Genomic DNA, 132,842 nt, shown 5'->3' on the forward strand with positions numbered 1-132,842 from the left:
AAAAAAACAAAAAACAAAAAAATACCAGAAGATAATATATATTACGAGGATAAGATAATATGTGAAAATATGAAATATGCAGATATTAAATCTGCTATTAATCGGTGCACAATAACATCAGAGGAGATAAGAGTCTTTGTCTTATTTATTCCGTTTATTTAACTGCAACCTGTATAACTCAATCTCACAGAGAGCTTTGTCGTGCTGACCCATTAGGAAGCCCTGGGGGCCGATTGTTAGGCTTCTATGAGGAAAATATAAGAAATAGGCATCTGGGTTGATGATGAACCCTCATTCATTTTTCATAAAGATAATCTTGTGTGCTGACAGACAAAAGCAAAGCTAAGAGTATTAAAACCATCTTATCATGTTTTGAAGGAAAAGGGTTGTAGAGGCAATGTTCATGTCAATCTTAGACTACAGTGATTTATAGTCAGGCATCCGGTTAAACTCCCAAATGTCTGGACTCAGTCAATCGCTCTGTCGTGAGATGTATTTACCGCTGATGTCTTTGGTACTCATTGTATTTTATACGACAGGGCTGGGTGGTCTTCTCTCCCAGAGAAACTTGATACTCACTGGTATCTTTTATCTATAAATCCCTCTGGAAAATTATTATATAACTCTTAGAATTGGTCAATCAGAGGGTTTTTATCAGACATGCTCTACTGACTATAGCTCTAGCTTCATGTCCCACAGCCTAGGTCTGAACTTTGAAAAACTGCTTGTAATTTTAATCCACCTGCCCTGGAACAAAATGCAAAACCTCCTTTAAATCAATTTACTTGTAACTTTTGGACATTTTAGAAATTTGATAATAAATCTCCAAAATGTAGGCGGTAATTGTATAACATGACAGTTTTATTTACATTTTAATCTCTATGTCAATCTATCCATCCTAATTCTAGGGCTTTTTGCTGTACTTGATTTAACATATTGAATATCCAAATGTATCTATCAAACTATTTTCCTAATCTAAACGTTTTAATGGCTATTACTATTTCATAATGGCATTGCATCATCTCTGTTTGTATATCTCCTTGTTGTTTTGTTTTCCTTTTCTTTGTTTCTATAACTGACTCAATGTCATTGTAAATGAGGGTCGCCCCTAATGATCCCTCGGGTGTAAATTAAGATTGAATAAATGAATGGATAAATAAATGATTAAAAATTATGAAGGCATCCAAAACTAGCGTAGACAGATTTGGTGCCTTCTGAGCCATGTCCTTATCTGTCTAGAAAAAGGACCTGTAAGTGGGGAGTTCTCTGATGTGGACTGGTACAGCATTCCACATCCCTGCTGGTGATTTGAATCTGAGTGGGGGAGGAGCCATGCCATGAATAATTGTATAGATGAGACATTTTTGGGATGTTTGGTCAGGTGTTCTCAGGGTATCTTTCTTCCAGTATGTTACATGAAAACAATTAGTTTTTTAGTCATGGGTGTTTATGGTTTGTTTATATGATTCTAGTGGTCTCAAGGTTGAACTACTTGCATGTAACAAGCTTGTTAAACAGTAGGTTAGGTGCCATATGATCATAGCATTCATGTACATTCTAGCAGCCCAAGTTGACATGCAATTCCTTATGAATCTGAAATGTGCTAGGTTATACTTGACCCTGTTACAAACCTGGCTGGAGTTTTGATTATCATGATCCCAAGATATTTTAATAATTCGACAATTTGTAATCTTAGTCCACGTACAAGTATGTGTGGCAAAACAGTATTGCTAGCTATCTTTGTGAAATACATGCTAGTGTTTTTTGACACATTTCGTTGTAGACAGCAGTGGTTTAACCATTCGGTAACATAGGCCATTGCATTGGCTAAGCTGGAGGCAACTTGGCTTTTTTGTTTGTATCAGTGTACATTTGAGTCTCTATCTTGCGGCATACAGATGGCAGATCATTAACATGTAAGATGAATAAAGGTGGGCCCAATATTGATCCCTGTGGGACGCCAGTAGAAAAGCTTAGAGCAGTGGACTGATAGTTATTGACTCTAATTTGAGATTGGACAAAAAGATAAGACTCTATCAACCGAAGGGCATCTGGAGATAAATTGAAGTTGGATAATTTGGAGACTAGGACAACATGTTACAGCTCTAACAACACCACACTTATCCAATGAAAAGGCTGGAATATAGTCACATTACCTGGACTAGCTGAAATTTCTCTGCTGCCTATCCCGCTGCTATCTTCAATACTGCTGCAATGATATGGTAAATGGTAAATTGATTTGCGTTTGTATAGCGCCTTTATTGTCTTCCAACCATTCAAAGCTCTTAACACTACATGTCATCATTCCCCACTTCTCACAAACGTTCATACACTGATGGTAGAGGCTGCCATGCAAGGTACCACCTAATCAGGATCTAAACTAATGCCCATAAAGGCACACTCACACAGCGATGGCACAGCCATTGGGGGCAATATGAGGTACAGTATCTTGTCCATGAACACTATATTATGCGATCTGGAGTAGCTGGGGATCAAAACAGCTGATCTACTGATTAGAGGACCAACCAATCTACCTCCTGAGGCACTGCAGCCCCTGATAGGCCTTCATGTGGTGAGGCATAATCCATGTCATACACATCCTTTGCATTTGATGTTTAAAGAGCATTGATGTTGTCCTGTCAGTTTCTAAATCTGCCATAACATAGGGAATCTAAGGCTGTCATCCTGTAGTTTGGTTTAAATAACTTTTCTCTGGGCAAGATTTCATTCTTTCACCAGTTTTAGTATGTACACTAAATAATTCAGTTCTTCCTTGTATATTGTTTTATTGTGTATTTGACTATGCCTTGTATGGTCTTACTGTCCTCTTCCAGGTTTACCCCTGAGAGCAGATCATTGCATTTTCGTTCCAGTAGTGTCTCTGAAATTTTGAAACTCCAGGGGGTCTGATGGCAATTTGAAGTGGCCTTGAGTTGAGTAGTCCATGGCGGAGGAATGACCAGAGCCTGGATGAGCACCTGCGCCGGCCTCATCAGTGAAACTCCCTTTAGGAACATTTGAAGTGTCCTTGTCCATGATTCGGATGGCCTGAGGAAAAAAGCTACTCTTTAGCCTCTTCGTTCTGGCCCTATGCCTGCGGTAGTGCCTCCCTTGATCGGTTCAATAGTTCAAAAGAGGCCATTGCTCACATTTCTTAATTCCTTAATGATTACCAGCCTTTATCCTGTACCCCCTTGTGTTAATGTCATATAGGCTGCGGTGCACCCCTGTATGTTCTGGTGACCTTGCCACTTTCTGCACAACCTTTTGTCTCCCAACTCATCAAATAAAGTAGTTTTGAGAGGAGGGGAGGTGGATGGGTCAAACAAACACAGGACTTTTGTCAAGGAGACCGCTGTCCATGTCCTGTGCATGACTAAAAGTAAAGATGACATTTTGTCACGTCAGTTGGTAACGTGAGTGCGACTTACATGAAGTGCTTGTCACTTGCTACTCACGAGAGTCGTTAGTAAGTCAAATTACCGCCAACCACAAGGTGAGGGTTAGGGGAAGAGCGGAGAGGGTAGAGGGAGGGAGAGGGTGGACAGGGAGAGGGGGCTCTTTTACTTAGACACTAAGTAGTTTTGTTGCCTAAACCTAACTTCCTGTGAAGACGGAAAAAGGCAGGACTCAATTGCACGACGAGGACACAGGATAAGGTGTAGGTGAAACAGTCTTTACTTATCAGCAGAGGTTCGGTACACGAGAAGGCAGTCAGAGCAGGCAAACCAATCAGGCAGGGATCATGCATAATTGTACAGATATCAACAGAGATCAAAGAAACCCCGAACATAACACTAGGAAGTTGCTGGAATGCTTGAAACAGAGGAAGAAGACGATCCGGCACAGAAACAGGGGAACACAGGGTTCAATCTGGGAGGTGTAGGTGATTAGACACAGGTGGGATCAATCAGGAGCAGGGCACACACTCTCAGTGGGTGGAAAACACACAAAGGCAGGAAGTGAAGTGATCTTAAACAAGAGGAGAGGCAGGTAACACAAAATAAAACAGAAAATACTGATAAATGCGGAAATAAGTAAAAACATAACTTAGGATACAGTAACTAGGCAATATTGACACACATGCTATATGTCAACAACATGAAGTCAGCCTGCGATAGCAATCTGTTGCTTTACGCAGATGATTCAGGTCACCTATTCTCTCATCATAGAAACTAGAAGTAGAAACATGACTTTGTTCAGAACTTCACAAAGTTATCATCTGGTTAGCTGATCATTAGTTGTATACTTAGCAAAGCACAGTCAATACTCTTTGGGTCAAATGTAAAACTAAAGAACTCTCCTGATCTTAATTGCGCTTCAACCGCCTCACGAGGAACATAAGGCCTGTCCGGTGCTCTCAGAACCGGGCAATTTTGTGTCAGGTTAAACTTTAGTTTTTGGCTCCAAAGTACACAGGAACACTCGGATTAATGGCAACAAACTTTATTAGGTGAACATTGTGACGCCGAGTGCAACAGTATGTAATGTAATACATATAGTGTAAGCACAGTGGTCCAAAGACTTGGAAGGTCCTATATAAATCCAAGTCCATTTACAATTTACCATTAGTGGATTACTTTTGCATGAGTCTTTAAATTGATTATTAGGACAATGCTGAAAAATATATCTTTAACTTTATGCTTCTGCAGCCACTTAACATTTATCGAACATTTGAATTCACTGTCAGTCACAGTCACTGAGCATGTGAAAACAATGCCACCCGAGGAGTTCCTCAGTAACCAGTTTTGTATTGGAATGTTATTATATCACCAGTCCTACTTACGTTATAGGTTACAGGAATGTTGTTACCTGCATTACATCCCTGCTTTTTTCAGGTAGGTAATCTGATGATCATTTGCATGCTATTTTTTTAACACAAATTCTAATCAGCGACTTTTGACAATTTGATGACAGCAAACGTCCCTGTTTATGTTGTTATTTACCGTATTTTCCGCACTATAGGGCGCACTGGATTATAAGGCGCACTGTCAATGAATGGTCTATTTTCGATCTTTTTTCATATATAAGGCGCACTGGACTATAAGGCGCATCTGGAAGGTGAACACACAAAACAGTGCAAAAAGGTAACACAAAATAAAACAGAAAATAAGTAAAAACATAACTTAGGATACAGTAACAAAAACAGTCAGTCAGTCAAACTTCCTCCACTTCCGTACCATTGATTCATTAATGTTGAATTCTCTCGCAGCTGCTCTATTCCCATGTTCTACTGCGTGACTGATAGCCTTGAGTTTGAAGTCCGCGTCGTAAGCGTGTCTCTTGACAGGTGCCATTTTGGGGTCCTTATACACACACACTGTAATATTATGGTGAAGCACAGTATGTATTACTCCGCGACGCTCCTGACTACGGTGGCCGTAATGCTGCTGCGGTGCGGCTTTGTAGTTTACTAAGTCTACTAAAACATGTTGACAGAGTGCCGTGTACCACACAAAATCGCTTTGAATTCACTGAGGTCAGTAAGCACAACCAGAATTAATCCATATATAAATCACCGCTCCGGATTATAAGGCGCACTGTCGTTTTTTGAGAAAATTAAAGGCTTTTAAGTGCGCCTTATAGTGCGGAAAATACGGTACAAATATTATAAGGTTTATCTCAATGCTTTTTGTCTTTCAGCACTTGGTCTGAGAGTGTTTTTTTTCTGTTGTACTAACTGCTAAAATGCTAAAACGCCACTGTGCTAATTCAAGTGGATGATGTCACTCAAGGATAACGTGAATCTAGTAACACAGCAGCTGTGCTTCCATCTCTGTAGCCTTAAGGGGAGACAGCAGATCTTTTAGCAAAATCTCAAACCCAGGAGCAGCAGGGGAGACCGGGGAGAGTTATTACACTGGGTTAGTTGTAATGCCATCAGTTTGACCAATCGGAAAAGAGCTGTGGTGTCATCAATATTGTACACTCCAATTCCTTTTTTGGGCTTACAGGAGAAGAGTGGATTTTAATCAAGATTATCGTTTGCCTCACATTTATTGTAGTGTAGATACAATGGTTTGACTAACGTGACCTAAAGTATCAGGTCCTCTAGTTTAATTTGATGCTTTACACACATGCTAACATCAGACCCACATGTTAAAACAGTTAGCTATCTAATGGCTGCATGAGGTGGGGGTGGTTCTAACTGTTCATTAAAAAGTCAGTTTTGTGCCCACAAAGCCTGCAACCCAGGGGCAGCAGTCTACATCTGCCACGACTGTGACAGTGAACCCTGAGGCCTGTGACACATGCACATTCAGCAACATTTGTGTCCTTCTTTTAGGTTTTTGCATAAATTCGGTAGTGTGGATCTTTTTTAATTTTTTATTTATCTCTTATTAATACATACAACTTCAGCTTGTTTTACAACTCACGCATGAATTTGACATGAAGTCACATAATGTTTGTTTGTGTAATAGACATCCAGGTGTGTTTTATTTGAAGTAGACTTATATGAGTACTGTGTATCCAAGTTTCAGAGATCTAGTGCGTGTAACATATATACATAATACAGTCAAAGATCTTTTTAACTGTTTTTTTCATCCTGGTCGTCTGATAGATTTATTTTCTTTTTCTTCTCTTTTCTTCTAACTGAACAACAAATCCTCCCTGCATTTCTGACTTACATCCCCAGGAAAATGTCCCACAGTTATAATCCCCTGCACACCTTTTCTTTTCTTTATTAATATATACTTTGATACTTTAATTGTATACTTGTTTTAAAATACTCTTATTTGTATATTTGTTACCACATTTTATTTTACTTTTTCATATTTCTATTTTTAAATTATGTCTTATACTCCCACTGTCTACCGTTTACTGTAGCGGACTAATAGATCACCGAGCCAAATTCCTTGTGTAATGTACTAGGCAATAAACAGCTTCTGATTCTGATTCTGATTAACGCTTGTTACATTCATAGTGTCCTTTTGAAATAAACTAGTATTTTCACAGGAAGTTAGGTTTAGGCAACACAACCATTTGGTTAGGTTCAGGAAATGATAGTGGTTGAGTCAAGTCACTTGTTAGTCACAAGGCAAAAAAAAAAGTGACAATCCATTGTTAGAATGTTTGACCCATTCACCATCATGAGAACAATGCTGAAGCTACAGAATGTAGCTTGTTAACACGTTGGAGGAGATGCTATCAATTTCAACTGAAGAGTCTCCAACTTTCCTTAAGTTCATTAATAAAAGCTCTATGAGGATTTTATTTATTGAGGGAACGGTGCCTGACAGACAAATATTTGCTTCCTCAATACACTGAAAAGCTGTAAAGGGCATATTGCATCTATCATTCCAGCCTGTAGAGTCACAGATGCTGCAATCGAGGCAATGCAGCAGAAGGCAGATCTATCCAAAGGTAGGCGTACAGTAAACTACGTACCCTCTGGACAAAAAAGAGTTTTCATTTTTGTAACGCAAAAGTAATTCAATTCAATTCAATTCAGTTTATTTTGTATAGCCCAGAATCACAAATTACAAATTTGCCTCAGAGGGCTTTACGATCTGTACACATGCGACATCCTCTGTCCTTCCCTCACATCGGCACAGGAAAAACTCTCCTAAAAAACCCTTTAACAGGGAGAAAAAAGGAAGAAGCCTGTGGGAGAGCGACAGAGGAGGGATCCTTCTCCCAGGATGGACAGAATGCAATAGATGTCATGTGTACAGAATGAACAGCATAACAGAGATACAACACATTCAATGTATATGACATAAATTATTCATATAATCACAGTAGTAAGCGAACGGAGGAAAAATTAAGAATACTTATAAAAGCAGCAATAACTATAGTAGAATTAAAATAATGATATAGGGAATAGTATTAGCAATGTAACTAATAATAATAATCGAAGTAGCAGTGGGTGTCAGCCGGGTCACAGCAGGAGGCACGACCACGGTCCAGGGACCACAACGATTCGTGGAAACCTGCGAGGCGAGAAAGCAAAAGGGCTTCAGGGTGGAAGCAAAGCTAATATGCGTAATGGTACAGGTAATAGTACCGTATTTTCCGCACTATAAGGCGCACTTAAAAGCCTTTAATTTTCTCAAAAAATGACAGTGCGCCTTATAATCCGGAGCGCCTTATATATGGATTAATTCTGGTTGTGCTTACTGACCTCGAAGCGATTTTGTGTGGTACACGGCGCTCTGTCAAAATGTTTTAGTACAACTTTGGTAAACTACAAAGCCGCACCGCTTGCAGCATTACGGCTACCGTAGTCAGGAGCGTCGCGGAGTAATACATACTGTGCTTCACCATAATATTACAGTGTGTGTGTATAAGGACCCCAAAATGGCACCTGTCAAGAGACACGCTTACGACGCGGACTTCAAACTCAAGGCTATCAGTCACGCAGTAGAACATGGGAATAGAGCGAGAGAATTCAACATTAATGAATCAATGGTACGGAAGTGGAGGACGTTTGACTGTTTTGTTTCGCTTAATGCGCCTTATAGTCCGGTGCGCCTTATATATGAAAAAAGATCGAAAATAGACCATTCATTGACAGTGCGCCTTATAATCCAGTGCGCCCTATAGTGCGGAAAATATGGTAATGTGACTAATAATAATAATGGTAGTAGCAGTAGGTGTCAGCAGGGCCATAGCAGGAGGCACGACCACAGTCCAGGTACAGCCACGATTTATGGAAACCTGCGAGGCGAGTAAGCACAAAGACTCCAGGGTAGAAGCAAAGCCAATAAGCGTAATAGTACAGGGAATACTAATAGTAATGTGACTAATAATAATAGTGGTAGTAGCAATGGGTGTCAGCAAGGCCACAGCAGGTAATCTAACAAGTAACTTTTTAAGGGCAATTACGTTGTAATGTGATAAGTTACACTGAAAATTGGAGAACATTGGAGAACATTAGGGGTTGCTGTCACTGAAGATACATCCACAATTATTTTTAGTTTATGTGTATAAAACCAGTCAAAACAAAGACTGAAGAGCTCTTGATTACCTAGGAAAAAAAGGATATCCTGGTTAGATGGATGCTGGTGTAGGAATTGACTGGAACTATAAGAGCACATTCATTCTCCTCAGAGGAACTCTTTGCAATTTGGACACAGCTGTTATTCAAATGCTTTTATGTATTGGCAAACTTGGGACAAACATCAGCTCTTCAACGTTGACACATCATCAGTATGTGGCTTGTCACATCCGTCACTTGCAAAGTAAACACAACCCAGATGAGAGATGGGTAAAGCTATTTCTGACACACACACACACACACACACAAAATGAAAAAAAAAGTTAAAAGACAAACAAATGAGGAAGAGAGGGGGAGATATAAGTATTGTCAGGGCGAGAGAGAGAGAGAGAGAGAGAGAGAGAGAGAGAGAGAGAGAGAGAGCGGCTGTAATCCTCTGACTATAAACCCGGGCGGCAGAGCGAGGCAGCCTCAGTGCGAAGGATGGGAGATCAAACGTGGTCCTCTGCTCTGATGACAGATGGCGCATCCTTCGTTGTGAGCAGCAGCACCCAGCAGGATGACTGGTCCTCTCTCCCTCTGCTGCCTTCTCCTCTCTGCTCACACTCTCAGTCTAGCAGCAGGTAAGTGGACATGACCTGAGACAAGAGACGTCTGCACTGTTTGATTGAAGTGAAGAGCAGGGCAGTAGAAAAGTTTAGATTGTCTTTAAAGGCTGAAAGCTTCATGGAGTAAGTTCAGGAAGTGTGTGTGTGTATGTGGAGGTTAAATGGTATGATTGTTTTTATGATTCTTTGTGTGTTTGATATTGATGTTGTTGGCCTTATGATGATCATTGACTATGTAAGAAGTTGTTTTTTTACCATGTTAACACTGGTTATGATAGACAGCCTAATCGGGTGCACTAAGAATATTTCAACCTAATTTAAAAATCACATGTGATTTTTATCAGCTTGACCTGCCTTATTCATACACTCATACACTCATCCTTAAACCTCAACACACATTCTTTAAACAAGTAGATTTCTATCTGAAACAGGTTGAATTGTGTTACTGGTCTGGCAGATTTCTTTCTCATGTTTAAGGGAACGTGAGGAGTCTAGACAGAAATACCTTAACACCATGAAATGTGGTTTCTGAAGTGTGCACCTGTGGTTTACAGGTAAAAGCTGGCATCATTGTGGTGTGATGAACTCAATCAAGCTTGACTGAGAGAAACTTGTTACTTATTCTGGATTTCATCAATACAATGGTGTGTGTCTATGTTTGACCTGAGGACATATATCTGATTATACATTCACATTTTTGGGACTTGCCTTCCTAATGGAGTAGAACGGACATGGCTCTGGTGTCTGATGGCTGGCTAGTTAGCTTGGTAACGTTTGCTTGTGCCTGTCCATATGATGGGGAGTGAGGTGGAGGGACCGTTGGACGCAGCGCTGCCATGAGGCCGCTGTTTGGCTCTTTTTCTGTACCCAGTGTGGCATGGCGTAATTAGCAAGCAAGCCAACTAGCCACTCATATAGTAGTTAGCTAGCTTGCTAATTCCACTGTACTTAAACATTACCCTGGTTACAGAAGATGAGCAAAACCAGGTTGTCACTTGACTGGTGATAGCAGTGTTCTTTCCTACGCTGTGACAAGATTGTGAGGATGAAGCATTAAGGTATTTTATTTTAAACAATAGCTCTGGCTCTCTACAATTCATAACGTTACTTCCAAAACGCTCGTTTTATTCCTTACTGCAAAAGCTAACCTCTGTAGGTCCGGGACTTGCTGTAAGTTTGTTAAGTTTATACAGATGTTAGACGGCTACAACGGTCCCAATGACAACGGTGCACATAAAAATGGCCACCACACTGACCATCCAGGTACATTGGTTGGAATGGCAATGTCCCTTCTGCTCCTGTTTTATTTCTATCGTCGTTATATAAGGTGGAAGTTTGATACTGAGGACATGTGGCATCAAATGGGAAAGCCCCAGCGCCTGACAGAGACCATCAGATGGGTTTGAAAGAAAGAAAAAGTTAGTAAGTGGACCTGGAATTTAAATGTGTTGCAGCCTCTTGTAAGTTATTTTTATGTATTTGCCTTTGGTTTCCCTTCAGGATGAAAATCAACGTGCAGACACTTGGAACTTGCTTGTGTTGGGCGATCTGTCACAGAAAACACGATGTCTGGTTTGATTGTTGTCATAGTTACTGTTTATCACTTTTGTATGCCAATGCAGTGGAGGTTTGTCAAAAGTGTATTTCTACAAATAATAACGTGTGACGTGGTAAGAGCAGTCAGGATACAAGCTGAAACACACAAGGTCCAGGGCCCACACCTCCTGGTTCAATGCGTGACTATTGCATTTTAGTAATTTGACTATACATTAGATCGTAAACTTGAATGACTGATGTACAATATCAACTAAGGCACTTCATTATTACCTAATATTGTGGCCCTGTGTCAAAATCTTAACAAGAAAAAGTGGCATCAAATTCAGAAGTAGAAATACAAAGCCAATCACGTTGATTCTGACATTAATCATTTTGCTTGGAGCTCTCATTCCTAATTTAAGATAAATCACATTGCCATAAACTGACTGGGCAAATATTGAAGCCTGTGTATTTTTTTGTGTGCGCTACACTGAATGGGTACTGGAAGGCAAAAAGTTACATACACAATGCACAGTCCAATATTCCTTGGAAATGTGTTTTTATTGGATGATTTTAATGCAAGTTCCCTGATAACACTCAGTGTCAGAGGAGAGAGCAGTGTGTTCTTCATGAAACCAGCTGATTTTTGCCACAGGGCCCTATGACATGTTCATTTGGCCATGGTGAAATATTGCAAACAATTGGCTGCCTGGAAGTTAAGAAAACATCCCAATACTCAAAACATTTTATCTGCTCTGGAAAATCTGCAGTAATGTAATGTAGTTGTGATCATTCATTAATATTGCTTTTATTTATAATTAAATTAATCCACCAGTCCACCTTCTGTTGATGACGGATGATGAGCACAAATCTAAAACCAAAGAACATTTTGTGTCAAAGGGAGTTCAGATGTTAATGCAGCCTGGTGATGTGACCTCAGAGCAGGAGAGATGTCATCTAAGTTACCTAATGCCGTTGGAGATTTTTTCCTCTGGGATAAAAAGCCCATTGTCTGACCCATATTGCTCAAAGGTAATCTGTACTTTAAAATGATTAAATGCTTGTGGCTGTTCAAAGGGGGTCACGGGTTTTAATCCAGGAACATAATTCACTATTTTCTGTCAATGATCTTGGGAGCATCTCAATAAAGCTCTCTTCGGCCTGCAAGAAACCAATGGAGCCCTTCACTGACCATTTGTGGAGCACTGATCAATAAAAATAGTTTTAAAAACAAACAATACAAATCATAATAAAATAGTGATAATAAGATTTTTTTAAGCTAAGAATTGTTGCTTATTGTTGTATATATAATACATATACAACTATGCTGTTGTTATTACAGAATGACCACCAAAGGGCCACTTACTTTTATTGTAACTGAGGTTTCACGGATTAATCCACATTATTTGCTCCACTTTTATTTGGGGTTGTTTAATATTCACGTACCCTTTAAATACATAATGACTCTAAATTCTAAATTTGGTACAGACATTCAGGTTCCCCTCAGGATCATCGAGCACCATCATCAGGTCAAATGCTGAAGAATGCTTAGAATGCTGAATATCGTTCCTCAAAGCACCGCAATGCAGCTTCACAGGGCCACTTCACAGGGTTCAGCTTCACAGGGCCACTTGCATGGATGTAGAATCTTTGGGGCCAATTTACAAAGAATGGCTTATGTCCTCTGACAGAAAGCATTATCTACCATGTCTCAAGGTCTGACTTACCCAAAAATACTGCGCTAATCACAAATATAAGTGCAATTTGCCCTTTTTGAAGAGGGATTTTGTAGAAAATAATACGTTTATTTGTTAATGTTTTACTTAACCTTATTTTTGAATCATTTTTTCCTTTTTCTTCATTTTTTTTTTTTTATGACAAAACATCCTGTTATTGCATCCCAGAATAAACTAGTTAGAGCAGTGCATAAATATGCCTGATCTTGGCTACATTCAAAGCTGCCATGCTCAGTGGAAAGTCAGGGTGTGACCCTAAAAACGTGCTTCAGTTACCACCAGCTCTCTGAAGACGCTGATGATTCCACTGTAACTGTGTGTCGCTGTGAATTGGACGGTTTTCGCAATGAGGATCATCTGGATAGAAAGGCACAAATATTGTGCCAAATGTCTGAATATTATCTAATCATAAAGATAATAATCTCAAATATGTGCAAACAGCACAGGAGCACCAAGATGCTATTTTCTTTGCAGCATAATTAGGGTTGCATTTCCCCCTGTGTGCTTTGGGAATTATACTATTTGGGCAGGTTTGGCGGCCGCAAAAGCCACACAATCCTCCAAACAGATCATCAGTGAGCTTTAAATGTGTTGGCAGGTGTTTTTTAAAATTTTGGACAGAACCAGGCTATCGGTTTCTCCCTGCCTCCAGTCTTTATGCTAAGCTAGGCTAACAATGTCCTGAATGCGGCTCTGTGCTTAACACATAGACATGACATTGATCTGAACATAATTTGCACTGTTTGTCAGCGCGGATGGATGAATGTTCAGTCTTCTTTTGCATTAAAATAATTCCTGATGTTCAGAAGATGAAAGGAGTTTCATATACTAGTTGTATTTCAGGTAAAAATTTGGTCCTGAAGTTTGGAAGCTTGTTAGCTAGATGACAGATGTAGCTGCCCTGAATATAGAAGTGAGCTCTGTGATCAAAGACGAGTATTAACATGAGGTGAACTCCTTGTATTTCCCACTCAAAGCTGCTTTTGTTTTGCCTGACGTCCACCATTCCTAATGCAAAGCGTCGCAGCACCATTTTTTGTAGTCTTTTGACTTGCTGCTGAAGTGTTGGAGTGTGGAGTCTTTCATCTGACAGCAGAGCAGAAATGTACAAAAGTGGAGGGTTTGCTGCATAAGTAATCTTTTCCCCCTCCAGCAAAGACAACGGGCATGGAATATCAAACACGTTTCAGTTCACAGCCTGCTATAAAGGCCAAACTGTTGAACTGTCCTTTCCATGTTTGTCACATTTAAATAGGGCAAAGCACACAGAGTCCACAGCCAAACCTAAGCTAGAGGGACAGTGATATCACTCCCCAAAATCTCATTTGACTAACCTTAATCTCATTCCAAAATATGCTTTTCCTCAGTTAAATGATTGCTTTGTGTTGTTCACAGAGGACATTATGAATCACTTATCATGAGCGAGTGCTGTTTTTTTTTTTATCATTTCAGTGTTATTCTGATATGTGGTAATCTCTGTGCCACATTGTTTGTGTGTGTGTGTGGAAAGACCAGAGCTCGGCAAATGTCTGGCTCTCTAGATGAAAAGCTTGAGGGAGGATTAAGAGGAAAAACATGGGGAAAATAATCTGTAGTCCGCTGACGTCATGCAGAGGCCAGTGTTGTGGAGGTGAGGTGGACTGTGATGACAGAGGGCATCTGCCCTCCCAGCACCGGCAGCACACATACACACACACACACACACACACACACACACACACACACACACACACACACACACACACACACACACACACACACACACACACACACACACACACACACACATTATCATATTGTCTCGGCAAATAAAAACTCATCGTTAGAGGTCCTATAAGGGAGGTATCTCAAAATCACATGTGCCTACATAACATTCTTTCTTTTTCACATGTGAAGCATTTGAAACCTGTTTGATATTAAATGTGATTTTTCAATTGAAATGCTGTTTTCATACAGTTTCTAACATTTGCATGTGCTAACTCCTTTACTGTTTGTATAGAGTGTTGATGTACTTAAGTGTGCGCATGCACACAGTTTGCTAAGGGCATTACCCACCAAAGATGGCAAATCCAACCTAAACAAATTGACTCTCCTGATCTGTGTGCTGTTGGTGAGTGGGTAGAATATATATTAGCTAGTGGCTCAATATTTAGTGTCCAGATATAAACATGTATTTGGTGGAGAATGTTTGGTCAGTTCAGTGGTACACATCACGTTTTAAGAGCTTACCAAAGATGTCACCCGGTTGCTCGTAGTGACGGTAGCTGTTGAAAACACCAAAAGAACATGTAGGTATCCTCGTAAAGCCTTTAATCAGTTTTAAATATCTGTGTTTATTATCTACATCAAACATTTATGTAAATTACTAAGAGCAACCACAGACACTTTCGGCTGAAAGTCACCAGTCAACACTGTCTGAAACACCTGTTGCTCGGAAACGGTTGTGATCCTGTCTGTCAGCTGTTGGAATATTGATTCTTACAACCAAACATGCAACGAGCAGACATTTTGATGCTGGTAACAGTTTTAAACGAAATGTTTGAAACGTGCTAACTCAACATGTACATACATATTTTTGATGACATCAACCGTAAAGGGGTTTATAAAATGTCTGTAAATGTATTACATGTGAAATAAAAAATCATGTTTTCACATAAGAGGTTTTGCATTTAACATATGATATATCTAAAAATGAATTACATTTTTCAAAATGCGACAAAAAAACATTTGTGAAATGTTTTTTCCATGTTATATAAAATGTGAAATCAATGTTTTTATGTGATAAAATCACATCGTATAAATATAAACAATACGATATATATTGTGCGTGTATATTTTCATTTGTGAAATGTTGTTCTGCATGCAATTACCATGGGAAATGTGTCATGTGCTTTTTTGTAAGCATACGCAGTTGTAGTTCTGTAGATGAAGACTTGCATCTTGTATTAACCCATTTAATCCCACTGGTCACAGCACAGCAACATAGAAATGTTGTGCCTGGTGTAAATACTGCTGCTCCTGGGGATTAGAGCTAGATATCTAAGCAGTGAGCTGAGAGAGCTGTCTGAGTGTTTATTAGACTGACAAAGGTCAGGGTCAGCTTTAGTTCACTGTCCAGTTCTCTTGCTTGGCAGCTGGCCTCAATGGATGGAATGATTAACTCTTGCTCTCACTGATGAAACACATCTCTGATGCTGAGCTGCTGGTAAAATACACATGAGCCAGAGTGACATAAAAAAATGCAGCAGAAGATGTACGTCCCTGTTAAAGTTAATGTCATCTTCTCTATATTAAATATTCTAGTGTCAGGAAAGAAATGTGGAGCACGTCAAGGAAAAGTCTGTATTGAATACTGCAGCTCTGAACACAAGAAGCACTTTTGTTTGTTTGTTGAAAGTTTTGATCATTTCATCAATACAACCACTAGGATAAATGACAACAGTTTAAAATAATCTATTTGTAGGTTAAACTGCAGCATCCAGTTTTCCCTTTTTATGACCTAAAGTAGTTTTAAGGTTGTAAAAGTCATCTCAATTTAAACTATCAGAAATAATCCTATATTCTGTGCTATCTTGTTGCAGCTCTTCCTTGAAGCTGTATGAAGTTTACACTGAATGAAATATTTAAACCTGAGATTTTACGCTTTATGGCTGCACCTTCCATCAAATGGAAATGTTCTAAAAGTCTTGAGCATCTTTCTACACACATTTCCTCAAAATTCAGCTTGACAGATTTCAGATTTTTGCAAACATCATAAACCAGAACTTAAAATACAAATGGATTTAAAGTGGGTTCAAACAAAGTTTGACTGGAAGGTGTTTAGGGTTTAAAAAGTTTAAAAAGTTAATAATTATTACCAGGAATATCTCTGTCTTATATCTATTCAGTCAGGAACACTCACGTCTTTTTATCGATTTGCAACAATGGAAATACAGTTATACTTGGCGCTGGTGGCTCCGCTCTTGAAAGGCTCCCTGGATTGGCCAAGCGGTTACTAAGCCATAGCAGGGAGCACCATGCTTACACCCCCGGGTATACAGAAATGAGCCCACGGTGAGATTTAAATTCCATTTCAACCATTCATTCATTACCGCTTATCCTGTTAAGGGTAGCGGGGGGCTGGAGCCAATCCCAGCTGTCATTCACACTCACATCCACACCTAGGGGCAATTTAGAGTCTTCAATTAACCTAAGCTGCATGTCTTTGGACTGTGGGAGGAAGCCGGAGAACCCCCGCTGACACAGGGAGAACATGCAAACTCCACATAGAAGGCCCTCTAGCCGGCAACGGCCCTCTTGCTGTGAGGCAACAGTGCTAGCCACTACACCATGCAAGATTAACTCTGCACTTAAAAGGGGTGGAGGCTGGGGTAGAGGAGGCAAAGCTTTGCCAGCAGTACTGTCTGTAACAGCGTTGGTGTAGCAAGGATCAGTAAGGAGGGAGTCATATTTAAGTTTAATATTTAGTAGTAATTATAATAATGACATAGTTCAATAAATAAAAAGATACCAAACGCAGTCTGCAAACTACAGGTAGCCTACAAACGTCCACGTTCCAGGCGAGGCACAATTAATCTCGAACGAACCTCATACTGCACTATCTTTTCATTTTTTTTTGCACTTTCTGCATTTTTCTCTGCTTTTGATCTTCCTCTCTTTCTTATGTGTGCTGTGCTTTTCCCTTCCTTTGAGTCTCTGTGTTATCTACTGCTTCCCCTGTGCTACAAGACCTGAACTATAAGAGCCTTTTAAGTCAAGTGTTGTAGATATTGTTCTTACAGACGCTGCCTCCAGGTCACTGCTGGCACAAGCCAGTCCACGACCTACAGTGTGTCATACCCCTTAGTCTCTTAGTTCACTCCGCTGTAGGCATTCAAGACAAGCAAAGTCAATTTATTATCTTTGAGGGTAATTTGTGCTGCAGTAAGCATAACAAACATAACAAAACATAATCATACACTATAACATAGAAACACACAGCAGTTCACATATACACGTACCATGTCTACTGCTAGTATGGATAGTATTTACAAGCTGATGAAAAAGTTTACGGCTATCTGTCAACTGTTTATATAGGAGATTAAGTAGGGTGATGGAAGAGTCCTTCCTACCCCTCATTTCAGGCAACAGGCCTGAAATTGGCTTTAAGATGATTGCCCTTGGCAACCGGGGCCACAAAAGGGCACTTCCATAAAGATGGAACCATCTTTTAAGTAAGTGACAGTTGGAAGATATGATTGAAAATAGGACCTAGTTGCACCTCACATACTTTAATCAGATGACTACCTATATAATCTGAGCCTGGGCTTTTGAGGGGTCTACAACCTTTCAAACACGTGATCACACTACGCTCATTGAGAACGGACTAAAAGGGGAGTTCACAACAGACTATTTCTGAGCTCAGAGTGTTTATCACTGAAATCTTGTACATCAAATCTCACATAAAATGTATGACCATCCTGAGCCTGCTGCTGGTCTGACTTCTAGCCGTTAAGCTCTACGTTACTCCTTCTAACTTGAATTGCCAGACAATAGTTTTCATGTTGTTTAAGGCGGAGCCCAAATTGTTCATCCTGAGCCAGTCTCAATTTTGTCCTTATGTTTCCTTATCTTGCCTTGATTTGATATTTAATTTCATTTTGCAGCTTGCATAGCTGCAAGACAATCCTTCCCCTCATGTCCTTTTCTCTTTGTACAATAGCATTTTAAGGGACTTTGATACCACTCAAATCTTTGTCCCAAGTCTCTATAAGACAGCCATGTCTCAGTCAAGGCTAAAATCCAGGCCTCTCTGAATTCATGGCTGTAACGACCCTGCGCCTGCAGTTCATTGGTTTCGTTCCAAGGACTTTGAAGAGAATAATAGAAGTAATGTGATGGGTATGCAAGAGAGTGCCTGTCTTTTCATCCTGAGGAGAACACCACCTCTTCACCCCCTGCAGGTAAAGTCACATAGGCCCTCAGCCTGGAATTAGTCCAAGTCCAAGTTGAGAGATTTAGGTTCCGGGGATTTTTGGATTTATTACATTGGAGAAGTAGCTCTCTTCCTGTACTGGATCCAGGTAGGGGGGTTGGAAGTCGGCCATTGTGTGACCATTCCAGGCTCCTTTATCTTTGCTTTAATATTGTTTTCACTTCTGGTTTGTAACAGCTGACTGCAGTTCCCTCTGAACAGACTCTCCATAAATAATAATGAGGACCTGGACATTTTAGTTTGTCCAAGTGTTCTCCACTGCCCTTAGGTTGTCTTGCTCCATAAAGATGGGGTAAAGTGGAACTGTTGTTGTGCTGTGACAACACATCTGCTCCACTAATCACAATACACGCTGATGCCAGCCTCTTAAACGGCCTCACGTCCAGTTATGCTTTCACAGCAGAATTATTTGTAAATGCAAAAGCACGTATCTAACATCACAGTTCATACAGAAGCCTTACAGGTTATGTAATTTCCAAATGTCTCCCATTGTTCTCTCTTTTGCAGGTTATTTAACCATTTCCATTGAGCCTCTTCCTCCTGTTGTCATTGGAGACACAGTCACACTCAAGTGCAACTTCCTAACAGACGGCAACCTCCGAGAGATAGTGTGGTTCCGGGTGAGCACACAGATGAACTTAATGCGATAACAGCTGCTTGACAACTTGTCTCATAATAAACCTCTCTCCTTCTTCAGCCCTCAATGTGTCTGTTAGAAAATAATCATGATAAGTGTAGAGTCATACATACAGGTCAGTAGGTTTTGCCTTATCCCTGTATGTCAAGAACCATGGTGTTGTGTTAGACTTGGGAAAAATGTGACCGATGATGACTTTTTTGGTTGGTTTTTGGCACCAACAACACTTAAAGTCTAGCTTGGAGCCTGTGTTTATATTCACTGTGAAGTTACCCATTGGTTTCTGGACTTACGTTCCAAGCCCTGAGTTTGGCATTTTGGCATTTGCCATCTTGGTTTTTTGCAACTACAGTGGCTGGAGCTTAGTACAACAGAACGTCTACTAAGACATTTTTAGGCGACCAAAAATACATAGTGAAAGCATACATACCCTGTTTTATGGTCTATTTTACTCTAAATGGACCATCATTTACTAAATGAACATCATGCTGTATTGAAGAACCTAGAAACTAGAGATTGAGACCATAAACTCATGTTTACAATGTTTACTGAGGGAATAAATCAAGAGAGAAGTAGAGTCATTTTCTCATAGACTTCTATACAACCAGAGGAGTCGCCCCCTGATGGACAGTAGAGAGAATGCAGCTCTAAGGCACTTCAGCATTGGCTTCACTTTTCAAAACAGGTTGCCGCCTGCCTGTGAGCATGTATTTGGGCACAGCAGTACTTTGAGCTAATTGCTAATTTCAGCATACTAACAGGAACACAGTGACAACACATTGATGTTGCTATTGGGAATTATTTTGATAATGTACAGAGCTCAGGAGGTGTCATGAAGAAAAAGAAACTCTAATATGTGCATATGATTTAATAATTTCTGCTCTCTGATATTTCGTTAGTACAATTAAGTAATTGCGATCTCAATTTAATAATTTGTGTGCACAAATGACTAATTCATGCTCTCGATTTAATATCCTAAATTTGTACGTTAACTCCTCCCCTCTTGTAGAGTGCAGGATCTCAAAGATTACAAACATTGTTTCAATGCAAAACCAGAATTACGTCCTTAAATCTCAGCCCAAAAATAAAAAGTAAATCAAATTTAATCTAAATTATCCCTGGTGAGCGTATTGGGCTTCATAGTGCTTGGGGCCCCAATATCAGATCAGAATCAGCTTTATTTGCCAAGTATGCGTACGCATACAAGGAATTTGACTTTGATTTTCAGTCGCTCTCATCGTACATACATAGAAATAGACAAATAAAACAGAAAACAAGGACAGAAAAGTAGGATAAGGGAGGCATATACATTTAACTTATATATACAAGTATAAATATAAATATATATATATACAAAAGTATATGAACATAAAAACACAACAACAATGAAATGGAAAAAAAAATTGTTTTGATCTGCCATTTTGAAAATGAGTGAGTTAACTATTGCTGTTAGCTGAATAAATAGTAACACACTTTTATTTCCTAAATCTAAGGCAATATTAGAGCCTCACAGTCTGAATATCTCTGCTATACATAAATGCTGCTATACATAAAAACAAGCTATTGGAGGACATCGACTTGGTCTACATACTTTTCACCAGTTTGTCATTGACCAAATAACCATGAATTAATCATATCAATGATCTGCAAGTTAAATTTGCTGCCTAAACCATGGAGGAATACGGCTGGCCGATTCAGCCTTGCTGCCCCAGTGCACTGCAAAAATATTATGCTCTGCAGCCTATAAATCATTATCCCCAGAGCCCTGTATTGTAAGACTCTTTTTTTTAAATGTTTTTGTAAAACATGAAGGACCAATATTGGTAAAAGTTTCCAAGTACATAGAAAAGCTATTTATGTGCTTGACTTCATCCCAATTTAAAGTCTAGGTCACAGCCACTGTATTCAAACTCAATAAAGCTAATGAACCTTTGCCTCTCAGGTGAGTGAAGGAGGCAGTGCCAAGCAGAAGATCTTCACCTATGATGCAATGTATAACACCAGCTACTCACACATGGAGGACAACCGCAGACGAGAGGACCTGGTCTACCAGTCGACTGTGCGGTGAGACAGTCCAATACTACTGTACAAGTTGTGTCATGCTCTAATAACACAAATCCTTTGAAAGACAGACAAGTTTGGGGGAACATTCCCTCCCGTAGCATGTGGTAGGGGCAGGTCATATTAGAGAAAACCAAGTTAGGTTTTCCAGCATCTGTAATCTCTAGAAGCCAAGACGTCTAAAATGAAAGATAATATTTGTATTTAATCTTTGTACAGGCTTCCTGAGGTAAAGATGGAGGATGACGGCCTGTATGAGTGCCATGTGGGGATCTATGACAGGAGCTCCACTGACAAAGTGATTTTAGCCTCTGGCAGCATCACCCTCACTGTCATAGGTATGTAAATGCGATCTTATCTGAAGTAGTCTCATGAATTTTTAATAACATATTTTTAGAGGAAAAGTCAAAGGGATCACAAAACACTTCAGGATTCATCCTATTTGCACCATTGATATCTGTACCAAAAGTTTACGGCAATCCAATAGTTGTTCAAATAGATAGAAATGTCAGTGTGGACTGAAATGGTGGACCGAGCGACTGCATCGCTATCTAAAGAGCATCCTTATAGCATGGATAAAAACACACCTTCCAACGCATCTAAAGCTCATGAAGTGAACAGGTGGTATCTCGGTGTTTGAATGTGTACATGAACAGAAATGTAGAAATTATATTTCTAAGACTTCCTGCTGGGTTGTTGTCACATTGGCTCTTTGGCTCTGTACTTATCACACAGACATTAGGCTGAGATCCATCTAAACATCTGGCTCTCAAAAAGAAAGCAAATCAGCAAATTTCCCCAAATGTGCTCATCTGTTGAAAGTGTAATTGAGTTGGTTTGATATGTTATAGATATCATCACCAGCATAGGGACTCACAATTGTGTATTTCATTGCATTGACATGTATTTTCCTTTCATGGATGGAAAGCACTTCCATGTTTGCCTTGTATTTTCTCTGCAGTACCTCCCAAGTCTATCTCTGTGGTGGCAGCCGACAGCCCGGCTCTGTTCAGCCGCTACGAGGCCCAGAACTTCACTCTGGTTTGCATTGTTACAGGAGCAAAGCCAGCTCCCATGGTGAGATGGAGCCTTTTGACTCTTTATCCCTCTTGAAAGACTCCATAATCATGTTTGCGTCACTGCTTTGTGTGCTAGGAAGGAAAACAAAAAAAATGGCTTTGCCTAATGTGACAGCAAAGCATTGGTCTGTACTCTCTATGACCTCTTAGGAAAATGTATTGAGGATTGGTAGAAGAGAATCAGAGTACAGCGGCATAAGTGATAAGATTAAAGTCCAGTGAAGAGTGGTTTATCATGTCCTGATTGAGACAAACATATTGGTGAGATGAAGAGAAGCAATGCCGCATGCTATCCTAATCTCGATAAAAATAACACCCAATTTCATTTTCTATTTTTATCTGCTGAACCGGACTGCATGTTCAACATCTCTCTCTGTTTAACCAAGGTCACCTCTGCCCAGCACTGGGTAATTGTAGTTGTGGTAAATAATGATGATTGAAAATACCAATCTCTCTGGTCACATCACATGACATAGCAGCATCTGACAGTAAGCTGCCAACGGACGCGCAGATATGTAAAAATACAGCAGTGTTTACAGCAGAAGAACAGCTGTGTAGTTGAATGTTGTTGGAATGTAGATTATTTAAATTTCTGTGTCTGGATAATATTAAAGATTCTCTCACTGATCATTTGATGTATATGACCTTGTTTCATGGGCTAGAGGTTGTTTAAAACAGATAATGTATTAACTACAGGTACTGTAATGAAAATTTCATAAGACGTTATATCATAATAATCTACATATAATTTATTACAAATGTTAAGCACATGATATAATCGAGTTTGAGTATAATGAAATGTCGTTACGTAAATGTTGGTGGGAACCCAGTGAGGGATGATGTCCTGGTTTTTGCATTAGGTGAGTTACTGTGCGTTCAGAGACTTTTCTTGATTGTTTACTGAATTGATAAATGTTTGGGATTTATTAAGAGGAACAGTGACGCTCCAGTTTAACTGTTAACCCTCCAGTACACTGTTGGCTGCACTTGGTTAACAACCACATCTTCCTGTTGAACACCATAGTTAACTTCTCAGCATCTCTGTCAACAAACATATATATAATTGTAACAGCCTTTGGCTTATTTTTCTGGCTCCTTTTGTAACTGCGAGCACACAGCAAACATTCCAGATGGAGGTATGGTGTTCCTGTTGGGCTCACCTTTCTTTGTCCTGGCCTCTCAGGTGTACTTCAAGCGGGATGGTGAGCTTATTGATGTGGTGCCAACTGCCCAGTCTTCCTCCTCAGTGGAAGACCAAAGAAAGGGCCCAGGTCTAGAAAAGAGGCTCTGGAGCTCCCGGGCCCTTTCCAGTCGAGAACTTGATGACACCAAATTGCAGAAGTCCCTGTCCCTTCTGGAACAAGAGGGGAGGCTGGCTCGGCTGGGCCAAGACGGCCCAGATGGCCCCGAAAAGCGCCCAGAGCTAGGGTTTGAGTCGGACCCCGAGACAACCAGCGAGGTAATCCCAGAGACGGTGGTGAGCCGGGAGTTTCCGCGCTGGGTCCAGAGCAGCGATCCACTCTACTACTTCCAGCACAGGCAACAGGCAGCAGGAGATGGCACCATGGAGGTGAGGGCCATGCTGACCTGGAGCCTCAACCCCCAGCTGGACAACGAGGCTCTGTTCAGCTGTGAGGTCAACCATCCTGCCCTGTCCATGCCCATGCAGGCCGAGGTCACACTGGGTGAGTCTTGCACCAACTCACACTTGCTGAGCTGAATCCGGTTACTCAGATCAGGTTTTAATGCAGACGCTCCCCTGGTATAGTGCTGGGGAAAACTGAACAAACATAATTGTACTGATAGTCTCAATTTAATTTAAATGTATTCATAGATAGAAACATTATGTCCTTAAACAGTGGTGAGAACATCTCCCTGTCAAAAAGTTAGCATTGTAAGACTCTAGGAAAGTGCTCAGTCTGAGTTCTTGTGATCAATTCAATTCAATTCAATCAAAAATTATCCTCAGAGGGCTTTACAATCTGTACACATACGACATCCTCTGTCCCAGGACCCTCACATTGGTACAGACAAAAAACTTTAAAGCGGCGAAAAAAAGGAAGGAAGAGACATATTGTAGATATGTAATGGAAAGAGGAGTATGGGCAGTCAATTATCTTTTTCAACAGAATCACTCAGATCACCTGATTAAGTAACAATACAGATGCAGAACATAATGTAAATACTAAAGTTAGATATACTCCCAGGAGTCCTGATACAGTTCATGTGCAGTTCCAAAAGACCTAATGAGATGTAAAATGAAAACACAACCACATTTTTTTGGAGGACAAATTCAGGGCTTGGGAGAATTAACAAGGGCAAGCCACTGAATCCATTCAATTCAAATAGAACTGGGAACAATGAGCAGTAAGTGGGTCATCCTGAGCCTTCAGCGCAGTTTGTAATGCTTCACTTCAACTGGCTAATACTACAGTTACATGAAAAGGAGGTGGACTTGTTCTCTGAGCAGGCGGGTACGTCCTTGAAATGCTGGTAGCCACATACTATACCATGTGATACATGTTTCCTTGTGTTCAGACATATGAAAACTATACAAGATGCTGTTTTACTTTCCCATCAGCTGCTCCAAGAGGACCCAGGCTGTCCATGAGCCCCAGTAAGGCCAAGGTAGGAGACACAGTGCGGATCACTGTCCAGGGCTTCCAGCTGGGACTTTCTGCAGTGAGTTTTCAACACAGTAGCTCTTTGAACATGGAACGATCTGTGAAGTTCATCATCATCCTCTTTGACCACCTCTCAAAGTGTACCACACGTTTTTTAATTTAATTCCTTCCTTCCAGGCAGCAATTGGTTTCAGCTCCTTTCTGTCCACTTTGAAAATCAACTTGCGACTTGAGTTACATTTTTTATACTAGGCATTACAATGACATTTGTGACTGCAGTGACATTTAAATGTACTAAACAAGCTCAATTACTGGGATTCACCTGTATTGGGACCCTACAACAAATCAAACATTGTAATTCACATTCAAAGTTTAGGAGATTATGGGGAAAATACTGCACAGAATGTAAATAGATTGCTATTCTTTGCCTTTTGAAGAAAGCAGAGTGGAGCAGCAGCAGGGAATTTGCCCAAGGGCACTTTAGATGGATTATGATTGTTATGATAATGATGGTATTCCACAACACATTTAAATGCAAATGACTTCCCTCTGTAAAGTCACATGTTTCCAATATCCTAGAGTGTTCCTTAAATCCCAATCCTGGTGACGATAAGCGGTCTTTTTCACTGCCAGTCCTCCAGTAGAACAGAGAGCCTGAGGCAGGCGCCTGTTGCCGTCAGAGGAACACAGATGACTGAGGTTTTGCTGTAAGGGCCCCGAGGCTTTGAAACCACCTGCCTGAGAAAAATCAGAACAAATCAGTCAGTGTCATTAGTAATATATTTTCATAACTTTTACATTCAAATTTGAAAGGAAACAGTATTTTTTTGTAAAGTCTGTTCTTATTTTATCAGTTTTCTCGTCAACGGCAATGTCAGACTTTGACAAATGTCAAATTGTGTATGGTCTCAGAACAAATCAGATGTGTAGCAAAATTTAATGAAATTATTATTTTACACACAATAAGTTTTAGTTGAGGACCTTCATCAGGCATCAGACACACAATATAAAACAACATTGCTTCTGAAGCCACAGGCTGCAACAACTAATCAAAAATGTGTTCCTCAAACACAAGCAACAAATAAAATATCAATAACACTTTACACAGATTTTATCATTAAACTGTTTTCAAAAATATGTCTCACGATCTATCTCCCACACTTTCATCTTCTTGACTCCTCTCCTCTCTCCTCTCTCTCTCTGTCCGTCCCTGATGTCTCCTGTCCTCTTCCATCAACGTTTGATCCCCATCCCCTCACTGCCTATCAAGGTAAACAAAAACTCAATAATTACATGAATTACAGTATTTTCGTCAGCGTGTGGACAGCTCGAACAAATTAAAGCCTGTTCCAAATATAGGATAAACTCCTGGTCTGTCATATAATGTGAAGGCCAAATTAGCAACATGTACATTTACACTTTAATGAAAATTCAACCATAATAACCTGATCGGGATATTTTCAAAACTTTGTTGTTGGGGATTACTCATGTAAAGCGCTATTGTCCTATTTCAGTCAGTGTGGGTGTTTGTGTGGTAAAGTCCCTGACAAGGGAACAATGGAAATGGACAGGTATACGTAGTGAGAGGCTGATGAGGAGGTGGGCGGGGCAACTGCAGGGCATGTGGGATAGAGAATGTGCCTGGAGAGGAGGGACAGAAACACAGGCTTTGACAGAAAAGAAAGAACATATTAAAATATAATTCGATTAACGAACAAAGTGAATTAGAAATGAAAGGCTGTCTAAAATATGCCGCTTCAATCTGCAGTCAAGGATCATAAACAGCAAAACATTAGCAGCAGAAACACAGTCGCTCCTTTTCATTTTGAAAGAGCGACTAGAAGCGATACTCAAATGGTAGCTTCATCACTCAGTATGTCAGTCAGTCAGTCAGTCAGTCAGTCAGCGGCAGACTTTAGTGTTACAAGGCTGGCCCTACTTTGGTGAAGACCAGTAAAAAATCCTGAGCATCATCATCCTTACTAAAAAATCTATTCTTTGTTGGTGGTTTCATACCACTCTGTTTAGAAAAAGACACCAATTATTGGTTTTATTGGGTTGAATTGAACCCCTTTACAATAATCTCCACCCATCAGTTCTTCAAACTTAGAAAGGTGAGCCACAGTACTGGATGTTTTAAAATCGAGAGTTACGAATGTAACTACGGTTCTATGAATTCTGGATGACCGCCAGATGCCGGTGCTTTAGCACTGGATATCTCCATCTCGCATATGCGCAGGTCGAGTAATTATACCAACAAAGTCACCTGTGACCATGCGATGACGTAGGGCACACGCCCCAATATAAAACCCTCACGTCATCACGCAATCTGTTCCTTCGGAATCTTCTCGCCCAGATTCCGAGTGACAGACAAGATCTGGCGGTCATCCAGAATTCATAGAACCGTAGTTACACTCGTAACTCTCATTCTATTTCATTCTTCCTGACCGCCAGATGGCGGTGCTTTAGCACTGGATGACTTATACCCACAAGGTCACGAGGAATGCTTACCGCATTAAGGAAGGGAAGCCGTTGACAGGACTGCCGCTGTCATGGCATGAGGAGCAGCCACATTGACACGGTAATAGCGAGCAAAGGTACATGAAGACTCCCAGGTTGCAGCCGCACAGATCTCTTGCAGAGAGACCCCCTTCAAGGCTGCCCAGGATGTGGACACACTCCGAGTAGAGTGACACTTCACATTACTAGGGGCAGGTAGGCCCTGTGAGAATCACATCCACGATCCAATTAGAGAGCCTTTGTTTTGACAGGGGTTCACCCCGCTTACAACCCCCATAGCAGACAAAAAGGTTGTCAGTCTTGCGTAAGCTGGCAGTGACTTCCACATATGTCTTGAGTGCCTGCACTGGGCACAGTAGCTCTGACGGTTCCTCTGCCCCGTCAGATGAAGCCGGTGGACTGAATGCAGCCAAGTTGATGGCTTGGTTTACCTGTGAGGGAGGCCCCCTCTTTGGCAGGAAAGATGGATTTGGCAGGAGAGTAACCCCTGAACCTTCCGGGTACCAATGCATGCACATCTGGCTCATTGATAGTGCGTGGAGTTCACCCACTCTCTTTGCTGATGTGACAGCCAGCAGAAATGCTGTCTTCGCAGACAACCATTTTAATTCTGTCTGACCTAATGGTTCAAATGGGGGCAGACATAAAGACTTTAATACCAGTTTCAAGTCCCATGATGGCACTACAGAAACTCTTGATGGTCTAAGCCTCTGTCCACCCTTTAAAAACTGACTAACCAGATAGTGGGACCCTACTGTCTGGTTGTCTACTCTAGTGTGCCCTGCTGAAATTGCGGCAGCATATACCTTCAATGTTGATGCACATCTACCATCATCCAACAATGACTGAAGGAAACGCAGGATGATGGCCACCGAGCAGCTCGCCGGTACCTCACCATGAGTCATGCACCATTGGGAAAAAAGCTTCCACCGGTTAGCGTAGAGGGACCTAGTGGAGGGAGCCCTCGAACTTAGCACAGTATGGATCACTGACTGGTCACAGGATGCCAGGAGTGAGTCCTGGCTTCCAATGGCCAAACGCATAGCTGAAGACGATCTGGATTCGGATGCCATATTCGTCCCTCCAGCTGAGAGAGAAGGTCTGGACTGGAAACCATGGCCTCCCCGGCTAGTTTGGGGCTACTAGCAGTAGTTTGTGGCACCCCTGCTGGATTCTGTGCAGCGTGATCCGAATTAGTGGAATTGGAGGGAAGGCATACAGAGGGCGGGCTGGCCAAGCGTGAGCTAAGGCATCCTGCCCTAGAGGACTGGTTCTCTCCATTAGGGAGAACCAGAGGGGGCAATGCGTTGATGTCTCTGAGGCAAAGACGTCCACCTCCGCTCTGCCATACCGGCTCCAAATCATTCCAACCACATCTGGATGGAGCCTCCAGTCTCCCTGTGGCGGCCCTTGGCGGGACAGCACATCTGCTGCAATGTTCTGCGACCCTGGGAGATGAATGGCTTTGAGGCTCAGAAAGTGGGGAAATGCCCACGTAAGGAGCTGTTGTGACACTCTCAGACATTGCCTGGACCTGGTGCCACCCTGATGATTGATATGGTACACCGCTGAGGTGTCCGGATGAGAACATGCCGGCCCTTCAGTGCTGGGAGAAAATGTTGCAGAGCCAGATATATTGCTCTGAGCTCGAGCACGTTTATGTGAATTAACCTCTGCTTGGCGCTCCATCAGCCCCTGATGGTCCTGCGCTGCCAGACTGCACCCCAGCCTAATAGGGAGGCATCTGTCTCCACCACCTCTCGGCGGGAGGGGATTACTCCCAAAGGAACCCCCTTGGTCACATATAATGTTCTTCTCCAAGGCGTCATTGTCTGGCAACAAAGGCTGAAAACCCTGACGTTCCTGCCCTGGTGCCATTTGGAATTCAAGTGCAGCCCGTTGACCCAGATTTGAAGGGGTCGTAAAAAAAAGAAGACCCAGAGGGACGACAATGGTTGCTGCTGTCAGCATGCCCAGCAGGCTGAGAAAGAGGCCGTATTTCAAAACCCTGCCCCTCTGGAATTAACCTATAAGTTGCTGAATAGCCTTCACTCTCTTCTGGGAAAGGACGGCTTTCATCGACTGTGCGTCGAGTGTAATACCCAGGTAATCTACCCTCTGACTGGGTGCAAGATTGCTCTTTGAGTAGTTCACTGTAAGGCCCAGTTGGCTCACATGACCAAGTAGCATCTCCGCATCTCTGACTGCCTGCTGTGCAGTTGGAGAGATGAGTAGCCAATCGTCCAGGTATGGTAACATTGTCAAACCTCTGGCTTGCATGGGAGAAAGGGCGGCTGCCACGAACGTTGTAAATACGCGAGGGGCCAGTGAGGGACCGAATAGCATCACTTTGAACTGGTAAACCTGCCCTTGGAAGGCAAACCTCAGGAACTGCCTGTGGTGAGGTGCAATAGGCACGTGGAAATAGGCATCCTTGAGGTCTATTGACACAAACCAGGCCCCCCGCACAACTGACTGGAGAACATCTGCCAGTTGTAACATTCGAAATGACAGAACCTTTAAAAACTTTTTTTCTCAAGTCTAGGATTGGGCGTAACCCGCCATCCTTCTTCGGAATTAAAAAATACACTGAGTAGAACCCACCGAGCCGTGTATGCCACTCTACAGGCTCGATTGCGTCTTTGTCTAACAGTGCGACAATTTCCTGCCTGAGGGCAAGGTGTTTTTCGGGATCTCTGACCACAGTCATTCTGACCCCGCAGAAAGTGGGTGGCCGGCATCGGAACTGTAGTGTGTATCCCTTGGAGAGTGTGGACACCACCCAAGGGCCTGTGGTCTCCCTCTCCCAGTAGCTGAGGTGCTGCTGAGAGAAGCGTCCGACGCCGGCCCCTCGCACATCAGGTCTGACCCCCCCGAGGGGCTGGTGCTCTTGGCATCTGAAAGGCCAGCCAGGAAGAAGCCCGGCTTCGCTGCTCATTGTGCCCAGAGTAGCGAGGGGCTCTAGGTTGTCCAACTGGGCGAGCAGTTGGATAAGAATGGCTGGGATGAGGTGGCAAAAGATCCCTTTGCCTCGGACTTGGAACCGTGCTCCGTCGCAGGCAATATGATATGAAAATGTTTTTCTCACCCGATGTGATTGTTCCAGTGCTCTTCACTGAGCTGCTCCGGTGGGACAGGTCAAAGATCAGTGTTTTATCTCTCTGCTCACTTTGTGACTTGATCCTGCAGTGCTCTCACCTGGCCATGTTTGTGTGTGTGTGCATGTGTGCTTGCGTGCGTGCGTGCTTGCGTGCGTCCATAGAGCGAGGTCTTCCCTGAGCCCATATTCACCTGGACCAAGGTTGGTGGGCAGCTGCTAGATGGCAGAGAGGAGCACGATGGAAGGGAGCTCATCCTTGAAAGAGTTCCAGCTGAACTCAATGGATCCATGTTCCGCTGCACGGCCCAGAATCCCCTGGGCTCCACGGACACTCACACCCGGCTCATCGTGTTTGGTGAGTTTTGTGAGGGGTCTGGTTCTAATAGTTGTAGCGTTGTTTAATCAAACTACGTTAAAATTAAAATATTACTCTCATGAAAACTTAAGGGGCACCACTTCTGTATAGAAGAAAATAACTAAATAAAATCAATGATTTGGCAACAAATTTTCCAGTCTCAATATCTAAGGCGTAAGTCCTGATTTCATTGACCTCATAGTTCCCACTTTGAAATAATATGACAGATAACGACTTGGCGATAAATGGGTAATTTATTACTGATACGATTAAATGAATGGATGACAAGATTAATAATTAAACAAGAATACAAATTATGAATGAATTGATTTCAAATAACATAGGTAATATTATATCAGATAGAGAAAATAAGTCGGGATTTCCTCATACTCCTATCCCTACTCTACCCCGTCAATCTAAATTATTATTAATCAGAGCATTTGCCCGACACCAACCCTGGATCATTTTACAGTTGATAGTTGCCTACTTTGAGCAGCGGTGTCCAGATGCCTTTGCGAGGGTTCAGCCGGCTGTTTCTACGGTCCTCTGAGTCGGCTCACGTCCCTCCAAACGGAAGTTGTTCCTGATGAGGAGGCGATGGATGCCGGTTGAATTTCGCTCACTGTTGTGAGTCTGGTTTGAAAAACATGAAATGGTTTTAACTCTGTTTTACACTTCATAAATACAGGACAAAGACGTATTTCCTTGAAATCCTTGAAATCAACTGTTGAGGGGGGTTATTGAATACGGGGGATTGGATGTCTTTGGGTCAGATCAAAATTCTGCAGTGTTAGATCAGCCAAGGTCCATCCAGTCTCACTACATAGTTTATAATTTTTTCAGTAAGCTCACAATTTACGTTATTTTATTTGTTGTTTTTACAGATAACCCAAGACTGAGGAAAGGAAGAGAACATTTTATTGGTAGGTCATTTGTCATAATCAGTTCAGGCATTGTTACTACTGTTACTGTGGAGGCATCCCATTAATGTAATAAACCATTAGTATAAACACATGGTGACTACAGGAAGCGGGTCTCCTGTGGCTCAACACTTATCATGATAGAAACTTTGTTAGGACAGAACTTAAATATGGAGCCCCAAAGTGTTCAATATTGAATAAATATAATAATAAATATAATAATTGAATAAATTGTGAAAATGTATAAATAAAAGAATAATTAGTTAATATTTTAAAGTGGCCCTGTTATGCTTTTCCACTTTTTCCCTCTTCCTTTAGTGTGTTATATATATTTTTATACATGTAAAAGGTCCGTAGAGTGTAAAACCTGAAGTCCATGAGTTACCCTCCCCCTCAGAATCACTGCTCCGGAGCTGCCTGAAAACGGATCCATTGAATTCTCTCCTTCGCTTCTGTAACTTTATGAAGTCATAATGTTACGGAAGTGATGTAAAACTCCTTCTGGCTAGTTTGGCCCTCAAACAACAAAAGAGAGAGACGGAGCTAGAGCTCCAGGAGGTAGGGTTTTTTGAAATGTGAAACGTTGACCAATCACAACAGAGCAGGCTAGCTGACCAATCAGAGCAGACTTTGCTTTCTGGAGGGAGGAGTAAGCTCTACAACAGAGCGTTTCAGAGAGAGGGTGAGAAGAGGTGCTGCAGGACAGCCAGGATGAGAAAAAGAAGGCGGATTATGAGCATTAACGCATGTAAACATGTTGTAACTGTAACTTGAGATAAAAATATGCACCCGGAAAATAGCATAATAGGGCCTGTTTAAGTAATAACTAAATCTTTAATTTCTTCACTTTATTTCATTATAACAGTGTTTTGGGGTACTTAATTTTGATTTCGTAATAGAAACTTTTAGCTACATTTTTTTATTTTATATAGCCAGTCTCACAATTACACCTCTCTTTCATGCCACTTTCCATTTCATAATGACAGTGGTGTTGTCACCGCCCTTTCACCTTTCAGCCAATCACAGAGCAAGTATGTAAATAGACAAAAGAATAGGGCCCAGATTTAGATTTAGAACTCTGCTTGGAGTCTTCTCCATAGCAGGGTGCCTGATGAGGCTTGTGGGTTGGTAGTTGGTAGATTTGGTTCTATGCCTCACATGAAAAGGATGGAAAAATGGTGATATATCAGAAACAAAACTGAAACATTTCTAATTTATATACATAGTGAGCTCATTCTCACTCCAAAGTCATCAACTAAGCAGCTTGGTCAGTGGCCCTAAGCTGCGCTACGCTCAATGTCACATTAGTTATGGCAGGAGTAAAGGAGGAAGTCAGGGGATGTACTAAAATCAGCAAGAAAGTCTATTTCTGGTGGGTTCAGAAAAAGACAGGACTGTTCACATCCTGTGTGAAACCAAAAGTCAATAAAGATTTGTATACCTGTCATGTATATAACAAAGTTAACTATTTAGCAGATATACTTTTTAAACCCAAACCACAGTCTTTTCATAAAACTAACCAAGTAGTTTTATTGGCTTACCTAACCAAGTTGTTTCTTGTGAAAACAGAAGTTTATTTTGAAAGGACAATGTATGCACATGAGCAGAGACTAACATGTTTAAAACTGACCCTGGACGGGTACAGAAATCTCACGGTAATGCAGCAAACATGTCAGCCAATACGACAGTGTGGCTCAATGATGTGATTGAATAGTTTGTGGACAACAATGGAGCTCTATTGCACTGAGGAGGAGAATAAATAAGGCTTTGATACACACAATACTTGTCAAAGACACAGTCAGCGTTTGTTTGGGTTTGGACATGAGAATTGTTGTTAAAATAATTACAAATATAGACTTCTCCTTTAGTGTGAAATTGTTGGGTGAATATGTACCAGTCAACATGTCACAGTCATGGTGTATCCCAGTATGGATCTCTAGCAGTGCTCTGTAATCCATGCTGTCTTTGTGTGCAGCCATTGACGCAGCGGCCAGTCGGTGCTCCCTCACATTAACATCCGTGTTGCTGCTGCTGAGCTTCACCTGCGAGCTGACGTGACCCGAGGCTCTGCTGCTCCTCCACACACCACCACCCACAGCTACCTGAGGCCTCGGCTCTTTAAGGACCCCTTGACAGTTATTAAACCCCGACCCAGCTGTTCCAACAATGCTGAACATTAAAGATGCAGCAGGACTACTGAACAGCATCACCCGCAGAGCAAAGGTCAACATGCTGCTCAGCATGCCGTCACACTGTGAGCAGCTTTGCTGATGGGCTACTCTACTCTGACTGTTTAGGTGTTTGTAAGAGACATTAAATGCATCATACTGAGAGAAAAGTTGGATGTAGTGCGTGATGTCCCCTTTTTAAAGTGTGCAGGGTTCACACCATCCAAATGAATGGCTGCTCAGATTACAAATTGTAGACCCATTAGTAAACGATTGGTCAGGGCCGTTATTCTGAGGGATCTGGTAAAGGGGTTTTAAGGTTATTTGAATTCTCAGAAATCGATCACCGTCCGCTTCCCCTCAGGTTCAAACTGTTAGCTCTGTAAGCACTGTCACCGTTTTTGCACCGTTAGCCGTGTTAGTGTATTTAGCTGTGAGCCACATGGCTGGCATTCGCCATGTTGAGAGGCAATCAACATGCCCCCAATCTCCCATCTTGCAGCTTTAAAGGTATCAAACACTGATAACCAGCACTACTCTTAAGTGATGATTGAGAAGGATGCCATTTGTATCCGTCTATGCATTGTTTTTCCGGAAAATCCTGGAAAGCATACCTAGCATATTTGATTTTATCAGATCTGAAAATGGTAAGGTTTCTCTGCTCAATGCTTGTTAACTTTATGTTGTGTCAGGTAAAACAATGCTAAATGGTCTTTCTTTTGGTGCATTTGATGTGAAAGAAAAATGACAGTTGATTACCAAAAACATACAAACTGTTTAATTTCACAGAGTGCAGGTGATGTAGAAGCAAACGTTGATGTTAGCCCTATAAAACCATGTGTAACAGATTGTAATATAATATATCCTCTAGAATAAAACTGAAAACATAAACCTCCATCATGTGGTGTCAATGTTAATCAATGCAACCTCCCGTCTGTATGCAGACGGTGATGACCCCTGTGTCATCTGAGTAACAGACTGGTCTCCTGAGGTGTAGCGGGAGAGGAGCCGAGGGGAGAGCACAGCGGCCCAACCAGCACCTAGAGTTAGAACTTGATCATAGCGATGTTGCAGGTTGATAACATCATTATCGGAAAATGAATGTATCCATTATCTATAATGATCCCCCTCTGGAATCGAACTTGGGAGTTGGATGAACAGTCGCTGTAAGCACAATCTCTGGTGAATTTTATCATAGTGACAATCATCATGACCACCCCAAACAGCTTTGTGTATGCATGACAGAATATTGTATACCTGTACATTTAAGTGTGGGAATAACAGGTCCCACTCAGTGAGTACTGCAATTGTGGTTCTTTATTGAAGCGGTGTCCATGTGAAGGTTATTTTACAGGATCACATATCCACCACTGTCCAATCCCTCTCTAACTGGACTTCTCCTCTCTAACACACAACAAAAACTCAGCTCAGGAAAATCTCATCCGACACCAAATCAAAACCCAAAGACAAGTTAGACGGAAGTGCTCACTGTCGTTTAGAGGACAGCTCTGGATAGAAAGAAGCGGGCTCATTAAAAAAGGGCTGTGAAATAAAAGTGGAGAAACATCAGACCTGTGTGATTGATAAAGGCAGAGACAATGACAGGCTTCAGTGTGTGTGAGGCAGGGAGGCCGCACCTCCCTCCCTGTGTCAGTGCAATTCACCCCCCCCCCCCCCAACTAATAGTCTCTTGTACACAAAATAGAGTTGCAAAGGCAGTTTGTTACATTTCACATTATCAGCTTTTGTTGTTATTCTTCATACTTCATAATTAATACAGTATGTACACTGGTTGATAGTATTGGTATGTAGCTCTATTTACATTTCTGTTTATTCACAAACATATAGAACACCTGGAGGATGTCTTCAGCAGTCATATAAAGACAGAGGAACAGTGTTTTCTACATATACACAGTCAAAACAACACTGCTTTGCATATGTTTTTATGTCGTGTGCATGTATTTGCTTTGCCAAAAAATCTGGCCATGTGACTAAACTAAGTGCACAGGTGTAGGACTATTCCCTTTACTTCAGACACTGTAAACATCTGATTCCTACAAATTCAATAAAAGTCGTCGCCTTCTCAGGATTTTTAGAGGAGTTCCTTCAGAGGAGACACGTGATCAGGACTCGAGCAGCAAGCAGTCTTCGTTCTCGCTGGCAGGAAGCATAAGCTGCTGCTCGTAGTACAGACTCTTGGCATAGTTGATTTCTTGAGAGATTTTGATGGCGAGGTTTTCACTCTTCACATGGACCTGTTGAGAGGATTGTTACACAGTGATTGAGATATGTTATTTTGTAAGTTTGCTTAAAACAACCTGTACAGCTGCAAATACCTCCTTTATACGAGTCATCATTTACTCTGTGTGCATGTCATCTCTCTCTGTTTGATATTCACTCCTATCTGTGTGAATGATAGGATTGAGCTTTGAGTTTCTGGAGTCTGTCTATTTCCAGGTCTCCTTGGTGGAAAGGTCATGTGACTCAGGTCTGCCTGGCCACACCTGAAGTTGCTTGCCATTGGAACTTAACTTCCTACCAAAGAGACAGTGTGTTGTGTGGATTATCCAAAGTAACAGTAGTTGGGTTTCCATTCAACTGCTTATATGCACAAAAACCGCAAAATAAAAAAAAAAGTAGTTTTTATGGTTGACTGATGTAAAAGAGTTTGTGTATTGATGAAAGCAAAAAGGAAACATCTTTCACAGATAAATGACGACATACATGAAGCATGTGACATCTGCTCTGCTGAAGAGAGAAAAACAGCTCCACACAGATCTGATGTAACCTTCCTCACATTAATACATGAAACACTCACATATTTGTCATATATATATATATATATATATATATATATTCCATCTACATTGTTCTTCATCATTTGAGGTTGGACCGGCGCTATTTTAATTAGGCTATCTTGCTGTGCCCTCTTCTTCTACAGTGGTATAATGATTTTCTGATTGCAGTACTGCCGCCATCTACTGCTCATCTCGATCAGCAAACTCCAATTAATCACATAACAATAGGGGATGGAAACAAACTTCCATTGTCATTTTTTTGGGTGATTCTCTTGAAATTCGGTTAGAATTTGAGAGACATTTAGATGGAAACTTGGCTTGTGAAAGATTCTAGAGAGAAACATTTCTGTTGAATTTAATTTTTTCCAAGCAGCAAAAGCTAAATTCCATTCAGCTTCATTGTATTGAGGTCGAAGTAGAAATCTCAGAACCCAGACAATCAAACCAGAACTATCTGCATTGAGAGATTCCATTGTAAATGTGATTTGGGTGAACCTAAACAAGTAGTACTATCCAGAGACTGTCAGTGAAGAACTAGCCAGATGAGGGTCTCACCATGGGTTTCTGGTGGGAGGGGCCAGGCATGGCCACACCACTGCTGGTGCTGTCAGCCTTCTTGGTGAGCTGCACATATACCTTCCCATGATCCTTAGAGACCAGACAGTGGTAGAGGTCGTCGTACTTGACCTCCAGGAAGATGGCCTCACGGTCCACGTAGTCCCCCGGCCTCAGGAAGTAGACAACTTTGGAGGAGATGAGGACGCAGTAGCTGTCGATGGGCTCCACAGCGATGAAGCTGGAGGGAGACAGTGAAGTGTCAAACTGATGGAATTGAAGGTAATCCGAGTATTAGATATGCACAGTGTGTGAGGATGTAGAGAAAGGAGTGAGACTCACAACTCAGAGTGGATGTTGTCAGTAAGGCGGAAAAGCTGCTCCTGACCGTCAGCCTGTGTGGCCGAGTGTCGAGGCAGCAGACCCTGAGGTCCTTTACAGCAGCGAGGCTTCCTGACCCGCTGCACACTGAGCCTGACCAACACAGAAACAACACTAACACTTCAACCACCGATCACCACTACCTGATTTCTCACAAGATTTGTTGAGTATTTTTAGGCAGTTAAATAGTCATTATTTTCCTTTTCAACTCAGTTCACAGGAGACACTTTGAGATTCAGGCTTCATTATATGTTATAACATGCTGCAGCAAATTCATCTCTCAATGTCTGCTCTGTAAAGACCTGAACAACCTATTAGTCTCTGTAGAATACAGAAGGTGGAGTGTCATTACACAGGTGATAGACTAAACCCACCTGTGGTTACTGAGACTAGCCATGTCCCGGACCGTCTGTGCCGTCTCCGAGGCGAAGTCCAGAGCTCCGGCCACGGGTTTGGTCACGGTGCCGACCAGACCTTTACCCAGGCCTGAGAAGAAGCCGCTGACTCCGCCCTCCGTCTTCACGCCCTCCACTGTGGAAGTGATGATGCTTGTCATGCCTCCGATGATCCCTGGGGGAGGGGAAGGAGAAGGACTGCGATCACTGAGGGGTTAAGACTGGAAGAACTGGGGCAGCTTTGGAAAATAAATAGATAAACTATTTAGATCAATTCTTTTTTTCCTCACTTGGCTTCCATACAAGTCTGATCTCTCATCAGCTACTGGAGATCATGCTCTTTTCCTGACTCTGTACACCTCAGTGAAAACTTTTTCTCAAGTACAAAGGTCCACCAGGTCACCACACACTAACAGTCATTTCTGCACTCTCAGCTACAGGGAGTTTTTACACATTGCAGTTTATGGCTGTCAAACTTATTTTTCACATCTCTATGCCCATATGCATCTCATAAACTCGTTTATATCTGGTGGCACAGGTACATTATTTCATCCTAGCATCGTTCTTTCTGTGTGCTGCTTCTCACCTTTTAACATGCAAATAAAAAAAGAATAAGTCTGATTTTCAAAATTAGATTTTTAGGAGTATTAATTGAGCAGCCATGAAATGTTCCTTTGGCCCGCTAGCTGGACTGTCACGGCTGAAACCGGGCACAGAACTAGAGCCAGGTTGTACCATGAGCCAGTCCGTGGATCCCTGCTACCAGGTGCTCTCCGCTGGTGGCTCCGTGGTATCTGATGTACTCTCGCTCGCTCTGGTGCCGGTTGTCCATGGTCTTCCCGAGCCCGTCTGATAAAGTCCCTGCAAACTGACACACAGAGAACAGGAAGGATGTTCACACTACACGGCTTCCTCCTCTCTTACAGTCTCACGTGCTTTACTCTAGTAATAGCCAGGTAATACATTCAAATAAAATGATTTATGATGCATCAGAGTAAAGAGAACAGGATGTCTTAAAATATATAGCACAGTAAATACAGAACTAATTTAGAACAGTACAATAGTAAATAGTAAAAACACAGAAAAAAACGAGTCATTTCATCTCAGCTACGCAGAGGTGTACCTTGGCAGCAGAGTTGGACACACCGTGGGTCACATTGCGTATGAGACCACCCACGTTGCCGTACTTGATGAGCTCCGACACACCCTCAGTGACATCATTGACCAGGCCCATGGGGTTCCCCAGGAAGTCCACAGAGCCCAGAATCTGAGCTGCCTGGCTGATCAGCTCCTACAGACAGGAAACACTGAGCATGACCTGACAGGAACCACTCAGAGACACACCTTAGTACGCGACCTCAGTCCATGTAGCAACTAATAGGTTATGGAAATTTCCTTTACTTTGCCATAGTATATTGAAAGGTATCTAGACTTTTAATGTGCAAACATCATTCCATCTATTCCCACATGAGCCTGTGATTAGATGTACTGCATATGTTCGACTGGTCTGCTACAAAACATTGGAGCAGGAACAGATCTCTCTTGTTGATTTTCTCATGAACAACAAGAAGGGAACAAACTCCGGACTCATTGTGGGCCAGACATGTTTGCTAAATACGAGTCAGCAAAATTAGTTTGCATCTGGAAGGACAAATGTGTACATGAGTAAAAAGTATAAACAACACCTATACAAATACACAGATTCAGATGAATTGCATGAAAAGAAGTAAAAATGCATTTAGTTATAAAAGCTATACAGTGTATGATTGTAGAGGTAGATGCTGTTATTGTGGCTGCAGTGAATATGCTTTGTTTATTTAGAATCTCTGATAATGTAGAGAACTTTCAGACGAAACTGAGGCAAAGAAGTTGAGAGCAGTTCCAAACCCTCTTACCTCTCTGAAGTGCTTGAGGATGTCATTGATGATGATCTCCTGGGTTTCGTAGGGATGCACTCTGGTGAACGGGTACATGTTGATGACCGCATCCTCAAAGCGAACCAGAGGAAAGCCCAGGGTACCTTTCAGGGCCTACAGTGCCAAGGAAACATCCACATGAGGAAACATGGGAAAGAAGGGCAGCTTAGTTTTTTTGTGATTGTAGAAATAATCAATTATAATGTGTGACAATATGACAAAAATAGAGATAATTTGGCATCACACTGAAATACAAATACAAAAACAGGCACGACTCCATTCTTACTAGGCTGATACATTTGGAAGACAGAGCATGTGTGGTAACAGGAAGTAACAGAGTGAGTGAGCCATAGCATGACATTTCTGTGTACCTTTTGCATAAAATCTATTTTTAACAGAACCTCTTAAAAGTTTAGTCTTACTACTGTTTCAATAATTTGATTTTCATGAAAATAGCTTAAAATGTATCTAAACATGTCCCCCACTGTCTGTGACATAGATAGTGCCTGCAAATGGTCAGAGTTTAATATCATGTAGAAAATGTTTCAGATGACTTTTCAGAAATCTACTGCAACAGCTTAAATGATCCTATGCATGTGCCCAAGTTTTAATGTGCTGTTGTTTTTAATGTTAACCCATTCATACAGTGATGGCAGAGCCTACCATGCAAGGTGCCACCTGCTCATCAGGAACTAACATTCACACCCATGCATACACCATACACATACATGGGGACAAGTGTCTTGCCCATGGACACAATGACGTGGGCTAGCGGAGCCGGGGATCGAAACCCCTAATCAAACGTCGCCCCCACTACAACATGTTGATCAGTGAGCTTTAGAGGCGTTGGTATGTGTATATTGGACGAAGCCAGGTTAGCTATTTCCCTCTGGATCTAGTCTTTATGCTATGCTAGGCTAACCATGTACTGACTCCAACTCTGAACATCTGACTGGTTAAGGAGTCTGGCTAAGGAGTCTGGTTAAGGAGTCTGGGGATGGAGTCTGGTTAAGGAGTCTGGTGATGGAGTCTGGTGATGGAGTCTGGGGATGGAGTCTGGGGATGGAGTCTGGGGATGCTGTGTCATATTTGGTTACCTTGAGATCAGGAGGCAGCTTGTGAGAGGTGAAGACACTCAGTTTGACCTGAGGGAGGCTGATCTTCACGTTCTCAAAGTAGTACCGTTTGGGAGGTCCTGCGTCCTCGTTGGGCCTCTCATAAATGTTTTCATCCAACTTCTCCAGCTCTGCATTCATTACAGTTTGTTATATATTTGAGAAAAAAAAAACTCCTCACAGCATCACACAAATATTAACATGACGTTCAACTGATGACCCACCAGCTTCTGTCTGTCCGTAGTCAAAGAAGCTGAGCAGCTTGAGCAGCAGTTTCTCTTCGATGATGACCGTGAAGCGCCGGGCCGTCACCATGAGGTGCTGTGAACACATCATGGTAACATCATGAGTCAGTTGATTTCAGTACCTATTGGTCTCTGGCTCACTAGGAATGGATTATCTGGTGATGATCTGAAAAAAGAAGCGAAATATTGAGCATACAGCGATGTGATGTGAGTGATCAGTTTATGCCGCTCACCTTGAAGAGATCTGTGAGCATGAGGCTGCTGGGAACCTTGACTGAGTTGACCTGCAGGGCTGGGCCACTGTCGTTGACGCCGCTATCACTGGAGCTGGGAGTCACACACAGCATCACAGGCTGGGTGGTACCCAGCAGCTGGTTGTCCACCTGATGACCAGAACATGGATGACCAAGTATTCACACAGTTCAGTTTCAGTTCAGTTTATTTTGTATAGCCCAGAATCACAAATTACAAATTTGCCTCAGAGGGCTTTACAATCACAACAAATCAACACAGCACTCTCCACTAATACACTGGATGGAATAGTTAATGTGAATAAAAAGGTTCCTGCTCAATTAAATACCTTTTGATCGTGTTTTTTTGCATTTCTGAGGAATGTGTAATGTAAATGATCGGGGATGAAAATAAATGCACAAGAAGCTTCTGGATCAAACCAACACAGTGGATATGGACTGCAGTAACGTAGCATTAGTGTCAATATCACAGTGTGTCATTTCCAAACTGTGGCAGTGATCAATACCAACTGTCTCATTCTGAATAGTACTGTGGCCGATATGCTGATGAACTAAGAGGATCTTTCTGGCTTTCCTTCAGTGGTTTGAGTCCTTGCGGCATAACCAGAAATTCATTGTCCAGCAATATATAATTGGACCCCTGTCTTTGTCCCAACCTCCCTTCTTCTTGGCCACATTCAGCAATCATAGCAATGCCCACAATACACACTTTGTCATTTCACTGTCCTCTAATGATCTGAACTACATCAGTAGGCTGCCTTTCACCATCTAAGACATATCGGCAGAAATGAAATATAACATATTTAAGAATGTTTTCTTTAGTGCATAAGATGAAAATAAGAATTGTTATGTTCAAAACAAATCGTTTAATTTTAATTATCTCTAATTTTAACATATTCATACAAAGGCTCCCCTCTGGTTTAACCATGTATAAAACATTGTATTCTCCATCCACATCTGGTACCCATCGGAGCAAAGTGAAGCAGAATTTAATCTAAGTCTACATCTAAAATCTGATTCTTAAGAAGCTGGTGGGGTAGAATGATAGTCACCATGGAGATAGTGACATGCTTCAGGGATGTGCTCCAGTAAATTGTGACCGGGGTGGAAAACCTTTACAGTATTTCAATCGAGGTTCCGTTCTTTATTCATTTTAAGAGCCATAAATACAGTAAAGTTAAAAGACAATTTTAAATGTTTTAGGCCTGAACCCTTCCAAACCTTGTATTATGATGTGAAGCCCATTGAACAGCTTTTGAATGAAATGATTACTGAATGTTCCCATGGCTGTGGTGAGCTCACCTGGATGTTCTGAATGCTGAGCTCTAACACCTCGTTGGCAGCAGTGCGGGTGAAGTGGATGTCTATACCCGACAGCGTAGTGAACACAAGCTCCTCAGGAACCTTGTTGACCAGAGACACACCCACCCCTTCCTCCAGGTTCACCAACACCTGTGAATGAGGACAGAGCAGACGTCAGAGGACAGGTGAAGATCTCATGGGGACTGCTTCAGCACCTGGCTAGAGATATAGGAGTTTTGTTAGACAGATGTGAATAAAAATATACTGAATGATTGTGTCATGTAAATTTCCAGACATTGGTGTCAGAGACAAATTACAGCGCATGTAAAATAGTCTCTGGTACCTCCAGCTCCTGCTCAGTCTCTCTCTTCTTTACATCCTCTTTGCCCCTTTCCTGTTCTGAGGAGGATGAGCTCCGGATCATTCTCCTCTGGTTGAAGTCACTGATCTACAAACAAACAAACGTCTGTGAGCAGAAACCATGAGGTTCACCATCACCATCAATAAAAACAAGATAACGTAAGATAAGTTATCAAAGCACTGAATGTGACTAACAGTGTATGAACACAAGCGGAGAAAAACTAAAGATAGAAAGGCCATTCAAACTTTGTAATGTTTAGGCAATATGGACAAATCTGCAGTAGTTCTACTATATTACCGGATGCCTGAAATTTCACCTAGTTCATTACATTATGTTTTTACTAAACTAAAGTTGTCAAAACACATCAACGTGGACGAGCGCAGCTGGGGACTCGAACCTCCGATCTGATTGAAGGACAACCCTGCTCTACCACTGAGTCACAATCAACCCTACTACAGAGATGTATTTTTTGTTGCCATTAGCTCTTATGAATATGAATTACTTCCATGTAGCTAGTGTACTTAAACAAGGGCTTTACCATAATTCTATATGGTAATTTGTCAACTTGCAATGGTATCATTTCATGATGAAATCATATATCGAGATATCGTGATTCACAATAAACTAAACTAATAATAAAGGATTATCTCAAATTGATAATAACCAGCACAAACTAACTCACATTACTCAGTAAATCTGATTATTTTGTACTAAGTTTTAATAAAATGAGTAAGTCACACTAGAGTTACATCAGATGCTTTACAAAGTACATCACATGGACCTGCAACTTTCCTTTGACTTAAAGACAACGTCAACTCTCATTGATTCATCAAAACAATACACCTGCTGCTCAGTATCAATGCTACTACTGTTGAAAGATTATAAATCCATTAATAAAGAGTTTTATTGGCTTGTGTTTTTACCTGCAGGACACGTGTGGGTCCATCTGGTAGCACCTGGACCGACAGCACGCCAGAACCAGGTCTCATCTTCTGGTTGATGAACTGCTGCTCGGGGCCGGGCTCCTGCAGCCCCGCGTCTGGTCCCAGCACCACCTCTGCTCCATCATACAGACCTGCCGTCCCGCCCTTCACCTGAAGAGTACAAGTCATACATGATGAAACAAAACTGAAGAACATACAGAATGTGAGTGTCAACTCTCGGGACTCTGAAGTCCACAGCAGTGCATAGAGGAGAGGAGCTCCTGTCAGCACACAGTAGCTTGGGGTACCCACCTGGACTACCAGCCGGGGCAGGCCACAGGTCAGCATGCCTGAGCTGAAATACCACGTCTGCGTGGTGGTGCGGCGAGAGTCCGGCCTCCTCAGCATCAACGGCTCAAAACTGGGAGAGACAGAGACACACCTCACATTCAAATTATCCATGATCGATGTCCAGTGTTCAGCTTATAGAGTCACTACAGCTGCACACAGTACCAACCTGTTGTCACTGACAGCTGCTAGCCCGGCGATGTCCAGCACCAAGGAGGAGTCCAGTGGGCGTGGCTGTGCCGGCTTGCTCTGCGGTGGAGACGAGCCTTCATGACACAGCATGCCGGTCCCGGTCATCCTCCACAGCTGGGAGCGCTTCCCCGGCTCCTGCACAATGATCAAAAGAAAAAGTTGTCTCTATGCTTTTTTTTTTTCACAATAAGATACCGTATCATAGAATTATTTTAGGATTAGCAGTTCATCTTTGAGACTATAAAATGTCAAAAATTGTGATAACATTGCTTATCATTTGCCTCAGCCTAAAGAGATCATATAAAGCAGAGGAAGTAAATTACATGCTCACAAGGCACCTCTGCTTGACTTTATCAATCATCAAAATTATTATTATTCTTTTCAATTTCTGGCAATCAAGTGACAATAGATTAACTTCCACTTCTAAACTTGCAGGATAATGACTATTTAAACAGCTTTTTCATCACCTAGATCAAAGTGGTTCATTTTAACCTAAAAACTGTACCTTCTTTCTCAGGATGACCCGTTGAGTCTTGGTGTCCACATCCAGAACCAGTTCAGCAGAGCTCACCAGACGCTTCTTCCCAACAGGTCTCTTCTCAACATTCCTGCATCAACAAAAAGATGCTGCTTAGCTTTATGCCTCGAACTGTTTACAAGAAAGCGTGATGAAATATCACAATGTCATTATGAGTTAGTCATGTTGATGGTCCATACGTTGAGAAGGTGTGTGTGGCTGCGATATAGATGAAGTTCTCGTAGTAGAGCTTGTTGTATTCTCTGAAGAAGTTCATGTCAGACGTGACCTCTGAGGATCCGGCTCCCTTCACAGTCAGTGTGAGGTAGGGGGGCAGCGTGGGCTCATCACAGGCGTAGTCCAGCACTGAGCCTGCCTTCACCTCAGTGTGCAGCCGGAGGTCAGCCACACCGTGTTGCCAGAACTGGATTGGCACCTGAAGGGGTTCAAACAATGGAATCTATTCAATATATTTAGTATTGAGCCTCTTGAGATCTGTTCGATCATTCTTCACAACTCATAACTACTTTTGTAACACTTTTGGTGTGTACAACAGAATGAATATCTTCGAGGGGAGACTGTATCCTCATAACGAATCCTTCATGGAAAGAGAAGTGAGAGTCCAGGAAGTGATTCAAGTAGGTAGTAAAAGCTCATGTTGCTTTGGCTCACCTCAGAGATGTTGTCGATGCGGAAGGGTGGAGGCAGTTGGTCGGCATCAGAGAAGGAGATCTGGTAGGTGGCTCCCTTCAGGGTGATCTCTGTCCGCAGGAAGAAACAGTTCCCCAGGGTGTCCCTGTTAAAAAAGATCCACTTAAAATTCTTCACTTCAGTGACAATGTGACCTAAATTGGTGGAGATTGTATTGGGCGCAGCATAGAAAAAAATGCCCAGTACGTACGCAGTTCAGCATCACAACATATAGGCAGAGATCAGATATTACACAATAAATAATAGTCACAATATTTATCGCTGGACAATGAATAGTGGCATGCGGCCAGGTTAAATATGGATACATTCATGATCCAGATGGAAATGTTGGGAAGTTCAAGGTATCAGACAGCATTTAGGTTTGAAATGAGGTTTACACTTCTACCTTCAACCTCCATTTTCAACACCAAAATGTCATTATAAACAGAGTAAAACGATAAAAAAACAAACTAGACTTTACTTGATTACGAACATAGTAAAGCTACTTAAATGAAATGATGGTGCTGGAGTGTGTATGTATAAATATAGCTCACCTCATGTTGACGTGAAAGGACTTGGGCTTGTTGACCTCGAAGCCTCCAGACCAGGTGCAGTTGGGGGTGTCCATGAGGCGCACACACAGCAGCTGGTCGTAGTCGTTGCGGGGCCAGTGGAAGACGACGCTGGAGCCCGGCAGGGTGGAGATGTAACCCTCAGGGTTGACCGTACCCTAGAACAAAATGTTTTCACTGAGGACTTCTGCCGTTTTGCATTTATTGTTCCCTGTGTAGGAAAAACTGGGGGGAAGGGCTACAGACCCAACAGAACCGCATACTCACTGTAAATATTACAGTAGCAGTGAGGTTCCAGTTCTATATATAATATAATATATATATATATATAAAATATAATATATATATAATATATATATATAATATATATAATAATATATATATATATATAATATATATATATACATATACATATACACACACACATACATATATATATATGTATGTATATATTTGACATAGTGAGAGAGTGAGAGTAATAGTGCGAGAGAGCGTGAGAGAAAGAGAGATTGAGAAAGAGAGTGAGAAAGAGAGAAATATTGAAAGAGAGTGAGAGAGTAAGAGTGCAAGAGTGTGAGAGAGAGAGTTAGAGCGAGAGAGGTAGGTATGAATCAAATGTCCTTGACCCGTTCTGAACTGGGGATGCTGCTATCACTGTATAAGGTCTGTGTCTCATTGCTCACCTTTCCTCTTGCAAACTCTCTCTGAGCGAAGGCCAGTTTGTGTGTAGAGCGGTTGTCCAGCAGGTAGCGCGGGGCAAAGGTCACGATGTGAGTGTCCCTGTAGCGTCCTTTTCCCTTCCGCACGCTGATGCCTGTGTCCATCAGACAGGGATCAACTAATGCCTGACAAACACTTTACTGATGCAACATTGAACATGTCACAGTACGACAGCGCCATTTTAGTTTGAATATCAACAGTCGGAGGAGAAATGTCAAGATATCTGTGCTGCATTCATCAGAGTGCTAGAAAAAGCTGGTGAGTTCTGCTTTATGCCAGAAGATCATATGTGTGCCAATAACTGTCCATGCAGGAAAAAGATGTAGATTCAGTGCAAAAAAATATGATCTATAATGGTCAAAGAGAAGCTGCAGTGATGCACCAGACCTTCCTTTCAAAGCACCCAGAGAAGGGAGACAATTATAAGTAAAAACCAACTGGAGTACTGATGAGAGGCAATGAATACATTCATAGCCTACTGCAATTCAGCATTTCATTCCTGTTCCTATATGACTTTGCAATATGACATACTGTGAATCCAAAGATCAGGATCCTGGTGCTTCACCTTTGTACTGTTTGTGAGTGTACCAACTTGCCTATGTTGTATATAAGGCCAGGCCTGTTTCCGTGCTGGATAACTTTTACTGCCCGGACTCCACTCCCTCCATCCAGGGAAAAACCCTGGCACCAGCCTGGAACTCCATCTGGGTGGATCCCTTTCCCGATCCGCATAGTACACCTGGGATCAAGACAGGCAGGGAAAAAGATGGAATGTAAGGACGTGGCAGATGACACTCAGGAGGGAGAGGGGAGGGTTGGGGATTTTAGCCTGTGCGTATGTCAAAGTGACAGACACTTAACCACAGGCAGCCCGTGACCATCGATGTGTGAGAGTGTGTGTGCAGTGATAAAAACACCAGAAGGATGTCTGTTGGGTAGAACATTGCTCACTAGCCAAGAAATGATGGATGCTCAGGAACAGAGTGGTCTGGTCTCTCATACACTTACATAGCAGGCTGCTCTTTGTCAGTGTAGCAGAATAGTAACGGACTGAGGCTTCGGGCCAACTCGTGCTCCTCAAACTGGCCAGCAGCATCGGCTTTGCCGTTGTCCTGACGGAAGATTAACGGCAGACCTGCGGGACAAAAGTGGTTTTAGGGAACAATAACAGTTCTTAAAGCAAAGACTGGATCGTTTTTATTTCTTTAAACTGTACAATTGAAGTTTATAACACCACAGAAAACATTACCAGTCTTGTTTATCAGCCAGTAGGGGGCAGAAATCAGGATCTTCAGGGCCCCCTGCGCTCGCAGGATGATGCGGATGATGAGGCAGAGCAGATGTTTGTTGGTGTCATACAGCCTCATGCGTACCACATAGTTCTGAGTGCCAGGTGGAATCAGCAGCTCTTTGCACACAGGGAAGCTCTCAAGCAGGACTCCTGGAGGACACACACCATGAACACCAGGATTTAGAACAGGGAAAATGGCTGAACACAAGCCAGTGAAAGACCTTTGGTGAGTCCTGACCTAGCTCCATGTTCTGCGAGGTGTCGGCCCCGTGAAGAACAGCCTCTTTCCCCGGCTTCAGGGCGCCTTTGATTGACGTTCCTTTGATGTAGTAGTTGAGGTCACAGGGCAGCAGGTTGGCCAGCACCATGGTGGGCAGCAGGTAGATGGTGTGGCCTGGCTGTCGATAGATCTGCTTGGCGCTGCCAGAGACCGTCTTGGCAGGCTGCTGGTCTGGGTAGTTCTCCTTTTTGATGACCACACAAAACCTGCGAGAGACAGAGAGATGAGGGGAACGGTCCGAGATATGAGGAAGAACAAGACTAAATGTCCGGCTGACTGTGTTTACCTGAAGTTGCGCTTGAGGCTGTCGTCAAAGTCTGCTGACTGACACTCCCTCTTGCTGCTGCTGATGTCTCCGGGCCGCTCCACGCTGGTCCAGTGGATGGGAACCTTACAGAAGAACAGGCCCAGGCCTTTGGGCCGAGCCTGCAGCCTCCAGGACGTCAGGTGGAGCGGGACTGCCAAGGCCTGGCCAGGAAGGATCGGAGGCAACACCACCGGTTCTGTCGACACAGAGACACAGCTTGTTTCATCAGAATGACACAACAAGAAATAAAATTATTCAAATTAAATAAAAAAAGAGAAAACAAAACAAACTGTCTCTACATGTTCCTGACTTTTGAGTACGTATTGCTGCCTAGTCAATGGACCTCAAATAGAGCGGTGTCTTACTGTCAGGAGCTGAGGGGCTGTCCAGTCTGACCTCCATAGGAACATCCAGCCGGTTCTTCACCATGAGGGCAGAGCGGACAGTGATGACCTTCCTGGCACTGCCCTCCATCGTGATGGAGAAGACCACTCTGACCGGAGGCAGGGCCGAGAACTGAGGGAGTAGGCAGGGTACGATATGAAAGGTTCATGTCGTGATTATTCTGACAAAAAAACAACTGCGCTTCACGATATAATCTCGATAATGATCAAAATATGATTTAAACACTTCAAAATAGCAGAAAAAACATTCTGGAATCACTTAACCTTTACCTACATTTTGTTAAGAAACAAATGTTTTATTGCATTACAGTTAGAACACATCTTTTCTTAATGAAAAACAATCAAACATCCTAAATAAGATAATCATAAATCATAAGGTCCACCTGCATAAATAAAGGATGAATAAAGATACAAAAATTTAAAGTCTTTTGTTGTGTTGTGTCATGTTAATTCCTTCTTTAAAAAAAAAAAATCAGGCTCTGTATTTCACAACTCATGTAACGACATTCATCCCAATAATAGAAGTTGATCATGATCAACTCAATGTCAGTTTCAAGGACATTCAACATGGCTTTCATTTGAATAATTATTATAGTCATAATTCGATTTTTTACTGATGTCCCTGTATTTTTAGCATGTGCTATCAAACAGTATTTAAATTTTCTGATCTGCTCCTGTTGGATGTTGCCGTCAGTCTAAAACTAACACGTCCTCCATGTTCACCTGAAGTCTTGATACTTTCAGTATCATGTACATTAACTCCATCAGTACACTAGAATCATGTCATGCTCACCTCTCTGCTGCTCTCTCTCCTCTAAAACAATATATACATTTTTTTTTCACCTCTTTCTTTCACAGATGTTTTATAATAAATACCTTCTATTGGCTCAAAGGGCAAAATCTTTCCAGTGCTGAAATATTTGGGCACTTAATTGATTAAAAGATCTCCAGAAAAAATGCTTGGCAACAATTTTCATAATCAAATGTTTTATCATTCTTCAAGCGAAAAAAAAAAAAAAAAAAAAACAGATTCAGAGGAATTTGGCATGTTTTTCTATAAAAAAACCAATAATATAATATCAAACCATAATGCAAATAACTCATCAGGGACGCTCTAAATCTGTCAATTTTCCGGTATTTCATTTGAAACATCTGCAGGACATGTTAAGTTTCAATGATGATGATGATGATGGTTGATTCTCATGACTGTTGCTGTAATGATGGAATTGGTGCAGTTTAAATGTTCATTATGTGTGCTGAGTTTACGCTACTATACTATGCCTGGCCTTTATTAGTTGATGCTAGACACTATTTGAAAGCTAGCTTTTGCTTGAAAATCTTTATACTTTCATGTTTTTTTTTATTTTTGCTTCATTAACTAAGTTGTTTTCCATCTTTAATCCTCCAAATATCTTGTTTCCTGGTGTATAATGAGTAATACAGCTGCTACTGTAGCAGTATATGCTTACTTAGACTGTTCACAGATTTAGGAACAAGACTCACATAAACATGCGGGTGGATGATGTTGGTTCTGCTAATAGGACTGCCAACCTGTGGAAGAGTAAAGGAGAAAAACAAAGGTTTCACATCAAACTCTGGGCCAGTTCCTCAGAAACATTATCAACATGAATGTCCCTTTGGAGTTTTGGACTTGTGCTCACAGTATTGGACGAGTTGTTTCTGTCCGGAGCTGCGTAACGGAAGAACACGCCCACTTTGTCCACAGACACCGGCTTGACTTGCTCCCATCCACACACCCGCACCAGCAGCTGGTGCAGCTTCAGCTCATGAGTGTGTCTGCAGAGGAGCAGTGATACATACATCATCATCTACTGAATGCACAACGCACCATCACTCAATCCTTACACTGAACTGCATTTAACAAGCCAAAGCACTGCGGAGTAATTTAACAACAATAAGTGAACATTTGCTGAGGACCACATCACTGGTGTTCATGTACATGTTCAATGATAAACCCCAGCAGAGAAAATGGAACCCGGATGGTTGCAGTGGTTCAGTTCTTTGGCCTTCTTGTGTCTATGTGCAGTGTCAAAACTAACAGGCAAAAGCAACAGCAACACCAATACAGTAGTGGATTTCAGCGTCACAGGAACATACATATGTATATATTATTAATAACCTGGGGTTCATTTTAGCCATCACTCCTATTGGCTTTGATAACAATTGTGTTTGGTAGCTTAACTGTTTATTTAATGCTACTAGCAAGAGCTTCCATGTCCTACTTATACCATGAAGCTGATTTGTAGTTGACATGTCTGCAAATTACTGCAATCAAGCAGATATAGAAGATTTTAAAGTAGAACAGAAAAGGAGAAACACAGAGAAGTAAGAGACTAATGTGACAGGCCCTGATAAGAACACCCTCCTGTCAGAAGAGCAGAGATATATTCAGAACCACCACACCATCAGACAGATCTAATGTAATAAAACCAGTAAGAATGATGGCCAGACTAATCAACAGTTTCATGTTCACATTCATTGAACAAATCCACATGTGCTGTGGATGTGACTCAGATCTGTACCGGTGGCGGAGCTTCTCGCGGGCCTCAAACTCAAAGGGAATCTCCTCTCCAGGCAGCACCTCCCTCCACTGGCTGACATTGTGAGTGTCATCAGTCCCTGGGCCGTGGACCTCTGAGATGGAGTCTGCACTACTGCTGTGAGACAGCGCTACCCTGTGGGGAACATATGGAGACATTTATGTGAGGTGAGTTTATCCTCTCAAGTTGAAAGTGTCTGCTGTGAAGCCTCTCACTCTGAAGTAAAACATGAATGTTAATTCTTCCACACATCTGCATACCAGAAATAAAAACAACATATTGTCAGAGCTTTGAAATAAGGAGAACTGACGTTGTTAATAATATCAGGATGACATTGTTCAAGTACAGTTTGTCCTCCAGTATGGTCATAGCAAATGTTTTGTGAATAGAATCGTGTGGTGCCGTCACATATTATCCTAAAAGGAATCATGTTTTAGCTCCAGCTCCCTTCATAAAACATCAAATGATTCAAAATGTTGAATGCATGTACTAAAATGTTCTCCAGATGTTCTTATGTCATCACATCTAGAATGTTCCTTTTTATTGTCAAACAATGTTTCCTTTTCCTAAAATTATGATATATACCATTACTCAACTTTCCATGGTGTCATGCTGCCATCTTGTACTCTTTATTATTTCGGAATGGTCCAAAATGACAAAAACAGCAGGCTTCCTGATTGGCCCATGTCAGTGCACCATCAGTTTGGATCGTGGTAGACCTAACTGGGCTAGTTAGCCCTTCAAATCTGCCAAGCATGCTGGATCTCCAGTTTGTAGCACATGGAGATGGTTATGGCTACACCCATGGATGGATTACTGAACGGGTTAACAGGAACAGGCCTAACAGGCACAGCCCAGGGGCAAAAGGTGTCAGGGGCCCCCTGGCCTTTATCTACTAAAAGTCACTAAAAGAGATACGTACCTACCAGATAACCCTAAGCCTAACCCTACAAAGAGACACAAAACCAAAAATAAACACAAAACAACTACAAGAATATGCTAAACAACTAAAAAAAGGGGCAAACCAACCACAGACAAAAAATACTACAATAAGACCAAAACAATTATACTGTGACACAGAAAACTACAAAGAGTTACCACAAAATGACTACAAAAAGACACACAGAAAAGAAACCACAGAGAGATGCATAACTACTAAGAAACAAATACAGACTTAACTTATAAGTCTGTTTTCAACTTTTAAGTCTGTGTGTCTGTCTGCTAAGGGAGAGAGGTGGTGGGGCATCTTGTTTGTATGTGCACATTGTTTTGTAATCCTCCCACGCCTACACCTACCTTGTGGGAGTTGTAGTCAGAGTGGCAAACCACATGGTACATCCTGTGTGGTTGCGCAGAGCGTATGGCACAAATGGCTGCCTCCTCTTGGACAGCTTGACATCGGCTGGAAGCACAAATGAAAACTGAATCAGAGAGAAGATGAGTATGCTTGGCTTTTATTATTAATCATTACTAACTGCAGTAGTGTAAGATCATGCTTGATTTTTTCTTGGGTTGTGTGACTTAAAGCAGATAGGGCACAGGTGCCTTGGAATTCTTACCTTTAAAAGGGGAACTCTACTTATTTTACAAGAGAAGGTCAACTTAGTAGTATCAAAGAAAACTATTCAACCTGTGAAAATAGCTGTATAGTATCCTCTGTGGCTCTGGAGGCTCTGAGACAGTAACTCAGCTTGAAGATCACAAACAGCAATCCGAACACAAAGCCTTCATTATGAGCTCGGGTGTGTTCCTGACCCATTCTGGGGATTAACATCATCAGATCTCTGCTCCTGCTGCTTTCATTTTCACTATTATTTTTGAATTGTGCCCTCAACTTTACAGAGATCACTGGAGTACCCATTTAAAAATCATACATGCAATTATGACAGTATAACAGTTATAAATGGCTTGGCTTGGTCAAGTGGCTCATTTTTCATGTTCTTCACATGAACATAGCGTATATACAGATCAAAGGCAATTTGTACAATTTAACAGTAAACTGAACACAATGTTGCCTTATACAGCATTTTGCTCTGTACTTACAGTCACACTGGATTATTTCTGATTTAAAAATTTAAAAAAATTCATAAATAAGTTTATTCATAAATAAGTCTCAACTAATTGAAAAAATACACACACATTGAAGCAGACTCCTCCCCATTTTCACAATGGATTCACAACTACAGGCCATGCAGTGCAAAGCAAATGACAAACGAGTCATGCTGTTCAGGCCAAACACAAAGCAGAGAGAAACAACAGTCTGTAGGAGGAGGAAAGATGAGACAGGCTATGATCTATATGAACCTATTCACACTGTAGTCATCACTACACCACTGAACATACAGTCAGTCATCGTTCATATTGTAAAGCGGATTTAACTGAATCACAGCCAAAAGCAGCAGAAAAGATAAAACCTCCAGAACCTTTACAGCAGCGTGTTCTATACTAGGAGGTATTTACTTTAAAACTGTTGTGTTGGAATAAACTGCAATTAGTGCAACACTATGGTCCAACTTCATAAAAGAGAGCTACTGTCAAGGGAGCTACTTGACTATGAAGTCCTATGAGTGATAAGGGAACTAATGAGCATTACATGAAAGTGATCAGTGAGGACTAGAGTTTAAATATGATTTATATTGTTAAATACGTTGTTCCATGAAACCAGCTAAGGAAAGTGAGGCTTAAAGGGTGGAAACTGGACTTGAATGAACTTAACATTGAATTAATCTTACACTGAATGAACCTAACATTAAAAGGAACCTAACATTAAAAGGAACCTAGCATTGAAGGAACCTAACATTGAAGGAACCTAGCATTGAACCTAACATTAAATGAACCTTGCATTGAACCTAACATTGAAGGAACCTTGAACCTAACATTAAATTAACCTAACATTGAACCTTACATTGAGGGAACCCAACATTGAACCTAACATTGAACCTAACATTGAAGGAACCTAACATTGAACCTAACATTGAACCTAACATTGAACCTAACATTGAACTCATCTAATCAAACCAGAAATAACAAGTCTGGGGGTTATCTTAGACTCTGACTTAAGTTTTCTGCCCCATATTAAAAAAGTGACCAAAGTGTCATTCTTCCATCTCAGACACATTGGGAAAGTGCGACCTTTACTGACCCAGCAAGATGCAGAAAAATGAATGCACGCCTTCATATCAAGCAGACTAGACTACTGCAATGCACTTTTTACTTCCTATAAAAACTATTGATAGGCTACAACTCATCCAAAATTCTGCTGCCAGACTGCTAACAAGAACAAAAAAGAGAGAACACATCACTCCAGTCTTGGCTGCGCTGCACTGCACTGGCTGCCTATAGCTGCCAGAATTGATTTTAAAGTCCTTTTAATTGTGTACAAAGCTCTAAATGGCTTGACCTACATCACAGACTCCCTGTTGCTCTATGTTCCTACACGAACACTTAGATCCTCCACTGCTGGTTTCCTAGCTCCTCAAAACCTCTCGAAAAAGAAAATTGGAGATGCAGCCTCTTTCACTTATGCTCCCAAACTGTGGAACAGCCTACCCCAAAACATTAGAGAGGCAGCCTCAGTTGACACTTTCAAGCATCATCTAAAAATATATCTATTTCGCCAAGCCTTTCTTTCATAACAGAGCTTAGGTGCCCTCCACATAGTCCCAAAACTATCCTTCAGATGATCTTTTATGTACTTAATCACTTTTATGTATATACATTTTTATTCATTTATTTAATTATTGTTTTTTCTAAATGTAATATGTTTTTTCAGTTTAATTCATATGCTGACATTTCCTGGACTGTACTAGTTGTTGCTCTGTACAAACATGTTATTCTGTTACTATTTTTAATTTATTTATTTTATCTATTTTTATCTTTTACTTTTCAAATGTACAGCACTTTGAGCTACATAGTCTGTATGAAATGTGCTATATAAATAAAGATTATCATTATTATTATTGAAGGAACCTAACATTGAACCTAACATTAAAGGAACCTAACATTGAACCTAACATTAAAGAACCTAACATTGAACCTAACATTGAAGGAACCGAACACTGAAGGAACCTAACAAATGAATCGGGGCTAAAGTGGTTCCATAAAGGTCAATTCAGTTTCATGCCATCAGACTTATCCGAGTCAGGTTTAAGTAGTCAAGATACTTAGTAGTAAATGCAAATTTAATCTTGGGCACAATATATTCAAACAGTTTAAACAGAAATGTTATTAAAATATCTTGTACAAGAACACATAGATATTAAACTGGCTGAGTGGGGAGACAATGACACCTGACCTTTTTTGAGATATTAACACATTTAGTTGTAGGCCTTCTCCCCCAACAAGAAGCATCAAATAGAAATGACCAATATTATCTTGTAATTTGTGTGTCTTTTAATAACTAAAATAATAAATAAGGGAAAGGAAAAATATGGAGAATACAAAACTAGAGATTGAGTGAAGCTTTAACATAAGCAAATGTATTAACCAATACATTTTTAAACATGCTATCCTAATAGAAAAAGAGTATTTAGATACTACATTTAACATAATATTTAATATACTATATATAAACATATATATTAAATTTAATATAAACTTTTTTGCAATTGTACTGTTAACTATTTATGTAGCTATTATCATTCTGTTGGGGTAATTTAGATTAAGAGGTATGTAGCATAAGCCTATCACATCCCACATGATTAAATCATCACTTATCATTGTATAATTTATTTAATTTATTATTTTTTTTAAGTAAATTTTCTATACACTTTATTCTTTTTGACTGATGGTGGTTAATTAAGTCAAATATTGTGGCATCAGTGGTAAAATCCCTGCTTTCCTATAGGTCTGTGTGACAGGATCTCTGGTTAAACAATAACTCAGTCCGACAGTTAGCCTGCTCTGGTGCAGGTTAGTTTCCAATCATAAGTCCTCCATAGCACTACTAAAGGTCCTTTTGTATTCATCTTTTACTACTGATGTTATTTATTAATATCCCTGCTTTTGTATTTCTCAATCCTAAATCAAGTCTAACCACCTATACTGTTTGAAACTCATACATAACAAATCAAAGGGGGAATAGGTCAGTCCTATTCTATGAGGAGGATTGGAATTTCTACACATGGACAGAAGTTTCATATTGAAATGATTCAAATGAGACTTAAATCAATGCTATTGGTTTGGAGTCTTTGCCATAACTGCTGTGGCACTTTGACTGACAGGAGATCAGGGACCAGCTGTAAATTCAGAATAAGCACAAGCCTTATCTCATACATTAAGTCTGCATCACTTTATTTCCATGTTTTTGTTCGTTCTGATCTTTCCCTCTGCTGTGGAACACTTAGTTTTAATGTGAGCGCTATAAACTTCAATTAATTTAATGATGATGACTGATGACCCGAAAATAATGAATGCGTTTATCAATGTCTTACACAGAGTTTGATGGTTTTGGCACTGGCATATTACCTGGAGCCACGATCAAAGCTTAAGGTACCTCCCAATATTCCTGCCTATTGTTTTCTTTTTACTTGGTAACTTGCAGCTTTCTAATTTACTCTGAAAATATTCAATGATAGTCATTTTATACCTGTAGATAGCAACAATGAGATGACTGCAAGAACGAGGCAGAACGAGAACGACATGAAACAAAAGTCAGTTGGAATCAATGTGTTATGGTCCATGGCTCGTCTTGACCCCTAAGCCCCAGGGACGCCCCTTCATTTTCTGCCAGGAAATGTTTGAGGCATTTGACTCTAAGCCCCCATGGGGAGCGATTGATGATGACTCATTGAAAGCTTTGATGCTGAATGTGCTGCTGAGGGAGCCGCTTGGAGACTAAACTCTGAACTGTACCTCTGGAGAGAATCTGCTGCTCGAGGCAGGTCAAGGTGGCTGTGCTCCTAGTTCTAAGGTGAGCAAGAGGAGCACCTGACAGCAGAGAGAGAGAGTTACTACACATAGACACATGCAGAGGGAACACACAGGGGGGTTAGAGGGGTTCATCATCCTCATCATCATCCTGTACTCTGTGTTGGCAATCAGCACTTCAATACGTTCATGAATAGTGCAATTCATGCTTCCCTTCTATTTACACGTGTTCAGCATAGCAACCAACAGATCAAATCTATTGGGTTCCTGTTCAACTGAGGAATCAGAAGAACTTGGCTGATGAGCGACAGGTTTTGTGCTTAATTAAGATTGGTTGATGCTACTTATCTCATAAGCTCTTGCTTAAAAAAACTAAATAATTAAAAAAGGCTGGAACAAAGTAGTTAAAACTCTTCTGCCAGCAACTCCTCAAAATAGACAATCCCATCAACCAAGTTTCTCACATGACAAACGCTTAGAACTTAAGTAACCAACCAACCAAAGCCCTTCCATTGCTAAACCAGCCACTCTAACGTTGCCTGCTGTTAATCTATAGTTTTCTTATTATCAACAAATCCCCCCAAAATATCAAAACCAACAATAAGTGAGTCTGTGTGTGAAACTCTTGTTTGTGGCTTTCAGCTCCTAGTCCATCAGTTCCTGCTGAAGAAATGAATCTTTAAAAAACAGCTCAGCGATATATAGTTTAATTTTACCAAACGGAACTCAACTGGGAGCAAATGGTGAGTTTGATGGGAACTCTTTTAAGCACTGCATTAATCCACGTTTGGTACTTTAGTGCAGTCATTCCCAAAGACTGGGTTGGGAGATTTTATTAGGGTGGGAAAGTAAATTTGCATAATTTCTTCCATAGTCTTGTAACATATATATATATATCTGCATTTCACCTTCGAGCAACAAAAGGAAGCCGGATTGTTTGTATACAAATGTTATTGTAGCCTACTTCTAAGATTGAATCTAAGATGAAAGACTAGCGTGTTAACATCTACGGAGGCGCAAAATAAACATTACAAACTAGGACGGGATGTTCACTGCTCAGGACAGGAGGGTTCTTCAGCAGTTATCAAAATCTACTGAGCATCAGTGATATTGGTGAGAAGAGGAGCCTGTGAAGAGCTAAAGGGATAATAAAAGATAAAACCCATCCAGACACAATCTGTTCACCTGCTGCTGTCAGGAAGAGATACAGAAGTAATCACCAGACTCCACCAGCAGTTTCTTTCATTAGCTGTGAGACTCATGTTTATAGCTTTTCAATAACACATAAAAGAAACAAAGCTGGGTTAATCTCTTCTTAATGGCCAATTTACATATTTAAGATAATATAAATTGATGTGGAAATGGCAATAAAAATGATAAGAAATGTTCATTTATGCACAAATTCCCTCCCCTCATAATTTATAGAAAAATGCCTATTGTGAATTGGGTCACCATGGTTTGTGATTTTAAATAAGCCGGTCCCCAGAATCACGCCTTGGGAAATAATGCTCTAATGAATATTTCTGGCAGCAGGACAGTGTATGTGGGAGTGAGTCAAAATAAACAACGAAGGATCATATCAGCCAGTACAACAGTGTGGCTCTATTGGTCAGAAAAATAAGATATATTTGATGCACACACACAATATTTGTTTGCAGATACATTCACTGTTGGTTTGCTCTGCACATGGGATTTGTTGACAAGAAGAAAAATGTTGATGAACACCAGACTTCCAGAATTCAGTCTGTAACGTCTTGTAGTGTCCTTTTTAGGTTGCTAGATAAAGAAATAGTCACATCATAGTTTCTTCTGTGTGTTTTTCACTGTGCATGCAGATTGTGTTGCAATGTTAGCATGTTTGTTCTGACTAGCACTGGCATTACTACATAAACTACAAAGACAACGGCAAATAAAGAGGAAATCTGCTAGCTCAAAGATAAAGATTAAGAGGCTTCCAAAGCTTAAATATGTGTAACAGTCACTTGGCTATTCTGGTATCTTTCTTTCCTTTTGATTCTTTCAAATAAATGAACATGTTATCTAGGATGCCTTACCTCAATGTAATCCTTAAATCAGTTCAAAACCTATTAAAATTTCTGTGAAGACGTTCCTCACTCCCCAGTGATTTCTTTCTGGTACTGTGTGTAGCTGGAACTCACTCTGTCCGAAGCTGGGTGGGTCGACCGAGGAGCCCATCCAGGGCAGAGGGGGTGAAGACTGGGGGGTGTGCTCCTCCTCCTTACAGTAGTCAGCTATCCAGGCGCTCTTGGTGGTGTTGTATTGTTCTGGAAGAACCAGGCAAGTGTTAGTGAATGATCTGACGGGATGCTGTGCGGTCTGTGTAGAGAATGTCAAGAGGAGCATGTTCCATCCTTTACTCACCCAGCAGGACAGAGGTGATGTTGACATCCAGTCTCTGCTTGGCCCGGATCCCCATCTTGAAACGTGGAGGATGGAGACGGCCGGCGGCCTGCTGCTGCCAGGACAGAGAGCAGGGCCAGGGCTCGATGAAGGGCTCCCAGCCTGGCGCACACGAACACACACGCACACACACACACACACAAATATGTAAGTCACTATCCTAACCTGATGCATCTTGGGAATTCCCTGAGAAGAAAGCCATCAGAACACCTGGTGATAATCACCCTGTAGCTTTAAACTGACATATGTTTTATTTTTGATGAAAACATTCACATTTCTGTGGAACCACTGCAGTTTGCTTATTGGTCCAATCAATATGTTTGATGATATTTCCCTTGCTCTGCATTTTGCTGTGGAAAACCTTGATAAATGTCAGAATGCTATTAATTGGTTTAATCCCTAGTTTTAACACAGAGCCACTGATTGCTCTGAACTGATGTCAAAACTCTATGAGAATGACACTCTGAAATATTGCCTTATGTTTTGTAAATCAGAATAAACCATATATATTATATATATATCATAATATATATCACTGAAACATACAATCAATGTTCCATTGACACCAGTAATTCATCAAATCATACCTGACAGCTCTCTGTTGTAGTAGTCTCCTGACAGAGTGAAGCTGGCGTTTCCTTCCTGAGTGGAACCAATACGCTGCAGCACATACAGCCCTGCAATAACAAACAAGATGCTCATCCTTATCTTCCTGTATGTGCACGTATTTATCTACTAAACCATTTGATTGTTTTTTTACGAGTTGTGTAACTGTCAGACAGTTCTTAAATACTTCTTAATTAGAGACATTGAAGGGATAGGTGATAGACTCTCAGACAGTTCTTAAATACTTCTTAATTAGAGACATTGAAGGGATAGTTGTGATGCTAATTATTATTATTATTATTATTAATTAGAGACATTGTGGTGATGCTAAGACGTGTGGTTGTATCACTTACTTCTCTATAGCCAACAGATTCCTTTGACAAAAACAGTAATTTGACCTCTCAGAACACAGGAGTTGCTGGTCCGATCTACTGCTGCCTCCATAACTTCGTTGGTTTGGTTATAGTGTGACTTGGGGTTTTAAGGGTTAGATAAGATTCACCAAAGTCACAAACACAACAAACTAACCAACTAATTGAGGCAGCAGTAGATTGGAAACACCTGCGTTCTGCGAAGTAAAACTATTGTTTTTGTAAAAAGGAGTCATGTGTCTTTGAAGAGAACATAGATAATGGCTTCAGTTCGCATTCAGAAAGGAGTGTCTCAAAGCAAGGTTAAGCGGTTAAAATACTCTAAATATAGTGTACACTTTGACTGATATTGATTGTTTTAGGTATCTAAAATCCACACACACACACACACACACACACACACACACACACACACACACACACACACACACACACACACACACACACACACACACACACACACACACACACACACACACACACACACACACACACACACACACACACACACACACACCTGTTCTGGTTCTCCTGTCTGTTTTGTCAGTATGGAGAATAACCTCATACAAACACACATTAAAACATCAAACTATCCCTCAAAATGTGGGGAGAGAGAAGTAAACAGAGGAGCAGAGGAGGGCAACATTAAACACCAGAAGAATGACTCCCTTACTACAATTTAAAAGCCGTGTTTGGCCTGATGAAATGATACTTCCATCATTATAATATGGGTTATGATATCAAGAAAAAGAATCCTCCAGTCCTCATCATACGTTTGATGGTGCAGCTGTATCTCTTGTAAAGGAGACTTACTGGAGAAGGTGAGCTCAGCCAGCGGTATGTCACAGTCCAGACAGTCATCGATGAAACAGATGCACACACTCTCAGCCTTCACCTCCACCCCTGACAGAGGAGCGGAGTGGCTGCTGGAGCTGGAGTCAGTCCTGGATCTGGCATGGCCCACAATGTTCTCAGCGTTTTCAAGCAGCCACGTGGCAGCCTGGTCCAGCTGGCCTGGAGGACACATTGTCTGTCTTTATATGGCCTTTCATTAAATAATGGGGACAAGATTACAAGGAGTGGGGAACAGCGTTAAAGGTCTCACTCACCTCGACAGTGGATCAGGGCCCTTTTGCAGTCCTCTTTCCTGAAGCCAAGGTCTTGTAAACGGGTCAGCTGGCCCTCTGTGGAGACAAACACACATTCATGAGAACAGCAACTAGTGCTGGGATAACAGTACACCATCACTGTAACTACATTTTTTAGCAAAATTGTATGAACGATAACAATTTCAAGATGCATCCCGACTACAAAATGTTGATGTATTTTGGCCAGATAAATAGAAAACTGTTTTTGAAAAAACAATTTGGATCTACCATTAAATCCAAATGACCATCACTGGTCTTCACATACCTATGAGGGCCTCAGTCTTCTGCCTGAAGCTGTCTTTGGCTGTAGCGGGCTCAGTGCTGGCTGCAGTGCTGCTATCACAGTCAGAGGGCAGAGCAGAGCTAGAAGTAGGGATGGACCTAGCGATGGCCAAGAAGAGCTGAATGTCGTTGTAGGACAGACGGATGTCCAGAGTAGGAAACTGAATCTGCCAAAGAATCACATGCACACTAAAAGAATGAGACTTCTCTGTGCAAGACTTGGTTAGACACATAACAAACAGAAAGTGGAGAAAAATGATTTATTTCTCTGTAGGCTGGTTTCCATAATATTGTCGGACACTCAAAGTAACAATCTGAGCCAGTCAGTGTATATCGACAGTGAGGACTTGAACTGAGTGATTACATTACAGCCTGTTAAGCGACTGTTGTATGCAGCGACCAATTTTAAAAGTTATTGTCCCCCAAAAACATGAGAAAACAGATTGAAAAATACTGAAGTTACCCTTTAACTACTGTGCCTCCTTCAGTTACATGGTGCAAATCTTATTTTGGTAGAGAGTTAATTCCTGACCTCCAGCAGTGGTGGGATGTCCTCAACATTGAAGGCGTCCAGCAGACCGGAGCTGCTTTGGTATGTGGGGCTCCCACACAGCTCCACCTGAATATTGACTGGGTCAATGATGGACAGCGCCGTCTCCTGCTCACTGCCCAGCCGACACGAGAACACCTGGAGGGGACAAGATACCTCTATTAAAGCTATTAAAAGATGGTCTGAATATTGGGTCTGTAGTTCGTAGCAGTAGTATTAAGTAATATAAAGTACTGAGCTTGACTGTATACTTTATATATAGGGTAGGGTATATAAGGGTAGGAGGAGGAAGGGGAGGAGAACATGGAGTTGTAGGGCAGTACTGGTAGCAGTTTAAGCATAGCAATAGAAGTACAGTATTTGCAGTAGCAAAAGTAACACAATAAGTAGCAGTTCCTTGGGTAAAAATATCTATATAGGAATACAAAATATACTCTTTTAGATACTTTGATTAAAATAATCCTAAAAATGGTAGCAGTGGTAAAACTAGTCGTCTCAGTAATAACGTTTGGAGATGAAACAGTGCTATGGCAGAGGGAGAGCTCACCTCTATTCCTGCGAGGCTGCCAGAGAAAGGTCTGTCCAGCAGACGGGGTTTGTAGGTGAGGACCGTGGTGCCTTTAAGAATGATGGCGTGGGTATCCAGACAAGACGAGTCCTCCACTACCACAAACTCTGTGCCTGCAGATATACACAGACCAGGGGCTCATGTAATGAGAATAATTAAAAAACTATTCTGGGCCAATCCTGGATAAGTCACAAATCCAGGAGGGAGAAATTCTATTTTCATATTTAATAAAACACTTAAATGAAAAACCCTGCACACACAATCATTTGACAAAAGTGTTTAAAATGTAAATGTGCTTTCTGACTTAAAGGTGACATATCAAGCTAATTTTCAGGTTGTATTCTGGGTTTGTACTAGAACATATTTACATACTTTAATGTTATAAAACACTTCCTGGTGTTGCTTAATGGTTGTTAATTCTGTGTGGTTGCTAGTGAGGGCTGTAATAGTAGTTCCACTGATGGTGGTGACAGCAGCATTAGCAGGAGCAACAGAGATCCAGCTCCAACAAGCTCTTTAACTACATGTTTTAGCATTCTGTTCTAATGACGCTTTCGTTCTAATGAATCAAATGTTATAAATTACGAAGAGTTGGATTTAGAAGAGTTTATGTCCCCTGTGTGTGTAGTACCTTATTTATAATATTTAAAATCAATCAAAGAGGTTCAGGGCATTATCTTATCTTCATTTTTCTTCTCTGACCTGTGACGTTGATCTTGACCTCCAGGCAGCGGTCCTGGGTGACTGGCACCGTGGACCTCTTGGTGACCACACCGCTCTTGACAGTCTTTGGCATGACGGCCCCGGTGGTGGTGGTGGTGGTGGTGGCGGTGCCTGAGTCAGTGCTGGTGCTACTGGGCCAGCGCTGACGAGGCTCAGCACCGCCGGATGCCTTCACCACCGGCACCTGCAGGAAGTCTCGCACCAGCTGAAGCCAATCGAAGATGAGGAAGACCCTCAGGTTGTTGAGGACCACCGTGAAGCAGGAAGACTCGCGTGTGGATCTGTCAGAAGGTGGAAGTCCTTACTATCCCACACTTCTTAAATCTACATTTATTTTTATGTCTGAACAAGTTTCATTAGCTTGAAAAATTCACTACTCTACCTATAATGCAGCTCCAGCTGCAGTGTCGCCCGGTTGGTGCCTGTTTTGGAGGGTTGGAGGATGCAGTCAAACACATTGTGCCTTGCCCCATCAGCTCTACCGGTGCTCGCATTCGGCTCGGTGCAGCGAGTGTCGTACGCCAACAGGGAGTGAGACACCAAGTTGATGGACTTGGACCCATTGGACAAACTCTCAAAGAGAAGCTTGGATTTCATGAAGTCAAACCTTTGCAGGAGAAATACAAACACAATATCAAAATGACAACTTTTTTATCTTCATTGTAGGTGAAAGGTTAAGTTTACAACTCTCAAGTCTGACACAACACAGCCATTAACAACTGGCCCATCAAAGGTTATAGATCAACTAGCTTTATGAAAATATGCCTTCATTTTGTTGAATATTGCAATAACTGATGAAAGTGTATGTTAATCTCCTCAAATTAAGACAATTCAATTCATTTTGTATAGCCCAAATTATTTTTTTGCCTCAAGAGGGCTTTACAATTTGTTCACATACGACATCCTCTGTCCGGGACACAATTAAGCTGGGTTCTCTAAAGACTTGCAACACGTGTTGGTTCCACTCTTACACTGTGACTATAAGAAACTCCATGGAGACAACAATCTATTCAAAATGACTGAGCAGATGTTATTAAACGATCACAGTGTTTCTCATGCATTGAACTGTCCTTACAAAGTTAAATGGTGATGGTTAATGTTTTTGCATGAACATAAATGACTTAAACGCTTTGTTCCAATGAGTTTTACCATTTAACATTCACGTGGACAGGGAGAGCAGGGGATCAAACCACCAACCCTGCACTGACTGGACAACCCGCTTTACCGCCTGAGTCAAAGCTGCCCTTTATTAGAAGCTGTTAGCATTTGTTTGATTTTATTTCCTGGTTAAAACAAGTCTCATGTAGGCGTTTTAAACTGTTTAGAAATGTTTTTTCACAGACAGCAATAGAACCAAACAGAAAGCATTGCTCTTCTTATGTCATTGACAGGTCATTGGTCTCATATTAGGTGATATTTTTTGAAACAAATGTGAATTGACACACATTTTCTGTTCCAGCTATGGCTTTGGATGCACGTTTAATGCTTGTTGGCATCGTTAAATAAACATGCCCCTCTCTTGTAGCCTGAAATAAACTCACACACACACACACACACACTGATCTTGTTCTGTAATCCTTAGGTCAATCCGGTCGGTGTGTGTGTGTGTGTGTGTGTGTGTGATGCATACAAGCCGGGACTCCTGCAGGGTTTTTGAGCCTTCAGCTCCATTGCTGCTGTAGGAAGGTGTGCTAAAAAGCGAGAGGGACCCTCGTCGCGGCGTCCAAGCGTCCCTAAGCGCCTATTTTTCAGGGTGCGTATGCTGCAACCTGATATAAACATTGTTCAACTTTTGGAACGCAGCAACACGCAATGCATGTCATGTGACGACCAACAACCAAACACAGCCAGCACATATCTTCTCTTTCTTCCGTAAATATTAGTCCACAGTAAATATGGAGGAGAAGTTGATGGTTTCAGTGCAGGGTTACCCGGAGCTTTACAATCTGTCCCAAGGACTTTCATTTAAAACACACTTAGGAAACATTGTCTGGAAGAAGGGCAGTGAAGCAGTGTTAAGTTATTATTCAGGGTGGCTGTTGATGAATAGGTAGAGCGGGGCTTCCATAAACCACAAGTTGGGCAGTTTGATCCCTGGCACTGAATTTGCAAATATCTGACGATTCAGAAAATGGCTTACAATTCAATATATTGAAGTAAGGCAAATAAAAAAATCTATTTTTCTAAATCAAATTTTATGAAAACATAGTATAAAGAACAAACTGGGCGGCTGTGGCTCACGAGGTAGAGCACTTGTCCCGCAACCACAAGGTTGGTGGTTCGAACCCCTCTACAGCCAACATGCCGAGGTGTCCTTGAGCGAGACACCTAACCCCAAGTCGCTTCTTAGCAGCCCACTGCTCCTCCGGGATGGGTTAAATGCAGAGAATTGTAATTTCCCCATTGTGGGACTAATAAAGGATTAATTATTATTATTAAACTGCTATATGAATGACATATAAGTTTATTATTCAATCAGAACAGTTGGAGCTGCACTTGAAACACGATAGCTCTTCTTTTTGTGCTATCAGAGCAACTGTCTGTTCAAACTATTGATTAAAAAACTTATAAAGTATATTGATATTTTCTTGCACCTTGTTGTTATATAAGAAGATGGAAAAGACTCACCTTGCTAATGAGCGCTTCTGTGGGTCTGTGGGTGTGGGGCTGTCCAAGAGCTCCAGACTGACATCCATCATGTCCACCAGGAATGACAGGCTGGTGTAGACATCTCCACCTAACACAGTCTGAGCGGAGACAAAACATCAGTCCATGAACTGGGACATATAGGGGACTACCTTGAAAAATGACACAATATATACAAATGACAAACAATATTAAAAGAGAAGAGACATCAGTGTTGCTACAAAGATGTCGATGGACTGCAGTAAACTGTCCCGTTGGTTGGTCTCTCACATAGGTGCTGGGGTCTTGTAGGTTGTAGGGTCTTAGGAAATCTTCAACAGGCTCTCCCAGGTTGTTCTCCAGCAGCCCTCTGATCAGCTGGTAGTGCTCCAGGTCCAGAGAGCAGTGTACTGATGACAAGCTGCCGTGGATGGACATGTCAGGTACCGCATGGCTCAGCTCCCTGACAACAATCATGAACACAAGCATGAGTTTGGATCATAAGTATGGTCTTATGCTGACACTGGGTACATTCATACCTACTGATGTATAACAGAAAAAAAGGCTATGTATCAAAGTATACCAACTACTGCTCTCCATAGGCCATCCCCAATATTAATAAACAAGAGGCATTAGGCACAATGCCTGATGTACTAAAAGTCAAGCAGCAGAATGCTCAGGTCTTACTATAGACATATTCTTGTCTTTTTTATGGGACTATTTTTCTATCAAGTATTTTCTTTAGACACAGAGATACCCCTATGACAAAAAAAGTCCTTAAGCCTCGCCATTGTATTCCTCCCCCAAACACTCAGGTTGCTGTTTACATTCATGTCTGTCCAAAATCTCACGTCATCACTTCATCATTTTATCCAATGAGACGTTTGTGTGAAATTGTCTTGATTTGCATTTGATTTCTTTAGTAATGACCAACAACATGTTTTGTGGACGTTTGTGCAAAATTTTGAAGAAACTCGCTCGAGGGGTTACTGAGAATGAAAAAGACGAGGTCATAGTGAGCTTGACCTTTGACGGGCAGATGAACTGACATCCTGAAACGCAACGCTTCCGGCCACTGCTGTCGCCGACACGTAGGAATAAAAAGACCATGTGCAGGACCACAGCAGTCAACATGATTTCATTGTAAAAAAAAAAAAAAAAAAAAAGCCATAACTTTCACCACAGAAAAACAAAAAGCGGGACATACTTGTCCAGGTTGCGTTCCACTTTGAGCTTGAGACGGCAGCAGTCCTTAAGCAGGTTGTCTCCAGTGCGGCGCACAGAGTACGAAGGAAAGATGAGGTCTGAGGACTCAGGAGGTTTACCAACGCTGTCCCTGGGCTGACAGGGCAGACGCTCTGCAGCAAAGATATCCACCTCCTGCAGGTCCAGAGCAATGCAGTCCAGCAGGCACACGTGCTCTTCTGATGGGGACAAACACACCAGATGGCATAAACAGCTACTTTAAGACTTTCTCAGGTGTAGATACACTGTATGGCATTTCTTACGCAACCACGCAGCCATGCTAACCTAAGCTGTGAGGTTCATCCTTCTCAGTGGCCCTCCATGTGTCTGGGACCTGGGGCTTGCTGAGGATAAACCCTGTGGAGGAGGAGGAGCTGGAGGTGGAGGGGGGGGTCTTAGGCTTCTCCTGCTCACTTCTCCTCTCTGCTGCTTTCTGGACACGCTCCTGTTACAAGACAAAAGAAAGAGAAGAAACATAAAATTACACATTAAGTCCAGTTAGCAATATGAACATTACATCCTCACAAAAGCAGATGAATACTTTTAAAAAGGACACAAAATACACACGACAAAAGCTGCCATGCTTTTAATCAATACTAATGGTTCCGTTTCTATGCTTTGTTTTACTAATATAAAGAGTATTAATCTCTCTTCACATCAAAGCACTTTCAACCTCTAAACAGTTGAGCACAGTATTAAGGCTGTATGTCAGATGAAAGTCAGAGAACAAGTGTGTCTGTCAAAGTGTGTCTGTCAGTTTGCTCACTGCATTCTCCTTTAAAAAATAAGATCCCAGTGATATTATGCCATTATCTCCTGACGCAGAAAGAACAATTCAACACAGCAGTCAGTCACTGTTGTACTGTAACTTCAATTCGAAGTCTACCTTTGTTTTAAAGGACATAAGACAGGGACAGTGTATCAGAAGGGCCGCCTGTTGAAGGTACGCAGGTAGGTATCTGGGGTGCTTTACTTTTACTGTCTTGCTTTGCTTTGTTGTTAGGACTGTGGGTCCTTGTTGTGTTGTTGCAAGAAGTGTACAGTATGATGTAGATTGTACATATTGAGAAATCTAAATAAAACTTTATGAAAAGTAATACAACACAAAACATGTGTATTCCTAAACAATACATGCAACACACGCTGCAGAAAGCTCAGTCCATCACATAACCCAACCGCAAACAGTAAAACTGCAAACCAGAGGCCTGTTTCACAAAGAGGGTTCAACATACCCAGGGTGTCTTTAAGTTATCTGGTTTAACTCCCCCTAACAACCGCACTACCGCTAAACGTTCCCCAAAGCTGGTTATCAACTCTGTAAATCAGTCAGTGCGTTCACATAAAGGGGCGGTGTTAGCAGCATCTGACCAATCACAAACAAGAAAAGTCTGCTACATTTTAGAAATAAGACTATATTATCAGAGAAATATGAAAGTAACAAAGTTTAAACTGACAAACGAAGGAACGACAGCTGGAAGAAATCACTGACTGTGAGAATGAACACATCTCTAGATGAAGCAGTGAAAGAATAAGGCTAAATATTGTCACACACTCCATCAGAACACATCTGTAACACATTAACTTAATATAATACACATGTTATTATAGTCACATGTATCGTGCTCTAGATGAAGCAGTGATATTATAATTCTGTTCATTCACACATTCACACAGTCAACATATTTAATACCAGCCGTTTATCTTGTATGTGTCTGTTTAAACTGAATTATGACTTTAACGTCTTCTTATTTGTGTAATATAAAATTACGAGTTTTGTACCAATCTTTGATTGGTCAGAAGATTGGCGCTTTTATACGAGTCAATCACCCGCTCTGGAGCAGGTTAGGTGTTCAGCATCAGTAACCATGGTGATCTACCCCAGTAAGAAGTGAACCTCCATCATGGAACTGAAAACCCAGAGTTAACCCTGATGTTACCTCGTTAACCCCAAATCCTGCTTCGTGTTACAGGCCTCAGGGCTGGAAAATATTAACTAAAGCAATGTAACACCAAATCAGCAGAGGTTCTGAAATACAGGAGCATTATGAATGTCAATAACACACACCAAATGCTCTCACATCTCAAAACTGCTTCCAAGTGCAGTTAACTGTTTTGACTGACATGTACTGTCATCAGTCAGCTGTCTGTAGTGCTTATTGGGATAGTTTCTGGTACGGGGAAACTTGGTGAAGGATAACAACTTAAAAGTAAAACAGCACACCAAAGTAAAAGCATGCTATTGTACCTTGTAATGGGATGGATCCTTGTATGAATTTGCATGCAGTATTAAATTCTTAACAAAAAACACAAGATGCTGATGAAAGACCAAAACAACATTAACTTAGTGTTCTCCTTCACAAATGACAGTGTCAACAGGTCCCTGTTCTTCACACGGGACTGAGTTAGTCTTATGTGACTGGTTTTTAACATGTTGACGTTGACGTAGTGCTAAACACAAACTAACTTATTCACGGTGGGCTGGGTCATGACCAGGACTTCAAGTTGAACTCTATATATATATTTAATCATTTTCCCTTAATGAGCATCCTTAAAAACATTTTGACATGATCATGATTTTGGAAAAAAACAAGTTAAGTCTGACAAGTCTTACGCAGTAGCAGCATAAAATATCAATACAATAAGAAAATGTAAAAAAAGTACCCATTGTAACACAGATATGCTTTAAGACATATTGAACTTCTCTGTTCATTTGTGTTTGTTATATTATATATATTGTTTTTGCCCTTTTCTGTGGAAAAACAATATATATAATAAGTGCTGAACATGATTTCCACTTTGTACGTCATGTTTCCTTTGTTTCAATATAAAAGTGCTTTTCATGATACTGTCATCCAAGATTAACAAATCAACCGTTTAACGGTGTCTGGATTAATTTAAGCCAGGTTTAAATAAGAGGGCCCTGGACTGACCCTCATTCTTCTGATCTGATGCAAAGTAAGATAGCCAACAAGCACAATATCCTAAAGTTGGACTGTTGCTTTAAAAACATGACATGTAAACAAGTGAGTGGTTACACAAAACCAAAAACATTAGAGTTGCTGACAAGGTTTAGTTATTAAAGCATACAACAGTAAACCATAAGATAATGCTGTATTCATTGAGCATCTCAGATCAGATTTAGATAATAAGGTACTTAATAATAATAAATAAGATGATGATAAGGAATCATGTGTGCAGGGTTTCTAGCCTATGTGGTATGTTGCAAGTTTTAAAAGCCAAGTGGCATGAGGTAATCCTGGTTGTTTAAATTTGGGTCACACCATTCAATGCATAAATGAAGACAGTGAAGTTAGACAAAAGAAGAGGGAGAGAAACGACAGCCAGGCCACACAACATGGATGGATGAACAGGCAGCGTGACTCACCAGAGAAGGGAAAAAGGCATGTGCCATGGTGAGTTTCTCTACCTTGTCTCGGAGGGAAAAAGTCCCATGAGCCCCAGCTGGCAGGAAGCAGTTCTGCACCCTCAGCTGGCCCAGGTTGGCCACAATGACCCTTGACGAGCACGAGCTCTCTGGAATGACAATGACCGGGGCGCCGGCCTCAATATCCAGCAGAACCCTGGAAGCCCGCTGAGGATGATCACGCACCTGCAGAGACAGAGACAGAGGAGAGAGAGGACAGGTTTTGGAAGGAGGGGAGGAAAGGTACAAGAGAGAGGAGACAGAGAAAAGACAAAGTAGAGAGAGGAGTAGTTGTCAATTTAGACAATAAGTTGAATAGGAAGCAGCTTCCTACTCTACTGTTGCTCAGAGGATCTTTGTCTCTTTCTGCGTTTAAAAGTCTGGTTGAACCATTGTGACCGTTTTGTTGTCCATGTATTAAACTTTTCTACAAGCTATAAGCATGAAACCCACATGGAGTCGTCCTCTCAGAAGGAGATCATAAACTGGAGCGGTACTGTATGCATGCTATCTGAATCAAACACTATCATACTACAATCAAATGATCTTGGTGCATCCTGGAGCACTCACAGCCTGGCCCTCCACTGCAGCCCTCTGCCTGCCCAGGACATCCTGTAGCTGGGTGAAGTGTTGGATGAAGGCCACCACCTCGGCCTGGAAGCGCTGCGTGTGGACGTACTGCACCGAGGCCATCTGCAGAGACACCTTGATGTCACATTCTCGCTCTAGGTAAGGATCAGGCTGGCCGTACCTGAATGGACCAGAAAACAAAAGGTGAGTCAAAGAAGGACAGATTGTTCAGTATTATGCAGAATTAATCTCTGTCTTGTTTTATATACTTATTGATGTTGAAAATGAGTGCCTCCCCTCCTCGTGTGGTGAAGCGCTCTCTGTAGAGATCACCATGTGGGGTAAGGTCACTCAGGGACAAACTCCCTAAACTGCCTTGCAAAGCCAGGTCGCCATCTATATCACAAGACATCATTTAGTAACATTAAACATCTAATTATGTTCACGAGTCAACCAATTTACATAAAAGGCAATGATGTTGTGTGTAGGGTTGTTTTTTATTTCAGCAAGGTAAATTTGACGTTGTCCATACACACCTAACATTTCCAGATGAGCAGATAATTTGGACACACTCGCTCTGGCAAGCTCGTTGAGTTTCTTGTTCAGTACAAGAGACAAAGAATGGACCTAAAAAATTAAAACATGGACAGGTTCAATCAGCAAACATTCACTACAGAGCTGACATTTGAAGTCACACCAAGAAAAGGGAAATTAGAATGAAACATTTTCAGAGGAATATGCTAGCAATCTGTCACCATAGAGAACGTCTCTGTGAAATAAAGCCGCTACAGTCATATACCATAACTATCTAGTCATATTTCCCAAATCTATGCTAAAGGTTTTTCGATATTTCACTCAAAACTGTCAACCTGCTGTGTTGCTGGAGGAAACCTCAGTGGATCACCAAAGTCAGTAGCGAGAATCCTCGGGGCAACATAAATGTCTGAACAACATTAGACAGTGTTTCCACTCCAGTCATGTCATGCAGAATATTGACCGCCACTGCTAAAATATCCCACCGTCATTAATATGCTCGGGTGTTTCAGCCTCTCCTGGGGCTGAGCGACAGGCTTACGTGCAGACGGATTTTGCGTTGTGTTTTTCGCTGATCTATATCAGAGAATCTTTGGTTAAAACAGATCCTCATTGTTCTCTGTGAAGTTAGTGGGAAGTTATGTTATGTGTTTTATGTGTAGCTCGGCACCAGATTTGGTTAAAAAAAAATTGTCTTCAAATACAACCTTGCTTGTCAGCAACCGGTCACATGGTAACTTAAGAGGTGACTTGGCCCTGTGTGCTCTGATACAATGGTCATAATAATAATAATAATAATAATTAAGCCTTTATTAGTCCCACAATGGGGAAATTATTTCTCTGCATTTATCTCCCATCCCATATCCCATCCCGGAGGAGCAGTGGGCTGCAATGAAGCGCCCAGGGAGCAACTTGGGGTTAGGTGTCTTGCTCAAGGACACCTCGGCATGTTGCCGGTAGAGGGGTTTGAACCACCAACCTTGTGGTTACGGGACAAGCGCTCTACCTCATGTGCCACAGCCGCCCCAGTTAACACAGCAGTCATTATTTAGTTTTAATTGAAACTGATGTTCTTCACCACTGTTGGAAGAAGGAAATAAGGGGAGCAACATGAGAACCAGCTTTAAAAGTGACAAGTCTTTTTTTTTTTTTTTTATAAATGTTGTGCTGTGGATCTCATTGATGCTGATTTGAAGGTTCCCTTGGATTTCAAAAAGTAACTGGTAAATATTTGGAAAAGTAACTAATGTGTATTTGAAGAAACTTAACACAACTTTGCTGTGTAGAGGATGTTTCTGTGCGTCAACAAAAAGCATTGGGCCCCACGTGGACGTTTAACCCCAATTCAATACAAATAGAAAGTAGTGGTATTTGACGACCAGAGGGTTTTTACATCGCTGTGTGTGTGTGATGTGCTTCAGTTTTTCCTCTGTTCTTCATCTGCTCTGCGCAGCTATTGGTGTGTCTGTTTGACCATACAGAGTCTCACACACACAGCAGACAGGATGAAGCGTGTACCTCAGCTGCATCCATTCACAATCCATCAACGGGGCACCTTCCTGCAAGTTTGTGTGTATTTGTGTTTTAGAACGTGACGAAACAACCCAAAAGTAACGTTTTATTGCTCCGTTTCACTGCTCTGTAACTAACATCGCTCCCTCTCTTTATTTTCTCTTTAGCTTGTGACTCAGACTCTCAGACTCTCAGACCCTCAGGCGAACAGACAATGCTACATAGTCTACCTTTAAATGTTAAATTTGAGAACAGAATTCGGTGCTGTGGTAGGTGATAGAATGAGTGTTTAATCTCAGCCGCTGCCCCAAAGCACTAAACCTAGAGGAAACACTTAAATGACAGTCCATCCAATGACTGTAGAGACAATACAGTCTCAGCAGCTATGGGGTGGATGTACATCTAAATACCGACTGGCGCAACCATCCCTAGAACAATGCAGCTAGTGAGGCTGATGCATAGAAATTACATTAAAATATCAACAACATTTGTTCCCACTGTAAAAGAATACTTAACTGCAGCCCACTAAACTTGACTTGTATCTTTTGCACAGACCCGCCATTTAGACAAGATGCACCCAGTCCAGTGACCTACCTTTAGGTCCACTTTAGTGTTGACGGCCTCTGATGTCTCCTCCTCACTCAGGTCTGGCTCGTACAGAGGATGTCCAGGCTCAGCTGGAGGTGACATAGGGGGCAACTTCACGGCATGATTATTGGCTGTGGAGCCAATGCCAAAGAAGTCCAGGATGACCACCCAGGTCTGCAGGGTGATCAACACGTCGAGGCAGTTAAAGTCAACGTCCACGCTTCGGCCCACTCTGCCATAGCGTGTTTTGAACTCTGGGTGGTTCTGGTCCACGAGCTGCACATTGATATGAACTAAGGAGTCATCAAAGTCTGGGGGTGGCTGAGGGGACGGTGCATGGTGGGTAGGAGAGGGAGGTGGAGTGCTGGGACAGTCTGGGTCCCTCTTGGATTTGCGATTGCTGGCTGAAGGGGTGCTGGGATGCCTCTGGTAGAGCTGGAAGACGTTCTGGGCCTCCTCCATGTGTGCAGGCAGGGAGCGGGGCATGTCTGGGAACAGGGCATTGGATGCTGACGGACAGCTCTGGGAAAGGTACTCCTTTGGACTGTAGGTGGAGGGCTTGGGTGCTCCGCGAGACACCATCAAATGTTTGTACTTTGACTCAGGGTTCTGTTCCAGGAGGTCCTCCATTAGCAGCGAGTGCAGAGCCAGCTGGATTGCCAGTAGATGAGGGTGGTCTTTTGTAAACTCTCCCTCCAAATCTTGGAAGCGCAGGCTGACCAAGCCCTGGGAGCCTTGAGTCAGGTCTGCACTGAGCTGGACTTGCAGTTCTGCCACATGTAAGGTGACTTTGAGCTGGGTGAATGTGTTTGGTAAAGAGGTTTGGTGAGACTGTAGAGGCAAAGGGGAGGAGAGCGACGAGTGGGAAAAGCTGATATAGGGAGGGTCCCTTGCAAACAGCCCTCCCTGGGGGTCAGGAAAACGGTGAGGTCTGGTGGAGGAAGGAGTTGGTGGAGGGGGTGTGGGCGGTTGGCTGGGTGTGACACGTTGCTCCTCAATCAGAGACAAATTGTCCAATGTCTGGAGGACTTGTTCATACACAGGCTTGCACAGGAACACCTAGAACCAGAGTGTCAAATATTGATACAATGAATAACCAGTCAGAAACCCCAACTTTATTGAACAGATGGTTTTACATATTCTATCTGATTAGACCTCTGTTCAACTAGAGGGGGAGGTGGAACTATGCTGGATGGTCACCAAACTTCATGCCCTTACAGGAATAATAAGGATGTAATGTTTCTGTCCTAACAATATCTTATGATATGAGGTCTAACGAGCCAAAACCAGTGAGAGCCTACCATGGATGTGCAGGGCCTTTAAAAACTTTAATCAAAGAGTCTGTTCAAAGTCGGTTGTGAAGATGGCTGCAACATCCAAAGTTACTTTAAGTTGCAATGTAATCTACTGTACGGTGCTTTAAATGATCACATAGTGTCAGGGAATTGTATTGATTTTAAATACAGAAGAAGACAGGCCTTTGTCTGAAACAGGCTCTTTACTCTAAATTTTTCCCAGTTTATTACAGGAAGAAGCCTCCTGGTTTGCTGTTGATGCAAACTCCACACTTATGTGTTGTCTTGATTAATTCAGGACACTGTTAAAGTCCATGGCATTATTCTACAGCAGAAGTCACGTTATACTCACAATATGTTGCTCTCAATTTCTCTTTTTACCAAAGTGAAAACCATCACTTTCTAAATAATTCCAGTTGTTCTACTTGTCACTTTTTCCATTCAGTGTAGTTAACTTCCTGCATGGATCATATTAAGAACCTTCCAGTAGCTTAATGGAAATAATTTGGAACTGATGTCTCTTAGTTCAAGTTGGAAACTGCAGTATATAAATACTGCTAGTATTTGAGACTTGTATATTATTTGAATAGCTGTTTATAGAAGAGAATTTACTGTAGTGATATGGTGTATACCTGAACGGGGTTGACGAATTTGCCCTCAATTCTCAGTAACCCTGTGCTCTTGCAGGGCTCCTCTGTGTTGAAGGAGAACTGGGTGTCTTCATCAACGGGTACTTTCTCCAGGGTGAACTGTATAGTGGTGTCTTTCAATATGTGGAAAGCTGATGAAGAAAATGGATTACGTGAGCTTGCATCACAAGCTGCATTTAAAACGTATGCTTGCATAATTTGCACATAGACTAGCATTCTGAATACAACTTTTCTCAACATTTGTAACATTCTCACCTTTTCCACGGCTGAGCGATTCAAAGAAGTCTTGACGTGTAAACTGTGGTTCATCCTGAGTGATGCTCCCATTGTGGGATGGTGACATGCCGCCAGCCATATCCTCTCTGGTTGCCCTCTTCAAGACCAAATGACTCAAGTTGACAGAATACAGTCGAATATCCCTCACCAACACCTGCAACCTCTCTCCTTCGGAGTCTTGCCCAGTGACAAAATTCTGGATCGTTATGCTTCCTAGGTGACCAACCAAGAGCTCAGGGTGTCCAGGTTTACGTGGAATGGACACAACTGGGGATTCAATGCTGATATTAAGGGTCAGCTTCACCAAGAATGTGTCTAAGGCGGATTCAGGTTCTTCCGAGGGAAGATCCTCCTCCTCCTCAAATGGATAAGGCCAGCTCTGACTCTGGGTCCGAGATCTCCTTGAGGGAGTCTCAAAGAGCGAAACCATACCGCTGTACTCTGCCGTCTTGGTGGCTAGAACTGTTGACACTTTGGTGGCAGCACTTTTCAGCATGGAGCGGAAATTGTCTTCTACCTCATTGGCAGACAGACTCAGCTCCTTCAGGAACTTGGCTGAGTGGTTATAGTGCAAGGATGCCATTTGAAGTTGCAAGGAACACTCCCCTTGGGATTTCTCCATAAGGCGAAAATCTAAAGCTTCTGAGGGAGAACCTCCTGTGTCAGCAAGGAATGTTAATCCACCGAGAGTTGAGGAACTGTTAGCACTACCAATGCTGACCACAAACTGGCTTCTGCCTCCTTCCTGGGTCAGGTCCACCAACTGCATGGACCCGAGTGAACCATTGATGTCCAACCGACTGCCCATGGACACATTGACCTTGGTGCCAGTGATGCTGGCAGTGGCAATCTTCAACCCTTTCTTCTCAGCACCAAGGACCGTGCCAGTGGACACAGTCCGAAGGAGAAGCAGGTTAAGACGGTGGATCTCCACAGTCAGCTCTTTGTTCTGGTCATAGGTGCCCTGATATGTCCCCTCCTCTTCCTCACTGCAAAGCTGTGTTGTGTGTTGTTGCACTGGCGATGTCCAGGTGCTTTCCTCTTTGGGGAAAGATTTCTGCAGGAACTTGAGCAGCTCCACCATCGTCTCAGGGTTGAGAATGATGTCCAAGTTATTGACCTGCATGCTTGTCACCTGAAGGGAGCTGTCCAGGTTCATGGATGGGCAGTCTGAGCTCACAAACTGGTATTCAAGCTTAATAAGGGCCTCCTGGTCTTTGAGAAAAGAACTGAAGGGAGAGATTCTATCCATGGACATACCAGAGACGGACTCAGTAAGATGGCCCTGATGCTCGGGGGACCTGCCATCAGGCGACACAGGGGACGAAGGCTGGCTCTCTCGGAGGCTGCCCGTGGGTATGTCAAAACTGAGATTCTTATGAGAAGCCACAAGGAGATCGAAGTCTGAGCCATAGGTCTGTAAGGTGTCCACCAGCAGAAGACCGTGGACAGTCAGAGAGACTTCAGCATCATAGGGGCGCTTGACAAAATTAGCATTTGTGCCAAATACCTTGAGAACAGATATGTAGCGGCCGTCACTTTCTACACCAAGCTGCATGTAGTTAATGTTGAATTCAGCTAAAAGTAAACGGGATTCCACCAGGACTTCCCGTGTGTGCTGCTCCAAAGTCATCACGCTCTGGGTCAGGTTCTTGGCTGAACCTTGCAGCTTCCAGGAGCTGTCCTCCCTCTGAAAGATCTTGTCATGACGGAGGGTAAGGGGGTCGGGAGACCTTATATTTGGACTTTTGTCTTGGCTTTTGTCCCCTTCACTCACAGGTGGACTGCTTAGCCTAGCCAGACAACTCCTAAGGGCTGTCATCTTCTCAAGGTTGATATGGACCTTGAGGTCTGGTAGAGTTCCTGACAGCACAGCCCCGGGGAGCTGGGGGTCCGATGTGTAGCGAAGTCTCTGCTCAAGCCGTAGCAGCACATTAAACTTCTCTACCACGTGAGTAGGCCCTACCTCACTCTCTTGAAGATGTTTCCAGTTGTCCTTACAGCGACCAACCATTATCTGGAGATCCTTAAAGGACAAGGAGTATTTTTCGTAAAGTTTTCTGCTGTAGGCCTGTGTACTTTCAGGGGATCTGAGGCTGGAAAGGTCAGGGCTTTTGCGCTGTTCTTTTAAAGGCATGTCTAGTTCAGGTGGTGGAGACTCTGGTGGGGTTCCAAGGGGTGTCTGGTACTCATCATCACTCATGTCTTCCCTTTCAGGTTGAGCAGCCTTTGAGCTGGCCTTAGTGTCATCTTCAAAGAAAAGGAATAAGAACAGGTATGAGCTGAGTTAGAAACCTCTTCAGACAAAAGAATGAAGATATTTGGGTGAATCATTTTTATTTCTGATTATGTTTTACCTTGAGAGTTTGTGAGAAGAATCCTGCCTAAATCAACAACAACTAGCATCGGGTCCTCTGACTGGAAGTCATCAGGGAAAATCACCTGGGGTGCGCAAATGTCCAATTTCATTGTCCAACGCTTACTGTTTTCCTACAAAGCAAACACATCAGCGGCATTTAGAAACGATTCAACGGCCAGTTATTTCATGTCAATGTCCAGTGAATCTCTCTTACGATAAACTCTCCCACGAGTAGCTGATCAATGGTTTGTCGGATCTCTGCCTTGGTCTGCATCTTCAGCTTATTGTACTGCCTCCTGGCAGCCTCTGCCACTCTCAGCTCCAGCTCAGACTGATATCCAAAACCTGATGGTCAAAGAGATATCATATTTCAAATACAGGAATCTGCTGGTATTAAACTGTATCAGACATAAATGAGAAATTATATCATTATTATTTGATTTGAATTAACTCAGAATACAGGTGAGTAATGTTGTTTCTTTGAAGTTATGATGAAGGATTTGATGGATTTCTATACTTATCTTATCAGAGTTCACACATAAATGCATTTTTTTTTATTATCATAAATGTTATCAAATTTAGTGTGACATTTGAAATTCCCACTCGGAATACAATTTTAGGACTGTCATTTTTTCTGCATTATTGCTCAGAAATCCCTTACCCTTTGATTTTTTCTTTATCAACATTTTTATAATCTCTTGTTTAATTTGACTTTTAAAATCAACTCTGGTTCAGATTAGTATAATCTCGCCTAAAAAACAATAAAAACATACATTCGTACAGGAAACTTTTGTAGCAACTGTCTGTAAATATAATGTCCATAAAGAAGTGCTGAGTAATGTATGCAGAGTACAAAATGTATGAATGCAATCCGAAAAGTGGCAGTGAGTTTCAGTACTTACCTGAGGTATGAACTCTTCCTTTATAGAAGAACTCAGTCACTTTCTTGATTGCTTGTGGGTTGTAGATGATGTTCAATGGACTAGTGTTCACTTCCAGTCTCCTCTCAAACTTACACCTCACAGGGTTACGCTCATAAATCATCTCAAACACTGGTGATTGTGAGCACTCAGCAGTGTATCCTGACAACACAAAAACAAACAAACTGGTATCCATCCATTGAAAGCTGGTGGGAGTATGATGCGTTTATGCTCACACTGCAACCAGAATCGGGTTATTCCCACATCCATACTGTAAGAGATGTTGTAGCTTATAAACAAACAAGAGTGCCCCTAGAGGCTGGATATGTCATTACACCACACACTATGAAATTTTGGATGGACTGAAAATACTGATGAGGACTTCCCCCTACACATAGATGATTTCAACCATCAGTCTCCAATTTAAAACACACATGTCAGCCTTTTTTTATATGTCATTGCACACAGACCAAGATGGTATAACAGCATAGTAAGCTCTACATGTATACAAACTATACAGAGAGGAATCTAATCTGTCTTTCTGTATGTTCACATATCAGGGACAGATTTAGTGATTTGAGGGACCCAGGCAAAGGCCCTGGGAATGTTGGTATTAGCAGCTGTAGAAGAAGAACCAAAAACTGTTTTTAAGTGAAACTATCAATAGTAAAACAATTAACACAGTGAACCGTAAAAGTCCTATATTCAAATGTTCACTTCAAGAGACAGGTGAAAGAGGGCCATTATCAGTACAATGTAGTTAAATGTACTTCAAGTTGTTCAAGGTGGAGCTTCCAATTCGATTCTGGATAGTTTACTGTATAATAATGCATAATATTTTTAATTGTGCATATTTTGAGAGTCGATTCTGAATCTAAAACTTAACCGGAGTTTAGCTTCTCTGTAGGGGTGACTGGGCAGAGGCCAAGTTACACTACACTAAGGTATAGTGATGATCATCAAAAATATTGTTGAGTATTTATAATGAAAAATACCCATCAGAAAAATCTGCAACCACAAGCACTTAAATAAAGAGTGTTGAGCAAACTGGCATTTCATTGAAACACCACCAGCGAGGCAGAAATTTAAATAAAACTAAACAAAGAAAGTAAAAAATCTCCTCTTGAAGGTCATCTATACTCAAATATATAATGTCTCATATATGACCAGACTAGTAGACCTCTGATAGCTTTAACAAGTCAATATGAAAGTATCTGAAGTATCACAATGCCACAATTACAGATGAAGTATTACATTATATAATAATTGAGATAAGATTATGTATTGGCAGGTTAAACCTAATTAACATGATTATGTCATAGTGCCTTATAGTAGGCGTATCTCCTCAAGAGCTTGTATCTTTCTGCCTCCTGTTGAATCCAGCCTTAAGCTTCCCAGCCAATTAAAAAGAAAAGTCAGGTGAGCCTTGGAATTCAACTTCGGATCCATAGAAGTAATGAAAGTAAGCCTTCAACTATTAATTCCCAACAGATAGAGGCAACTCTGGACATGATGTCATGAATCTAAAGACAAAAACATGTGTGTTCTACTTCTATATTTAGAAGTATTCTCATCTGAACATCATCCAGTCTATCTCTCTCTTTCTCACCAGCCAACCAGGAGATCTTCATTTGCAAATGGGAAATGGATTTACTACAATAAAACTCTTAACTCTAAAGACAAGCTTGAAGTGCCACATATCACTAAAAAAAGAAAAGAGAAATCTTACCAGAGGAACTGCTTGACGGGCCAGCTGGCTGGTGCATGGCAACAACAACTTTGTCCTACATTAAGTGACAGATGTTGAAAACTTGAGAAGCATGATACAACACGCAGTAGAACGTAACACAAATATCATGTTCTTTAGGACTTTTCAAACTTTTCTCCACATTATGAGCTCTCTTCTCAGCCCGCTCCATCACTGCTTACCGTTTTAGGAGACACCAGGACAGGGAAGATGGTGCCCTGAGTAGTCAAGTCTCTCAGGAACAAACCACCCAGCTTAACGGACAGCAGGGAGGACTCCGAGCGAGGGAGAGACTCCAAAGTCACCTTCACCCCTGTGGACGCATGGTAACAGTCAATGAGAGGCAGTAGTGCACATGCTCTGAGTCTATGGGACAAAGACACCTTTAACTCAGTGGACTACACATCCAGCGTAGTAGTAGAGTCAAAGTTAAACTCACATTCAACCCTCTCCCTTCATTATTGACCTGTGGAATCTCTTGGATTGTAATTAAGGATTGATCAATTAATCTGTTCATTATTGTTTCGTTCTCAATAACTGTCATAAAATTGCCCATCAAGGGTTCAAGATGTCTTGTTTTTTTCCGGTTTATAGTCCAAACAAGGAAGATATTCAGTCAAATATAATATCAAACTTAAACCAGAGAATGGTTGACATTTTCATTTCTAGAAGATCAATCAATTCTCAAAATAGAACATTGAAGATTAATCATCAGCCAGTCAGCCATCAGATGTCCAAAGGTTGTTAAAGGTTCCTAAATCTGGGCCGGGTAGTGAAAAGCAGCGCTTGCGTCTCCCTCATACCACCACTGAGTTTCCCTTGAGCAAAGCCCTTAATCTGCTCAATGATCAGACTGACTATACTGGGCAGCTTCCAGGTGTGACTGGACCTGTGTGAACACGTTCTCCAAGTGTTGGTCACATTCATACAGTGAACCGACTACACTGATATGGATCTAACAAGCATATTGATACACTCTGAACCCAGAAAAGCATGAAACATGTGTCCATCTGTCCAAACACTGCATCTGTGTACCTGAGAACTCCAACTGGATAACCCCGCTCTCGTGCAGCGCGCCCCCCCTCCTGTCCTGGTGGAAGAGTGTGACCCCGCCCTTTTCCAGTAAGAACTCCAGCCGGGCGAACAGGTGATCTCGCCTGGTAAATGTGTTCAGAGTGTGAGAGTCCTCCAATGGGTCAAACAGGTCCTCTGTCTCTGCTGGAGAAGCATTGTATCATCAGGGTCAGCAGCCAGAAGGCACAGAATACCATTTCAACCAACACTACAGAATACCAAAAATCCAATTTATTATACCGGAGTCTAGACTTATGCCACCAATTATATGATGTAACAAAATATATAATGTAAAGAAAATTTAATTAAAAAAGCCCTTTTCTGTCCCCAGAAACGAGTGAGTCTCTAACCTAGAATGTCCCAGGAGGATGGGCTGGGCAGGAGCTCTTCTGGCCTGTCTGGGTCCTGGGAGTCTCCATACCAGCCCCCCCAGCCCGGGAACCAGGACTGCAGGTACTGGATCATTCCTGAGCTCCCACTCTTGGGGATAGATGTGGTGGGTAAACAGGGCTGGGGGTCACTGCTGGGCTCCCGCACATTCTGGAACAGGAGGCAGAGGAAGAACACAGGTTAGAACTAACTATCCTCCACATTCAGAGGATCAGTGAATGTTTGATAAAGGAGTACTAGCAGCCATCTTTATGTCATCAGTTGAAGCTAAGTGAAGTTAACAAGAGTTTACGTAAGGCAAAAACCATTGGACATGTTGGAACTTTTATATATACACAACTGAACAACTAGTGTATGAATCATCTCAGCTCACCTCTGCCATCTCTTCCTCCTTTCGAAACCAGTCGTGGACAATTTCTCTGAGACTCTGCAGCTCCTCTAATGTCTGCTCCTCTTCCACTCGCTCCAGCTCACTCTAGGTGATGAAGACAAGCTCAGGCATCAGTACAATGAAGTGTGTTTGTAAGTGTGTTTGAAAGTACATCATCTCTGTGATAGGTTAGCTGTGCAGAGGTGAGAAAGGAGCCAGGGACCAACCTAACTCAAAGATGTTGTGTTTACAGTCATAGACGACCAGCCCATATTCACATTGGTGAGCCTAGAAGCCAGAGATTTGACTGAAACAATTATAAGTTGTAGAGATGCAAAGGATCATAAAACTGATCAGAGTCACGGATTGGATCAGCACAAAAGAAAAAAGGGAGCAAATATAACTTTCAGAGATCTCTGATCCCGTTTTTTTGCCGCTGATACTAATTGATCATTGATGATCCAATCCATATTGACAGATACAGATCTCCTTTGTTGTTTTGTTTGATTATAGCAGCTGGACTACAAAGATCATTTCAACACTCTGGTCTACACTCCACTGTGTTAACCAACAACAATTTGAAAGGTTAACTTTTTACTTTGTTATAGTAATTTAGTGTTTTAGTCTTCATAAAAACACAGGAAATACATATATATTTTTTTATTGGTTAAAACAAATCTTGTCATTAGTAGTTTTAATGATGTCTTATCAGTTGCTTAGACACTACATCCTCGAAATTACACAAACACATCATGATAACATTAGAACTTACCGGAATATATTTTACTATTAATCAGAACTGCATCAATCAACAATCTTTTCAGCTCTAGAAAGCTTGTTAGTGTCCGTTTATGAAGTGCAAATGTGTTTGAGTGAGACGTGACCACACAGTATTGTGAGAGCCCTACATTCAGCAGCACTCTTCCATCACATGTATAGATCCTTTTACAGCATCCAGTTAAATAGGAATCAACCCTCTGTATCCACAGTGCATTATGTGCAGACACACTACGGCACTGTCTGAGCCAAAGGGCTACATGCGTTCAAGTTAGCTTATATTACTGGAGTGAATACATTTTATATGATACGTCCTGGCCTCTGGAGGGTTAATCAAACTGCGTAGCTATTTATCTGGACAGAGCATTGCATTAGGGCTTTTCCCTGGCTTTCTCCCCTCATCTTAACAAACAATGCCACACCCACCATCTTATGCAATAGTGACATTTCACCATAGCCAATAGAAAGAAAAATGTAAGTTCAACTCAGATTTTTATTAGAAAGGTTTACAATTGGGTCTCTTGCTATCTGGGTATAACATGGTATATAGAGCCTGTGCTCATTTGATTTATTTCCATTTCATTCATGTTAATTCCCAGACTAATATGTGTGTTGTGTTTGAGGATATGAGCATATTATTTACTATAATGTCTGTTGATAGATCATTACAGTGTCGTACCTCTTCCTGAGGACTCAGTGGGACTCCTTTAAGCCTTCTGAAGTAGAGGCTGGTGTAGGTCTGGGCATCTCGTGCCCGCTGCAGGGCAAAGCTCCAGCTTCCTCGCTGCCGCTGCTCCCTGATCTCACTCAGGTTGGCCTGGATGGCAAACATCCACCATTGCCGGCAGCTGCTAGTAAAAACAAAGTATGACAGGCTCAGAACTGATTCAAGGAACAACTGACTGTTTGCACCCACAATGAAATAAAAATGAACTTACCTCCCAGAAATGGGCACTTTTGGTCTCCACTTCCGGTAAAGCATCTCTCTCTCCCGACGGTCCAGCTCTTTAAGGAATGCCATGATCTGCTGGTATTGGACCTGCGAGAGAACAAACACACACACTCAGTCACTGCTCTGTTAGCATGCTCAGTAGACTGAAGCTCTCCCTCTCCACTCAAAAAACAAACAAGAGTTGAATCTCCCTCAGTGTGTCCCACTCACCCCCTTACAGTCAAGATGGTTGGTTTTTAAGATAACAAAAACAAAGATTTATTCTTCTCATATTGTGCCTAACTTTAGTGGATCACAACATATTGGGTATGCAATTCATCTGCATATGATCCGGTATATAATGAGACCAACATTACAATGGATGACAGAATTTGAGCCACGAAAAAGGCCAAACTGTGGCCTGCAACAGACTAATCAGGCTTGTTTTTAGCCTAGCCGATTGCTGGAAATGCATTTAGCTTATGAAGCAGATACTCTTATCTCTGACACGGTTTTCATTCACTGATTAATTACAATTCTTCTCTGCCCAGTTATTGGTCTCTCCTCCTGTGAAGAGATTCTGTCTTAAAGCAAAGCCAATCTAAGTGATGAGGGACCAAATCCACAGTCCTCATTCTCTCAACCTAGTTCAGCTGAATCTAATATGAATCTTCAACAGAACTCTGGTAGATCCCTATGTGATCTCTCTGACTGCCTCATATGCGCTTCAATGGTCATGTGCTTTTGTACTGAATAAAGACTGTGAGTCCTGCCTCACGTCACTTACATCGAAAATCGCATGAGTAAGGGATTTCTTTGCGGTAAATATGGACAGTAGGAACAATTACAGCGACCAATGACCTTTCACTGTAAATATTAACTCTGGGTTTCAGTTCCATGACGGAGGTTAATTTTTTTACCGGGGTAGATAGCCATGGTTACTGATACTGAACACCTAGTTAGCGACTATAATAACATGTGTGTATTATATTAAGTTAATGTGTTACAGATGTGTTCTGATGGAGTGTGTGACAACATTTAGCCTTATTCTTTCATCTGTTACCCTGGTGGTGTGAAACAGACTTCGGAGCAAATAAAAAAAAGAAAAAAGATATCGCTATATATTCTCTCATCATATATTCATATCATATATTCATTGTGTGAGTCAGCTTGTTGAGCCGTGTGTTTCTGTGTGACATGTCCGAGTCGTGTCACTCTGCTCCGTTTACTTCAGTGTTTGTTTATCTGATTAGAAGTTACAGAAGGAAACCTTACTGCTTTGAATTAAGTTTTTATATTTATTTATTTTTTGTCCATTTCACACCAGAAGCCTTGAGTCTGAAAGAATAAGAATACTGCTGCAACACATTATATTAACAGCGTACACACATGTTATTATATTCAAATCAATTTTGCTCTAGATGAAGCAGTGATATTATAAATGTGTTCACTCACACATTCACACAGTCAGTGGATTCTTCCAGCTGTCGTTCCTTCGTTTGTCAGTTTAAACTTTGTTACTTTCAGCCTGAATCATGTGTTTAACTTCTTCATATTTCTCTGATAATATAGTCTTATTTCTAAAATGCAGCAGACTTTTCTTGTTTGTGATTGGTCAGATGCTGCTAACACCGCCCCTTTATGTGAACGCACTGACTGATTTACAGAGTTGATAACCAGCTTTGTGGGAACGTTTAGCGGTAGTGCGGTTGTTAGGGGGAGTTAAACCAGATAACTTAAAGATACCCTGGGTATGTTGAACCCTCTTTGTGAAACAGGCCTCTGGTGTGGAATGATGCTGACGGAAGCTTAAAAAAGGCTTAATAGAAGCAAGTGTATCAAGACAAAAGGTTGAACATGGAAGAAGTGTTTGGATTAATAGATAACTAGAACAGGAGCAGATAAAAAAAAAAAAAACACAAGATTGAATATTATAATATAAATATGCAAATATAGGCTCCTTCAGAAACATTTAAATCTTACCTTAAACCCTAAATCATTGGCTTGGTAGCACTGTTGTTCTGATTATTCAAAATCCCCTCCCAAAAAAGTATTAAAATAATAAAAAATGTTTGTTTCATAATCAGTGTCTACTTTTAGTTTGTTTTAGATCCATAACCCCAGCATGTGAATACAGATTCTAAACACCAGTGCATCTGGGAATGAAACCAACTTGACTAAATAATAAATAGAAACACATTAATAAGATATATGACCTGTTGTTCATACAGACCTGTGACAGGCGTAAGGACAAGGGCTCCAGCTGAACCTGGCCTTCAATCCGCGGGGTGTGTCGGGACCTCAGAGGCTCCTTGGAGGCGTTTCTCCTGAGCAGCACTGAAGCACACACTGGTTCAAAGATGTACTGGTGCTCCCGGCTCTGCATGCACTGGGTCATAGCATCCTGCACAGTTAGAAAACAATCAGAACACTCATATGGAACTTTACCTCTTGTACTAGATCATTTAAGAGGATGTGTAACTGGCAGGATCCGAGAGTCTTACAGTAAAAGTGCTCCACCAATCATTCATTAATGAAAATCACCAGCTATGGTTAGGAATTTAATTATTAAAAACACCTGGAAGCACAACTCACTTCCAGCCCCAAGTACAAGCAAACAAATCCCTCTGAATCAATGCCGTATGCCGTGCTGTGTGCATCTACAGGAACGTCTCTATTGTGGTGTTCGTGTGGTTCAGTCTGGTAAAGTGTGAATTAGGGTGAACTTGTAAAAGAAATGTGAAATGGAGAACCAAGTAAGATCTACTAAGATCTAAATCTGTTGAATCCAGTCTCTGACCTGGATCTGATTTGCAGGCAGCTTTCCCAGAATTTCACATTGTGTATCCCAGTAGACGCTGAAGTCTTCTATCTCCAGCTGCTTTTGTCGGAGGAGCTTCTGGACCTGCAAATACAAAGAAAATCCCTTATAACTTACAAAACAATGACCTGTAGTAGTCCTGAATCAACTACAACAGAATGATACTTAGTGGGGCTGATCCCGGGAGCAGTCTCGAGCGATACCCATCACTGATTACAGGCTCTATTTGAAGCCTTTATTTATTTATTTATCTACCTATTCTTAACAACATTGTATATTAAGTGATTTAATTAGAGATCGTATCATGAATCAACTACCACTCTCTCTCTTAGAGACACAACTGACAACTGTACACAGATAAACTGTCACCGTGTCGACCTTATGAGACAGCACCGATCAAACTATTGAGAACCAATACGAGCCAGAGCACATTTATTATAAATATAAGATATAAATGTATCACTACAAGAAACACTTCTTGGGTGAATGTAATGTATTACTTGTCTACTGCATGTATTCCTTTAACAAAAGGTTAAAAAAATGAACTGAAGTGTGAGTTTAAGTCGCTTTGAGTGAACACTTACCGTCTCTTTGGAGGGGTTCTGAGCACAAACGTTGTTGATGCAAACCCCAAAGGAAAAGGGTTTCTCTGGGTTGGAGACGTCATCCTCAAATCGAAGATGAACGTCTTGGATCTTCAGCTGACATAAGCATGACAAAATCAGAGTTCAGTGTGTACCACAACAATAACAAGTACCAAATTATGATTTGGAAGGTATTAACTTATTCAGGTATTATGCCGTTGTATGGGTAACTTTTATGTTGTGTATAATTATATTGTATCATAAACAGTTGCCAGTTTATTTTCCCATATGAACACTGACTCAGGGATTACTTGCTGGAATCGTTCCTCATGTTCATACTGGCCATTAAAGATCTCTTCATCGTGACCTTCTCGTGTACATGATGAGGGACAAAACCCACAGGCCATGATCCCTCCGAAATGTATTCCAAAGTTCAACGGTCTGAACGAATGTGGATGTCGGCCCAAGTTACAGTCTTTTTAGTGCAAATTTTGGTAGACAGAGACCCGAACTCAAGGTGCTGAAGCCTCATATTTTGTCTCCAACTACTTAGATTGAGATCCAGAAAAAATATATTTTAATGGCCAGTGGGATGAGGAAGAATAATTACAGCAAGAAAACCCAGTGTCAATGACCATATGTTGTTTTAGGAAAGGCTTAGAATAAATGGACATATCTCCTTTCTCAGAAGCATCGCGATGTGGAATTGAACGGTTTCTCATGGATGCAGTAACAAAACTTAATCAGGAGTCTGGTTTCTTAATTGAATTGATGAAAAAGCAGCCATGTGCAGTCATATAGAAAATTTAAAATGGATACATAGAGAATCGTTGACAGGTAAAGAGTCCTAAACCCAGTGAAGATTCACAGCTCTAACGGATACATGTGATGTTTTTCACACAGTCCCGGCTCTAGTATCTAATGTTGGGTGGCTTACCTCAATGTTCTCGACAATCCTGGTGACCGCTGAGGCAGTGGCAGAGTACCAGTAAGACTCCCCCCTCTGTTCACACTCACTCTGGAGGAGACAAACACACCATTGTTCATATATACATATACACAGTACACACACAGTACATACACAAAGTACTTCAAAGGCAAAAATAGAATAGAAGTTAGACACAATAAAAGAAGGTAAGGAGGCAACAAACACAGATTAGGTCAAGAGGGCCAAGCGACATCTTTGATTCCATTATTCTACTTGGGTAAGGCTGTCAGTTTTCCTTAGGAGGAAATAGGGATTCTTTTTTAATGACAATTCTGACACCAGACCAATCTTATAGCAATGCTCTCTTTGTCTCAAATTTTAAAATCTTCGTGAGAACTCCAGAAATAATAGTTGAGGAACTTGGTAGGTCTTGGTATTTTATCTTATATTTGTTTACTATATTTTACCATTATCACTTGATTTTATTTATTTTATTTATTTATTTATTTTATTTATTTTATTTATTTTATTTATTTTATTTATTTTATTTATTTTATTTGTTTATTTGATTGTCACTTGTTATTTCATTTTGTTTCTTATGCACTGTCTTGCTGGCTGGTCTGTCAAAGCACGTTGTAAACCTTGTTTTTAAAAGGTGCTATATAAATAAAGTTATTATTATTATTATTATTATTATTAACATAACTTGTGTTGTTGTATATTGGCGTGCAGCACAAAAAAATATGTTAAACAGGTGTGTAGCTGCTCTGGAGTCCCTCTGGGGCTCATTGGAGACCAGAAAACTTGATTGCTGGACGGATGACTAATAATTCATGGGACAAAAAAAAGCACATTCTATGATCCACATTGTTGATCCACCTACTTTGAATTTGTCTTCGAGAGCCTTGAGGAGGCGTGTTTTGCGCTCCCTCTCTTCCTCTCGCTCCTTCTCCCCGTCATATTCCTGCTGCTGGGCGGGGCCGATGATCAGGTTGAGCTGGGACATGGAGATGACCCATGGGTCACTGTGAGGCCGGTAGAAAGGGATCTGCAGAGTAATCTTTCCGATGAAGCCTGGACAGAGACAAAGTGTTGCATGAATCACACAGAAAACACAGTCTGTAGGCCATTTCTGAGGAAACCAGATAAGAATCGGGTATAATCGTGTGCTGTAAGTGTTTTATTGACATTTTAACAGCTAAATGAGTTGTCTTACATGAGCCTGTTCAACCAGGACCCACCTTTAACAGAGAGCCGGTGTTACAAACTGGAGGTGGGGGCATTTAGAACCATGGGGGTCCGATGTGTCCCAACATGGTCCACATAACAAGCAGAACTTTTATTGGCCTGGGTTTAGCTTCTTAGGTGGCCCTACCTTTTAAGTGACTGGCCCAAGTTCATTTGATTGTTTAGTGTTGTGTATCTATATATCTATATCTATACAACATGTACTTATTGATTTTTTTTTACTGCTATCAGCAGTTATGACCCCATAGCTTATATCATCAACTGAGCAATAATGATTTAGCAGTACAATCATTTAGTGCAATAATTCAACTGCTTAGTACTCTGGTTTACTCTGGCATTAACACTGTATTTATTTATACTGGTCATTTACACTAATATTCCTATTTGTTTATACTATTTATACTATTCACACTGAATCATAGATCTCATTTTCAGCATTATTATTTGTTATATATTATACATAATTGACATATTAACTCGTATTTTCCATGTGTATTGTTGTTACATTGGAGAATAATGCACATATTTTTATATAATTATTATTATTTATATTTTCCTATAATGTTTCTATGTTATATATTTCTATTCTAGAATGGGAGCAACTGTAACGTAACCCAAATCCCCCCGATGATCAATAAATCATTTCTGATTCTGATATGTATTTATAGTTTCCTTTACGGGGAGAGGGACATTTTTCCTGAAGCTGACTGTTGTATTTAGACAATATACCTTAAAGAAAGGTGCTTTATTCAGCTGTTAGTGTGACTACAAGCAGAGTTCAGTCCATCATGGAGTCGGAGGGTTTTAGGGGGCCAAGGTTTTTGGAACCATATGTAGCCTGAAAGAAAGACCTGCAGGCACTACTCAGGGCCCCAATGACATTCTCTTAAAAAGATGCTAGAATGCAGTTAAATGTAATACAGTGAGGACTGTATAGAGACTGTGCTCTTTATAGTAAAAAAGTGCTGAATTCAGAGCATTAAAGTAGCAGCCAACACAAAGAGTAGTCATGTCTACCTCAGCAGAGAGTGAAGTTACTCCCTCTGTGCGTGTGTTGTAATCAGAGCTTCTCTCTGCTCTGTTTACATAAGTTCCAGTGTGTGTGCCTCACTGGTTCGCTAATGGCCGCCGCTCTGCACTGCTCTCATACGGCCGTTACGCTGATAACAGAATTCTGACCAACAGCGTTGTCACAGAAACACCAAAGACCTGAGGAGTCCAGATGCAGATATTATCTTTGACATTGCGAGTCACAACATAAGGATCGACTAATGTTACAGATCAATGCTGGACGACATGAGAAATTATACTCCTCCCGTTGGCCTTCAGGGGTCCTTCCTTGTCTCTAGTACTGCTGTCTTTTTAACAGATCAAACTCATTTGCTTTTCCTTCAAAACTCACTCAGACTCCTTTCATATCAGCAGTGAATGCAGGTATGTATGATGAAGAATGCTGCTCCTTCATGCTCACATTAGCACACGTCACCAGACAGGAAAATCCTCATTCAGTTTCTTACAATAGACAGAATGTACTGACAGGCTCTGGAGACATTTCAGCTACCGGTCCAAAGAGAACAACTAAACAGAGATGTTCTTCATCCCTCCAGGAGAGGCTTTGGTATCAACATAATCTAACAATACTAGTGATTTTTCAGTCAGCCCCGACATGTAAAAAGTGGGGCTGGTTAAAATAATGACCTGTGTGTGATGTCCATTTGACTATTGGCCCCTATTACAGTTACAGGGTTCAATGGTAAAGGTGATAAAAGTCATTCTGTGTGTGTATGTGTGTGTGTATGTGTATGTGTATGTGTATGTGTGTGTGTGTATGTGTGTGTGTGTGTGTGTGTCTCTTCTCAGAGCATCTCTGTGCTTTGTTGTCGAAGCCAGGTTGGCTTTTAGTGCATGTGAGCGTGCCCCTCTGCACTGCTCTCATACGGGGGTTACAGCAGATAAGGTCGCCCCGTTGAAACGTAGCACCCACCCTCCAGTCCCCCCTCAGGTCCACACTGTTAGCTCTGTCGGCACTGCTGTCAAGTGGTTCCGAAATCTACTTGCCCTAATACACTTTTTACTGGCCCCTATACAAATTGTGTTATTTATTAGCGGTTATCAAATAACAACAAAGATTAAAGTTAATTGTCATGTTTATCTTTTATCCAAATAAAAATGATCACTTGATCTACTGCGCATAAACTTTGTCTGTAACCATTTTCTCGCGACTCGATTGGTACTGTGCATGTGCAACGCTCGACAGATACAAGAAGGAAACGAGACGGCTCACTCCTTAGCTGCCTTCATCATCAGCTCCTGTTTAATTATTTTTACCACTTGCCCAATCTGTCAAGTTACTAGCCCTACATGGCATTTTAACTTGCCCTGGGCAATATCTCTATTGTTTAGAGTTAGATATGATGTTATTTCTGATTGGTAAAGTTTTTGTTCTTTACTGAGATCCATCAGCTTAAAAAAAATAATAACCTTAACTTAAAAAATAATAACCTTAACTTAAGCACATAGCTCCCGAGCAGTACTCTGAGGGAAAACACATGGACCAATCAGAGAGGGTTGATGAGAGCAGAACAGACACAGCCATGCAGCAAATGTGCAGCCTTTAGCCTTCAACAGAGGTCACCACTTTGGTTATAGTTTTTGTTAGTTGTGTTTAAACTTTGTCAGGTCATCAGTCAGTGTGTCTCACCTGCTTTAACTTCAAACGGCAGGTCAAACTCTCGGAGGGCATCTTTCCTCAGAGGAAGGTTCTCCAGCTCCACTGCACCTGAGGAACGACAGGAACAGACCAACACCATCTTTACCAAGTTTGGACTGACTCACTCTCCCAACAGGTGTTGATCATTTCAATTAAACCCATTTAAATTGTTTATAACAGCAAGTGATCCTTTACGTTCCAACGTAAAGGATCACTCCACTGGTTTTAAAGGTATTAAAACAGCTCCTGCAATAACATACACTTAGTGGTGAGTTTATGAAGTACACCTGGCTTACACTAATGCAGTCTAATAAGATGAATCCCCCCTTCATAAAGATGATTATGTTCAGTAAACTGTTTTAAACAGGCTTTGATTCCACTGTATGATGATTTTGGAGGGTGCAGATTGTGATGCTGTGAACTGTATTGTGATGTTCAGAGAGGTGCTTTTGTTATTCAGCCTTCCCTTATTAGTAGAAATGGGGTTTGGATGAAACAATTCAGTTCAGCTGAAATCATTTTATACTTTGAAGCGAGTAATCCATCTGTTGAGTCTATGCAAACTGATTTCCATATAGAGGAGGAAGAATAAAAACTGTTAAATGTAAAATCAGTGACCAGAAAGATGGATGCGAGCGTGTTTACCTTTCAGCAGGGCGATGGAGAGCTGATCTGTGTTCAGGTTGCTGACATATCTTCCCAGGTATGTGTTTAGCACCCAGGCAACAAGGCCCTCCAACATCCTGGTAGCTCAGGGGCTGATGAGAGCTACTCCAAGCTGTGAGAGGAAATCCTGAAGACCGGCTCGTTCGAAGCCCTCACAGGGGAGGCGTTCAAAGTCTGACAAACGTAGGACATGTTTTATTAATCATGTCGTGGTGTCATTATTGCACTTCAGACACCAAACTGGAGCTTTTTCTTCTGATCCACGACAGCCTTATAGTTAGTTACAGAATGAACTAAAGCAGTGACAGTGTCTAATCACAGTCGATAGCTCACCAATGACTGCCCTCTCTCTTGTCCGACGTTGGCAGAGTGACAGTAACTTAAACTCAACTAAAGTGAGCATCAACGCAGCAGCTTAATCACACAAACAGCAGTGTTACCAACTCACCGTCTAAGACGACAGTTGTACGTTAGCTCCTCATCCACCCAGCTTTACTGAGTCCATGCCAGCCAAACACGCAACTGTCAATAGGTGGTCATGTCTGGTCAAACCCACTCAGGACAGGGACAGTTAGCGTTAGTTACATGAACTGCACCACGAGGAGTGTTCCGACAATCACTAACATTGGCAATCACAAAGGATTTATTGAAAAGCTGTCCCCACACAGCTTAGCACAGAGCACAAACCCAGCGTCGTTGGACGGACAGGGCAAGGTTGTGTGATCCTACTTAGCTAGCCACTTTTGCTAAAACTAGCTTGCGAAGGTTGAGTAACGTTACTCTCTCACTACCACACAGAGACAGCTGGCGGCGAAAGGGGATCAAGGACAAAACCAACCTTCATTGAAAACACGCGTAATCCCCCGAGACTTTACGGGTAACTGTTGTATTTCAAGACTTCAGAGAGTTGCGTGTCGCTGCATTGTAAATAGACACACACACACTCACACACACTTCCTAATAGCGCCGCTGAACCTCCAACACATACTTCCGGTCATGTGACGAAAACAAACCGTTCTTCTCGTGTGGCGTTGAAATCAAACTGGGAAAAGCGAGTATTTTTGCATTGAACTGCGAATGTTAACGGTATATTTGAACATTTAACAAAGGCTGTATTCTCTGGTAATAAATAACTGAGCCAGATGAAATAAAAATATGCAATTACGTAATGCAATTACCCAGGTAAAATGTATTTGCAAAACTAGGATCGCGTGGTATTTTTGAGATCTGATCCTAGCTGATACTCGTGAGCGTATATTCTTGACGTTTTGTTTGTCCACCGCCAGACAAGAGACCGCAAACAGCACATGAGCACTACCCGACAGGTAGAAGCTGGCTCCGTGTTGTCCTTTCCTTCGCTAGGGGGCGCTGTTATACCGAGATCAGCTTGAAGGAGAATTCAGCAGCTCACCGCGTCTACACGACAGTGTGATACCTGAAACGTCAGATGTAAAAATAACCAACGTCCAAAACAGTAGAGGAGTTGCACTCAAGTTAACAATAGGACATAATAAATGTTCAGTTCACCAAAATCACAAAGGTGTTCTCTTTTTTTAGAGATATCTGTCTATACTTATCTGTCTCTGAGATTTCTGCCTCCACTCTATCACAAAAGAGCTGAATATTAATATGACCTTAGTGCAATGTGCAGTTATATAAAATAATAAGGTAGCTGAGGATGTCTGGACACTTGTCTTCCTTATGTCTGAAAGGTTTCTCTGCAGGTTCAACAGCCCACAAGAGGAAAAAAACATCTTAGATAAGAAACAAACTTTGGTATTTTCACAGTTTGGTCAGCAGCAATATTTATAATCCCTTGCTATTATTGCTATTAATATTCCAACTTTCTTTCCACAATTGACTGTCCTTCTTCCATTACTACCAATAAAGGCCAAAGAAAGCCACAAACAATCGGAAAATGTGCAATGCTTACAATGATAATAGGTAACTTAGCTTTTCAGACAATATGTGCGTGATGCAAATAAAGAAGACTTCCTCCAGTAAGCAGAAGATAAAGACATTGAAGTGCAGCCTCCCTGGACATGGTGATCTGTGTGATGTTAAGTGAAGTGGACTCAGAGGAGGTGAGGTGAGGTGGCTGAGGTTGCAGTCAACAGAGGACACACTGAACATCAGATGGTATTCTATTCTATATTGTATTCTATCTTCAGTTCCAGAAGTTCTGATCACTGGGCTTCATTTAATTTTAATGTTTCGTAATTCTTTCCTCAAATTTGCTGTAAAAACAAAATAAAGAAAAGAAACAGCCTTAGATGGACCAATTTGTGGTAGAGCACAAGAAACAAAAACTATAATATAGACACAATGAAAACACAATAATATAGACACAATGAAAACAGAGACAAGTCCACAATTCTGATCGATCAATAAATAAGATACATTTTGAACATCACTATGTTTTGCACGCCCTCCAATCTATGAGTTGTCTTTAGATCCTTCAATCCTTCAGTATGTTGCACACCGCCACATCACAGCATGTGTAATTAAGTTACAGAAACACCCAGAGACTTCTAAATTGTTCTCACACAGGGGCAAATGTTTGTGCATTAGGATAGTTCTTAAACTGATCGTGCATCCCAAGCAATCTGACAAATAATCTGACAGTTCATCATCCAGGGTCACACCCAGGTTCTTGCTGTTCAAGTTGGTATCATCACAGTATTGTTAATAGTGATGGACATCCTTTCCCATTAAGAAAAGAGAGTCCAGTCTACTCCAGGTTGAGCTTTAGGTGGTGCCTTGTGAGATATCTGCTGGTAAAGCAGAGCTGCTGCTTCCTACTGTGTGTCCGATGTGGAGTGTTTCATCATAGCAGTGAGGTGAAGCCATTTGAGAGTATAAATGTATCATGCTAATTTCTTGGAGTGTGTTACAGTTGTCTTAGTCTGGCTATGTTGTTTGAACATGTTATAAAAATAAATTTACCTGAGTAAATTAATAAACAAGAAAAAGTCTTCGATCAGACAACAAGACCATGTGAAAAAGCAAAGCTTCTCAACGACAACCATTGGGAGCTTATGCATTGCTTTGTGGTAGTGGTATCACATTGCATTAAGCATGTAGTGTGGCAACATCCATTGAACAATAATTATTATTCAGAATTCTAAGATTTCTGTCATCTCTGCCAACAAAGGAACAGTTCTCAATGGAAACTTCTAGAGAAAGCATATTTTAGATTATAGCTCTCCAGTGGGAGAGTATTTTAATGTACCTTCTGCTGACAGAAATAAATCGCTACATACAAACTGCTGTTTCTGGTGAAACAGTGTTTTTGAGGCTGCATGTGTAATTACTGGCCCGGCTTCATCTCTGCAATATATCAGCTCTGGCAAACGCAGTGAGAAATCTAAGCCATTCAGACCACACAGTGTAATCTCCAGCCACGATCAGCAGGGAGAGACCGGAGCTCTGTCTTCTTATAATAACTTTTATATCAATGATTGTCCTGTTATTACGCAAAACCAACATGTCTTAAAACAAGAGACATTTATTGTTACAACGACATAAAACAACATGGAAAATAAAGTGATGGAAAGTAGTGCACGACGTGGCAAATAGGAAGACATCTTTGACATGGAGGAGTGACACAGAAAAAGATTGCAACACCAAGAATATTACCTGATGCCAGGTAGTGCTAATCTTTGGTTCCAGAGCCGAATATTGAAGTCATCATGTGTAATGGGCTTTGTACATGATAGTAAGTGACATGGTTCATATCAACAAAGGGTGTTAGATGTGGGGGTTCTTTCACTGCCAAACCATCTCAACTTTAGAAGGACTTCTTTAAACTCGCTTACGTAATCTTGTCCTTTGAGTTGAGACACTAAAAGCAATAACATTGTTCTTCATGCACTGGTCAACTCTGACATTTATTTAAAGATTGCATAAACTAAACTAAACATACAAGGACAGTCAGTAAGCAGTGATGTCAGCATGTGTGGATGTGTGAATATGCCAGAAATCAGCAGCTGTGTCAGCCAAGGAAGAGCAGAGATCCTTGTTCACGGTGGTGTGGTGGTTAACACTGTCGCCTCACAGCAAGAGGGGCCTGGGTTCGATTCCCGGGCTAGATGGCCTTCTGTGTGGAGTTTGCATGTTGTCAGCGTGGGTTCTCTTCGGGTTCTCCCACAGTCCAAAGACATGCAGTTTAGGGTAATTGAAGACTCTAAATCAAGCATGGGCAAACTGCGTGCCATATGCGGCCCATTGGGCTTTTTAATCTGGCTCGTCGAATATTGGTACAAAATTGTCCAAATTATAGTAAAGACCGCATTCATTTTGCCTTTTTCCTGCAATACCCGGCGTTTCAGTTGATCCCGCTAGATGGCGTACTCCAGACACAATTGAACTTTGCTGGAGTCTGGTCTATTCTCTCTAATTCACCTTTGACACTGCATTGAGCCCTTCTGGAACAATGAGTGGACCAAAGAAAAGAAAAGTCGACAGTGAGTGCCGAGTGTTTCATGAGGAGTGGACAACTAAATATTTTTTCACCGAAGTGCGATCAAAGGCTGTATGTCTTATTTGCCAAGAAACCGTTGCGGTTTTAAAAGAATACAATATCAGCCGCCACTTTTCCAGAAAGCATGCTAACTACGCTAGCAAACAGTCAACGCAAGAACGGGCGGCTACTGCTCAGAGGTTGGCAGCCAATTTAAAGACTCAGCAAAATATTTTTCTCCAACAAAGTGCTATTCAAGAGTTAAGTACCAAGGCAAGTTATTTGCTAGCATTCAAATTAGCAAAGGCAAGCAAGCCTTTCTCCGAAGGGGAGTTTTTGAAAGAATGCATGGTAGAGACAGCAGGTCTCTTGTGTCCAGAGAGCAAAAACAAATTTGAAAAAATTAGTTTATCACGCAGGACAGTGACTCGCCGTGTAGAACTAATTGACGAAGACTTAGCCAGCGAGTTAAACAAAAAAGCTGAGTCATTTAAGTTATATTCGTTAGCACTGGACTAAAGTAACGACGTAAAAGACACCACTCAGCTCTTAATTTTTATCAGAGGGATTAATGACAATTTTGAGATAGCGGAGGAATTTTTGACCATGGAATCTCTAAAGGGGACAACACGAGGAGAGGACTTGTATGACAGCATGTCTGGTGTCATCGAGAGGCTGAAGCTACCTTGGTGTAAACTTGCCAATGTCACCACAGATGGATCGCCAAACTTAACAGGAAAAAACATCGGGCTGCTGAAAAGAATCCAGGATAAGGTGAAAGAGGAAAACCCTGAGCTGGATGTAATTTTCCTACACTGCATAATCCATCAGGAAGCCCTGTGTAAGTCTGTATTGCAGCTTGATCATTTTTCTTTATACGAGCGAGGGGACTTCAGCATCGTCAATTTATTCATTTCCTTGAGGAAACAGATGCTGAACACCAGGACTTGCTTTATCACTCTCATGTCCACTGGTTAAGTTTGGGGAAAGTATGTCGACGAGTGTGGGAGCTCAAAGGGGAGATTAGCTCATTTTTGGAGTTAATCAGGAAAGCTGACGATTTTCCGGAGCTGAGCGACGCAGATTGGCTTTGTGATTTTGCTTTTGCTGTGGACATATTGACACACACGAATGAGCTGAACATGAAGCTACAAGGGAAAGATCAATTTGTTCGCAAAATGTACACAAATGTGAGAGCCTTCAAAGCCAAGTTGACTTAATTCTCAAGACAAATTTCAAACAAATCATTCACTCATTTCCCCACACTAGCGACACTGAAAGAGGCCCCTTGACATATGAAGAAATACAGCAAATCGCTGGACGACCTGCACGGAGAATTCTGCCGTCGGTTCTCTGATTTTGAAAAAATCAGAGATCAAGACTATGAAACAGCTCCGCAGGAGTTGCAATTGGAACTGATTGATCTTCATTGTGACTCCGTCTTAAAGGAGAAGTTCAACTCCCTTAAACTGGATGAGTTTTATGAACATCAACAAATCACGCCACAGATCCCAGTTAACTGATGAACACCTTAGATCTGTCCTGAGAATTGCCACAACCAAACTGACACCAAGCGGTTACTATGAATTAAATTAATGAATAAATGAAACCGGACACAGACCCCTAGTGGAAGGGAGGGGGCGTCACACTTGTTATACAAAAAAAGAAGTAAGTAAACTACTACACTTCAGAAGCACTTACATACACTAAACCTTCCACTTTCAATGGTAAATGGACTGTATTTTTAAAGACTGCACTTGTTTTTCTAGTCTTCGAAGCGCTTTAACACTACATGTCATCATTCACCCATTCATACCCTGATGACAGGGGATAAGATGTGTCGAAGAAAAGTTCGTACACCGCAGGAAAAGCCTGCGGGAGCAATTTGGGGTTAAGTGTCTTGCCCAAGGATTTGAACCACCAATCCTCTGATTGAAGGACGACCCTGCTCTACCACGAACCACAGTCGCCCATTCATATCTATATTCTAAAGGTTTTTACAGAGGGGTTTGTTCATATATCATTCATAGCCTGATTTGTACAAAATGTTATTATTTTATATTATAAGGCAAACATAATAACCAGAAAGACAACCCCCCCCTCTCTCTCTCACACACACACACACACACACCCACACACACACACACACACACACACACACACACACACACACACACACACACACACACACACACACACACACACACACACACATTAGTAGTCCTGGCAGATGTGAATCCTTCACTTCACTACCACAGGCCCGATAAACCCCCGGCGCATTGGCTGGCTCTTATGTCACTTCCCCACATAATCCAGAGCAGGCCCACGGTGGAGCAGGGCCATCTGTTCCACCTCACAGATCAACTATCAGACATCCACATCTTGGATGAGCCGTCACGCCGTCACGTCGTCATGACCACACGCCCACCAGCACCTGAAAGGATTCTAGTAATTTTCATTCTAAATCTCAACATGAGGAAACACAGCCATACAGCGAAACACACAAATAATGGTGTACATTTTACTGTAGGAATGGTTCATAATCTAGTAACATGAATATCAATCAATTTAGTGAAATCCTGGTGCAAATTTAGGGATGATATCATCAGTCGGTCCATCACTTTGGTCCAGATTTAGATATCTCAACAAATATTGTATGTATTGTGAAATATATGTATGCTTTTCCATAATGGCGACAGCGATGCTGCCTCCATCTAACTGCAGCAGAATAGCTGGCTGTCGACAGCAAGGCAGGGGTAAGAGAAGCCATGCCGGTGTTTGAAAATACCAAGTGTCTATTTGTAGAAGGAGATTATAAAGTTGATGGAACTCAGTGACACTCTGGGAGCATGGAAGTGTTGAGGAAACGTCATGGTAGTGACTGAAGGGACAATCTCACAATCTATGTGGACTGTAATGTTTATTTCATTAGTAGAGTTCCATGAGAGCGATGGGTGACAGACTGCACAAACTTCTTTGAAGTGGTTTTTAACTCACTTATTTGTATTTCAAGGGCTGCAGACAAGGGGTTGATCGGTCAGTGCAGGGCACTGTTATATCATGCTGCACTGCATTACCTCAAGTAAAGTAGCAGCAGCAGCAGTTGAAACCTGTGTGGTAAATATCATTGGTATGGAAGGAATTGTAAATATATGTTGCCATAGTTCAACAAGGCCTCTGATGTTACAGTTCAATAAACTTCTCTTTTTTTCTTTTTCTTTTTTTTATCTAAAAGGAGATTTATTAACAAAACTGACATAGAGATACAGACCAGATGCGATGCATTGAGAAAATTTATTTGACATGGACAAAAACATGTAAATGAAAATTATGAGGCTGCAATCCTGGTTGGCTTGTTGAGTTAAGACTGACAATAATATAACTAGTGGGAGAGCAGCTGAGTAATCAGTGACTGAACAATTCAGTCAGTAGATAACAAGAAAAACTAAATCTGATTAGATCAAAATATATACATACATCCTCCATGATGCTCTGTGTGTGTCACAAGCATTGTCAACTTGATTTAGACGAGTCCTCACTATGCTCAATATGAACTGTAATCTGTTCAGTAAACATTTTTTCAGAGGGGACTGAACCTTTGTTCCAACTGTAAAAGTAACCAATATTACCAAATAGAGTCAAAGCCTAAAGTTGAACCAAAAAGAAAGACTTGAGCCACAACTGCCTACTTTTTTATTCCAGTTTGGTATATCCCAAAAGTGTAAGTGCTGTATTAATACTGTGAAATAATCAAAACACTCAATCCATAGAGAAAAACACACAGCTCTTATTCAGACACTGCCTTTAAACGAGTCGTCTGGATTTGTGATGTCACATCTTTACAATATAAAGAACATTTAACAGTTTTAAACATCAAGATTCTAAGTACATCTCATTTTATTTCTAGAGACAGTGTATGTGGATGACATCAGCGGACAGAAAGTAAACATGGACCCAAGCTGTTGCCTAGCAACTAAGTTCTTCCATTGAAATGAGCGTCTTAGACTGAGGGTGAGTACAGGTAAACTAAAACAAACAGTATGTGTAAAGAGTTTTTTTCACATCATTAGACCATGTAGGCAATTTCGAATAGAAACCCAAAATACAAGTATGAACCTGGAAATGAGCATTTTATGTCTCCTTTAAGCATCAATAATAGAAAAAAACCCTTTTAAGCTTAACATTTTACACTTATTGCCTGTGGTCTAGCTGTAAAATATGTGGAGACAAATGAGAGGCGGTAAGTAGGTCAAGGCCCGCTGCTGGATTCAGACTGATGTGTCTCTTCACTAACCTAGAAAACTGTGAGAGTAAAGGCCATGAAGACTGGAAGACACCACAGTGTCCTCACTGTAAATGATTCACAATAAAGAGGATGTCTTCTATATTGTCTATTTGTAGACATTTGAACAACGAGGCAGTTCAATGTGTTTTACACAATAACATTCAACTGTGAAACATCACATCATACTTTGGAAAATGGTGAGTAAAGAAATGAGTACTTAGTAAGAATGAAGTGGAGGACAAATCCATTTTAAAGGTATTCAATTTATTCATATTGTGTCAAATCATAACAGAAGTTATCTGGAGGCACTTTTCATAAAGTGAGTAGGTCAATATCTTGATACAAATGTTTATTAACTTTCCTGTCTATCGTGAGATGAGAAGATGGATGTCACACAAGGGTTAACAAATCTTTTTTGAAAAAATCCTCTTTGTGCTGAAGCAAATGAGGACATGTTAACGAACTTCAGAGGTGTTGCCAGGTGTGTTGTTAATATGTTACTGTAACATATTACCAACAAACCTGGCAAAGCCAATAAGCGTAATGGTACAGGGAATAGTAATAGTAATGTGATTAATAATTATAAGGATAGTAGCAGTGGGTGTCAGCAGGGTCACAGCAGGAGGCACGACCACAGTCCAGATATAACCACGACTCATGGAAACCTGCCAGGCGAGAAAGCACAAGGACTCCGGGGAAGAAGCGAAGTCAGTAATGTGCATAAATAGGAGATGAATACATAAAGATGGAGGGAGAGAAGAGGAGAGAGGAGCTCAGCGTATCCTAGGTAGTCCCCCGGCTGTCTAGGCATATAGCAGCATATCTAGGGGCTGGACCAAGGCGAACCTGAACCAGCCCTAACTATAAGCGCTATCAAAAAGGAAGGTCTTAAGCCTGCTCTTAAAAGTGGTGAGTGTGTCTGCCCCCCGGACTGAAACTGGAACCTGGTTCCACAGAAGAGGAGCCTGATAACTGAAGGCTCTGGCTCCCATCCTACTTTTATATACTCTGGGAACCACAAGTAACCCTGCATTGATTGAGCGCAGCTCTCTAGTTGGGTAATATGGAACTATAAGTTCCTTAAGATAAGACGGTGCCTGGCCAGTTAGAGCTTTGTAGGTAAGTAGTAGAATTTTAATTTGATTTAACAGGGAGCCAGTGCAGAGAAGCTAATACTGGAGTAATATGATCTCTTTTCTTAGTTTTTGTTAGAACATGTGCTGCAGCATTCTGGATCAACTGTAAAGATCTAAGAGACCTATTAGAGCAGCCTGATAATAAGGAGTTACAGTAATCTAGTCTAGAAGTAACAAATGCATGACCTAGTTTTTCTGCATCGCTTTGAGACAGGATTTGCCTGAATTTCGCAATGTTACGTAAATGAAAAAAGGCTGTCCTTGAGATCTGTTTTATATAAGAGTTAAAAGACAGATCCTGATCAAAGATAACTCCAAGGTTCTTAACGGTAGTGCTGGATGCTAGAGCAATGCCATCTAGAGAAACTATATCGTTAGATAATTGATTTCGAAGGTGATCTGGGCCTAGGAGGATAACTTCTGTTTTTTCGGAGTTTAACATTAAGAAGTTACAGGTCATCCAGGTTTTTATGTCCGTAAGACATGCTTGAAGTTTAGAGAACTGGTTAGTTTCGTCTGGCTTAATCGATAGATATAACTGGGTATCATCTGCATAACAATTAAAGTTTACTGAGTGTTTTCTGATAATATTCCCTAAGGGAAGCATATATAAGGTAAATAAAATTGGTCCAAGAACAGACCCTTGTGGAACTCCGTGACTGACCCTGGTTTTCATCGAGCTTTCATTGTTTACATATACAAACTGAGATCGGTCTGATAAATACGACTTAAACCAGCTAAGTGCGGTTCCTTTAATGCCTATTAGATGCTCCAATCTCTGTAATAGGATTTGATGATCAATGGTATCAAATGCAGCACTAAGGTCTAACAATACAAGTCCTTTTTCTGAAGCTATTAGAAGGTCATTGGTAATTTTCACCAGTGCCGTCTCTGTGCTATGATTCACTCTAAATCCTGACTGAAAATCCTCAAATAAACTATTGTTATGCATAAAGTCACAGAGCTGATTTACTACTGCTTTCTCAAGGATCTTAGAGAGGAACGGAAGGTTAGATATAGGTCTATAGTTAGCCAACACCTCTGGATCAAGAGTAGGTTTCTTAAGAAGAGGTTTAATTACAGCTAGTTTGAAGGCCTGTGGTACATGGCCCGTTAGTAAAGACAGATTGATAATTTCTAATAAAGAATTGCTAATTAAAGGTAAAACTTCCTAAAGCAGCCTAGTCGGAATCGGGTCTAAGAGACAGGTGGAAGGTTTAGACTTAGAAATAGTTAAAGTCAATTGTTGAAGGTCGATGGGCGAAAAGCCATCTAAATATATTTCAGGTTCTACAGCTGTTTCAAAGGTTACTGTATTTGAGGATCGATCGGTGCTGGTTGAGGGCAGTAGATGATACATTTTTTCTCTAATAGTTAGAATCTTATCATTAAAGAAGTTCATGAAGTCACTACTACTGAGGTTTATAGGAATACACGGCTCAACAGAGCTGTGACTCTCTGTCAGCCTGGCTACAGTGCTGAAGAGAACCCTGGGGTTGTTCTTATTTTTCTCTATTAATGCTGAGTAATAGGCTGCTCTAGCATTACGGAGTGCCTTCTTATATATTTTAAGACTGTCTCGCCAGACTAACCGCGCTTCATCCACATTGGTGGAACGCCATATCCTTTCAAGTTTTCACGATATTTGCTTTAATTTGCGGGTTTGAGGATTATACCATGGAGCAAACCTCCTTTCTTTTATTAGCTTATTTTTTAGAGGAGCTATAGAGTCTAATGTCATTCACAGTGAGCATGCAGCACTATCAACAAGATGGTCAATCTGAGACGGACTAAAGCTAGCGTAGGAGTCCTCTGTTATATTGAGCAATGGTACTGAATAAAACCCTGAAGAAATCACTTCTTTAAATTTAGCTGCAGCATTATCAGATAGACATCTAGTGTAGAAACTTTTGCCTAATGGCGTACACTCTGGTAGAAAAAATTCAAAGGTTATTAGATAATGGTCCGATAAAAGAGAGTTCTGTTGAGAGACAATTACATTTTCTATTTCAATACCATATACCAGAACAAGGTCGAGGGTATGGTTAAAACAGTGAGTCGGTTTATGTACACACTGACAGAAGCCAATAGAATCTAATAATGAACTAAACGCAGTACTAAGGCTATCATTATACACATCCACATGAATATTAAAATCCCCTACAATAATAACTTTATGTTTTGAGGACTAAACTTGATAAAAACTCTGAGAATTCAGATAGGAATTCAGAATACGCACCTGGTGCACGGTACACTATAACAAATAAAATTGACTTTAATGCTTTCCCGCTCGGGTTTGAAAGACTAAGAACAAGGCTTTCAAATGAGTTGTAATTTAATTTAGGTTTAGGGTTTATTAATAGGCTTGAGTCAAAGATAGCTGCTACTCCACCTCCTCGGCCTGTGCCTCGAGGAATATGAGTATTAATATAACTTGGAGGAGTTGATTCATTAAGGCTAACGTACTCTTCATGACACAGCCAGGTTTCAGTAAGACAAAATAAATCAATATGATTATCTGATATTAAATCATTTACAAGTACACCCTTAGATGACAGAGATCTAATATTTAAGAGTCCACATTTAATTGTCCTGTTTCGATGCACTGTTGCATTGGTTGCCTTAACTTTTATTAAGTTATTTTGTATAACTCCTCTTCTGTTGAATTCTTGATTTAACAGGGAGCCAGTGCAGAGAAGCTAATACCGGAGTAATATGATCTCTTTTCTTAGTTTTTGTTAGAACACGTGCTGCAGCATTCTGGATCAACTGGAGAAATTTAAGAGACTTATTAGAGCAGCCTGATAATAACAGTAATGCAGCATCTATTTGCAAAACTGTTGAAACACAACACAACTTCAATACCTATTCAGATCATTTCTGAGACTGCTCCTACGACAAACAATATATATATTCATATTCATATTCATATTTATATTCATATTTATATTCATATTTATATTCATATTTATATTCATATTTATATTCATATTCATATTCATATCTAGCCACATAGGATTAGGATCAAGACACAGTACAATATAGGCCTACAAATATTCGTATCATATATTCTCTGGATAAAAAATAGCAATGATTTCAATATGTTTTACGCCTGCATTTTACTGAACATATGATGCTGTCTTGGATGATCATAGTCACAAGTGGTTTCATGCACATGTCTGAGAGGACACAGGCAATCTGGACTGATGGTCTCACATCTTGTGCTTGATCCAGTTTTTTTTATTTTTATAATTAACAATTATATCTTTTTTATAATAAACAATTATATATTTTTTTATAATTAACAATAGTTATGTTGTGTGTACTGGGTTGAGTTGCACCTATATTTCTGAGGATGATAAAACAACAACATGGAGGCGAACAAGGAGTTTGAACCAAGACAACAACTTTTAACCCCTAAAAAAGCAGCGCAGACCAGATCCACTCCTTCTACCCTTACCTTTCACAATAAAAGCCCATAGACTCATTTTCCCAGGCCATGTAGGTGTCGTTTATTCGTCACGTCCCCAGTGTATAAAGGCCTTTTATATTTATATATTTTTCATTCCATTGTGTAATTCTTTAGGGCACCATATAGTGGTTAAATGTACACACTGACGGGAACATTTATAAAGAATGGATTGCAGCCGCTGATAGCTCCGTCTCAAGGATTAATTCAATGATTGATGAGTGCAATATGCCCTTTTTTGCGTCTGATTGCAATTATCAATGTGGTATAAATATAACCTTTAGGCAGCACAATGGCAGGAATAAAAATAAAAATGAAATGTTCAAAAGATAGGTCAAAGTATAGGAATGAATGAGGGGGTGCAGTGGCATTCCTAAGAACTTCAGGCAAGAAATTTAAATGTGTGTCAATGCTGGTGGTGTTTCAAATGCTCACCTTCAGATTGTAATATAAGACGTCATAATTAAAGCGTAGGACAAAAGAAAAAATATCGTTCACTGATGCCATGATCACTTATAAATGTGATTCCGTCAACACCAGCTCTCTGAGGACACTGATAACTTCACTGTAACAGTGTGTATCTGTTTGCACTGATCTCTGGGTTTTTGCAATGAGGCACATTTGCAAAAAAAAGGTCAATTTTGTGCAAAATGTCTACATATTACCTCATATAAATATGTGCAAATAACACAGAGGACTGAGACACTATTACCTTGGCACTACAGGTAAGGGTGCATTTCACCCTGTAAGGGTGCTTTGAGAATTACACTTTTTGGGTTTTATTAGTGAAACTTAAGCAGCCTCACAAGCCGCGCAATCTTTTTTGTGAATTTGACTCTATAGAATTTGGACACAAATTAAATGTATAGCTATTACTAACTAATAAAGTAAAGTATAGTAAATATGGAGTGGTTTCAGATACAGCACAGGACGTGTAACTGTTCAATTTTAAATGTGAAAATAACACTGCAGCAGTCAGTGATGACGTAAAGTGATGTGATCAGTAAGAGTCCAAAATCTGTATTTACTGCTCGCTCACTATTGAGTGTCTTTAAGGTAAAGTAAATAAGTGAAGGATGTGAAAGTGATTTTGGGCGCAGCACTTGACTAGATGCACACTTTGTACTTAGACATGGAACCATGGTGACAATAAGAGTTCATGGGGAGTAGGGGACAATCTTACTTGTCTGCACATGTTCTCCTCCTGTCCTCATCACCCCATCCTTCCAGCTGGAAGGACAAAGAGTGAGGATGAAAATGCTTCATCTCCCTTCCCCTCACACTGAATCCTACTGTGCTGTGCACTGGAGTGTGCTGCTCAATCTGACATGGCGTTCGCTCTAGTTTGACCATTAGCTGTGTTTGTGCACTGTTTCCAGAGGCTACAGTTTCACTTCACAGCACACATGGGGTTGCATTTGGTCATAAACAGCACGCACATACAACTTAAAACAATCGTTTTCAAATCCTTTCTTTAATGATTGCAGTTCCTCTTTCTTCACACGATTTACATCGCACTAGATTGATACCCGATATATCTTGTCAATCCACCAGCAGTTCAGAGGGATCAATGTTACGTTCATAAACTTTACCACTGTTTGGTATGAAAGAAGGGAGCTGATCATAAGTCATTGTCATAAAAAAATTGTTTACATCAGTAAATACTTAATTGAATTGCCCCCCTGTCTCCTACAAAATTACATTCACATACAACAAAACTGAAACAAAGTCAGGTTTTGAGGGGAAAATATGTTCTTCTATATTACAGTACAAAAAATAGTCCTGTGTTTGTTCGGACTTTAGCGGAGCATAAATAAAACCTAATTGTGATTAATAAAAAGCAAACGTAATCTTCCCTCAAAACTTAATTGAAACTTATTTGGCAATGCATTTTGTTGTGTGAGAATGTAATTTTGAGCTGAATTTAGTCATTACCATGGAGATTTATTCTGTAAAGCTAGCCTGCTCCCGACCAGGCTAACAGCAGGCTTGATTAATCCTGTTGTATGATCTGATCAGTCAGCAGTCACTCCACCGATCACCAACCAACCAATGTGTTTTTTGGTGTTATTCTTTGTTTTATTGGTTATTTTTATTTTTTGTCAGCCTGCATAAATTACCACAAGTATGGTACTTATCGCTATTCAGTTCAAGGACTGCTATTTCAGAAGTTTTTTATTTTCATTATTACTTTTGTCATTATTCATTGTTACTGTTATATTGTATTTAAGAAGACTGCAGTCTGAACGTTTTGAGGTTGATGAATACATTACTACAGCGCATTGTAAAGATGATGATCAGAAATGGCTGATAAAGTTGCAAAGTCACAGTTCACTGGACTAATATATATATGTGATGCAAATACACTTGACCAGACCTTGCTTGCTTAAGAGAACAGAGTTCAAATGAAATAGTATTGCAGCACATTTATTTTTGCACACATTTGCATTTCTATTTTTGTGAAAATCTGCTAAGTTATACAGGCAAAGGTCGGTTTTCCTCCATCTACAAACCTCAGTTGAGGGTTTGATATGAATATAATATTAGTAGTGTTTCTCTGTTATGCCATGTAAAGCAGCAGACCCTGCACATATCTTGCAAATATCTTCCAAAGGCTGCTAGGAAGATCCTGGCTGGGTGACCTGAAGTCCTTAAACTCCGTTTGGACGAGGTAAAATATGTGTCTGTATTTGTGTATTTTTTGTGTAAGAGAACAAGAGAGAGCAACATCTCGGGCGGGTTAGCGGATGCTAATGCAGTTTTATCAGACTGAACAAAATTGACTAACAGCATTAAACTTTTCAAAGCAAAATATCTTTAATGTCTCTTTTCAGTTATCACACCTTTGTTTCACATACTGAAAAGCCCTAATAATCCTTGTTTATCCACATTAATCAGAGCACAATATGCCCTTTCAAATTGGAGATTACAAATCTAGTTGACACCCAAGTAACTGCACTCTAACACTGGGAGTATGACAGAGCCTCTACATGTCGACCACTCAAACCCCCCTAAAATATATAGCACTGATACATTTGGAATATGTAATCATTGCTCTTTTGTTGATGCTCATGGTTCCATATTCTTCAATAGAATTAAAGTTAACAATGAGAAAGACTTAGCTTATATGAGAAGGGACATTCCCATTCAAAAAGTGAAAAACAGGGCAACAATTACTGAAACAGCAAATTGGCCTTTGACAATTAACTAATCAGTTAACATCTAGAGTATGTTAACAGTCCAACGTAAGGTCTTCATCAGTTATCATTTTGAGGGTAAATGTGGGGACAACAGATATTTGATACACAGACAATAGATCCTTATCCTTGTCTTCAGATTGAAACATTCAATTTTATGAAGACAACATGAATAGAGATACATCCATATACTGATTGTACATAAACGAGATCATCATATATTAAACCAAGTAGAATATCTCCCTTGTTGCAATGAAAACCATAAAAATATACATTGGAAAAATATGGAAATGGTTATTTTTTTGTTGAAACCCTCTGACCTTTTTATCAAATCTCTATCAAGAAATCCATTAGAAGAAATGACCTCAGTGTCCTTAATGAAAGCCATGGCCCTGATCAAGAGCACAAATTCTAATGGACTTTTATTTCAAGATAAATATGGAAGGGAATTTAAATTAAATCATAGATTTTTGGAGCCAACAGACAATAGAGTGGCTATTGGTCATCTTAAGGCACTTCTGGCATCAGCTTTGGGTCATGATCGTGGCTACTTTGCTACATCCAATGCATGGCATGGTATGCCATCTCTTTTTGGCATTTCTTTACATACAGGCATCTACAATATAATTCAATTTATGTAATTAGCATATGTATATAAAAAGTAATAAAGTACATTTGCTCAAGTACTGTACTTAAATACAATTTCGAGGTACTTGTAATGGCTACACTTTATAATCATCATCATTAATAAATGGTAAATTGATAATTGGTTAAATTTTGTCAATAGTTATTATACTGTTAACAAACAATGAAATGGTAATTATTATTATGTTCACATTTGTCACATTTGAATACAATCATCCCCACAAGGCTTTACAACAAACTCTTTCAGCTGGCTTCCACCAGTTTCTATGTCTCTTGGTCTTGGACTTCTTACTGGGTAAAACAAAAGTTATCAAAATCAATAACAGATTTGCAAACTCTTTAACCATGAGCACTCTTTATATACCAGTGACCGCATTTTCACACACCATAAGTAAGTTTGTTGATGATACAGCTCTCTGGGGAATAAGTTCCTGTAATGATGACAGCTTACAGGAACAAGGTCTCCTGTCTGGTTGACCGGTGCAGCAATAACAATCTGCAACTGAATATCAACAAAACTAAAAAACTTCAGTTGGACTCCCCAAAAAACAGGGAGACCTTGTACCGCTGGTCATTAGCAACCAGGTGGTGGAGAGAGCAGATCATTTTAAATTCCTCAGGACTACAATCTCCTCCTCCCTGTAATGGGAAGACCTCTTTACCATCATCCAGAAGAAAACCAAAGACTGCTCTTTTAATGACAGTTGAGGGAATTTGATGGGTCAATGTGACAGTTTTATAGAGCAGCAATAGAAGACGTGCTCACCTTGTCAATAACTATATGGAATGGCAATTTTACAGCCCACAAGAAAAAAAACTGTTGTGTTCACAACTTCAAAATGAATGGCTGTGTACTCACCACAATTTCTGAGCTATTCCACATCCACATCCAGCGGAATTATTTGAGCATTTCAAATGGGTCTACTCACCAATTTATGCAACTTAACCCTATACATGCTAACTTCACCCTATCCCCACAAGCGTTTTCAAGACAACCAAAGAAGTGATTGCAAATCACTCCCTGCTGAATGGCATTTCTCCCTGACACTGAAAACTGCTAGTGTGAAACCTCTTCTTAAAATAACACCTTGATCCTTTACTGCTAAATAAACTCAAACGCCAGTTTCAAACCTTCCTTTCTTTTTTGTAGAATTCTGGAGTAATTAGTGTTTAACAGCCAAATGATAACCCAAATTTTGGCTTTATGTTTGAAAAGTTTCAGTCTGGCTTTCATCCTCACCACAGTGCTGAGACAGTGCTAGTTATAGTAGCACATAACCTTAGAATTAGCATTGATGACAATAAAGTATAGTGGTTTTAGACTAAAGCATTCCATCGGGACATCTTTATTAGCGGATTACAGAAGTGTATTCGTCTCTTTGGCTCGGTTTTCAATTGGTTAAAGAAGTAGCTGTCTATTAGAGACACTGTTGGTGACCACTCCTCGGCTAACACTAGCATAACATGCAGGTTTACTCGTGGCTCCATTCTTGGGCCTGTGTTGTTTAGGCTCTATATGCTTCCACTGGGAAATTTCATTAGAGAACACATAATTCATTTTCATAACTACGCTGATGATGCACAACTATACATCACTCAATGACATCACCCCTATTGATAAAATTAGTTCAATGCATTGATCATATCAAGTTGTTGATGTCACATAACTTCTTGCCACTGAACAAAGATAAGACCATGGGTTTAATCATCGGAACAAAGGTTCAGAGAAAGATGCTGTGTCTTAAAATTCCTGGCACTAATTTGCCAGGCCCATATTAAATAATCTTGGTGTTCTTCCAGACCCTTAATTAGAATTTGGAATCTCACATCAATTATCTCGCTAAAACTGCCTTTAACACTTTAGAAATATTGTTTAAGTGCAAACGTTTGTCTCCCATGCAGATAATAAGAGACCAATTCATGCTTTAATCACTCTACATTCTGTCTTATTGTTGTATTTCTATTTGTTAAGCACCTTGTATTGCAATTTTGCTAAAAAGGCGCTATATGAATAAATAAAGTTTAAGTTTAGAATTATTCACATAATTAAAGCAGCTTTTCAAAAGATTTTCATTTTCATAACAGGCTTATGATTATATCTTCAATGTCTCTTGCATGTCCATGAGGGAGAACCTCATCAGTCATTCACTTTCAAGTGGATATAGTTGAAACATGGTGGAGCAAGATGTAGCTTAAAATTACACCATTAGCATTGCAGGGAGACCCACAAAATGAGACTCATGAATGAATCTATTGACCTAATGCATGCTGGGACAGTTCACAGCACACCTCAATCATGGTTTCAACTATACTCGTATTATCTTTTTCATAAGCAGGTCCGATCAGTCCACGGTCAAAGCCATGTAATTAGTTCACAATAAGAGCGCACTGCAAGATAATTTCATCCAGGACTAACAACTCAATCTGTAAAAAACTGATTTCAAAGAACCACACTAGCTGGAGGATTTGAGCCTGATATCAATGTATTAGCCTAAATGAGTCAAATTGCAAGATGCTTGTTTAAGAAAGGAGATGCACTTATGACTTCTGGTGACTAGTAGTTCTCTTGAATACCTATGTTGAATACACTTATTGTAAATCGCTTTGGATAAAAGCGTCTGCTAAATGACTGTAATGTAATATAATGTAACAGGTAACCTGTTGATAAAACAGTTAGACACTTATACTGTAAAGCATACAGTAAACTGCAATTGTGCAACCTTACCAGGGTCAGTTTTTTATATATATTGAAGAGCAAAATTAAGCTTTTGTTTCAGTACTGGATTAAAGTAATAAAAAACAAAAAAAACATGTACAATGAAAATTAAATGTTGTAAATACGTCAGAAAGAAACTTTTCAAATTCTTACAACTTGTCTTTCAACAACTAAGATGCTGTTGGGCAAGGCACTAACTCACCAGCTGTACCCGTGGACCCTCCCAGTAGAGGTCTTGGTAAGTTCTGAACCTCTGAGAACCTGCAGAATTCTAAACAAACCATGTCTTTGTAGCCCTCTGCACTCTGGGTAGGGTCCGACTTAAAACGTCAAAAAATTTCTACAGCTACTGTACATTTTTTTGCAATTACTTTCCAAGCACGGCTCGGCTGCTTTTTGTCTTCTCTTGCCTAATTTGACATCTTCTATAATGTTTTTTAATGTTGGCCCGTGGAACCAAGATGGAGAAGACGTAAATTAAGTTGTGGGTTTTGTCACTGTTGTCTGAAATGTCAGGATCCAACATGGAGTCGGCCATGTCACGGCAAGAATGAATGAAACTGTGACTATGATACTATTATATGAAACTGGGATCGTCACATTTGACACAACGACCATCTACAAAGACTAAAATATCCTGTAGTCTGATCCTGCCGTAAGTCCCAGTTTCTCTTTTTGGTGGGTATATATTTTTCAGACCTGTGAGGACCAACAGTAAAGGAATGGGTTTTTACTAGTCAGCTCCCATGGCAAAACCTTTTCCTAATTGCACCATATTTGAAACGTCTGTTGGAGACACAGCTGTTATTTCCCTTGCAGTGTGCAGTGACGTTTTTCCCTTCACCTCCATCTAGAATAACTTTAATAATCTTAGTCTTATTGACGAGGACTGCATACATATTTTCAAGAATGGTCTGACTGCTGTACAATGCTACAACTCTTCTGTCATTGCACTGACCAGTGTCCCTACAGTCAGTACTGTAGGCAGTAGTGATTGTAGTATTGCTACATTTGGTGAATACAAACCTGCTCACAGAGATTTAAGCCTATCTGATGCTTCACAAACCAGTCTGTGATTGGTTTTGACAAGGTAAGAGCTTTCTTGTTGTGGCATTTTCCTCTAACGCCTTTGCTCTACTGCTTCATCACAATCTCTCTTGCCCTCATTAGCTTCTAAGCAAAGTTCTTAGCAACGTTTAGTATGAAACACTTATGTCTGATAACCTCATTCCCTCTTCCCATTCCCCCATCAGTCGTTCCCCTCTTCCTCATCTCCTTTGCTGCCTTTGCTGAGGCGCTGGAAGCAGTGGACTGTGGAAGCAAGGAAGAAGCTGGCCACGATGGCCGCCACTGAGACGGAGATGCCGGAGAAGATGACGATGAGGTAGTCAGTGAGGGTCAGGGTACCACGGCACTCCCGAAAACTGTCTTCAGAGAGTAAACTTAGGGGAACACGACGTCCATCCAGAGGCAGGGAGCACTCTATCCCCTCCATACCTGGGAAGAGAGATATCAACAAGTTAACCAGCTGACAGGAACCCAGGCACTGGACTTCTTACTTCAGGTTAAATGTGGCAGTTAGGACTGAAAATAGCAATAGGACAAGGTCTGGGCCTAATGGTTAAAGCTCATATCAGATAACTATGTATACTGTGTTTTTTTCCATGGCCCTCTGTGTTGGCCCAATGAGGTGTTGTGTTCTCATTTAAATGAATGAGAGGGCGGCATTTTTTGTGCTAATGATGGTCTTAACATGTCTTCATATGTACACAATGTGACATTCTGGAAAAATGAAGACTTTGCATTGGATTTAAAAAAATGTATATACATACTATTGGCTGTTGGTGATAAAGCAGAATAACACTTTTTCTTTTTCACACCAATGAAGTAACCTGATCAGTCTAAGTTGTTCAACATTAGTTATTTAACCAATCATTACAATGGTACAACAAACCAAGGGTTTAACCTGGATGAGACCCCACTCTTCTCTGAAACACTGGTTCCTCTAATACAGTTTATCTCCAGTATTCAGATGCATTGTTAGAAACTAAAGGTTTTGAAAGTAGGTGACTCAAACCCCAAAAGTCTGTTCCAGTTTGCTAAACAGCAAATGCATCCCATAAATCAGACCCACTCTAATATTCTGCCTGGCCAGACAACTCAATACACGTCTTTCACTTCATATATATTTAATATATTTTAGATCTACTTTTACATTTGAGCCAAACAGTGACAGAGAAAAACAGCTTACACAATTTTGCTTTTGCTGTATTTTCTCTTCACCCACACAGTTGTGTAACAAAAACACCACACACATGCACACACACACACACACACACACACACACACACACACACACACACACACACACACACACACACACACACACACACACACACACACACACACACACACACAAACAACCTATTCTTTAAATGAAAGATTCCTTAAGTTAACATGGGTATAATTAAAACAACAGTAAAGCCTTACTGTGACAGCTGCAGACTTGTAATCATCGGGGGTATGCATATGCATATGCCCCACACCTTTTTTGTTGTGTTTGGATTAACAACATGCAAAAGTCAAAAACAGTGTGTGTGAAACAAGGATGGAGAATGCAGTACATACAAACTGTGCACGAAAAAGGTTCTGTGTGCTGCTCATTGTTTACAGATGCTATACTGGAGTTGGAGTTGAGCGACGACATGCACGACCAGAATGTTTCAGCCAGTAGCCAGTTAACAAGCTCATTTTAAACCAATAAAAAGTGAAATCATGGTCAGACAATAGCTGCTGGGTTCCCAGGTTGCATTTCTGGAATGCGTTCCACCTCTTTTGCTCTCCAGACAGACTGTTTACCTGCTTTCAACCAAAGACAGGTGATTGGTCAATACTACTCGGACTAAAACAGAAACCAGAACGCTTCCCATACCCAAATCCTGTTGCTTTGCCAACAGATATTACATGTGAACACATGATCTGTTTGTAGAGATTAAGTTAGCACAAACCAGCCAGTTGATGCACAGTAAGCATCGTGCTGTCAGGGCCCCTGGGGCAATTGTGTGCTTAGCCCAGTTGGTAATCCAGCCGTGGTGTTATCTCCATAGCTGCTGTAGTCGTGAAACATAGTTACATTTTCTGAGGTGGTTCATTGCTGAACTGTAACCCCCTAACGCACCAACATTAATCCAGCTTCACACCAGATTGTATCAAGATAATAAAAAACACAAGATATGACTATTTTCATTATATAACTATTTTAACCCAAAGGTTAAACGTCAAATATAGAGACAAATATGTGTATTAAGTTTTCTCTGCAAGCCATTTTTAATGAAGAATTTTGGTTATTTTTGGTACCAATGCACTGTAACTCATAGATACTCCACTGCACTTTCATCTCATCCTGATTCCTTCTTAGCACTGCTGCACCCAGGAGTCACCAGACATCAATGTCAAGTGTGTACATGTGTGTGTGTGTTTGTGTATGTGTGAGTCACTTTAAGACCAGAAGGGGGTTTCCACATGAAAAGGGACTCAGTAACCTCATCACTTGGTGATATTCCAGTCACGTGGCGCTACAACAGGCAGCAAGACGCATGCTCACATAGACTGACACACACATACACACACACCTAGACACATATAGTTCAATTTAAAAAGGATCAAAAACACAAAATACGCAGACATTAGCACATGAGCTACTGAACACAATCACTAACATATATATAAACAAAGGAACACACAGGAAGAAGAACACATGTAAGTTCCTTTATACGGACACCACATGAATACAGAAAAAAAGAACATCCGAGGACAAAAAGCGTGTCCACAAACACACATACAGGTTTACACAGGCAGAAAGAGTTGTTTAATGGATGTGCATATGTGTGTGTGTGTGTGTGTGTTCAGGTGCATTCAGATGAACACATACACACAGTATATGGCACACAGATACAAACACACACAGAGGATTACATGAACAACGATGGGTGTACAGATACACGTGTCGACAGGAACACAAAATGGCAAAAGACAGGCAAATATAGCCAGACCCATATGTATGTACACAAACACAGGTGCACACACACACAAATAAACCTTTCTGAATGTAGCCAGGACCACAGATACAAAGAAACGTGTTGATTTGCTCAATTCTAGAAGCCATTTAGTCCACGTCAATGTGTGTGCGTGTGTGTTTGTGTGTGCTGCAGCTGTGTATAGTGTCTTAGTTGTGAGTAAGGAGTCTAGACATGGGTGCCTGGTGACAGTGTTGTGGTGTCACAGCATCACATGTAGTGCTGAATAAAGCATGTTGCTTGATCACCGTTGACCGACCGATACAAACAGAATGTAGGTTACCTTGTAATTCGTTCTTATTTAAAACTCCAGAACCACCATGGCCCAGTTAAAAACCAGCAGGCTGCCTCATTTCCACTGCTACACTTTGTCACTGTATTTAAACATGAGTCGTTGTTTTTCAGTGATCTCAAAGGAAAGAATAGGAATGACAAGTTACTTTTGGCGGAACGGGTCAACTTCCCTGCAACGTGATGAATTTTGAGGCCCAAATCAATCGTGGGCTTGTTGATTACTACACTATGTTATAATATAGCTACGTGCTAACTACAGTACATAGACCTTATTGTACTATATGTGAAAGTGTCAAGATAATGTATGGTTATTTATTCTTACCAAAATCTTCAAAGTAACTAAGAACATTAACTGAACTATTGTACTTTGCTAGTGTTTTTATATTGTATGCTACTACATACGTATACTCTTCGATGATTTCAAGTAGATGTTTTAGTATTTATTCTTCCACAGTTATTTCGCAGCTACAGTTGCTAGTTACTTTGCAGTTTACAGTTTGAATTTGAAGAACAAAAAGTAGCTTGTAAAATATGACGTAGTGTTATACAATAAATTACCAGACACAAAAAGTTCTGGGTCAGATGTGCAGCTGAGATGGTTTTGGTCTGTGTACATCAAACTAAAACTGGTTACAACATCAACTGGAAAAAGTTTTGTGATTCAACTCTGGCTAGTAGCAATGTTTTCAAATGAGTGTTAGGCATTGTGGAGTGAGTTCTGATAATAAATGAGAAGCTAGGGTCAAAACAATGAATGAAGCCCAAAACACTGGTTTCATGGTACTTTTTTAACTTCACTAGCATTATCTCTTCAAACACAATGCAGTATTGTTAGTGTAGAATGGACCATAACATCACATGCAATAAAGTGCTGCACATCTGCAGTTCTATTTGCATTACTTTATGATCATTTTGTCCTAATTTATAAGCATGTACGAGATGATTTAATAGGTTTGTTATAGCCAAAGCCTGCATGACTTTAAAATCAGACTTCCACAGAGAAAAAAAGACTTGTGTATGGTATGATCCCTGTCCGTCATACCAGATAGAACATCATGAGAACATCCAGGAAGATGATCTTTAGAAATGAGTGGGTACCCTGAAACTCGAAGTCCTGATGAAGGCTGGGCGATACAGTTGAAAGATCCAATAAAAGCTGCAGGTCAATGTAATGTCATTGTTTTCCAACAAGTTGCATTGTTGTACCAAAATTCTAAAAATATCCAAAACATAATGACATTGTGCCTGTGTGATTCCTGCCGCCTGGCTAGCACACATACTTGATTGTGTGTAAATGGGAAAAGCCATCCATTAGGCATCTTTAGCTTAGCCATGGATTTGGGAACTCTGACATCTCTCCTCCTGTGTGTGCATGTGTGTGTATTTTCACATATGTGGGTGTCTAAAGAAAAACAAAAATTAAAAAGAAAAAATAATGAATGATAAATAAATTCTCCTTTATTTGTTGAAGAAGTGAAACCTCAGAGGTTTAAAGGAGCACTTTGCCAAATCTATAGTTTAGTAGGTACATTCTGCCAGTGTATCAGTATTTGAAGAGCTCCATGTGTTTATTTTTCTGGTTTGATAATAAAATGTGAGATAACTGTGGTTAGCTCACGACTTGCAGAGAAAGTGAGCAATACTGTTCCAAACATAAGACAGAGGATAAATCAGTGTACCTGTGATGAACATGATGAGGTCATGGAGTTAACTAGTGAAGATAGACTACATTTCTCAGTCCAGAGAAAACAAGAGCACTGGCTCTTTTTGTTTTCAGTGTTTTGCACTTTTCCCCTGACTAGGAAGAATAACACTAATAAATATATTTCTATGTAATACACGAATTTTAATCATCCAATGTGTCTGGCATTGTTACCGATCAATCCAATATTCTGAGTAAATGTAGGGAAATTATTGGATTTCCTCTGCTGTGGCATGGGACATAGACTGAGTCAGTGCTGTAAGGAGCTTATGTCTTACCCTGTGGGAGCTTGTTGAGGTTCTCTGTCAGCCACACAAACAGTTTGGCAAAGTGGCAGTTGCAGAGCCAAGGGTTGCCCTCCAGACGCAGCATCCGGAGGGAGGGCAGGGATTCCAGGATTATGACGTCCAGAGCAGTGAGACCATTTCTCTCCAGCTCCAGCTCCCTCAAAGACGTCAGTCCCGTGAAAGCATCCCTGCCTACCATGTTTAGGTAGGGGTTGTTTCCCAGTCGCAGTTTGATCAGACTCCTTGACTCCCCAAATGTACCCGAGGAGATTTCTGTCAGGTTGTTGCTCCCCAGGTCCAAGAAGACCAATCTAGAGGAGGTGCTCAGGGTCCCTGGCTCCAGCTGGGAGAGGGAATTATTCCTCAGGTCCAGGTAGACCAGATCGGTGTAGAGGACCAAGAAGTCGGAGGGGATCCAGGGAATCCAGTTGTTGGAGAGCAGGAGACGGCGAACATCCAGAGGGATGGAGTCTGGGACTCTGGTTAGACCTTGGCTGGTGCAGTCCACAGTGTGGTGGTCCGGACACAAACAGCTGGATGGGCAGATATGGCCTCGCGTGAGCAAGGTGAAGGAGATCAAGGCAAGGAAAGGCTGCAGCCAGTTAATGCATGGTATCATCGTCGAGGGGGCAGCAGCATTAGTTAGGAGATGGGGGGTGATGGGGTGTCGACGGGGGTGAATGGCTGAGAGGTCAGGGAGATGGACGGATAGACGGGTTCAGATCACAGGAGGGGAAGGGGAAGGAAAGGCCAGGCGGTGTTGATGGTTTTCAGCGTGGCGCTGGCATCCTTCCGTGCTCTCTGCCATGCAAAGCGAGAACAAGCTGAAAAGCCATGGAGGAGCGACGGAGCGTTGTATTCCAGGATATCATACAACCAGCAGTCTGGATCAAAAAGCAGCCTGCTGGCTTTGAGGGAAGAGAGGGGAGGAGCAAGAGAGAGAGTGTGCAAGAGAGCAGGGAGGAGGGAGGCGGGGGGGATTAACACTGAGGTAAATAGAGACTAACAAACCAGAGGCGAGGGGGGCGGGGTCAGAGGGGTAAACCATGAGACGTGTTTGTGTCTGTGTGGACTGGCAAGAGTAGCCCTCCATACCTCATTAGTCAGCCACTGAAGTAAACCAGCTGCCCCTGTCATCAGCCGATCAGTGAAGCAGAACCACAGCCAGAGCCCTGACTGACTTAAACCCTGTCGGAGCTCCTCCTTCACGCAGCCAGACCCCAAGTGAATATGAGGATTCCATCACCATCCGTGACTCACATGTGACGCAGCCTCGTGGAATCACCGCCGTTTCCCCCTCTTCCTCCCTGCCTCCTCCTTGAGCTTCCTTTTTTGTTTTTCTCGCCTTGGCTTCACTCGCTGGATGGGGATGCAGAAGAGATCCTGTCACCATGACAACGGGGTCCAAAACATCTGCCAGGAGCAGAATTGGCAGACACATCGTGGAAATGTCATTTGGAAGCCGTCACTCTGCAGCTTCTTGCATGCTGATTGTAAACAGCTGAATATCACCTTTATGAAGTGTGTCATTTCTGCTCAGGCAGTTACATTTAACTTGATGGCAGTAATGAGGCTGTATGTTTAATCCAGCACTTTATAATCAGAACATACATGTGATAATGTGGTAATCTACACCTCAGTTATAATTATAACTTATTTTAGTTTAGTTTTCATTTTATTTTTACTTTATTTACTTTATCTGGATATCATGTTCATGGTTCTCTTCTCCTAGCACACATCTTGTGGACATAAACCTGAAACATCATGTAAACGTGTGTCTTTCGTTCAATTACCATAAAACGTGTAAACATTTTAATGAATATATCTCAACAGCTTTTCACAATAATTTGGCTGGACATGAACATGAGAGGCGACAGTGTAGAATAGACGGATTACTAATTCTAAATCCTCAAATCTTCTGTTTGCCTGTGACGTCAGGCATGCAAAAAAATTAAATATTACATAAATATCCCTAAGGTCTTACTAAATCATAGAGTGCTCATAAAGATGACAACAGAAATACTAAGTGCTCCTGCTGTGATCGTTATCATTTAGGAAAAAGTAGGTCACACCAATGCCACATCAGGAAGAGGCACTACACCGAGCTGAGCTGTACTGAAGTCAGTCCAGTGACAGTGACTAATTTAGTGGCCTGGCCCTTTAGAGCAGCACTGGGCTGTGTTGGGATTTGTTGTAGTGTAAAATGGTGAATATGTTTTTCTGAGGTCTGCAGCACAGGCACCCAGACTCCTTCTCGTCCTGCTGCTGGAAAGCTATTCTTTCGTGTCATTGGTATAAATACAGTGACCAAAACGCTGCTTTTTCACCTGCTCAATTGGTCGGCCATCTAGCTCACTTCTCCTGCTTGAGGTCGTGAAAATCTATACTCTCTCATCCAGGGAGGGGGAGACATGTGCTCCTGTATCTTTGGTCATCCATATTAAGATGGGGTCACCACCACTCTTCGAGAGGAACGGCCTCTTGGAGGTGTTAGATTAACTATTTTATTTTGTCCAGCAAAGTCATTAAGCCTCGTGCAGCAACATTGTCATATTTTTCTTTTTTCCATGATGTTTGCTTCTACACAATCACCAAACTCTCCTAACAGGACAAAGTTGCTTGCTCCAGCCTGATGAATCTCCTGTTCATGAGGAGGAGCATGTTTGTCAGATTTCATCATTGGCATAATCATCAACTCTAAAATGATTGCTCACTCATTGGCAAGTTTCATTCACAACAATGTTGTCAAAGAGTAAAAATAAGTAATCATTCCGAGCTTCACCTCCCACTGAAGTTCACTCACATTAAGGAAAAGCGTTCAAGAGCAGAGCATCAACACAGCAACAGACCATCATTACATGAGCCAGTGGGTCACCTAACAAACACACCCCAACATCCATGGTCCGAGAGTAAAGGCACACTTACTACCTGGTTCAGTCTCAGCTCTCATCACCCTGGTATCCAGCAGCAGCTGTTGACACAAACAGAAGACAGATGGAGCATCTAGCATCTAAAGAGACAAGTGTGTGTCTTAGGAGTTGGTGGAGACCAAAAGGATACTTTTAAAGGGCTTATCTTTATCAGGCAGTTTGACACAAATCAAAAATCCCTAACAGCACTCAATGATGTTGTTTATTAATACTCATGCCCTTCTACTAAGTGGAAAATATTTGCAAATATTTGCTTTGCATCCATGAGCAGGTCTGCTGACAGCAGCAATTCGTTGACATGATTTGATTTTGCTGCAAAAGGTAGCTCATTTTAAATGCTGAGGTGCCACAAGCTCTCTAAATGTAAGTGATAACAAAAGGAGTGGTAACATGAGGTGTGTGTTTTTGTGGACGCATTCCGTATGTATGCACACACAGAACACATTGGCATTATAAGCTTTATTGTGTCCATGTAGGTGCATATATGTGTCTGTGAGTGTGTTTCCATGAACCCCAGTGGCCCTGGATAAACACACTCCTGCCAAGAACACAGGGCGCTCTGCGTGCCAGTCCCTCTACATGCTCCAAAGGTGCTCCTCACACATACCTGACACGAGGCCATGCCAGCTAATTATAGCTGTGTAGACTTCTCTCTCCACTCATTTGTATTTATACGAGCAGTTGCTTCTTTTCCACTTGTACGCTCATGTACATGTTGTGGTGTGTTTGGTCACAAGGAGAGTGAGCCTGTGTGCTGTTTGAATGTAACTTCCCCACCTCTGATTACATTCTGTCAAATTCTCATATCTCATATTGTAATCAGTGTTGTCTCTGTGTTCAATGTTCACAATGAAAAACAATGACTATATTCAATTTCCACAATGTTTTAAGACACACAGCTATTTTTACAATATTTTGTCTTGATAGAACAACAAATTTAAAGGCGGCACTTCCTTGCCAGGAGTGTAAGTCTAGACGGTGTAGTGGGGCGAGATGATCATGCAGGCTCACCAGAAACTCCATCAGCTCAGACTCCAGCTGGGCCTCCAGGCAGTGCCAGTGGCCGACATTATTACATGGGCAACATTTGATTTTTTTTAGTAAACATAATATTCGTGTGTATTGATCAGGCTGATCATTATAAACATTGTAAACAAATGTGTGTGCGTCCAAATTTTTACTGATCTGTAAACAACAGTGAAGTCATTGATGGTTAACGAAGGTCAGTAAATGCAGACTACCTGGACTGTAGCCTCAGAAATGAAACACATCTATTGTCGGAGACGCTGCCAAGATGTGGACCAGATGCCGATAACCATGATATAAACATTGAGGCATAGCTGACTGTGGGGGGCTTCAAGGGAATCTCCCAGGGGAATTGTTTTGACAAACAAGGCCATATTACTGGGCCAGCTGGAAAGAAGGGAGGCACAGGAGAACCAGAACCAGGACTGAGAGGAACACACTGTCAGACCATGCTGCACTAAAAATTTTGGGACTCTGGTGCTTGGAAACACTACCACTTTCGTCCACAGGGACGGCCGAAACCAACACATAATGAAAGTTCTTTGTAGTAGCTTTAAGTTTTAAATGTCAGTAGCAATCTGCAATACAAATATTTACTTATTCTACAACTATAAAAACTATGAACCATAAAAAAGCTATTCATTCAAATGAACAATTTCTTATTTTCTTTGGTTATTTGTCATACACATCACAATCCTAATTGCTGGGTAATATGTATGTTGTTTTGGTGCCAAATCTGTTAAGACTGTCATGCTGGGCTTCTGTGCAGGCTGAGTGAGCAGTCATGTCTTCAAAAGCAGCAGTAAGTAACAGGCCCGTCATTACAGTGAGACCTGTGGCTCATCAGAGACATCACACCAGTGGGCCTTGTCCCTCTGGAGGAGTTTGGTTCCAGAGCTGCAGTGTGTACAGGTGAGGCCAACATCACTCATTTACGTCACTCCACCTTCTGGACTAGTTGCAGCTCATGTGGAGATGTTGGCTGGTCAGCATGATGACAGACTGTGGTCTTCGCTGTTGTTGTACAGTCTGATAGCAGTGGGCACAAATAAGCGTCTGATGGCTGAATGAGATGCCCAGCTGCCACAGTTCCTCATGGAGAGGGTGTGGACCTCCTCGATTGCATGCACAATATCCTTTTAAAAAAGGAACAAAATGCCATACAGCCTGATTAGTTATGGCCACTTTTTGTCAATAGCTTTCCCATTCCTGAACATAGACACTTCATTCCGAATGTTTCTCTTCTAGGCTTCCTCTAATTAAACAGACAATCTCCAGTTTTTAAATAAAATCATGCCATGTGGCCCACTGCAAACTTAACTTTCCATTTTTCCACTAATCTCTCGTTTTATTTCCTATTTATATGTAAGAGGAGTGTCAATGGTCATAGAAAACTATTTAAAACAAAACGATTTAAAGCAGGAATATGCAATACAGATACCTGTGCTGTGTTACAGCCCTATCACGAACACATCCCAGTGCTGTCAGTCCAGAGGCTCTTTATATAATGTGTTAATCAATCAGGATAGGAAGTCCCAAGCTGCACAAGACAGGAAATAGCCTTGCTGTACTCAGGGTGTTTAACACAGAACAAACAGAGCAGCTCGGCTGGGTCTTAGCTGTGGAGTCAGTCCATATTTAGTGGAGATAAAGCTTTCATTTCTCATACACGTAACTACTTTAGTGGAGAAGTGGTAGGAGGTCATTTGGAATATCATGTGATATATTGAGAAATGTTTGAATGAAATTCACCCCTTTGACTAATACTCGGTGTGTCTAGTTTTGAAATTTTTGCAAATAGGATATTCAGAAAAGAGAACGTAGTCTTTGTAATTTATGACAGTACTATTCATTTTCTCAGAGCTTGTCTGTGTATTTTTGTATGTTATGTTGTTTTTGTTTTACATCATATGCATATTGTCATGTAAGTGTGAGTTGTGTGTAAACAGTTGGATTAGCTTTGCCACAGTGAATGTGAGGAATAGCTGCTGTGATTCAGCTGCTAATAATCCAGATAAAGATTCTCTACTTCCCTCTTCCGTCCAAAGCTTGTATCACAGCGTGAAATACATAATCTGACTGAATGCCTTTGGGTGTTCAGTGTGACATTTTTATCTACAGATGTTTTTGAATTCACTGCCGTAAAGAAGCTCTACAGTTTTGAATGGAATATGCCATCTTGTCTCGTCAGATATTAAACAAGGTATTAAAGAATGATCAGTGATGTTATATCCTCATAGCATTTGTCTAATCATAATCTGCTCATAATCCAAGCAGAAATCAGTAAAGTCAGTTCATGTCAAAGAATGAAATGCTACATATACTGCATGTCACCATTGAATTTGTTTTTTTATTGAAGACAGTTGCTACAAAACTCAGTTTGTTGTGTTTCCTTTTCTTTCTTTTCTTTTCATTTTCTTGTTTTATACAAAATAAACCAATAACAGTATTACAAATAATTAAAACTGACACATCATTCACAGGTATACCATCAAATATACATTTATACAGAAAAGCATCAAATAGAAAAACAAAAGTCCAAGTGCGATCACAGTGGTAAGGGCTGAGAAGAGAGGCGTGTTTGGCTGTGGTGACCCCTCTGGAATCTAACATTGACCCCTGTGTCATGTGCTTTGGACCAAAAAGGGTCCAGGAAATACATTTAGAACTCCTATCTACACAGAGTAAAAAGTTTTCAGGGCAACCCCGGGTCAGGTAAAAGAGAGGATTGTGCAGTATAAGGGAACAGGTACTCCATCGAGCTGAAATATTAGAGTCTAAGGCTTCAGACAGTAAAATAAGAAAATCGAAAATTTGTGTTCAGTTGGTCAGAGTTTTGTTGAAGTATGACATTACCATCAAAATGAAGTGTGTCTTGATTTTCTTCCAATAGGGGTGCCATATATATAGATATTTTCCATTTGTACACAGAGTGGCTTTAAGGAATAATTGTACATGATGTGAAAGATGCTTATTCCCTTTTTTTCAGACAGTGAGATGAACAACAGCAGTACTCAGTGACTCTGTACACTGTACAGTAGTTGAAACGTCACGTTGGGGTTTCCAGGTTTCGTTTTATGTGGCCATTAACAGTTTGAAATGAGTTTTAAAAAATCTGATGAAGATAATTCTTTTTTTAAACATGGTACAGGGCATCATATATATATAGATATAGATATATATCTATATCTATATATAGATATAGATATATATCACTGCTACATACGTTTCTTTTTGCATATATACTGTACAATTTGACAAAGTGTCCTTTTTGACTGGCCGACGTAAGTGTCAACACTGATTTATATGTGGACATTACGTGTTAATAAGTGCCTCCAGTCTTTATGCTAAGCTACGCTGACTCCAGCTCTGTAACACACAGACATGAGGTTAATATCAATCTGAACATCTCACTCCTACAGAGAAAACAAATGAGCAAATTACCCATCATTCCTTGAGAGATAGAAAGTGTAGAATGTGAGCGCTTCCAACTTAAAATAAAAAAGAAACTTACTGCCAGAACCAGAATCATTTCAGCTCTATGTGAGTACTGAGAAGCTGCCACAGTGCAGCTCAGACATGGGCCAGCATATGGAAGGAGCACGGCAGACACACATACACACACACACACACACACACACACACACACACACACACACACACACACACACACACACACACTGAAACACTTACAAAAAGAGTGGTTCTACTGTACATAGAGAGGTCCTATTCAAGTGAGGTCGTTTCTATTCTGTAATAGCAGTGCATCTGTGGCTGGATCTAAACTTACATGTTTATTTAATAATACAAAAAATAAACAAATATAAATAATATAAGTGGAGGGGAATGAGTGAATGTGTCTTATAGTATCATCTCTCACTGCTACATAGTTAGTAGGTATTTTCAGGCGCTAGCTCTTCCCTGAAATATCCAGTTGTTTTGTGTGAAAATGTTGACACTTGAGATATATTTCACATACAACAACTTTAAAAGTATTCACTTTTCTTTCTTGATTATTCCTAAAAGAATATTTCATTTTGGAAAACAGATTTGTGTTGTTGATAGGAGACATTCATCCAGGCTGACATACGGATCACATGCACTGTCACTGAGGGCCGCATTCACACTGATTCTCTTTTCCCCTTGTTGTTTGAATAATTTTACACAATAAGAGATTGTTAAGGGTGAAGGGCATTTGTAATATTATTTTCTGTCTCACTTATTTTGATGGAAGAGCACAAATATTACCATCCTGGTCACTAAGCCACTAATCATCATTATATGCTCAAATTTGTAAGACAGGCTCTGAATAATTAAAAAGTAGAGGGACTGGAACCAGACTGTGAGAAGTGGATCTCTCAAAACACATTAAGTGATGGTTGGGATCTGAACGGGATCGGCTGAAAACTGTGAGATGTGCAGACCATGCATATGTACATTGTCTTCGTGCATCTGTAAAACATACAGGACCATTGTTACAGTAATGCCACGTAGTGCAGACCAGTATTGAAAAACCTGACTGAACAATATTAATTGAATATAAAAGGTAAGATGTGAAAGAAAAAAAAAAAAATAGATTCGGAAGCACTTTTTTTCATTAATAATTAACCAAACAAGTTGCGTGACTCCAGGAAGTGAGTTACAGAGCACACCCACAGTGTGCAGAACATGGAACTGTCTGTTGCGCCTGTGAGATGAGATAGTCTCGTACAGCCCACTTACCATAGAGAATATGTTCAAACATAAACATGCACAGCTGAATATTGCACAAGTAAGTGCATTTCTTCAAACTCCATCGTCTGAGGTCAGAGTGCAGGGTCGGATGAACCCAGCACAGCCTTTATGCCTGTGGTTTCCCACTTTGCCTAGTTGGCAATTCAGCCGTGTGAAAGTGTGGTATACACATGAAATTAACAATAGTACAACTTCCAGTTTGATTTCTGTTTTACCTCACAAATAGTGATTCAGTGACCAGATCAACTGTCAGCTTGGGAGTTCTATCACAAAATCAGGAGTGCTCATATGAATCGAGTACATTCTGACCATTTACAAACAAGACCAGCTTCAATAGGTTTCCAGGTTAGAAAGGACTCAGTACAGTAGCAGAGAGTGGGTAAACCTGTGCTGGTACAATAGAAGGAAGAGGTTTAACATACTGAATGTCCTGACACCAAAAAGGAATCACTCAAACATCACATGACCCAATGTAAGATTAATATTTCTGTACTGTGAAGTATAAATTATAGTCATAACCCCATACCGTTTATAAAACGCAAATTTGACCAAAATTCACCTTCCCTTCAGAAGCCCCAGTCACTGTGGGTTCTTAAACCACCTGTTGGTGATTTACTCAGCATCTCACCTCAGCTGGATCATTTTGAATTATAAAGGGAATATGCACATGGACAGATCATCAGATATTTCATGGTGGCAATATCGAGAACAGGACCTGCATGTCCTACAGAAAAACATTGAGCCAATACAGCCTCTGTTTACAGCTCTAATGGCCGAGTTAATCACGATGTCAGTCACAAGCAAAGGCAGAAACACTGTTACACTCTTGTGCCACAAACCATAAACCAGCAGTTTTGGCAGCCCGAACCTAATCAAACCTTAATTGTAGGGGAGGACAGTCACATGGATTGTAACAGTGACGTAATGGTTTTTGAAGCTATTGACAAATATTGTTGGCCTTCCAATATAGGCATTAGATCAAAAAACGCTTTTATAGGTAAGTTGACAAAGAAGAAGAGATTGTTTTCTAGTGATTACGAGATGCTGAGTTTGTAATCTCTTTAAGCAATGCAGCCCTGGGATCAGATGTTGGCGGTTTGTTGTAGTAGTCCCAGTTAAGAAGGGGCACACAGAGGTTTGGCTGAATTGTAAAGGTTATGCTTTGTTGGGGAGTGTAATGAATCCACAGAGATATAAGTCCTTCAGTAAATGAACACATAGGATCAGACACACAGGCTTTAGGGGAGATACCATCTTGTAATTGAGATACTTTATCTAAAGTGAGTGCAATGCACTTCTGTACAACCTGTGTTATGTGCTAAAACAGAGCAACTGAGCTGAATTTATGAATTTGGATGTGTTTAGATACTGAAACAATTAAACAAAGATTGCACATTAGTGGTGGAGTGGTAACTAGTTCAGCTTTTTGTAGGGGTATATGTCAAAATATAGCAAATTATATTGATATGTAGATATGTAAGATAACGACTGTGACTTTTCTGTTAAAGATGAAACATTGCTCCTTTACCTCCAAAACACTTGCAGCACTGAGAAGACTTGGATTGCCATGCATTGTTTCCTAACCCCAACTTTGAAGGAACTCTACCGCTTCACAGTGAATGGGACAGTGTAATCACAGTGACGGACAGTGTGTGGTCTGATCTACATTTTCAAAATATTAGTAGTCATGCCATTTTATGGCGTTTTCAAATGACCAGCTCAAGGGATTCATTAAGGAGGCCACTAAGGAAGTCTCTGGGTTGACGGATACGTGGTTCTTTCATTTGTCTCAGATGTCCAGTGAAAACAACATCTGCAGCTTCAAACAGCACAGATATTCAAATATGTGCTGCCCTTTTAAAGTGCCCTTTTAAAGGGCAAAATCTCTTCACTTCATTCCAGTCTGGGAGGCAACAAAGACAATGAGCAAAACCCAACAAAACCACCGTCTGAGTTACAGTACTGTAATGTTAACAGGGGTCAAACTGGAGCTGGACCACCCAAATAGAAACCGGGCACTTTGCTACAACTTTACCAGTGCACAAAACTGTATTTATTTAGTAGAGCAGAGATTGTTCGCTTCTATGAACCACAAAAAAGGTCAGGTGATCCCAAAGAGCGAGTTCTTACTGCTGCTGCCATAACACAAGTAGTAACCACAACGACAGAGCAGACTGCTGGCCAGCATAATGTGCCTTTGTGCTGTTGGATATTGCTTGGCCTCTGCCATTAATTCTTGTACATTTTAATTTCTCCATTATAATATTATAATATTTCATATTTTTAAACTTAGATTTTTTATATTGATGTGTTGGTCTCATGGTTTCTCACATTATACAGGGATGGCCAGGTAAGCAATCAGTCCTGTTTGATTTGGTGCCACCTTTGGTCATTACTTGTTACAGCCAGTAAATGAATGAGTTAACAGAGCAGCCAAACAAACAAGTCTAAATAACACGCTTACACTTCCTCTTCCTAATGCATGGCACTGGCTTTTACGTTTCACATCAGACACAATAGCTAGTGATCTTGTGCATAACTTCCCTTGTGTCCCTTGTGCATCAGCACTCTATTTGAATCTTGTGTGGATTTTGGTATTCCAGCAAAAATCTAACTGATAAATGGAGAGGCAGTTACATAATGCAAACCCCTTTAATGTAGGTTGCTGTAAAACTGTCTGCCATTAAGTTGCTGATTAGAAGTCTAAATATGTAACTAA

At 41.0% G+C, this 132,842-nt stretch overlaps 3 protein-coding genes across 5 annotated transcripts; 1 reads left to right on the plus strand and 2 right to left on the minus strand.

Annotated features, from left to right (window-relative positions):
* Positions 1-10,742: 10,742 nt before the first annotated feature.
* On the plus strand, positions 10,743-34,149 carry LOC129099408 (immunoglobulin superfamily member 21-like). The gene is made up of 10 exons (XM_054608640.1): positions 10,743-10,812; positions 19,303-19,415; positions 21,375-21,496; positions 21,713-21,831; positions 22,455-22,570; positions 23,756-24,257; positions 25,154-25,254; positions 30,979-31,171; positions 32,056-32,094; positions 34,067-34,149. The coding sequence occupies exons 1-10, from the start codon at positions 10,743-10,745 to the stop codon at positions 34,147-34,149; spliced, it is 1,458 nt and encodes a 485-aa protein (XP_054464615.1).
* Positions 34,150-35,059: 910 nt separating this feature from the next.
* vps13d (vacuolar protein sorting 13 homolog D) lies at positions 35,060-96,092 on the minus strand. 3 transcript variants are annotated; one of them, XM_054610026.1, is made up of 69 exons: positions 96,003-96,092; positions 95,144-95,338; positions 94,490-94,567; positions 91,424-91,614; positions 90,550-90,630; positions 89,613-89,729; positions 89,008-89,112; positions 88,441-88,611; positions 86,215-86,315; positions 85,956-86,124; positions 84,503-84,604; positions 84,090-84,279; positions 83,701-83,883; positions 82,848-82,978; positions 82,648-82,702; positions 80,901-81,080; positions 80,213-80,343; positions 79,997-80,129; positions 77,619-79,889; positions 77,346-77,494; positions 75,425-76,477; positions 73,321-73,411; positions 73,054-73,180; positions 72,785-72,965; positions 72,218-72,400; positions 69,076-69,235; positions 68,753-68,969; positions 67,837-68,008; positions 67,549-67,667; positions 65,303-65,527; positions 64,900-65,201; positions 64,177-64,310; positions 63,612-63,767; positions 63,063-63,246; positions 62,759-62,833; positions 62,463-62,663; positions 61,260-61,349; positions 60,634-60,774; positions 60,411-60,536; positions 53,680-53,785; positions 52,366-52,518; positions 51,484-51,619; positions 51,326-51,373; positions 49,784-49,934; positions 49,398-49,614; positions 49,070-49,317; positions 48,790-48,981; positions 48,549-48,675; positions 48,137-48,279; positions 47,504-47,634; positions 46,803-46,978; positions 46,231-46,354; positions 45,759-45,994; positions 45,547-45,649; positions 45,019-45,176; positions 44,814-44,922; positions 44,502-44,672; positions 43,561-43,665; positions 43,218-43,367; positions 41,898-42,047; positions 41,644-41,740; positions 41,402-41,550; positions 40,284-40,418; positions 39,512-39,679; positions 39,124-39,256; positions 38,368-38,563; positions 37,955-38,086; positions 37,613-37,853; positions 35,060-36,514 (listed from the first exon to the last, which is right to left on the minus strand). In XM_054610026.1, the coding sequence occupies exons 2-69, from the start codon at positions 95,238-95,240 to the stop codon at positions 36,383-36,385; spliced, it is 13,089 nt and encodes a 4,362-aa protein (XP_054466001.1). In that variant the 5' UTR covers positions 95,241-95,338; positions 96,003-96,092; the 3' UTR covers positions 35,060-36,382. The 3 variants fall into 3 exon arrangements, with proteins under 3 accessions (XP_054466001.1, XP_054466000.1, XP_054466002.1); XM_054610025.1 differs by having other exon boundaries at positions 95,613-96,091; XM_054610027.1 differs by lacking the exon at positions 96,003-96,092 and having other exon boundaries at positions 95,144-95,518.
* Positions 96,093-116,323: 20,231 nt separating this feature from the next.
* lrrc38a (leucine rich repeat containing 38a) lies at positions 116,324-122,052 on the minus strand. The gene is made up of 2 exons (XM_054610001.1): positions 121,425-122,052; positions 116,324-116,571 (listed from the first exon to the last, which is right to left on the minus strand). The coding sequence occupies exons 1-2, from the start codon at positions 122,050-122,052 to the stop codon at positions 116,324-116,326; spliced, it is 876 nt and encodes a 291-aa protein (XP_054465976.1).
* Positions 122,053-132,842: the final 10,790 nt, after the last annotated feature.

This window comes from Anoplopoma fimbria, chromosome 12 (genome assembly GCF_027596085.1).
Source record: "Anoplopoma fimbria isolate UVic2021 breed Golden Eagle Sablefish chromosome 12, Afim_UVic_2022, whole genome shotgun sequence".
Taxonomy (NCBI): Eukaryota; Metazoa; Chordata; class Actinopteri; order Perciformes; family Anoplopomatidae; genus Anoplopoma; species Anoplopoma fimbria.

Excerpts from the sequence above, each read along its gene's own strand:
- LOC129099408 (XM_054608640.1), top strand. The coding sequence starts at position 10,743 with ATGTTAGACGGCTACAACGGTCCCAATGACAACGGTGCACATAAAAAT. Across the intron at positions 24,258-25,153 it reads GCAGGCCGAGGTCACACTGG|CTGCTCCAAGAGGACCCAGG; the intron begins GTGAGTCTTGCA and ends CTTTCCCATCAG. Across the intron at positions 25,255-30,978 it reads TCCAGCTGGGACTTTCTGCA|AGCGAGGTCTTCCCTGAGCC; the intron begins GTGAGTTTTCAA and ends GTGCGTCCATAG.
- vps13d (XM_054610026.1), bottom strand. The coding sequence starts at position 95,240 with ATGTTGGAGGGCCTTGTTGCCTGGGTGCTAAACACATACCTGGGAAGA. Across the intron at positions 86,125-86,214 it reads AAAGTGCCCATTTCTGGGAG|CTGCCGGCAATGGTGGATGT; the intron begins GTAAGTTCATTT and ends TTTTACTAGCAG. Across the intron at positions 63,768-64,176 it reads GCAGCCTCGCAGGAATAGAG|GTGTTCTCGTGTCGGCTGGG; the intron begins GTGAGCTCTCCC and ends TGTCCCCTCCAG.
- lrrc38a (XM_054610001.1), bottom strand. The coding sequence starts at position 122,052 with ATGATACCATGCATTAACTGGCTGCAGCCTTTCCTTGCCTTGATCTCC. Across the intron at positions 116,572-121,424 it reads CCTCAACAAGCTCCCACAGG|GTATGGAGGGGATAGAGTGC; the intron begins GTAAGACATAAG and ends CTCTCTTCCCAG.